The following is a 144179-nucleotide window of genomic DNA, read 5'->3' as shown; positions in this document are numbered from 1 at the left end:
TATAATGTAAAACTCTTGAGAAATGGTGATTCATCACCCCTTGAAGTCATAGTTTGCATGGAAGAGCAGGGGTGTAAATTGTGCTGTCCTCATCGTTTCAGACATATTTTACCTTTGTCAGAATACAAAATGTTTTAATGCCATGCCCTGGATGTGTTAAAAGCATTTCTTCATTCACAAATGGTTTTAATACTGGATCGTAGCAGATGGGTTTAGTCTTTTCAAGGAGGTAGAAACTATATATGAAGCATTCATTTTTTTTCTACCTCAGGGAAACTTAATGCTTATTTTTCTTGGTGAATCAATACACAAAGAGAAAAAAATATTAACAAATACTTTGCTGTATAATGGAAATTGAATACTCACTGGCTATCCATAGAAATACATAGAAACATATCTCCCAAGGGCTATCTTCAACTTTTGATTCAATCTTTCCAAGGTTTGAATTACAATGTTACAAACCTCTTAGTACTGTACTATTCATGACCTTCACCCCTCCTTACACACTGCTTATATAAAGAAAAAGGTAGTGCATACAGAATGGATACTTGTCAGCAATGCTTGAACTTGCTACCCTATGACCATAGAGAATCCATGTGTGCCGATTAATTTCTAAGGCAAGATGGAGTGGGTTAGGTGCTTAACATAGCTCTATCCTCTTGTGTTATATTTTTGAATCAATCAGATGAAAGCTCTAAAAGCATTTCACTTGTATAGAAGTGTTTCTTGGTTATTTTGTTATTTCATCCCCATGGTATAACACATACATATTATCTTTCAGTGGAACATTGGTGGCGTGGAATCAATAACTTTAGAATAGGGCACTTTGTTAGACACAAATAATTTCTCACTGTGGTGCATCATTTATTCCGAGAGTTATCATGGATCATCCTTTTGTAGATTCCAAGCCCAGGGGAAAACCATCCATGAATAATTTCAATTTATTAGAGCATATGTGTATTAACATATGACTGCTCCAATTAAGAGGTCCATCATGTGGTTCCATAAAGAGACCTTTAATCTTCACAAAGTTTGGTGAGCACACTGATCAATATTGCCATATACACTACCTATCCAAAAAAAAAAGTCACCACCTGGATTTAACTAAGCAAATAGGTATGAGCCTCCTATTGGATAATTACTGCATGGGCCATTATCTTTCAGATGGCAACAAGTTATTTAACCCCAACTGGTGCAATGAGTTGCTTCTCATTTCTTAAACAACCATGTCGAAAGACACATCTCGTGGTCGTGGAAAAGATGTTAGTCTGTTTGAGAAGGGTCAAATCATTGGCATGCATCAAGAAGAGAAAACATCTAAGGAGATTGCAGAAACTACTAAAATTGGGTTAAGAGCTGTCCAAAAATAAATCCTGAATGATCGTGATCGGCGATCACTTAAACGTTTGGTGAAATCAAATCGAAGAAAAACAACAGTAGAACTCAGGGCTATGTTTAATAGTGAAATTAAGAGCATTTACACATACACAATGCGAAGGGAACTCAAGGGATTGGGACTGAACAGCTGTGTAGCCATAAGAAAACAACTAATCAGTGAGGCAAACCAGAAAAAAAGGCTTCAATTTGCTAGGGAGCATAAAGATTGGACTCTGGAGCAATGGAGGAAGGTTATGTGGTCTGATGAGTTAAGCATGCATGGGATAGGCATAAGACTATCCTTCATATAAGATAGGGCCAGGGACTATTAATAGGATTCAGATATATTGGGCAGACTAGATGGGCCAAATGGTTCTTATCTGCCGACACATTCTATGTTTCTATGTTTCTATGTAAGATTTACCCTGTTCCAGAGTGATGGGTCGCATCAGGGTAAGAAGAGAGGGAGATGAAGTGATGCACCCATCATGCCTAGTGCCTACTGTACAAGCCTGTGGGGCCAGTGCTATGATCTGGGGTTGCTGCAGTTGGTCAAGTCTAGGTTCAGCAACAGTATGTGCTCCAAGAATGAGGTCAGCTGACTACCTAAACATACTGAATGACCAGGTTATTCCATCAATGGATTTTTTTCTTCCCTGATGGCATGGGCATATTCCAAGATGACAATGCCAGGATTCATCGTGCTCAAATTGTGAAAGAGTGGTTCAGGGAGCATAATACATCATTTTCACACATGGATTGGCCACCACAGAGTCCAGACCTTAGCCACATTGAGAATCTTTGGGATGTGCTGGAGAAGGCTTTGCGGTCAGACTCTACCATCATCAATGCAAGATCTTGGTGAAAAATTAATGCAACACTGGATGGAGATAAATCTTGTGACATTGCAGAAGTTTATCGAAAAAATGCCACAGCGAATGCGTGCCATAATCAAAGCTAAAGGCGGTCCAACTAAATATTAGAGTGTGTGACCTTTTTTTTTTGGTGGCAGCTTTTTTTTTTGGACAGGCAGTGTATTTGCTAAATACAGTTTAATTGTCAATATAACAATGTATACAGTAAATTAATTGATCATTAAAATTTTACGGGAGAAATCCAAAATAGCCACAAAAAATCTTGGTCCGATTAGTTTTCATGGTTGAAATAAAAAACACAACGGTGTCTTTCATTTCTATTGTTCTACTCTGTTACAGAAGAATGATGAAAATGATGGTCGTGCTGGATTCTTCACATGATGGACACCAATAACACCCAAGGCACCCATGGCCTTTAACAGGTTCAATCAGGTTTCCATCATTTCACAGGGAAAAGAACTGATTTCAAGAGGACATCAAAGCCTATTTTGAAGGGATTCACTATTACTGCTGTGACCACCTCCTAAGATGACTTTTTCACCAGATTTTAAGGTTGTCTTTTCATGAGACTTGAAAATAAACAACTTTTTATTGTATTTCGTACAACCCATTTACAGCATCTTACAAAAGTGAGTACACCCCTCACATTTTTGTAAATATTTTATTATATCTTTGCATAGGACAACACTGAAAATATGACACTTTGATACAATGTAAAGTAGTCAGTTTACAGCTTGTATAGCAGTGGAAATTTGGTGTGTGATCAAAATAACTCAACACTAGTTATGGAAGAACATCGGCTGGGATGGTTCGCGAACGCGATCAAATGTTCGCGAACCGCAAGTTTGCGGCGGGCCGCATTCACTTTAATGGCAGGCGAACCTGAAAAACCTTCAGCTCATATTTGCAGCCACCAAATACTTAGTAGAAGTGCACAAATAGTCCCACAACATGGACAGTGACATACTAGAGGGGGATAAATGACAAAAATTCCAACAAAAAATATGTCTTAATCAGGGAACATTTTTATGCGTCTTAAAGGGAAATTCTCTTAAATGTGCCCTGTTGGAGCCTAGAAATTTTTTATTTTAGGCCATTAGGCATTCACCGGACAGAAAAGATCAAGTGATTATGTGGCCGGAGGTATATTACACGGTCAATGGATATCAATTTTACTGTAGGCCGAACAAATACAGGTCAAATACATATGTTTAAAAGAATTAAAAATATAAAATTGGATTAAAAACATGGCTAACGAAATCCCCCGTCTTGAAAAAAACCCTAATGATAATAGTTCAAATTTGATAACACGTGGTCGTCACTGGTGTTGAATTCCTCCGAGGCCCCAACAATTATTCATTCACCGTACAGAAAAGAACAAGCAAGTATGTGGTTGGAGGTAGATTACACGGTCATTGAATATCAATTTTACAGCAGGCCAGTGGACTACAGGCCCCAAAAATTATGCATTCAGCGTACAGAAAAGAACAAGTAAGTATGTGGCTGGAGGTAGATTACACGGTCATTGGATATCAATTTTACAGCAGGCCAGGGTACTAAAGGCCCTAAAAATTATGCATTCAGCGTACAGAAAAGAACAAGTAAGTATGTGGCTGGAGGTAGATCACATGGTCATTGGATATCAATTTTACAGCAGGCCGGTGGACGACAGGCCCCAAAAATTATGCATTCAGCGGACAGAAAAGAACAAATAAGTATGTGGCTGGAGGTAGATTGCACAGTCATTGGATATCAATTTTACAGCAAGCCAGTGGACTACAGGCCCCAAAAATTATGCATTCAGAGTACAGAAAAGAACAAGTAAGTATGTGGCTAGAGGTAGATCACACGGTCATTGGATATCAATTTTACAGCAGGTCAGTGTACTACAGGGCCTAAAAATTATGCATTCAGCGTACAGAAAAGAACAAGTAAGTATGTAGCTGGAGGTAGATCACACGGTCATTGGATATCAATTTTACAGCAGGCCAGTGGACTACAGGCCCCAAAAATTATGCATTCAGCAGAAAGAAAAGAACAAGCATGTAGCTGAAGGTAGATTACACGGTCATTGGATATCAATTTTACAGCAGACCAGTGGACTACAGGCCCCAAAAATTATGCATTCATTGCGGTGTGGCAATAACTACAAATTTTCAAAAGGCCTCCGAGTCCACCAGTTTATATGGCAGTAGTTGGCGGGCTAGCAGTTCCAACAAGCCAAGAATCAGCCATTGGGAAAGAGGGTTATCCAGCGTCATCATTTTTTTTTTATGCTCGAACATTTGGGCCACGGAAGCCTGCCGAATGCGACGACAACACGGTGGAAGGTGGTGTGGAGGACAAATGGGAAGAGAAAGGAGATGGAGAAGAGGCAGAACGTGGAGCGCCAGGAGTGTGGCTTTGTGGGTTCGACGGAGTTGCTCCCACTGGCCTTGGTGATAAGAGGCCAGGTGCCATTTTTAAGGCAGTCGTCCCTAGGTGAGTGTTGGGCTTACCGCGACTTATGCGTTGACAGCACAGGCTGCAGATGGCAACACTATTATCAGCAGCGGACACGTTAAATAAAGCCCACACTGCGGAGCCATGTGCCGATGTCCTGGGAGCACCATATTTGACCGTGCATGGTGGATGGCTCGTTCCAGATACATTAGCAGTCTGCTTTTTGCCTCCTGTGCACTGTAAGTTCTGCCTGCTTCTCCTCCTTCTCCTCCCTATCTGCTGCTCCGTCTCTCCCTCTGAACTCCCCACCTCTTCCTCTCTTGTGGGCACCCACATGACGTCCATCGACACATCATCATCGTCACCTTCTCCACCACTGACATTAGAGATCTCGGAGTAGGCAGCAACAGCGGGGACCTCCCTCCTTGGGCTAACCTGGGTACTGTCGTCAGACTGCTGGGTGACGACCATTAATACCTCCTCTTCCTGATCCGATGCCAAGAATGGCTGCACATCGGTAAGGTCTTGGAATGGATGGGAAAATAATTCCTCTGACTGAAGAGCGGAGGGAATATGGTGCTGGTGGTGTCTTTGGGGGTGCACACAGCAGAGAGTAAAGAAGGTGCAGATAGAGATGATGTGGAATGTGCAGAAGCGGAAGGCTGAGTGAGCTACTTAACCATGTCTGGTGCGTCCTTTGACATAATCGCATGCACCTTCTGCAACTTCCCACTTAGGCTCTGGCCTGGTGTACCTGCCCGACCCCTACCACTCCTGCAGAATGGCCTGCCTCTTCCTCTGCCTTTCATTTTCTAAATGACCCTGTGACAAAAGTCCCTATAGAAGAGCAGAATTTGTGGAAGAAGTTATATCACACCCCTGCCTAAATCACTTTTTTGGGGGGGCAACCAGTATATCACACCAGTTGAAATTATTTGTTCCAATAGCGTTAGTCACTCTGTGTAGCTGCGGTAACGCAGCAAAACCGCAAACAAATGCTGCACTACCCAAATGCACTATATAGAAAGTATATTATTGGTATATAACACCCCTAATTCAATCAGTTTTTTTGGGGGGCAAATGGTACATCACACCAATTGAAAATATTAGTTCCAATAGCATTTGTCACTCTGTGTAGCTGCGGTAATGCAGCAAAACCGCAAACAAATGCTGCACTACCCAAATGCACTATATAGAAAGTATATTATTGGTATATCACACCCCTGCCTCAATCAGTTTTTTTGGGGGGCAAATGGTATATGACACCAGTTGAAATTATTTGTTCCAATAGCGTTTGTCACTCTGTGTAGCTGCGGTAACGCAGCAAAACCGCAAACAAATGCTGCACTACTCAAATGCACTATATAGAAAGTATATTATTGGTATATAACACCCCTGCCTCAATCACTATTTGGGGGGGGCAACCGGTATATCACACCAGTTGAAATTATTTGTTCCAATAGCGTTAGTCACTCTGTGTAGCTGCGGTAACGCAGCAAAACCGCAAACAAATGCTGCACTACCCAAATGCACTATATAGAAAGTATATTATTGGTATATAACACCCCTAATTCAATCACTTTTTTGAGGGTGCAACTGGTATATCACACCAGTAGAAACGAATTGTTCCAATAGCGTTTGTCAATCTATGTAGCTGCGTTAATGCAGCAAAACCACAAACAAATGCTGCACTACCTAAATGCACTATATAGAAAGTATATTATTGGTACAGTATATCACACCCCTGCCTCAATCAGTTTTTTGGGGGGGAACTGGTATATCACATCAGTAGAAATTATTTGTTCCTATAGCGTTTGTCACTCTGTGTAGCTGCAATGATGCAACAAAAAAGCAAACAAATGCTGCACTACCTAAATGCACTATATAGAAAGTATATTATTGGTATGTAACACCATGCTTCAATCAGTTTTTTAACCCCTTAGTGACCACCCATACGTGTTTTTACGGCGGTCACTAAGGGGCCTTAGGCTGGGCCGCCGCGTTTTTACGGCGGCCCAGTTTAAGCGCCGCGCGGCTCCCCCGTGCAGCGGGGAGCTTTGACCTGGCTCTCACATGAGAGCCGGGTCCCTGCTCTAACAGCCTGGAACGGCAGGAGTGCCGATCCGGGCTGTTTAACCCTTTATTACTGGCACATTGGGGGGGTGGCTTATTACTGGCACATGGGGGGCATGGCTTATTACTGGCACATTGGGGGGGCGGCTTATTACTGGCACATTGGGGGCATGGCTTATTACTGGCACATGGGGGGCTTATTATTGCCACATTGGGGGGGTGGCTTATTACTGGCACATTGGGGGGGCTTATTACTGGCACATGATGGGGGGGCTTATTAGTGGCACTTGATGGGGGGACTTATTAGTGGCACATGATGGGGGGCTTATTAGTGGCACGTGATGGGGGGCTTATTACTGGCACGTGATGGGGGGCTTATTACTGGCACGTGATGGGGGGCTTATTACTGGCACATATCGGGGCTCTTGTTACTGGCACGTATTGGGGGCTCTTGTTACTGGCACGTGATGGGGGGCTCTTGTTACTGGCACGTGATGGGGGCACTTGTTACTGGCACGTGATGGGGGGCACTTATTACTGGCACGTTATTGGTGGGCACTATAGGGGCATCTACTGAGGCCACAAAGAAGGGGTATTTTATATGGGGGGCTCTGTATAGTAGCATTTTATACTGGGAGACATTATGGTGGGTACTATGGGTAAGGGGGGAGAGGAGTACTATGGGGTCATCTACGGGGGGCACTAAGAAGGGGTATTTTATACTTGCAAATTATGGGGGACACTGAGGGCATCTACTGGGGCACGATATATGGGGCATTTTATACTTGTACATTATGGGGGGCACTAGGAGGAAGGGGGAGAGGAGCACTATGGGGGCATTTACTGGGGGCACTATATAGGGGTATTTTATACTGGCACATTATGGGGGACATTAGCTCAACTAGGGGCATTACAAGGGGGTATTTTTTGCACTGTCACATTATAAGGAGAATTATTTCTACTAGGGGGGCATTATGGTGGGCTTTATTACTCCCCCATGGTATGACCCCCTAGTAGCAGCACCAGCCTCTCCCTGCTCTGCTATCCCTCTGCCCCTTCTCCAAATCCTTATTATGAAATCTTTCTCATTAGGATGAAACACAACATCAGCTCCGTCGAGCCCCCGACCAAAGTGTTGAAGTGGTGTCCGAGATCCCCAAGGGCCAAGCCAAGTAATTGTACGTTTTCATGTGAAATATGTTTATGTTATACACATATAGCATACACTGTGCCACACAATGTACAGTATATCGCTACACTGTACCACACAATGTACAGTATAATGCTACACTGTGCCACACAATGTACAGTATACCGCTACACTGTGCCACACAATGTACATTATACCGCTACACTGTGCCACACAATGTACAGTATACCGCTACACTGTGCCACACGATGTACAGTATACCGCTACACTGTGCCACACAATATACAGTATACCTCTACACCGTGCCACACAATGTACAGTATACCTCTACACTGTGTAGTCTGTTCTATAAGCACCATTGTTCTGTGGCGGGGGACAGAAAATAATCTGGAAGTGCCCCTCCTGAGACCAGGCTCTGGATCCGCCACTGGACCGCTCACAGGAGTGTACATTTCTTCTAAACTGTAATCCGTATGCTCTGACCTGCAGAAATCAGCACTCGCTCGGTAACAACTAACAGGCAGTACCTGAAGGCTGTAGCCTGGCCCTGTTACCGAAGCTAGCCGAGTGGTGTAAGGTTAAGGTACTAGTAGAGATGAGCGGCCGCTGAATCCGGATTTAAAGTTACTGCAGGATATGGATTACAGTTTAGAAATGTCAAATGTACACTCCTGCAAGAGGCGGGGAGGGGGATCTGTGGATGACACTGTTATAGAGGAGGAAATGGGGATGACACTGTCATGGGGTGGATCTGTGGATGACACATATAGCATAAGATGCTATATACGGTATGTGTCATCCACAGATTCCCCCCCCATAGCAGTGTCATTCACAGATCCCCTTCCCCCCATAGCAGTGTCATCCACAGATCCCCCTCCCTATAAAAGTGTCATCCACAGGCAGCTAGGACATGTTGAAATCTGAGTGATTTTTATTTATTTATTTTTTAAACCACAGACAGCAGGACTTTTCTTCCCTGTTGCGGTTTTAGGTATTGGGTAAAGTATCGCAGCATTTCTAAGCATACTTGTGTAAATGTATCGTTGTTATAGCTGCCCCCCCTACTTTTGTCCTGGCCCCTAGTGTGCCCCCCCAAAATTTGAAAGCTAGAGACGCCACTGCCTTGATACCCCTTATTAGTTTTATTGCTCTTCTTTGTATCTTTACCAAATAGAGAAACCAGTGACCAGAAGTGAACTGCATATTCTAGATACTGCAATAATGCTTCAGTCCCATGAGTCCAAGCCTTTTTTTTTTTAACACACAACAGTATTCTGCTGGCCTTAGATGCAGCAGATTGACATTATGTGTTATTATGCAGTTTATGAACTACAGTACATTCAGGAATTCTTCAGACCCTTTTACTTTTTTCACATTTTGTTATGCTGTGGCCTTGTGCTAAAATAAAAAAAAAATTATCTTATCCTCCCTGACAGTTCTGACTCCTGGTTGACTCTTAAACCAAGAACTGGATGTGCCTCTGGGTTTGGTGTGTGTCAGTCAGTGGTTTTCTAATGAGTTTAATAGTGGGGGGCAAGTTGACAATGCCCAATAATTACTATTCTATTCCCCCGATTCTGTGAAAAAAAGTTCCCATTGAAAAATAAAAAATAAAACAAAACAAAACCTAACTAAAAATATCTTTCTATCGAAAAGCAAAGTTATAATGTGCATTTGCAATTATAACCCGCCAATACTTTGACTGTCATTGCTCAGCGGTTTTGTGATGGCGTCAATTGAAGCGCTAGTTGACCGCATGCAGGGATTATCCCTAGAGGTTGCGGATCTGCGTAATTCGGTCACACGGTGTCAGAATGCTCTGGCATCAGGTGCAGGTCAAATTTGTGGGGAGCCTAAAGTCGCTCTTCCTGATAGATTTGCAGGGGGTACGGATGACTATCGGTTTTAGAGGGTCATGCAAATTGTATTTTCGGCTGCGTCCATCGTCGTCAGGTGATGAAAGTCAGAGGATAGGTATAATCATCTCTCTGCTTAAAGGGGACGCGCAATCCTGGGCTTTCCTCTGCCGCTCGGTTCTCGGCCCTCCGGTCGGTGAAGGAATTTTTTAAGGCCCTGGGATTAATCTACGATGACCCAGATCGGGTCTCGATGGCGGAATCGAAATTACGTAATCTATTACAGGGTGAACATACTGCAGGGGCTTACTGCGTTGAGTTTAGGAGATGGGCTACCCCGCGTTACGTAGTCAGTTTTGTCAGGGGTTATCTGAGAGATTGAAAGATGCCCTTGCTTTTCATGAGTACCCAGATTCTTTGGAGAATGCAATGTCTTTGGCAGTACGGTTAGATAGACGTATTAGAGAGAGGTGTTGGGCTCCCTCCGCGCAAGGGATCCCTTCTGTGAGTGGTTTCGTCTCTACTGCTTCCCAAGGTGATGTTACAGGTAACTCTGGGGTAGAGGTCAGCTGGGTCAGGTTTCTTTTCGTTCTGGTAGTAGAGACTTTAGGAAATTACATAAACTATGTTACTACTGTGGGAAAAGTGGTCATTTTATTTTTGCTTGTCCTTTTGTTAAACCGCATGTTGATGAGAAAAAGAAAAAAAAAACTTTCCTGACTCTTGGGAGCATGAATGGTGTGGTGGAGCAGGCAGGTATGCAAGCTCCCTTTAATACCCGTTTTCTCCTTCCAGCTATGGTGGCGCTAGACTCAAGATAATTTTTTGTTGAAGTATTCCTTGACTGTGGTGCTGGGGTAAACCTTATTGACTTTCTTTTTCTTCAAAATCTGGGTCTAAGTACTTGCACTTTAGAAAGAGAGATTCCGGTTTTTGCAATTGATTCTTCCCCTCTTTCTCAAATGAGTCTCACTCATATTGCTCATGGTATTCACTTAAGGGTGGGTGATTCACATGTTGAGATTATGTCTTGTTTTGTCATGAAGGATTTGCCGGCTCCTATAGTTTTGGGGTTACCATGGTTGACCAAACATAACCCAATTATAGATTGGCAAGCAAGACAAATCATTGGTTGGAGTGAATTTTGTTTGGATAATTGTCTTGGCACATCTATCTCTGGTGTGTCCACTACTGCTTTACCTCAGTATCTCTCAGATTTTGCGGATGTCTTTTCGGACGGTGGGGCCCAGGAATTGCCCCCTCATCGTGACTATGATTGTCCAGTTAATTTCATCCCAGGGGCTAAGTTGCCAAAGTCTTGGCTTTATAATCTTTCTCAACCCGAAAGAGAGGTCATGCGGAAATATATCGCCGAGAGTTTGGCAAAAGGTCATATTAGGCCATCTAACTCTCCGGTGGCAGTAGGTTTGTTCTTTGTAAAAAAGAAGGATGGATCGCTGAGACCTTGTTTGGATTTCCGGGAATTGAACCGTATTACTGTCCGGGATCCGTATCCCCTGCCTTTGATCTCCGACCTTTTTGATCAGATTGTTGGAGTCAAGGTGTTCTCCAATTTGGATTTGAGAGGGGCCTACAATCTGATCAGAATCAAGGAAGGGGATGAGTGGAAAACGGCCTTAAATATGCATGAGGGTCATTTTGAGAATCTGGTTATGCCTTTTGGGTTGACGAACGCGCCAGCGGTATTTCAGCGATTCGTCAATGACATTTTCCATCATTTGGTGGGGAGGTTCGTGGTGGTTTACTTGGATGACATTTTAATTTACTCTCCTGATCTGAAGACCCATCAGGATCATGTGAGACAGGTTTTGACGATCCTTCAGGAGAATAAATTGTATGCCAAATTGGAGAAATGTGTGTGGTGGAGGAGCTTCTGTTTTTGGGATATCTGCTTTCTGACTCTGGTTTTCGTATGGACCCAGTTAAGGTCCGGGCGGTTCTAGAATGGGACCGACCAGAGAATCAGAAAGCTTTGATGCGGTTTTTGGGGTTTACTAATTATTATAGAAAATGTATTTCGAACTATTCTACCATTGTAAGACCTCTCACTGATATGACTAAGAAGGGCGCCGACGTCTCTGTCTGGTCAGATGAGGCATTGCAGGCCTTTTCGGCTATTAAGGAGTGTTTTGCGTCTGCTCCCATTCTGGTGCAGCCCGATGTGTCTCAGCCATTCGTGGTGGAGGTTGATGCATCAGAAGTGGGGGTTGGAGCGGTGCTGTCTCAGGGTTCATCTCCTGGCAAATGGGTCCCGTGTGCTTTTTTCTCCAAGAAGCTCTCGGTCGCCGAGAAGAATTATGATGTAGGAGATAGAGAGTTGCTGGCCATCAAGTTGGCCTTTGAGGAATGGCGTCACTGGTTGGAGGGGGCGTTTCACCCCGTTACAGTATATACAGATCATAAGAATTTGGCTTACCTGCAATCTGCCAAGCGTCTGAACCCTAGACAGGCCCAATGGTCACTGTTTTTTACCAGGTTCAATTATGTGGTTACATAGAAACATAGAAACATAGAATGTGTCGGCAGATAAAAACCATTTGGCCCATCTAGTCTGCCCAATATATCTGAATCCTATTAATAGTCCCTGGCCCTATCTTATATGAAGGATAGCCTTATGCCTATCTCATGCATGCTTAAACTCCTTCACTGTATTTGCAGCTACCACTTCTGCAGGAAGGCTATTCCATGCATCCACTACTCTCTAAGTAAAGTAATACTTCCTTATATTACTTTTAAACCTATGCCCTTCTAATTTAAAACTGTGTCCTCTTGTGGTAGTTTTTCTTCTTTTAAATATGCTCTCCTCCTTTACCGAGTTGATTCCCTTTATGTATTTAAAAGTTTCTATCATATCCCCTCTGTCTCTTCTTTCTTCCAAGCTATACATATTAAGGTCCTTTAACCTTTCCTGGTAAGTTTTATCCTGCAATCCATGTACTAGTTTAGTAGCTCTTCTCTGAACTCTCTCTAGAGTATCTATATCCTTCTGGAGATATGGCCTCCAGTACTGCGTACAATACTCCAAGTGAGGTCTCACCAGTGTTCTGTACAGCGGCATAAGCACTTCACTCTTTCTACTGCTTATACCTCTCCCTATACATCCAAGCATTCTGCTGGCATTTCGTGCTGCCCTATTACATTGTCTTCCCACCTTTAAGTCTTCTGAAATAATTACTCCTAAATCCCTTTCCTCAGATACTAAGGTCAGGACTCCAAACTAAAACAAAAAACTAAACACGTGCTGCTAGTCTGGCCGACCTCCGCACATAGTCAGAGCAGGGCATGACAGTACCCCCCCTTCTACGGGTGACCTCCGGGCACCCCGGACCCACCTTATCCGGGTGGGATCTGTGAAAAGCCCTCACCAGTTGGCTGGCACTGACATCCAGCGCCGGAACCCACATCCTCTCCTCAGGGCCGTATCCCCTCCAGTGTACCAGGTACTGAAGGTAACCCCGAAGAACTCTAGAGTTGAGAACCCTGGAGATCTCGAACTCTAAATTTCCATCGACCAGAACAGGAGGAGGGGGCAATGGCGATGGTTCCACCGGTTTCACTTATTTTTTCAGTAAAGACCTGTGGAACACATCATGGATCCTCCAAGTCTGCGGAAGATCCAGCTGAAACGCTACTGGGTTGATCACCGCAGATATTTTGTACGGACCAATAAATCTTGGACCCAGTTTCCAAGATGGCACTCTCAGTTTAATATTTTTAGTGGACAACCACACCAGATCACCCACACACAGGTCCGGACCAGTCACACGTCTCTTGTCAGCCATTCGCTTATACCTCTCACCCATCTTCTCCAAATTCACTTGGATCCTCCACCAGATAGAAGACAAGGCAGAAGAAAATCTCTCCTCCTCTGGCATCCCAAAGGAACTAGCCCCAGAAAAGGTACCAAACTGAGGATGAAAACCGTATGCGCCAAAAAATGGCGACTTACCCGTGGACTCCTGCCTACGGTTATTCAAAGCAAATTCTGCTAGGGACAAAATGAGGACCAGTCCCCCTGATTCTCAGCCACAAAGCACCTCAAGTAGGTCTCCTGGTTTTGATTACAGACGCTCTGTCGAATGGACAGAGCATCTGTCCATTCGACTGCGGATGAAAAGCCGAAGAGAACGAAAGTTGAATGCCAAGCCGAGAGCCCGGGGGTTAAGAACGTCAAGGCGAGATGCCTTGTCTCGCAGCTTTCCTGGGGGAGGTGATTCAGAGGATCCTGCTCCGATTTTGGCTGATGGGGTGGTGGTCTCCACTCTGTACCCCGAATTGGAGATGGAGGTGTTGAGAGCCCAGGAGGGGGCTCCTGGTTCTTGTCCCCAAGGGAGGTTGTTTGTTCCTGAAGGTCTGCGATACAAGGTATTCAAGGAACATCACGATACTGTCCTTACTGGACATCCTGGTGGTAAGTCCACCTGTGACCTGGTGTCCAGGATGTTCTGGTGGCCAGGGTTACGTAAGAGCATTGAGGATTACGTGGCAGCCTGTGAAACCTGTTCTCGGTCAAAGGTTGCTCATACTCGACCGGCTGGTTCACTTCTGCCTTTGTCTATACCGTCTTGTCTATGGACGCACTTGTCTATGGACTGTAATTTTGGTGGTGGTTGATCGTTTCAGTAAAATGCCTCACTTTTTATCATTAACTAGTCTGCCTAATGCCAAGACTCTTGCGCAGATTTTTGTTGATAATATTGTGAAATTGCATGGTATTCCTTTGGATGTGGTCTCTGATAGAGGCACACAGTTTGTCTCCAGGTTTTGGAGGGCGTTCTGCTCTCGGCTTGGCATTCAACTTTCATTCTCTTCGGCTTTTCATCCGCAGTCGAATGGACAGACGCTCTGTCCATTCGACAGAGCATCTGTAATCAAAACCAGGAGACCTACTTGAGGTGCTTTGTGGCTGAGAATCAGGGGGACTGGTCCTCATTTTGTCCCTAGCAGAATTTGCTTTGAATAACCGTAGGCAGGAGTCCACGGGTAAGTCGCCATTTTTTGGCGCATACGGTTTTCATCCTCAGTTTGGTACCTTTTCTGGGACTAGTTCCTTTGGGATGCCAGAGGAGGAGAGATTTTCTTCTGCCTTGTCTTCTATCTGGTGGAGGATCCAAGTGAATTTGGAGAAGATGGGTGAGAGGTATAAGCGAATGGCTGACAAGAGACGTGTGACTGGTCCGGACCTGTGTGTGGGTGATCTGGTGTGGTTGTCCACTAAAAATATTAAACTGAGAGTGCCATCTTGGAAACTGGGTCCAAGATTTATTGGTCCGTACAAAATATCTGCAGTGATCAACCCAGTAGCGTTTCAGCTGGATCTTCCGCAGACTTGGAGGATCCATGATGTGTTCCACAGGTCTTTACTGAAAAAATAAGTGAAACCGGTGGAACCATCGCCATTGCCCCCTCCTCCTGTTCTGGTCGATGGAAATTTAGAGTTCGAGATCTCCAGGGTTCTCGACTCTAGAGTTCTTCGGGGTTACCTTCAGTACCTGGTACACTGGAGGGGGATACGGCCCTGAGGAGAGGATGTGGGTTCCGGCGCTGGATGTCAGTGCCAGCCAACTGGTGAGGGCTTTTCACAGATCCCACCCGGATAAGGTGGGTCCGGGGTGCCCGGAGGTCACCCATAGAAGGGGGGGTACTGTCATGCCCTGCTCTGACTATGTTCGGAGGTCGGCCAGACTAGCAGCACGTGTTTAGTTTTTTGTTTTATTTTGGAGTCGTGCCAGATCCACCTCCCTTCAGGTGCACTGGGTGGGGTCATTGGTTTAAATTACACTCACTACCAGTGTTCCGTGCGGGTTATAGAAATCAGTCTGGCCTTGGAAGCAAGGAAGGAAGGATTGTCTGTTCCGGCTCAGATAAGATAAGTTTGGTTTCTGCTTTTGTTGTTTGCTGTCTAGGCTGTTTGTGTGACGTCTGTCCCCTCCAGGTTCTGAGGGAGCAGGCTGCCCCTTTTCCCCTTTCACCATCTCAGGGATTCTAGGGTATTTTCAGCCCAGGCACGAGGACACATTATTCCCACCTTAAGGGTCTGAATGTGGGCTTAGCAGGATAGGGAGAGCGGTTAGGAATTTGCTAGGAGGTGACCTGATCCCCAGCTTCTCGCCTAGAAACTTGTTAGTTGGTTTATCTGTGTATCTGAGACCCTGTCCGCCGTGACACGCTGTGACAGAATTTTTTTTTTTTCTGATCACTGCAAAAACACCGTAAAATCGCTGCGGCGCTATAAAGATCACTTTTGAGGGGCATGGCGAGTTCATCGAAGATTTTATTTTTTTGCCACAAGTTAGCGGAAATATATATTTTTTTTTTTCTTACAAAGTCTCATATTCCACTAACTTGTGACAAAAATTAAAATCTCACATGAACTCACCATACCCCTCACGGAATCCAAATGCGTAAAATTTTTTAGACATTTATATTCCAGACTTCTTCTCACACTTTAGGTCCCCTAAAATGCCAGGGCAGTATAAATACCCCACATGTGACCCCATTTTGGAAAGAAGACACCCCAAGGTATTTCGTGAGGGGCATGGCGAGTTCATGTAAAATTTTATTTTTTGTCACAAGTTAGTGGAATATGAGACTTTGCAAGAGAAAAAAAAATATATATTATTTTCCGCTAACTTGTGCCAAAACAAAAATATTCTAGGAACTCGCAATGCCCCTCACGGAATACCTTGGGGTGTCTTCTTTCCAAAATGGGGTCACTTGTGGGGTATTTATACTGCCCTGGTATTTTAGGGGCCCTAAAGCGTGAGAAGAAGTTTGGAATCCAAATGCGTAAAAAATGCCCTGTGAAATCGTAAAGATTCTCATTGGAATTTGGGCCCCTTTGCGCACCTAGGCTGCAAAAAAGTGCCACACATGTGGTATCGCCATACTCAGGAGAAGTAGGGCAATGTGTTTTGGGGTGTATTTTTACATATACCCATACTGTGTGAGATAAATATCTCTGTAAAAGACAACTTTTCCCATTTTTTTATACAAAGTTGTCATTTTACAGAGATATTTCTCTCACCCAGCATGGGTACATGTAAAAATACACCCCAAAACATATTGCCCTACTTCTCCTGAGTACGGCGATACCACATGTGTGACACTTTTTTGCTGCCTAGGTGCGTAAAGGGGCCGAAAGTCCAACGAGTACCTTTTAGGAATACCCCACAAGTGACCCCATTTTAGAAAGAAGACACCCCAAGGTATTCCGTGAGGGGTATGGTGAGTTCATGTAAAAAATAAAATTTTGTCACAAGTTAATGGAATATGAGACTTTGTAAGAAAAAAATTAAATAAAATCATTTTTCGCTAACTTGTGACAAAAAATAAAAACTTCCATGAACTCACTATGCCCATCGGCGAATACCTTAGGATGTCTACTTTCCAAAATAGGGTCATTGGTGGGGTGTTTCTACTGTCTGGGCATTGTAGAACCTCAGGAAACATGACAGGTGCTCAGAAAGTCAAAGTGTGTAAATTCACATTTTTGCACCATAGTTTGTAAATGCTATAACTTTTACCTAAACCAATAAATATACACTTATTACATTTTTTTTTTATCAAAGACATATAGAACAATAAATTTAGAGAAAAATTTATATAGAAATGTAGTTATATTTGAAAAATTTTACAACAGAAAGTGAAAAATGTCATTTTTTTGCAAAAATTTCGGTAAATTTCGATTAATATCAAAAAAAGTAAAAATGTCAGCAGCAATGAAATACCATCAAATGAAAGCACTATTAGTGAGAAGAAAAGGAGGTAAAATTAATTTGGGTGGTAAGTTGTATGACCGAGCAATAAACCTTGAAAGTAGTGTAGTGCAGAATTGTAAAAAGTGGTCTGGTCATTAAGGGGGTTTAAGCTAGGGGAGCTGAGGTGGTTAAAAGGTGAAACTAACATGTGAGATAGACTCATTACATGCAAAGCGAGATATTATAAGCCTTTATTTGTTATAATTTGGATGATTATGGCTTACAGTTTATGAAACCCCAAAGTCACAATTTTCAGGTCCCCTTTGCTTAGGGGGTACGGATTAATTAGCTGACTAGAGTGTGACACTTTGAGCATAGAATATTGAACCTTTTCACAAAATTCTAATTTTAAGCTGCATTAATGCAATTTCTTTTAATTTGCATTATTGAAATAAATTAACTTTTGCACGATATTCAAATTTTTCGAGTTTCACCTGTACTCCAAATGTGCTTTGCGAATGATGTGTGAGGAGTCTAAGTTGTATTCCCTGGACATATTTATGTCTTAATAGAACAGCGTTAAAACTGTCTAAGAAGTCACCATTGATGAAAATAAATAGCAGGTACGTATTACCCATAGAGTAATTACAAACAGATTTTCACTTATCCACAGAATAAGCCAAAAATATTAGATCAACAGTGGGCCACCCCCAATCACTAGCATAGGAGTATCAAGTCAAATGTTACTCCTTAACAAAACATCAGAGGTGAGAAGAGGCTTGTATAGAGCGTTGGTCAAGCATGTGAGATGCCACTTTATAAATTCTATGCAAGTTATGGAAGCAGCCAGCCTGTATGGAGAAATGAAAGATTCAGAGCCAGCGATCATGAAAGGTCCAGAGGTGGAGCAACATTTATCACCTATCCTGTGGAACTGGGATAAATGCTCTTTCCAAGAAACCCCTCTCCAATTTTTTAGACCATCGGTGGAATTCCACTTTTTAATCTGTGTATCAGTTTTGTTGTATAATGATTAAATCGAGAAAGGTTGTACTTGAAGGTCTTTTTTTCAACCTATGTAACCATCCACCAAAGTTGTATTTTTTAAAAAAATGAGAAAAACTTGTTTATTTGAAACATTTGTTTCCCTTTATTAGCTCAGTGAGGCCAATGTGTTCTGCACATTAAAAAAATAATCACAGGAATTTGTATACAATGAATAAAACCACAGTACATGTAGACTTGGCAGGTGGAACCTCAACCCCGGATGGTGGGGTGGGCTAACTAAAAGCTTTGATTGCCCGTTAAGCACAATTTTACCACCATTAGTACATTTTCATCTACAAATCTTACAGTAGCGTAATCCAGTCAGTTGTTCATAGTATTGATAATGTGTGTCACACAAGTACAGATTTAGAAATCATCACATTATCGTATATGGCTATTCTAGTTCATCAGTTAGGTTTGAAACTACAATGATTGAAGTTCTTCAATTTACAGATATCAAAAAGGACACATAATCAACTAAATCTAAAGGGATGAAGTGCTTTTCTTTTTTTATTTCAAATGACCCAACGTCTCTCCCTCCGATTGCACAATTGTTCCGTCCTGTGCAACCGTCTTTGGCAAATGTTTAGCACAATGTTATAGGCTACTGTAATGTAAAATTTCAACTCTAACATTGAATAATAATGCTTAGAATTTTTTTTTAAAACTTACTTTTTAGTTCACAAAGGGCACGGCCATCGAATTTAAACTACCATAAAGCAGAAAAAGCAGCTACTACACGTTAAATCTAGCAGTTTTACACAATTTAATATATTTTTTTATTTTCATTTTTTTGTTTTTCATTTTATTATTCTCATTCAAAGAATTTTAGTGGTATGTTATCTATCTGATTTTTTTTAATGTATGGTAATTGCTAAATAAATAAAAAAATGTTTTTCTCAGCCAATTATATATGATCCCAAAATATGTTGAAATGCCCTAAAACATACAAATTTGTGTTCTTGTATATGATTGTATATATTTGAACACATAGGAACTTGTGATTGTAGGAGAGAGCAATTGTCAGGTCTGCCAAAGACAACAACAAAAATAAAAGTAGAATAAAAAAAATCAACAATATTTTATCTGCTTAAAAAGAAACAAATCAACACACATGTTCAATTCATTTCAGCAATACAGGGAAAAATAGAATGTATTAAAACATCTGATTACATAATTTAAAGGCAAAATAGGCAATGCATCTGGTCTTCAACACATAATATGATATATTAAACATTGATTTCTTAAAAATAATTTATTGCTTTTAATATATAATTTTATTTTATTTTTGTACAACAGAAAAATTGAGAAAGAAAAAAAATCTGTAAACTTTCGTTTCCGTTTGGCGATCACATAAGTAAAGAAGATAAAATACCTGCATTTTTTGTAACCTACATAAATACAACCGTTACACGGATTAAAGCTGTCCATAACGTAACAGGGAACCCGTGGAAATAGCATGTGTGGTTATAGGTTTTTATTTATTGCTATCTACCTACATGGAAATGAGAAACAGACAATGGAATTTTGTTAAAACAAGATTTGCTGGTGATAAACCATGAACACAGCCATTGTATAGGCCGCTTCTAATAATTGTAAATCTGATTTGCCACAGTACCAAAAATGAAGAGATAATCCATATTAATATAATAGAAGCAGCATGGTGGAGTTATAATAATATTCTTGAAAATACAGTCTAGAAATATTCCTCAAGACTAAGTAAGACCCAGTAACTCATAAATATAAGACCGGCCTCATAAATAATAGTGAGGTAGTGCCTTAGAATGATGTAAATGTTTCCTGGAATATTGATAGGCTGCATACTGGTTTACTGGTATGTTCTATAAAATGGCTGCCACCATTGTTTGTTCATGACAGGCCCATTTCAAACAGCAAAAGGGGTCATTTTTTAAGGAGCTGTGTCAATATTGAATACATACATTTTGTACTGTAGTGGTCTGAAATTAGAAATAATGACTTAATTTTCCTAGAAATAGCGCCATATTTGCATATAGTCTAAATCTGATATTACAAATCTGCAATACCAGAGATCCTATGGATAAAACTGCTACTATTGGGGACATTTACTAAGACTGGCATTTTGCATACTGGTCTTCATCCATCCTCCGCTTGTGCATACCTCTTGATATTTATGGCGTATAAATGCAGGTTGAGATGTATGCCAGCAAGTGAGATGGTGTAGACTTCAGGGAGTTTTATGGAAAGTCTTTATAAGCTTGTACAAAGACAGTTTTGGATTAGTTTACACTTCAACCTCACTAAGTTTCATCATCGATAAGGCACCAATATACATGCCCAGAATCCTAAAAAGATTAGAATAAAGGTTTATTTATTTATTTTTACAGCTCTACATGGACATTTATGAATTCCTGTAGCCAGAAAACTGGTTTACAAAAGGGCAAAGTTTGTATCACACTTCCTTCTGAAAACAGATTTTTTTGGGCCATTTTTCCAAAATGTGGATGAATTAGGGTGTGGACTGGGAAGTGCAGGGTTAAGCATGCACTGCCCAGTCCCCACCCTAATTCATCCACATTTTGGAAAAATGGCCCAAAAAAATCTGTTTTTCAGAAGGAAGTGTGATACAAACTTTGCCCTTTTGTAAACCAGTTTTCTGGCTACAGGAATTCATAAATGTCCATGTAGAGCTGTAAAAATAAATAAATGAGGTTGAAGTGTAAACTAATCCAAAACTGTCTTTGTACAAGCTTATGAAGACTTTCAAAAGGATCATAAAATATCTGTTTGTAAAGTTACATGGTTGAAGAAGGATCATCCCAGATCACACAATATCTGAGATGGAAAGAATCTAAATGTATAAGGTTTGGTGAAATATGGAATATTTTTGTGCATAGATATTTATGGAGAAAACCTAAGCCTTGCTTGATCTTCTCAAGTCAATATATATGGTTGACTCCTATAAATCCATTCTTCCCTTTTCCACCCAACATGGAAAGCTAGAGAGAACCGTACAAACAAAAATTTCATACCCTTTCTCATGTTTTTTCTCTTATGATCCATTCTAATTTTTGGTTACAAAAAACCCCTCAGATGTTACCATGAAGGAATATCTTAGCTTTATGGAAAACTCAAACATATTTTGTAGGTGTATTGTAGCAAAATGACCCCCAGTGATGTTAAAATGTCCTTAAATGTTATTGTAGCAAATGGTAAAAAGAGTCAAAAGTCATGTTCGGTAAAACAATCTTTGGCACTCCAGTTTATTGTGCACGACAGTTCACCAAGCTGACGTGGACAGCAGCAACCAGAGTACTAATTTCCTGATGCAAATGGCTTGTCCCGATACCTTCTGACACTGAACCTGGTTACATTCTAACAAACAAAAGAATTCCTAGCAAAATCAGTAATAATTTTGTGTACATTCACCAATTATTCCTAAAAATGCATTCTTGAAACCATTTTGAACAGTAGCAATAGTCACCCAAAAAGATTTTACAAACTGTTGCAAAAACTGTGACGGATTAACATTTGTGAAAAAATATTTGCATTGCTAAACACGCACCACACGTAACATAGACTTCAGTCAGCTATGAGCCGATGGATATGGGAAACATGGTTCTCCTAATGAATTTCACTTGTGTTTCTATATATTAAGTTGCGGAGCAAGGGTTAACCCATCAGTAGGTTAGCAATACAGGAAAGCTATGCGTGAAGAGATTAAAATGATTCAGTGTAAAAAGATCAGTGTTCATATGGAAACCAAGCTTACGCTGGCCTCCTACCAAGACAACGTCTTAAAGGATCAGTAGTACAGCAGCATAGCTGTGACCACACTAATGCATAGTCAACACTATCGTGCAACAGGAGGTTTCATCTGTAGCACATGATAGTATTCAGAGAGTGTTAGCATCCTTTTAAACTGGCCACATCTTGTTTAATCAGCATATTCCTGTAACAAATATTATAGTGTTAACTGATATGTCTTCAGTAAACAAAGGAATGAAATATCAGTTTCTCGAAAAAGGATGCCCAACAGTAAAAATATTGGCTTGTGCCGAAAATTTCCAACAGTGGAGAAAAAAAAAAAAAGTTACTGGCTTGTTAAACAGTGTTTAGACAAAAAATATCACCCACATATGGTGCACAGTGCTGAGTCACCCAGCAGCTTATCAGAGAGAAAAAAAAGCACAATGGCCTATAGTGATAGTAATCAAATCATACATTCATTCCTGACTCACAAGAATACGAGTAATAAGTTTTTTAGTTTTTTTTTAAATCACTACGAAACGTTAACAAGACTCTGATATGGTAAATCTTAAACTGATGAAGACACTTACACAGAAGGATGAGACGTGTTCTCCATGCGACAGAAGCCTTTCCAGGCCAATGTAATCCTTCTCAAAACAGTTATAATGGAAGCTCACAAAAAAAATAAAAAAATAGCCATGAGTGTGCTTAAAGCGATAATTGTGCACCCCAAAAAAAAAGGATATTTTTTTTTTAAATCAAAACACGCACGCAATGTCATTTTTTTTTCTTCTTACAATCAAATATATATAAGCATAAAGTCAGCTCCTAAATAGATTAGTATACAACAGGTATTTCACCTTATATAGTTACATTTTGAATAGTCTCGATTTTAAGAAAAGTTTTTTTTTCTCCGTATTGAAAAGAAGGCTGCATTTACAGTGCATAGCAGTAACAAATAAAGAACATTGTCATATTCTATGTACACAAAATAAAAATACTCCATAGAAGCCATTCTCTGCAGGAGACACGGGCAATATGTCCGCTTGCACATCTCCCCGGCAGAAGAACGGGGAACATCTGTAAATACTTGACCAGCACTATGCAGTGGTATAAACTACCTGGACACTGATTCAGATAGCTTTACTCAGCTCTGGTTTATTATGTAACACCACATCCACTCATCAGAAAATAAAATATATTTATATATATTTATATATATATAATGCTGAACACGCTGTGAAATCGACCATATACAAGGCTTTCAATATCGACGAACAACATTGTAGACAACTGCATGGGTGTCAGAATCCAAGACTAATGTTGAGCAAGGAAACTTGCGTGTGCTGAAAAATGCCATTTTTTTAGGTTTCTTCTCAAGATTCCCAATAAAAAAAAGTTACTAAGGCGTTATCTATATTGCAATGTTTTGTTTGTTTTTTGTTTTGTTTTTTCCTTTCCTATGGGATGATGATCAAAATTAGACAAAGTGAAGATTGCATTGCATTTGAGCATCAGCAGCTTACAAATCCTCCAATATTCCCTTAATAAATAGCGATCTCTCTTTTCCAGAATAATCAGTTTTGAATGGAGACGTTTTCACAGTTGGCTGGCACTTTCATCTCCAATGAATAGCATGTCTCGTCTTTATTCGAGTGATACAACGGTGACTGTGAAAGTGAGGAATCATCTGACACCCATGGCTTTCCGCACTTGTCTAACAATCCCATTGCCTCTTTAGTCTTCAGCAGCTATGTTCATGTAAACCATTGAAGAACGGAGAGTGTAAAGTAGGAGAAATTCCTAAGTTTGACTTTCAAGAGTCTCTTATTGGAGGACGAGTTGTCCGTGAGGTATTCTCCATCATTCCATTGGGCGTGGTGGTGATGCATGTTACCTGCGCAGGCTTCTTTGAGCCTCTTTAAGCAAACTGTCAAAATCCATGGAGTCATATTTGCTTTTGGTGGAAGCAGGATCGAAGTCATCTGAATTTGAATCTAGAAGCCAAAGACAAACAAGATGATCAATGACTACAGCTATCAAAAATATAGGAAAACCCACAGCACTGAAACAATTTTCCATTAAGACTAGAAATAATCTTACACTATAGTGTGATTTGCATGTAATATATTGCAGATGATTCTAGTTTTCTAATGTGTCCAAAGTATTGTTTTTGGAGTTTTTAGCTCTTTAAATTGTCATTGCCATAGAGGTGGCCTCTGTGACTCTAAGTTGACTATAAAGAGGTTACATTCTTGAAGATAAAGGTCCATCAGGTTCAATCTGTTTCCAATCAATAATACAATATCAGTTGTTAGATTAATTAGAACCCATAACACCGTTTGCTATTAGATAAGCATCTAGTCCTTTTCTAAATGTTGACATAGCATCTGCTGTCACTACCTCTTGGGGTACGGCATTCAACAGTTTTGAATCCTTTCCTGTATTGATGTTTGAATCACCTTTCCTCCAGATGCAATGAAAGTTGCCTGGTCCTTTGTAAAGTTCTTGGAATGAATAAATTGTGTTTCGGTTCTTTGTACTGACTACACATGTATTAATACATGTAAATAAGGTCACCTCAAAGGTGTCTTTTTTCCAAGCTGAACAAGACCAATTGCTCGAGCCTGTTATTATAAGAGAAACCTTCCACCCCCTGGTCACTTGCCTCTGAACCCTTTCTAGCTCTCCTATTGTATATGCTTCATAGCATGTCAAGCCCAAAACTGAATTCATTATTCAAGATGTTGCCTTATGAAGGATTTATAAAGGGTTTTTCTTACATTGGGATCACTGGTTTTTATCTCTCTTTTTATAAACCCTAAATCGTATTTGCTTTTACAAATTGCCATATCTCCATGTCCGATGTACACTTGCAAAAGGCAAACTGAGAAATTAGTTGTTGGAGAAACATTATTCAAGTTCATGCCTAGTCTCGCTGAATCCTTTGAGTCGAACATATTGAATCTTTAAATTCTGGAATGTTACAATTTGAACCTCCAATGACACGAGATCAGGTATTCCTGATGAGCTACCGCTAAAGTGAAAAGCGTTTGAGGAACTGGACTTATTCAGTGATAAATAAGAGAATGTCTTTATCCACTACTCCTTTGTCAAAATTCAAAAGTATTTTATTTTAATCCATTTCCACATAAAAGAACAACCCCCATCAGTCCTATATTTGGACACTTTCTTCACAATTGTTTTAAACAATTTTCAACAAAAATTGAATTTTACAATTGAACCTAATATACCCAGTGATCATAGTGAGTGAACAATAGGAAGGAGTTCTCAATTTTATTTCATCAATATATTGTAAAAATAAGTACTTGTTCTTTTTCCTTGTCTTTATATGTTAATTTTGTACGTCAGAGTTAATTGGTGCCATGCATTGACCCACTGCTACTCAGGATCATTTATAAATATCTCCATTGAGGCACATAGTATACATTTTGATCAAAATGTATAGGTTCACTCACATCAAGGTGGCCTCTTATGAGTGGGTCCCTACTGTAATTTGAGGCAGCGACACATGGCGACTAACGTCAACACAACACAGCACCTGCAGGTGGCAAGACCAAGCAGCCCAACAACACCCCTGCTATCAGGCTAAGTCCCCACTGCACTGGGTTCCACCAACAGTCACCATGCAGCTCTGCACAATTTGTGGAGAGGAGAGATTTTGAGATCTGTTCACTTTGTGCGGTGCTGCATGGTGGCTGTTGTTGGGATTCTGTGAAAATGGGTCAGTGGGGCCCAGTGCTGTGGGGGCTTAGCCTGACAGCAGGGGTGTTGCTTGCTGGGCTGCTGGGTCTTACAACCTGCTGGTGCTGTGTTTCGGCGGTGGCGGTCACCATGTGGCACGGCACCAAATTAGAGTAGGGACCCAATCATAAGAGGCCACCTTGATGTGGTGACTGGGACTATGCATTATGATCAATCATCTTAATGGAGAAGCTTATTAATTATGCTGAAAAACAATTGATCAATGCATGACATGTGGATGTTTGATCCATATCTTTTTTCTGTAGATTGGTATATTCAGGTACAATATTCATTTTAAATTTTTACTTTCTTTAATTAATTACTTGTATCTTTTATTATACAATATGAGATAAACACTGCTTCACTGTCAATTATTTACTATCAGGGTAATGATAACAAATGTGAAATTACATATATATATATATATATATATATATATACAGTCAGCTCCATAAATATTGGGACATCGACACAATTCTAACATTTTTGGCTCTATACACCACCACAATGGATTTGAAATGAAACGATCAAGATGCGCTTTAAATGCAGACTGTCAGCTTTAATTTGAGGGTATCTACATCCAAATCAGGTGAACGGTGTAGGAATTACAACAGTTTGCATATGTGCTTCCCACTTGTTAAGGGACCAAAAGTAATGGGGCAGAATAATAATCATGAATCAAACTTTGACTTTTTAATTTTGCAGTCAATAACAGCCTGAAGTCTGGAACGCATAGTGGCATAGACATCACCAGATGGTGGGTTTCATCCCTTGTGATGCTCTGCCAGGCCTCTACTGCAACTGTTTTCAGTTCCTGCTTGTTCTTGGGGCATTTTACCTTTAGTTTTGTCTTCAGCAAGTGAAATGCATGCTTAATCGAATTCAGGTCAGGTGATTGACTTGGCCATTGCATAACATTCCACTTCTTTCCCTTAAAAAAACTCTTTGGTTGCTTTTGCAGTATGCTTTGGGTCATTGTCCATCTGCACTGTGAAGCACCGTCCAATGAGTTCTGAAGCATTTGGCTGAATATGAGCAGATAATATTGCCTGAAACACTTCAGAATTCATCCTGCTGCTTTAGTCAGCAGTCACATCATCAATAAATACAAGAGAACCAGTTCCATTGGCAGCCATACATGCACACTACCACCACCATGCTTCACTGACGAGATGGTATGCTTAGGATCATGAGCAGTTCCTTTCCTTCTCCATACTTTTTTCTTCCCATCACTCTGGTACAAGTTGATCTCATCTGTCCATAGGATGTTGTTCCAGAACTGTGAAGGCTTTTTTAGATGTCGTTTGGCAAACTCTAATCTGGCCTTCCTGTTTTTGAGGCTCACCAATGGTTTACATCTTGTGGTGAACCCTCTGTATTCACTTTGGTGAAGTCTTCTCTTGATTGTTGACTTTGACACATATACACCTACCTCCTGGAGAGTGTTCTTGATCTGGCCAACTGTTGTGAAGGGTGTTTTCTTCAGTAGGGAAATAATTCTTCGGTCATCCACTACAGTTGTTTTCCGTGGTCTTCCGGGTCTTTTGGTGTTGCTGAGCTCACCGATGCGTTGCTTTTAAGAATGTTCCAAACAGTTGTTTTGGCCACGCCTAATGTTTTTGCTATCTCTCTGATGGGTTTGTTTTGTTTTTTTCAGCCTAATGATGGCTTGCTTCACTGATAGTGACAGCTCTTTGGATCTCATCTTGAGAGTTGACAGCAACAGATTCCAAATGCAAATATCACACTTGAAATGAACTCTGGACCTTTTATCTGCTCATTGTAATTGAGATAATGAGGGGATAACACACAACTGGCCATGAAAGAGCTGAGAAACCAATTGTCCCATTACTTTTGGTCCCTTAACAAGTAGGAGCCACATATGCAAACTGTTGGAATTCCTACACCGTTCACCTGATTTGGATGTAAATACCCTCAAATAAAAGCTGACAGTCTGCAGTTAAAGCACATCTTGTTTGTTTAATTTCAAATCCATTGTGGTGGTGTATAGAACCAAAAATGTTAGAATTGTGTCGATGCCCCAATATTTATGGACCTGACTGTAAATATATATATAGTAACATAATTTATATGGCCGAAAAATGTCCATCCAGTTTGGCCTGTTTTCCTGCAAGTTGATCCAGAGGAAGGCAACTGTGAGGTAGAAGCCAATTTTCCCCACTTAAAGGGAAAAAAAAATTCCTTCCTGACTCCAATCAGGCAATCAGAATAACTCCCTGGATCAACGACCCATCTCTAGTAGCTAGCTAATTTTCTGATACTGATCCAGTGAATAATGTCCCCTTGGAGCTTCTTCTACCTCTAAATTAAAATTACATTCTAAGGAGCAAATAAAATGTAAGCAATCAAATCATTCTGAATAGTTTTAAAGTTGAATCCATCACGTAAAATACTAAATAAATAACAATACTCTGGCACTGCCATTTCCTTTATTTTCCCACATCTCCCGGGGGCATCGTTATTTTGTTTGAGTTGATTACAGCATACTAACCAGAGTCCTGTTCTTCAAACAGCTGTGTTTACTCTCCAGCTCTGTCTAAGCCCCTCTACATTACGGAGGTGTTAAATAAGGTAGACACAGAGCGTCACGCTGCATCTGACTATTTTAATCCACCAACAAGTAAACAAAAAATAAATCTTGCTTTGCACGCAAAGTTGAGCTTTTGCTGAAGAGAGGAGCCTTTTCCCCCACGTGTACAACGCATGGAAAGAATATGAGCAAATATGGCTGATGCTCTTAAGCGTGTTTTAAAGGTTGGGTAAAATATTTGTAGCGAATCCATAATTTACATTTTCTTATTCATTAGCATATTATTAGAATTCAAACAAAATATTCATATTTAGTACATTTCAAATGTATTACATATAAGGATATTATTAGACCCTACAAGACGTACGATTAGGCAACTATCATGTCATGCGCATACAAAATTAAGGATTTCCGTAATTATCGCTCCCGAAAGGTGATTTACACAGCGTTTTGCCTCTGCGGGTTGAAATACATTGGTAAAATTTGAGGAGAATTTTGTCACAGTGTAGGGAAACACTTCGATGACATCATACACAGAAGGAACCCACAGTGGCTAGACATATGAATGTACAACATCAAGGTAATATGGATAGGATTGAGTTCATGGGTATTGAACTAGTGTGTCCCAATATCCGGAGAGGTGACTGTGGCCTTAATGAACAGCTTAAAGTGAACCTGTCATCAACTTTATGCTGACCTCACTGAGAGCAGCTTAAAGTACTGACAGAAATGCTGATTTCAGCGATGTGTCACTTATAAGCTAAAAGTAAGTGGTTGCTGAGAACCAGCATCATAATCATTGCAGCACAGGCCTTGAAAAGAGTCAAATCTACCTGAGAAGAGTCCTGGTTATTCACAAGCTCCTGCTCTCCCCGCCCACCTGCTGATGATTGGCAGTTCTCTCCTAGAGAGAAAGGGAGTAAACTAGGTAGAAGACTGTCAGTCATCAGCAGGTGGGCAGGAGAGCAGTGATTCATGAAAAACCATGACTCTTCTCAGGTGGTCATAACTCTTTTCCAGGCCCAGTCTGCAATGATTGTGATGTTGGTTCTAGGCAACCACTTACTTTTAACTTTTAAATGACAGATTTTAAAATCATCTCATCTGTCTTTACTTTATTCTGCCTTTAGTATGGGCAGCATAAAGTTGATGACAGGTTCCCTTTAATTTTTCCTGCTATTTTTCCCAGTAACGTTTCCAAATCACTGAACAAGTGCTGCCGCCACAGAGGGGTGGCGTCAGGATCCAGATTTTAAAAAAACGTGAAGATACAGGTTACAGACTTTGGATCCAAAAGGCTTGAATCGCAAATATGAGCTTAATTGCTTTTTATGATGATTTTTTCTTTTTCCCTTTTTTATGGATTTATTTCTTGTATAATAAGATCTCGCAACAAAAATTTTCTTCTTTTTTTTTTTTTACAGCAAATGTGATGAATATTGAAACTGCCTTTTCAGGTCTCTATGATTAAGTATTATATCACTAATAACTATATCCTGTGTTTCTAGATTAGATGTTTGTAATATCATTAATAACTGTGTTGACCTATTTTCCATATACATAGTATCTTGTCCCTTGCCAATATTGTTATTACCTGCTTGTAATTTTGTGTATTCCCACTTGTAATTGTTTGCCCACATTGTTGTTTCTTTTGTTTATATGTTGCATTGACTACCTGACGTGAACGGTCTGTGACGGCGGGCTATTTAAATCGTGTAAATTGTACACTTGTTTGACAAAGACTCGCTTGTCGAGTCGAAACGCGTCACCTATTTTCCTCTATGTGACAATAAAAAGACAGCATCACATCTACTCCTGCCGGTCGTCTTCCTTTGCGCATATAGGAAGCATTATCATTTGCATTGCCTCCTTGCATTTCAAAGCTATCACAATTTTAAGAGGTGTGCACCTCTTAATGAAGGCAGCACAGATTAAGACTAGAGTACAAAATTCTGTTCTTTATAAATCCCCCCTTGGTGTCCACAGAACCTTAATTTTGGATGAACTGGCTGATTACAGATGTAGGGGGAAGAAGGGTTGTTGGATTTGAACATGCCTGATGCTTTTGTTCTTCCCCGCTCCGTATTCTGAACACATGCAGTTTCGAGTGGGCTAAATGTGCTTGTCTATGAGGTTGTTGGGAAAAAATAGCTATTGTCCCAACCGACAATTATCTGAAGTGGACTAACCCCCTTTATGCATTTATGTTGATATGACTGGAGCATGTATCATTAAAAGTCCAAAAGGCCAAGACTGCACAGTGTCTTTCAGTTTCCCACAACCTGTGGCAAAATAAGGTTGTGTAAAGCCCTGAAGTAATAGCAAAAAATCTGACCTGGCCGGATTTTTTGCACAGGCCAGAAGATCACCCACAGGAAAACACTGAGGTCACGTAAATCTTGATATTTACATGACATGGGCCAAAAAATGTTGACTTGAGACCGTAACCTACAGTTGACCATACACTTTAGAAAGCTGTCAGCTGAACACTTGTTTGGCCAACAGCTATTCCTCCAAACTCCTTACACATGTACCCTTGGCTTGGGAAGCGCTTGCCTATGTTCTCAATGGGGTGAGTGGGGTAATCCGGTACCAAATACCTCTGGCAATGGTTTATCGTCAGTGAGAACAAGCGGATTAGGCATATTGAAATCCAATAAACACGACCCTTCTTTCCCCTGGCAACTGCCATCTAGGAAGAGTCGGGATACTTTGAGGATGACTATAAGGTTCAAGTTACAGAAGCTTCAAGTGAAAACATATGCACCATATAAAACCCTGCAATGTAAGCACAAGTTTTATAACCCATGGCCTATTCTATCTCAAGCATTTCATTTGAACATTACCTCCTGATGCCAGTGGAAATGGCATGTCAATTAATTACTAAGCTATAAAGAATATGGAGCATATATCAGCTTCGACCATATGCTGGTACTTTATTGTAGGCAATACATTTTTCATAACAAATTAGCAGTGCCAGCCTGCAACCAGCTATGTCAACGTAAATCCTTTTCTGTAAAAATGGCACCCCCCACCAGAAGGAAACAAATGAAATCCATACCTAAATCTGCATAGTTGGACTTGCAAAACTGCTTTCTCTCACAAAAGCACAGCTCAAAGTTGGGTTCATTAGCTCTGCGCAGTGTGTATCCATTCTCAAGAGCAGCAAAAGCATCACAGGTGTAGCGGTAGGTGATGAAACCGTAACAGTCTCTGCAGTGAGAAAGGTAGACAATGGCAAGAAAATGTTAATTGACCTTTTCAATGGTTTTCAATGGCTTTTGTCACTCTGACACGTGATATCACAATTCCTTTTAAGGCTCATTTAGACCAGTAGATAATCGCTCAGGCGACTGATGACACAACTGACCTACCGACACAACGCCAATGGTAACGACAAGCATTTACACGCAGGGAGTATCATGTTCAAATTTGTTCATACTCAATCGTGTACTCGCTTAAACGATGATCATTGACTGTGTTCAGACAGGTCTAGTCATCATCCCTATCGGCAAAAGCTCACGCGGTGCACATTTATATTACCAAAATTATTTAACGACAATTTACTTCTTCACATGAATGATTTCACAAACATTGAACAAGCATTTTTAGTAAAATCGTTCAGCCGTAACATACATTCAGATTGCACGATTATTGTCCACCATGAATCTCTAGCGTTTGAATCGTAACAATGATCTACTCATATAAATGAGCCTTTAGTTCTGCTACATCTGTAAGTATCACATGATGGAGCACCGGAGGTACAGACTCATCCATCTAACAAACCTATGCACTATATTATTGTATTAAGGAAACTTAATTTACACAGAAAGTTATATCTTCACATAACTAAATGGTTGTCTTCTATGACTTAACAAGCTTTTCTCAGCCGGATCAACCCTATTAAACCAAACACACTGCCTGGTAGGGTTGTTGAAATGTCCCTCTACTGTTCAAATCCTTGGCCCCCTTTTGGAGAAATTATTTTTCATATGCTAGTAAGCGCTTCAGTGCACTGAGGGGCAGGCCTAGCCTCCTTTCAGCACAAATGCTCCTTTGCCTTCTCCCTTAGCCCTTACTCCCTTCCCTTTGACTGACAGGGCCAGGCATCCTCACTGTCCTCCTGTTTGGCCCTGTAATAGTGACTTTAAGTATTATTAGTACTTTAAGTTGACTATACCCTTCAGACAGCTGTCGGTTGTTCAGCTGATGGCTTGACCTCCTGACACCCCCTTCCCCCATACACATACATACTAGTCCATGTGTCCTAAATAGGGAGAAGGGCGTAAACTACTGACAGACACCTCTGACGTCAGCTTATCTCTCTTGAGAACAATAATATGTTGATATCTAATAATCTGATTCTTCTTTCCCCGACATCTACAAGTAAGCAAGTTCACTGATATCAACATCCTGTTGACAGAGGGAGAGGGAGTGAAGGGCATGTGACCTCTGCAGCCAATAGCTGATCACAGTGGTAACCTGCTCACCTTACGTCATGACAAATAGTCACATGACGGAATGGGAGCAGGTCATCATGAGGCCAACAATTGGCTGCAGCAGTCATGTGCCCCTCATCAACAGGATGTTGATATCAGTGCACCATAGAGATGCAGAGACGGCTGTGGAGTAATAGAGACCAAACCCAGCAGAGAAGACCTGGTAAGTATTCTCACCACCAAGGTTCGGCCACTGAGGTCTGATGTAATGTTGGATAACCCCAGCACTTGTGTATTACATCTAATGTACATATCCTAGCCATGAATGAGGTACCTACATACAGTAGACCTCTATGGAAGTAGCTTACAAACACATTAGCATAGCTGCAGTTATTAAAATGTATGTAACCCATGTGAGAATTTGTGTTCAAACTTTCAAAGTAAAAAAAAACAAAAACATTTCATATACACAATAAAAAGACACTCACCCATCACCCCGCAGATTGACGGTACATTCTTCAATTTCACCAAAAACTTCAAACCGAGCTCGGAGTTCAGCACGACTCATGCTAGTTCTTATCTTACCAATGTAAATAACTCTGTGCTCCTCCTACATGGAAAGGAACATAAATATAATATATATTAAATGTATTATAGACATCACCACCTTACTATCCAGAATCCCACAATGCCTATCTTCCATATCCTCCTTCTCCTTTCATTTTCTAAAACGTAACATGGATAAAACAGAATTCATCATCTTTCCCCCATCTTGCTCCAACAGACCTATCTATCACGAAGAATGGCTGCACACTCTCCCCGGTCAACCAAGTCCGCTGCCTTGGAGTAACCTTGGATTCTGCCCTCTCCTTCCGACTGCACATTCAAGCCCTTTCCACCACCTGCCGCCATCACCTCAAAAACATCTCCCTCATCCACGCTTTCCTCAACTTTGAGGCTGCGAAAATGCTTGTACATGCCTTTATCATCTCCCGCCTAGACTACTGCAACATCCTCCTCTGTGGCCTTCCATCCAGCACTCTCGCACCCCTCCAATCTATCCTCAACTCTGCTGCACGACTAATCCACCTCTCACCCTATTACTCCTCTGCCTCTTCCCTCTGCCAATCCCTTCACTGGCTCACCATTGCCCAATTCCCAGCGAATTCAGTTCAAAATACTGACAAATACATACAAGGCTGTCCAAAACCTGTCCCCTCCCTACATCTCTGAGCTACTTTCCCGATACATCCCAACACGCAATCTCCGATCCTCACAAGACCTTCTTTCTCTCCTCTTATCACCTCTTCCCACAATCGACTCCAAGATTTCTCCTGTGCATCCCCCACACTCTGGAACTTGCTACCCCAACATATCAGTCTCTCACCTACAGTGGAATCCTTCAAAAGAAACCTAAAAACCCACCTCTTCAGACAAGCCTACAACCAGTGAGCCTGCTGCTGCTATACCGCCATGACCAACTTCACCCTCACCTACTGTGTCCTTCCCCCATACCATGTAAATTGTAAGCCCTCACGGGCAGGGCCCTCTCTCCTTCTGTACCAGTTTGTAACGCATCTTGTTTATGCTTAGTGCAATTGTCTGTATTATGTATGTATACCCCTTTTCATATGTACAGCGATATGGAATGAATGGTGCTTTACTAATAAATAACAATAATAATAATAATAATAATAATGAATCGGATTTTAAAGGGATTGTCTGCTTTACAAATCCCAGTTATATTTACCCTATTAGTGAAGTCTGAGTTAATACAGAGCGACCACCATTCAGACTAATTTCTATTAACCAGAGTAGAGAGCAGCTACAAAATTGGGAATGGATTTACTGTACTGAGCTGAAAATAAGCCAGAATTTTGGTGCAATTTGACACTTTTAGACACATTTTTCGTGCCTTGTTCAGCAGCTTTGTTTTACTTAGTGGAAAGGGTGTGGCTTAAATGCAACATTTTGTGCAAAAAAGAAAAAATGCTCCAAAATATGCTGTTTTTTTTGGTGTAAACTAAGCCAACAAATAAGTGGTGTAAAGTTATACTAAACAGCCTAAAGATGCAACAAACTTATAGTCAAGCATCAGCCACTGTGATAAAGCTGGTGCAGTCTAAGACTAGTCTCCGTTCACCCTATCTTACTATTAGACAGTCTTAGTAAATCTGCCCCAGTGTCTCTCACTGTGGAGTCATGAATTACACTGACAGCCCACTGCTTCATTCATCCAGTGGTGGCGCTCTAGGATAATTGAACACTGGCTGCCAGAATCCTTAGCAGGTTACAAATGATTAAAGGTGGTCTCAGCGGAAGGTCATCTTGTGATCACCCTCCTGCAAAAAGTGGTAGTAGACAAAGGACATCACCTTAAAGGTATACCTTGCATTTGAACCTACTCTATTATTGCCTTTTGCTATCTTATGCCACTGTAGTTTTCTAAGCTGATGGCATTACATTTACTGTAGTTACCATTTACGCAAATGCAAAAATACAAAGTCCAAAAATCTAATACATGAGTCACTCACTGTAATTCCATCCCAACAAAAAAAAAATCTGTAGCTGAAGCTCTTCTTCGGGAATCATCAAATTTCTATAAATGTGTCCTTTGGCAGCTATTAGGGCTGTTAAGGGGTTAATTAACACTATGTAGCACGGAGAAGTAAACTTATGGTATACCGGCATATATTAATACTAAGAGGAATTGGATGGAAACTCCATTCCATATCTCTTTTTTATTAAAATCCACTCAAAAGAGCATTTCTCTTGGCACACTAAAGCTCGGCTTATTATAGAAGGCTTCATGTGTGCATTAGGCAGATGGATTCAATACATATGCATATAGAGTCATTAAATGCAGATCAAAATATACCTTTTTTGGATACTGGGAGCATTGGGCAATAAATTCAAAGTAAGAAGGTTTTCATATTGCTTTCTAAAAGTCACAGTTAATAAATTAAATACATTGCTTTGCTTTGCTGGTTGAAAGAGTTTTTATATAACAATTACTATTAGTAATTAGTAAAATAAATTACCTGATTATAGATGGGATTATGTAACCCCTTCTGTAAGTGTTAAGAAGGAAAAGGACACAGATCTTGGAACTCTCAGCTGACTTCTAGCATTTTGAATTTCCACCAGGGATCACAATTTGCTTTACTATACATACCCTAACTGCTGCAGAACCTCTTTTTGAAGAGGAACATATTTACAATATCAGACTTATTGGAATTTAACTCTCCATTACATATGCAAAGGGCATTCTGCTGCATGTGGTATGTTGTATATTATGCAATCTTCCATGTTCCTATCTGATGCAGAATCTCTTTTTAAAGAAATAGAATTATGCTAATAAATGCTGGCTGACATGAAGAAGTTGATAAGGCCTCATGCACACAACCGTATATATTTTGCCGTCTGCAAATTGTGGATCCACAAAATATGGATACCGGCTGTGTTGCATCTACATTTTTTTGCAGACCAGTTGACTTCAATGGGTCTGCAGTCCGCATTTTGCAGCCAAGTATAGGACATGCTCTGCATCTGTATGTCCACTCCACGAAAAGACAGAATATGTCTTCAAAATGTGGTCCACTGACCCATTGAAGTCCATGGGTCCACACAAACATGCAGACGGCACACAGACTGCATCCATATTTTGTGGACAAAACAATCATATAGATAAATAGATTTAAATAAATATGTTTTGATAGAGAAAAGGAAAGAAAGAAAGAAGAAAGAAAAAAGGAGAAAGACATTTGTATTGGGATACTCAAATGGTGTCCAAGAATAGGTATATTCATACTGTGGTCGTTCTGCTTTCAAGCTGCTTGTTTATTTCAGTGTAGGAGATAATAATACCATACATCAGGCCCATTGATAAAATCCTAGCTATTTGCCCAGGCTGACATGTTGTGACCTCACTGCTGCCTACAGTTGACTGTGTAATGAACAGCGAGATAGTGATTTATCTGTATTGACCCCTATTGAGTTATGAAGCCATCACTTCAAAGCAATTTGGGGAAATCTATACTATGCATATGCTTTATAGCAATGTCCTTCAGCACCTGCTCAGACACATATGTCACCCCCCTGGCCTTGAACCACTGGAGAGCATATACCATTCCCCAGCCTCATCCAGAATTACTTACTATTTTTACTCTGCTGTTTGTTTTGCCTTTCATGTTACAAAACAAAGTCAGTAATGTTCAATAATTATAGTAATAATAATTTTAAGTAATAATAGATAAATAAAATGGAAGAGAAACGGACACACGGGAGATAAAAACAAACTAAATAGACAGAGAGAGATGTTAGATGATAGATAGATAAAAGTAGAGAGCAGCACTGCGAAAAAAAATATAAACAGGGTGTGCCGCCAGCTTTAGATGCAATCAAATCAGTCCTCTTACTGGGAGTTTTCTCAAGCAATTATTCGAGAAAAGTCCTAGTAAGAGGAGTGAAACGTCACATTGGTAAATAACAGACACCACTACTGAACTTTTTTTCTGGCAATGCCGTGGAATTTTTCTTACTAGATATGAGATAGATATTAGATAGATAGATATTAGATAGATAGATAGATAGATATTAGATAGATATTAGATAGATAGAATAAATAGATAGACATATAGATATAGTAGATAGAAGATAAATAGACAGTACATACTTATATAGATAGGAAATAGATAATATAACAAGATAGACAGATTGACGGATTTTTCCTCATTTTGAGTATTCATGTACTATTTAGAGTTAATTGCTTACAATTGCTTTTTGCCTTTGCCGTTCCCTCTGTTTTGCTCGTTCTGACTCCCGCTTTTCATATTCCTTGCGATACTCTTCCCTCTTCAGGCACTCATGTTGGTATTCCTCATAACTGTCATATCTAGAAATTAATATAACTAATTAACGAACCGTATAAAAAGCATGGAATCATCCAAAGGGGTATGTAACATCTTCTGCAGTGGTCACTGGGAGCTTCCTACCTGGGTCTACGACCGTATGGAGACCTGGATCTTGATCGTTCATATACTGGAGAGTTGCTCTGTTTACAATGATCTGTTTCATAACAGCAGTAAGACCTGAAAAGAAACAGAATCATCAGGTTTGTCATAGTAGGTGATGAGCGAGGTATTTTGGCTTCATGACAAATTACTTTGTCATAAAGCGCATTTCTTTGTAACTACCCCTCAGATGCCTCGTTCATGGCTGATTGCGGCATCTGAAAATTTAAAAATCATACTTACCTCATCCATTTGATCGTAAAGAGCCGGCCGCCATCTTGATTGTAAATCTTGGCCGGCGTGGTGACGTCATAAGTCATCGCACATGGGATTTTACGCGGTATCATCAATCAAGATGGCCGTGGCCGTCTCTACACACCCAAGCGGATGGGATAAGTATAATTTTTTTTATTTTTTACTGCCATTCAGGGAAAATTTATTAGTTCCTATGAAGCACAAGGAAATTCAGCTTTGCGCAAATTAAGTTTTTCCTGAAATTCGGATTGAATTCCACTTTGTGGAGTTCAATTCGCTCAACGCTAGACTACTAGAGAAACGAAGAGAAATGTGTCTTGTCTGGTAACGGAAGAGGTGAACCAGACAATTCCTCCCATCTGTATGATACTCTAGTACAGAAGAACCCAGGCCCAATTTTATCTGCCAAATGGTTGCCCATATGTAAGATGTCCTAATGTGCTGGAGAAAGAATACCCTTCAATCAACATACTACAAGTTCATGAGTAAAAAAACTGTCCGCCTGTTGAAGGTTGCTGATTCTGCAACAGTACTGCTGTTTTTATGAGAAAGCAGCCAAGTCTTCCTCAAGTACAATTTGGGAAAATACAATTTCCTACATAAAATGTCAAAATGGCTCTGGAGGTATCACAAAAAGAGCATACTGTTATTGCTGTCCACATGATAGAATTTATGGACAAAAAAGACTGATACATACATTTTTACATATTTTTACATATTTCACATTTTAGTAGTCACACTGCATTAAAAAAAAGTTGCAGCAACTTTCAATCTGTAATCTTTTTCATTCCTTCGTTTATTTTCAGACTCCCTAAGGGTACTTTCACACTTGCGTTTTTCTTTTCCGGCATAGAGTTCTGTCCTAGGGTCTCTATACCGGAAAATAACTGATCAGTTTTATCCCCATGCATTCTGTATGGAGAGTAATCCGTTCAGGATGCATCAGGACGTCTTCAGTTCAGTCTTTTTGACTGATCAGGACGGAGATAATACCGCAGCATGCTACGGTTTTATCTCCGGCCAAAAAACTGAACACTTGCCTGAATGCAGGATCCGGATTTTTTTTCCATAGGAATGTATTATTCAAAATACCGGAATGTCGGATCCGTCGTTCCGTTCTGCGCAATTTTTTAACATAGGAATGTATTATTTTAAAAAACGGACAGACGGATCCGTTCTTGCAATGCATTTGTAAGACGGATCAGGATCCTGATCAGTCTTGAAATGCAATCAGTTGGCATACGTTTTGCCGACCGGCAGGCAGTTCCGGCGACGGAACTGCCTGCCGGATTCCCTCTGCCACAAGTGTGAAAGTAGCCTAATATTCAGCGTGCAATGTTATCTTAGTTTCAGAGATTACTCATAAAGATGTATCCCTTTAAATGCTAGAACTGTGAGTCCAGGATGCTGCTGTCTCCCCCTGCAAACTGCCTTTTATATCCTTTCCTTTCTATCCACAGCCTATGTAAGCTGCTGTTCCTGTAGCATCCCCCCTCCTCATACACATCTGTCGTGTATACATCCCTGCTGCAACCTCTAAGGCTACTTTAACCTATGTGACACAGCAATCCGGCAAGCCATTCTGGCAGAGAACAGCCTGCAGGGGTTCTTTGGATTTGGCCTAGCCAGATATGGCCAATCACCACCAGAGCCCCCTGACTATAATGGGAACTGGCAGGGATCCAGCCACTCCCCGGCATAAATGTTGAGATTCATCCGGACAAAAACAGTTGTGTGCAGTGATTTTTGTCCTGCCAAATTCCAGCATTTATGCCAGGGAGTGTCTGGATTCCCACCAGATCCCATTATAGTCTATGGAGTCCGGCGGGCATGCGCCACTATCTGGCCATGCCATATCCGGAGAACTTGCTGTGCCGTATATGTGAAACTAGCCACTGAAAGAAGGAGAGCAGAAAGAGCCATCAGAAGCAGGATCAGTGGTCTTACAGATGTATGTCAGGCTCAGCAGCTAGGTAAAGGCTATACACACACTTTCAATATGGTAAAGGGTAGGACATTTTTAATGACGACTGTTTAGAACAGGCATGCTCAACCTGCGGCCCTTTCAGCTATTGTAAAACTACAACTCCCAGCATGCCCTGCTGTAGGATGATAGCTGTAGGCTTTTCAGGCATGCTGGGAGTTGTAGTTTTGCAACAGCTGGAGGGCCGCAGGTTGAGCATGCCTGGTTTAGAATGTAGCTTAAAGGGAACCTGTCATGTGGATATTTGATTATAATCTAACTAATTATATACAATCATTAACTACTAAAAAGTGCCTTAGATGTATTCACTTACTGGTGTGACAGATGGTTACCTCATAATATACACACAAAGATGCCGCATGCTAATGAGCTGATTTGAGTCCGGCGTGATGTCATTGAGTCCAGCGTATATTTAATTCAGAGCTATAGCCACTCCCCTGCCCACCTGCTGCTGATTCAAATGGAAAATAACTGTCAATCAGCAGTAGGTGGGCGGGGAGAGTCAGGAGCTCATGAATATTCAGGACTCATCATTATCAGCTGGAGCTTTTCAATACAAGATGTTGGCAGATTGACTCGGTCAATTAAAGAAAGTGACCCAGCATTTTGCTAAGAGAATCAGTCACTTATTTATGTTGCCCTTAGTTAGGACACCATAAAACTGGTGACAGGTTCCCTTTAAGGACGTGAACAATAAAAAAAAATCAGTGCTGAAAAAAAACATTAAAATAGGGAAATAAAACAAAAAAACAAGTATGTGCAGTAACACGGAGCAAAGAATTAGAACTCACGGCCAGATCAATAGGGATGTTTAATTAATGTCTGTTAATTCTGTGTGAGCCCCGCTGAGTTCAGTGACCTGCAGAATGTATGTTTCAAGGGAATGGGTCTGACGTAGATTCTGCTCCCGTCAACCATTACACAAGCTAAAGCTGACTGCTCTGATACGCTTAGATTTTATTCCAATACTTTATCTTTTTTGTATTGGGCAAAGTGTGCTTGAACTCCATTGCTTTGATTGATTAAATGGAATATATTGTTCCCGTTATCATGTGCGTTCTACTTCATAAATCTATATGCATTCCATATATTCTCAAGACTGCATTCTTTAGCTTTCCAAGCATTATCCTAGTCATTTTTAACGTAGGAACTAACACCAGGTTTAAGGGAATGTATTTCAGGCCCATCATTTTATCACAAGGGTTAATCATTAAAGCTTTATAAATAATGCTCCCTGCTACTTCGAGACTGATTGAGAAAAGCCGAGATTATGACAGACAGCATCATACATCACAGTGATAAATACCATATGGATAATCTGGATTTCATACTGTTAACTAAAGCCTATATTCACACTATGCTCAAGCCTATAAGCAAGGCTTTCTTTCTTCTGAGAGCAGTTTCATAACCATAAAATAGACCATAAAATAAAAAGCATAGTTTGTACTAATGCAAATAAATCTATTATGTCTATCACTTAATGTAAAATGGGGCCAATGTGTGACTAGTGGGAAAAAAGGGGTAGCATTCACCATAACAACCCATCTGGTCTCAGGTGCGTGAGGGCTATATGCAAGTCTGATAAAAATCAGATATCACATAGGACATGCTTTTATATATTGATATATATGCTCTGATAGATCAATTTCAAGCTGGCTGCTCAGGGGCTGTGTCCTTTCTCAGGAGATGTGAAAGCTGAAGCTCAGGGTGTGTGTCCTGTCTGCTGAAGCTCGGCAGGCATGTCCAAGCTCAGGGAGCATGTCCTGTCACTGTTACAGCTTCTAAGAATAAATAAGGCTGGTGGCAGTTGAACTGAGCATGTACATCCATATTAGCGAAGTGGACAGAGAGATGAGGAAAGAACAAACAGCAGGTGGCGCTATACAGATACATTTTATTGAATAACTCAGTGAGTATACTACTTTTTCATTACATGCAATTACAAAAGAATTCAGATCTGGATGTCTGGATTAAAAAATGTAGAATCTTTTTCATGGGACAACCCTTTAAATTACGGCTGAGGCACTGTAAGTAGGCATCCTTAAATGTAACTACTAAATTAAAGGCTATGAATGCCCTTTGGTGACGATAGCATGAAAAATCAGAGCATTGCAGGCACTGTTAACATGATAATACTCAGTAAGAGGTCAAAAGAAATTGCTTTTAATGTTAATATTCAACATTTATTTAGACCGGAGTTTTAGACGCCGGTCCTAATAAAGCTATATAGCTGGCGGAGGATCCGCCGAGGTTTTGAAGAGGCGCAGGCCTCTCCATAACTTCGGTGCATCCAGCACCAGTTCTGTAATGTAAGACATCTTCCTTGCTGTCTTATATTTACACCATTTTCTACGCCTAAACCAGGCATAGAAAATGCTGAACGAGACTGGCCTGCTGGCCCGTCCCCTTTTCCGCTACGTCCACATTATTAGACCTGGTGTGAGCAGGGAGAAGTCGCAGATAGAGGCACAACTAACCGTATAATAGTATAGTATAATAAGTGACCCCCATGGTTTATTCAAAGGCAATTTTGACTTTTTTAACTAGACGTTGGACTGTTCAAGACATATAGGTCTGAGAGACCTACATACATTATTTTGCACTTTCTTCTCTTAGACAATAAATAGTGTGCTAAATGTCCCTGCTGGTTGACAATTCTCAAGAGAAAACCAAAACTAAAATGACTAAGAAATGTATGGTTCAGCTCGGATACCAATACATGTACCAATAAGTATCATTAGCAGATCATGTCTTTCACTCTTACAGATAAAGAATTTGCCATGTTGGTGGTTATGCATTGTTGTCCAGTTTTTGGTAAAAAAAAAAAAAAAACACTGAAGAACAGTTTTCTACCCAGCCAAATGGCCAGTAAATTCAACATGAAAGTTGGGTTCATATGCTTGCCACACACATTTTTAATGTCTTGTCTTCCATACTTCTGAAGTAGAGGTGTACAACATTGTGCATTTCCAAGGGTTCTAAGAACTAGCCATTTATACGCTGATAAAATCCCTCATAATATTACTTTTTACCTACCCTGATGAAGATCTGCTTGATGGAGATCTGGATCTTGAACGTGAATATGGAGACTGTGAACATGATCTGTGCTGTGGAAAAGATCTAGACCTTGATCGAGAATAAATCCTTTGTGAAAATAAAGATGTTGGTGGGGATACAGAATATCTGCTTGGAGAGTTGAAGGATGAACAGGAAGGTGATACATCAAATAATGTATAGGATTGCATTCCATCCCAAGAATAACAAAGTTTATCATTCTCATCCTCGCTGTCATCAAACAAACTATCCATACCCAGTCCAGATGTTAAAAACATAGGTAGTCTAGAGAACTGATCATCAATGTAACCACTGTTTCCCAGGTCACTGTTTTTGTTTTCTTCTTCATAAACGGCTTGTGTTGGGTCACCAAAGTGCTTATTGAGTTCTGCGCGAATTTCCTGATCTTGCAGGGGTTTGCGATTACAGTTTTGAGAACTTGTCATGGTTCCCTCAAAACTGTCTTTTGGACTTTCCTCTTGATACTTTACTGTACAGACTTGGGATTTTTTCCCAGGTAGAGAATCCTTACATTCAAGTTGTCTTGAGGCCTGTAAATCTCGTGATAAGCTAATGTGTATTTCTGACTTTGAATTCATAAACTGACAATAGTCATGGTCTCCAAAAAGCCGCAAACTAGGTCGCTTCACCTTTTTCTCCTCTTGTCCAATGACCATAGAGGTTTTGCTAAGTTGTGCATACAGTTCAGATTGTTCAGGACCTTTTTTTGAGTTAATGACTTGGATACTGGAAGACTCAATGTATCGAGATTTCTTAGCTGGTGGTACACCAGACTTGAAAGAAGACTTCGGCTTTGGAGAAGCCCTGAATGGGTTATCTTGGTTGGCCTTGTGAGGTGGGGTTGTTGGTGGGGTTAGTCCTAAAATCAAAACAAGGAAAAAGTTCAAACTTACAAAATCTACAATATCTGTAATAAGAGTGAAAATACATTTCAGGCCAATCACAGGTTCAAAAAAGTTAGGAGCAATGTATGAAAATTGTACAGTAAAATAATCAGTTTTGATTATAACAAGCAAAGCAATGATTACAATGGTCATGATCCTAGTATAGGTAGGATATGATCCCTTTTATATCATGTTAAGGACATTAATAGACCCCTTACTATATTTTTATTTTATTTCTCAAGATGGGGAGCACTACAAAAAGAGCGGGGGGCATTCTATAATATTTTCTTAGGTAATAATTCCTCTGTTCACTGTACCGCTTATCTGACCATCTTTTTGATGTATATTAAAGCAGAAGCAAAGGAACATTCTAAGTCTAAATTCCCAATTTTGGGATTTGACACTGATTATTTTAGCAGAATTTGAACAGGAATCCACATTAAGTCCTCAATTCACCTCCCATCCAAGCAAATCGAGTTTAGGCAACCCAGTTCACATGTAGTGGAAAAAAATCTGCATGGATCCTTGTCTGCATTGCCATCTGTGAATATAATGAACCTGTTCCTTAATGCTGTGGATTCTACATGGAAAAAACACTCAGTGGGACTAATCCTTTATCCATAGGCCTCATATCCTTTAACAAGATATATGTTGGATTGGCCACAGTAATATATGGGCATGCTCTAAGTAGTTTTTGCATACACACTGAAGATGGTGTGAACATAGCCTAAGCTGGAATTTGATTTGTAGGGGCAAGAATTTTAGGGAAACCACCATATTTATTCTTCATAGACACAGTGTATCATGAACACATTTTATATCAAATACTAATGTATTTGTACAAATGGCGAGGTTCTCACACCTGTACAACTCTCTAACGGCATGAACCTCTTTTTCTAAGCCATACATCATACAAATAGAATACATTATCAATATTCATAAACAAATACACCATGTAATAAAACATACAATAAGAACCTTGATATCATTGCCTCCTTTGCCTCAGTTCATTATAAATTCCTAGTTATGATTAACACAAATATTTGTGTAACCAAAATAAAGCAAGTCACTAACAATGAAAACAGTTCTATGAAAACAAGGCCAGCAAGGCGGTGAAATGAGTTTAATTTTCTTCAACTTATGTAATTTGCTCACTTAAAATGCAAAATGAAAAGTAATAATATTAAATCATTAGCTATAGGGGATGTAAATAATATGATTTTATCCATTTCCTCTCCGTGCATTTGTTTCGGAATAAAAAAAAAACAATTATAATTAGTCCTAATAAGTAATTATGTTTACAGACGCACCAGGCTATTGATATTAAAAGAGCATAATTATATCCTGATGTTTTTAATGAAAAACTTCATTAAAAATTAAATGACAAAAGAGTCTAAAAATACTTGAGTAATTGAAGAGTAATGTGGGGAAAATCAGCACCAAGTGTCACTAGATTCAATTTACCCTATCACTTCTGGAATCCATTTTCTGCATGTTGTAGGGGAAGGAAGATTTATGTCCTCAGTAAAATCTGTATCACTGGAAGTTGAAGACCAAGTTTGGGGAGCTTTATGCCCTCTAGGAGAAAATAATTCTGAGGACCTATTGTCAATCTATTCAGAACATGCCTCTTCTCAACTACATCCTACATCTAATGTCCTGCAAGCTTTATGGGGTTCTGCAACAAAGTAGGGCCCAACTTCATTTTAATTGAGGAGCAATTAGTTGTTTCTATGGATGTGGAAAATTCAGACAGTGGAAAACTCAATACAGATCACTATGAGACTGTGAGAAAAATAGAGAAGAGGGTATAAACTCTCTATGTTCTAAACTTACTGAAAGTGGTTGTGGTGGAGTGAAGTTCCATTGTCAATCCTGCTTTGGTGCCCCATGTTTACTCGCCATACAGCTTTTGCTACTAATGTTCATATAAATTATCATAATTTTACAAAGATATTTGTGTATCCACTTCATAAGAATTGTCTATAGTAGCATGTGTTAAGTTGCAAATTAACTTTAAAAGGTTTGTCTTCTGATGGACATTTAGGGGCCATTATTGTGTCAGAGCCTAGGCCCACCAAAGAAGTCTTTGGTACTGTGCCTGTCCAAATCAACCTTGTATACATCGACCCTGAAAATACTACATACAGAACTCCCAATGGTTCTTACTAGACTGCTAACTCCTTTCTGCAGACACTGTCCAACCCTGTGTAGACCAACCCAGAAAACACTACATACAGGGAATTCCCAATGGTCTTACACACCTCTATGATGGGCTAAACCAACCCAGAAAACACTACATACAGGGAATTCCCAATGGTCTTACACACCTCTATGATGGGCTAAACCAACCCAGAAAACACTACATACAGGGAATTCCCAATGGTCTTACACACCTCTATGATGGGCTAAACCAACCCTGAAAACACTACATACAGAGGAACTCATAATAGTTCTAAGTAGTCTGACACTACTGTCTGATGGGCCAGTTCAACCCTGTATAGACCAACCCTGAAAACACTACATACAGAGAATTCCCAATGGTTCTTACTAGTCTGACACTCCCCTCTGATGGGCCAGTCCAACCCCGTATAGACCGAACCTGAAAACACTACATACAGAGGAACTCACAATAGTTCTAAGTAATCTGACACTACTCTCTGATGGGCCAGTCCAACCCTGTATAGACCGAACCTGAAAACACGACATATAGGGAATTCCCAATGGTTCTCATTAGTCTAACACTCCTCTTCCATGGGATAGTCAACCTTGTATAAACTGACCCTAAAAGCACTAAATACAGGGGAATTTCCACAAAGAGTTCATTGACATATTAGCATTATAGCACCCCATACTCAGACACTGTCAAGGACCAAATGCAGAAAATAAAGGACCATGTTTAGGAATTTAACATGTAATGTATGTTACACAAGCTCTTCATTCTTTTATATCCTTATTTCAGAGGATAAGATGCAATTTGGCACAGTTTTTTTTAATACCATAAAAATGTTTCCATGGTTTAAGTGCTGTAAAGTATTCCATTTACCCTCCTGCACAATGCGGCCTTGTTTTGTTTGAGTGATTGAGACCTCTTGATATTATCTTCATAAAATTAGCCGGTGTGAGATACTCTAATGTATCTGTGTCTGGTATATTAGTTCAGGCATTTTGCATTGATCAGCATGACTTTCAGGCTGCAGCTGTGGTGGCTACAATCATACGAATGTAATTCATTATCAGGACACTCTTCTGCTCTCTGCATTTACATGCAGAGATGTTTTGCTACCATGAGAACAATTTTTACAGAGAAAATTATTCCTATAAAAGCAAAATGAAACACGACTATTCTCCTCAGGGGAGCTTCTCCACGATGACCATTTACACTTTATAAAACCAATGGTCTGCAGCTCAAATGTTCCTATAGACAAATCTATATTCCCATAGGTCAGAACCATTGTATTGGTCATTTACAAGGATCATCACGATGACTGGGAGTCAATAACATGAACAATCAGGTTTGGGAAAACTATATCATTGCAGAAAAATGCAGTCTGTCTAATGTCTTTTTTCCTTAGGTGAATCTAGCATCCTATATAAGCTGTGGCAAAAATATTCTGTGTCTATGGGTAGCTTTATATTTCATTAAGGGTCCATTCAGACATCCGTAGTGTTTTGTGGTCTGCAAATTGTGGAACGCAAAACACTGACGCCGCACATCGCTGGCACTTAATAGAGGATTTCTATTCTTGTCCGTAGCTGTGGACAAGAATAGGACAAGCTCTATTTTTTTGCGTAGCCGCGGACTGGAAATGCACTGTGTGCTGTCCACATCTTTTCCGGCCCAATTGAAAATGAATGGGTCCGCACCAGTTCCGCATAATTGCGGAATGGATCCGAACCCATTCTACGGATGTCTGAATGGACCCTAAAGGGGTTATCCCAGGAAAGTATACCTGTGCAATGAATAAGGAAATTCAAATAAAGAAGTATTGCTATATACTGGCAATAAAAAATATTGTAACCTTTTCTATGCACATTTTCCTCTCTGTTAGTGCCCCCCGCTGCTTCTCTTGTGGCCAAAATTCTGGTCCACCTTCTAATGCATTTAGTGGTGGAATAACCTGCTCAGTAGTGTCCCTGCTCCCTTTCCCCTATCAGTGTAGTGATTTCATAATGAAGCGGCCCAGACAGCTTTCATTTAAGTCAGCTCTAGCCCTGGGGTTGTAGGAGTTGCAACTGAGACCCTAGAGTCTATCAAAGTGTGGTCAGATGCCCACCAGGCACTGAGCCTGCTATCAGTGGCATGTAGCCCAGTTGAAAGAGGCCCCTTATAAGATGCCAGACAACAGGGAGAATTCAGCACAGCGATAATAGAGGAAAGAACACAGTTCACCTGCCAGTGCCCCCTTAAACCTGCTGAAGCCAAGAGCTTCTGTGATTCTGTATGAGCTGCTACCAGTTTATGCCAGTATCGAGTAAATCAACTCAACTTACATCAGAGTCTGGACCTTACTCACTTCAGTTCCTACCAATTACAAACTTTTTGTGTAGCTGCAACGTGGCCTGATCTTGGAGTGCCAGATCCAGGTAGGAGCATCGTGACACTCCTCATAGCCATACCACCGCTCGGCATCCTAACCCTGGAACTAGTAGAGTCTCTGGGGACCGGCTCTCTGCACGCTGCATGTATAGCTATAGAGAGAGTGGAGAAGAAAACTGAAATAGTGCTATGGAGGCTGCATTAATTCCATAGTGCTATTTATTAGTCAAATTGCTGGGACTGTGTGTGAGGGGCTGCTTTCTATGCAGTGGAGGGACAGGATTTGCTAGAGCTGACTGTAATGCACTTTTGGGAAATGCAACTGCTTGACGGTCACATGGGAGGAGCTTCTGCCCACCCTCAGAAAGTGAAATAGCCAGAGCTGCAGAGAAGTGAGTAAAGAAGCTAAGGGGCCTTTCACACTGCAAGTTTTACCCCAGAATTGTGGCAAAGACAGTAGCGCCAGAATTTCACCAAAATCCCGCTGGCAGCCGTGTGGTTTCTGAGAGGCAGCTCTGAGGATCGCGGAGAGGTATCTTAAAGCCATGGCGGAGGTAGGAACAGACACGTCCCCTCTCACTGGAGTGCCACGGTCTTTTCAAACAGGTGATCGGCGGGGTGTCGGATCCTCACTAGTCAGATACTGACGACCTATCGCGAGGATAGGTCATCAGTATGAAACATTCAGACAACCCCTTTAAAATAATGGCGTGCATTACCCCAGATTATGTTTTTAATTCATGGGATAATTCCGTTAGTTTTCCCAGATTCTTATAAAACAGATTCTTATAAAGCCATAAAAATTGCAAGCCATCATCAAACGCACAGGAGACAAACCTGACACCCCTATACTTTGCAAGCACTATGATAAGGATGATGCAGTCTTTCCCTATATCTGATGGAAGTGTTTGGAGAGCAACTTCCACGTGCACAGAGAATAGTGGTATAAAGAGGAGACTATTCACACTTGAAACTCAAAAGGTTGAAATCTGGCCGTGGTCCTCCCAAAAACATTTTTCGGCTTCGATTGCAGCTTCTGAGCACGGCTAGATTTATAAAAAGACAGGTGACTGTTACAGGCTGCGAGCCGACAAAAGACAGTACAGAACACTGTTATCACACTTGCACAAACTATAGGCAGTGAAGCTCCTCTCAGAATGAAATTCTGACTATGGTTTTTATTGCTGTCTATTTTCCTTTGTCAAGGGAGCCTGCTGCGCACAGCAACAAATAGCTGCCATTACCCAGAATGTAATGGGTGTCAGACAAATCACATAACACAAACAATCAACGCTATGTAGGCCATATTTCTGCAGAGCACAACCTTAGCAGTATTTATGATTACTGCATTGAAATGTGTTCTGTAATAAACAAGTGCCTCTAGATAACTCACATTTGCCGAATTTTTTGCACTCAAATCTGTTACCATTTATATGCGCTCTACAATCATTAGTTCTCAGCTGCTTTTACCGATGCACAGTTCGATCTCAATAATTTGAGAAGGATTTGAAAGAAACAAATAGTTGCAAGTGACGACTATAAAGACTAATAATTAATAAATGGTGAGGCTGTTGTGCTGTCTAGCTGATACTAACTGGAGGTTTCCTTTGGGATGACTACTTACGTTAGTGGCCAGTCTATTGTCACCTCATTTGTTGCTGCCACTAACGGGGTTGTCCCATTCTTGTTCACAGGGGCATACACAGATCTCATAGGGGCCCAACCGCTCCACTGATTTCCCGGTACACGTGCATAAATCACACTCTCAGGCAACGCAACGCCCTAGATTGTTGATGAATTTACACACAGAAATTTTAATTAAAAAATTTAATTAAAGGTCACCTGTTGGCCTCACCCACTTTATTTGATTCACAAATACATTTGGAAATCCCCCCAATGCAGCTCTAAGTCACTGCTCCCCTTCACATATTACAAAACTGGCTTCCTGCAGCCACCACTAGGTTGAGCTCTGTGCATAGGAATTCAAACAGTTACCACTGACTGCAATGGAAGATGTAATAAACTCTTTGCACTAAGCTTCTCCTAGTGGCAGCTGCTTAAAAAAGAAGTGTTTTCATGTTGAGAAGATAAGGAGTTCAGCGTTGGGCCCCTGTCCTCCCCAGGCCCTGTAACAGTTTAGTGGGATGTCTCTATTAAAGTTACACAACTACTTGTTCATATGAAATATTAGGGAGCGGGAATAGAGAGCTGCTACATATAAATCCCTGCTCCGGAGAACTCAGCGTGGCAATATATTACATGAGCGCCTATTTATTTGAATGGGCAACATGTAATACCACTTTATTCCTGTAGCGGCCGCTGCAGAAAATATCTCCAGTGAAAAACAATTGATTAGTGAGGGTTTCAACTCGTACTGAGCAGCTGTTCTCCGGAAGGTCTTTATTTTTGCCACATTCATGAGTTTAAGGGGTTATGCCATGCCACGATATTGCTGACTTATCCTCAGGATAGGTCATCAATATCAGCTTGGCAAGGGTCTGACTCCTGGTACCCCCACTCATCAGTTGCTTGAAGGGTTGGCGGCGCTTGTGAAAGCGAGGCTTCCTCCACAATATTTACCTGCATGTTATCTTCTCTGTAGCGCCCGCGCAGTGTAATGACAATACATGCATTTGAATGGGGCGACCAGTTGTAATTACACTGCGCAAGCCTCTACAATGGAGACACGCAGATAATTTTGAAGAGGAAGCAGTGATCGCATGAGCCGGGTGTCAGACCCCCACCTATCTGATATTGATGACCTATCTTGAGGATAAGACATCGATATTGTAGCTCTGCACAATCCCTTTAATGAATATCCAACAAACAAAAAAATTTCCATTTTTTAATAGATTATTGCAATATTGTCATTATCATCATCTTGCAGTTCACATGAAATGTTGGAATTTAGAATCAGATTATGGAGCTCTAGACAAATATCACCTATAATCTATGCATTAGGGTTTTCCAATTTGTCAAAAATTTGGTTTTTCTGTCATTTTTTTTTATAAATTGTTAAAAAAAAAAAAAAGAAATACAAGTTGGCAACCGTGAATAGCAGAGCAGCAGCATTCTCCACTCGATGGCCTAGTACAACCACCTGCTGCTTCTACAGTTATCCTTAGAAAGAGATGTCCATCACAAATCGAGCACAACCTAATGCATATACTATATATACCAGCATATGCTACAGATCAGCCCAAGCAATAAAGCATCATCCGGATCCAAACACAAACCAGCAGAAGCAGAAAACCAGTTCAGGCCATGAACCTGCAGAAGGATGAACCAGTATAAACTCTGAACCAGCATAAACCATAAATCAGCGTAAGCTACAGACTGCAAGTCGTATTCCCCAGATGACTCACAAACCCTGCCACATTGGCAGCTACGAGGCAAAATCATTTAATACAAAAGACTGTCAAAGACTAGAACGGCTGCATCTGCCCGAGGCGAATAAAATAGGCTCAGGTCTCCGGTGACACAAAGACGACAAAGTAATGGGCAAACGCAGCCAGCGACAGCCATTTTTATCTTTAAAGATGTACATCTTACAATTTGTAAACAACAATATCCGCAGAGACGATGGCAGAAATAGAAAGGGGTGAGAGAGTCCTTCTTAGAAACAAACGCTTGGATCTGAGAAGGAAACGTTTCTTAAAATGGATGCTCTGAATGGGAAAATGGAGGAAACGAGCTGTTTGTACCAGGTGCAGCTCAAAGCTAGGCAGATCTTGTCGAGATTTTATTCTACAGCCCGCAGTGGGATACTTTCAAGCTGCTGTTAGGCTATATGTACACAATCAATACAGATGACATATCATAAGCCGTAAAAAAAAAAAGGCTGAAATTATAACGGCTGTTCACATTTCCCTAGGTAAAAATGTGCAGAAAATGTCATGTGCAGTAACACATTGAATACGAAAATATCAAAAGTTATGGTGGAAGTAGACCTGACACCACTCCCGTCTATTTCAATTTGAAATAACAAGTGTAGGCCATCTTTTTTCAGAGTCACCCCTATGTTATTCCTCCTGGAAACTGGGTGTTGCCGGTTAGGGGTGTGTCCCTACATATTCTGACAGTGCCCAATCAGCACTGACAATGTCAGGCTGTGTAAGGAAAGGCCTCTTTCAAGCAGAACGGTAATGCCCCATTGTCAATTTATTCATCAATATTCAGGAAGCCTAAGAGAGGAACGGCACAAGATAGAGTTGATGATGAAGAATTGTCAGTTCATTGGAAACTATTTACTAGAGCTGAAGAGACAAAACAGGAGAGCTGCTAGATCCTCTTGAAGTTTGATGTCTACTACCCACATCTTGGTGGTCCTGTGGGCTAAGCACTTCCTGCTTAGCCCACGGTATCTGGTTCCCGATGAACTAGTCGTCTAGTGTTTAATCCATGGAGCCTTGGTGACGTAAAGGGTTTTTCTGACTATTAGAAGTGATGGCAAAGCATCAGAAAAGCCTCCACCGATCCTCACAATGAAGGTGAAGGAGTGGTAGGTAAGCACTGGAGCTCCTTCACAACAATTTCCTTCACCTCCAGTGGTGAATGGGACTGCGGTACAGTTCTCTGAACAAAAGGTGAACATAAGCTGTGCAGGAAAAATGTCAAAACATATTTTCCCCTCCATTCAGGTGATCACCGGAGAGCCAAGAGGTGGGCTCCCAATAATCATGAAACTATGGCATATTCAAGTAATGAAACATCACTTCTTAATATGGGAAAACTGCTTTCATCTATGCCACTTTTGAACTTTTAGATGGTGCTTAGGCTCTGACATCCAAGCATAAAATTATGACTAGATGTCCAACTTGAATGCTCCAATATCTCCCATTGACTATGCCCTGCTATGTAGCCAAATTGTTCAGAGCCTATTAGATCATAGAAGGTTTGCTACCTTTAGAAAGCTACATGCGACTATCATCCGTCAGGGATTCTATTGTAGGTGTAAGGGCCCTATTAGACAGCATGATTTTCAGGCCAATTATCAGGAACAAGAGTTCATAGGGTCCTTGAAACTGGCTGACCTGTTACATGTGCACTTGGCAGCTGAAGACATCTGTGTTGGTCCCATGTTCATATGTGTCCGCATTGCTTGAAAAAATGAAAAGGATTTTCTGATATTTAAATACTGATGACCTATACTCTGGATAGGTCATCAGTATCTGATCGATGGAGGTCAGACACCTGGGACCCCCGCTGTTCAGCTGTTTGAAAAGGAAACGGCACCTCTGTGAGCGCCGCAGCCTTCTCCATGCTCACCAAGCACAGCCCCTGTTGTCGAACCCCCACTGATCAGATACTAAAGACCTATCCAGAGAATAGGTTATCAGTATTTAAGTCTTGGAAAACCCCCTTAAGTTTAAATATATGCAAATGAGCCTCTAGGAGCAATGGGGGCGTTGTTGTTACTCCTAAAGGCTCTCCTTTCTCTGATCACGTTTACACTGCCTACCCCTGTCAATCAAAGTACAGAGAGCAGAGCTTTCATTTTTCTCAGCAATGTGGGCACATATGAACATGGGACCAACACAAAACCTTCAGCTCCCAAGTGCACCAGATCAGCGAGTATCATAGCTACAAATCTGCTGATGGATGCCCTTTAAACCTAAGTATAATATAACCCCCATTATCACAATAATGTTAGGGGTTGAATCTTATGTCACACTGTGTAATACAGCATGGGAAATGGGTTGAAATGTGATGTTAATGAAAACACAAAAGAGTCCTGTTTATTTGGATTTCTTATCTAATCTTTAAGATAACTTATCAGCGACATGTTTAATTGCAAAGCTGATTACTGCTGAAAAATGTGAAGGCTTCATGAAAGCGAGCTAATTAATAAAACAAGGTCTACCTCATGTTCACCTTTGCACAGCGATGTGTTTATTACCGTCTGCATTTGGTGTGTACATATCGTAACTACATAAGTAAATGAGGCTATACACAGGGTAAGATTTAGCATTTCTGGGGCCCCAGGCAAAGTTATGTCTAGGGGCCCTATTGCACTGCTAAGCTTCGCCCCATCACACCGCTAAACTATGCCCCCATTGTACCACTAAGCTCTGCCCCATTACACAGCTAAGCTCCACCTCGTAAGCCCACTAAGCCACACTCTCAGCTTAGCAGTGTAGACTGGGCATTTCTGCTACTGCTCCACAGCTGGGGAGTGGCCCCTGAACCAGCTGCATTGGCTTTATATCCACCTCTTCAGTTGTTTTTTTTCAGAAAACTGCTTGTGGCCAGCAGGGGGCCTCCTGATTTCTGGGGTCTCAAACATTGGCTTGGTTTGTGCGGTGGTAAAGTCCGCCCCTGGTTATATATAGTCAATAGTTTGGCTGAAGGACATTTCTCCCCACTGCCTCCTGACTCTTCTATATATATACAAGTTCGGTTTGGTCAAGTATGTATGTCATGTCAATGAGGAGAGAGGAAGGAGCCACTGTCAAACCCTTCTGGAGGTAGCTTATCTCCTGGAAGAATAAAAGGACCAGGCAGACAAAATCAGTTAAACCGATCCTTCTCTCCCCCAACATCATCTGTTAGGGGAGAGTCAGGAGCTCCTCATATACAGTCGTGGCCAAAAGTTTTGAGAATTACATAAATATTGGAAATTGGAAAAGTTGCTGCTTAAGTTTTTATAATAGCAATTTGCATATACTCCAGAATGTTATGAAGAGTGATCAGATGAATTGCATAGTCCTTTTTTGCCATGAAAATTAACTTAATCCCAAAAATACCTTTCCACTGCATTTCATTGCTGTCATTAAAGGACCTGCTGAGATCATTTCAGTAATCGTCTTGTTAACTCAGGTGAGAATGTTGACGAGCACAAGTCTGGAGATCATTATGTCAGGCTGATTGGGTTAAAATGGCAGACTTGACATGTTAAAAGGAGGGTGATGCTTGAAATCATTGTTCTTCCATTGTTAACCATGGTGACCTGCAAAGAAACGCATGCAGCCATCATTGCGTTGCATAAAAATGGCTTTACAGGCAAGGATATTGTGGCTACTAAGATTGCACCTCAATCAAGGAAAGAGGTTCAATTCTTGTTAAGAAGGCTTCAGGGCATCCAAGAAAGTCCAGCAAGCGCCAGGATCGTCTCCTAAAGAGGATTCAGCTGCGGGATTGGAGTGCCACCAGTGCAGAGCTTGCTCAGGAATGGCAGCAGGCAGGTGTGAGCGCATCTGCACGCACAGTGAGGCGAAGACTTTTGGAAGATGGCCTGGTGTCAAGAAGGCCAGCAAAGAAGCCACTTCTCTCCAAAAAAAACATCAGGGACAGATTGATCTTCTGCAGAAAGTATGGTGAATGGATTGCTGAGGACTAGGGCAAAGTCATATTCTCCGATGAAGCCTCTTTCCGATTGTTTGGGGCATCTGGAAAGAGGCTTGTCCGGAGAAGAAAAGGTGAGCGCTACCATCAGTCCTGTGTCATGCCAACAGTAAAGCATCCTGAGACCATTCATGTGTGGGGTTGCTTCTCATCCAAGGGAGTGGGCTCACTCACAATTTTGCCCAAAAACACAGCCATGAATAAAGAATGGTACCAAAACACCCTCCAACAGCAACTTCTTCCAACAATCCAACAACAGTTTGGTGAAGAACAATGCATTTTCCAGCACGATGGAGCATCATGCCATAAGGCAAAAGTGATAACTAAGTGGCTCGGGGACCAAAACGTTGACATTTTGGGTCCATGGCCTGGAAACTCCCCACACCTTAATCCCATTGAGAACTTGTGGTCAATCATCAAGAGGCGGGTGGACAAACAAAATCCCACTAATTCTGACAAACTCCAAGATGTGATTATGAAAGAATGGGTTGCTATCAGTCAGGAATTGGCCCAGAAGTTGATTGAGAGCATGCCCAGTCGAATTGCAGAGGTCCTGAAAAAGAAGGGCCAACACTGCAAATACTGACTCTTTGCATAAATGTCATGTAATTGTCGATAAAAGCCTTTGAAACGTATGAAGTGCGTGTAATTATATTTCACTACATCACAGAAACAACTGAAACAAAGATCTAAAAGCAGTTTAGCAGCAAACTTTGTGAAAACTAATATTTTTGTCATTCTCAAAACTTTTGGCCACGACTGTACATTAGACTGTCAGCTATACATTACTGTATTATTTTTATATTCAATATTATTTTTTTAGGTGTGTAGACAGGCATAGCTGGACAGAACATTCTAATATTGGTCATAGATGAAATGAGAATGCAGCCAGTGACAATGATCACAAAGCTGCTGCATGCAGAGCAGAATCATTTCCAACTGATTTTGACCAATGCAAAGTAGACACTTCACATTATCTGATTGGGGAGAACGGTGTCTTTGGTCGCAGAGCATGCCCACAACACAGTCTTACAGAAGTTTTTTTAGTATATGATCTCTTTAAAATGTACCATCTGGTATGGAATCTGTGTCTTGCCCATAATAGTATACTCAGAATGACTTGTACAGTACATATTGTTGACATAGGCTCTACTGTCTGAATTTATTCTATCACGTTTCGTTTTTAGGATTTATGTGGTACCTAAATATTTGCCACTTGTTCATAAAAAGAGACAAAAAAAATCAGATTAAGAAAACTTTAATCTGGTCTCAACTGCAAACAAAGGGTGGAATACCCTATCGGTGTTGCCCCGCTATTAGGCCTCTTTCACACGACCGTTTATTTTTTTTCCGTTTACGGACCGTTTTTTAAATTCCGTATACGGTCTGTATACGGAACCATTCATTTCAATGGTTCCGCTAAAAAAACGGAACACATACGGAATGTACTCAGTATGTCTTCTGTATCCGTTCCGTTTTTGCAGAACCATCTATTGAAAATGTTATGCCCAGACCAATTTTTTTCTATGTAATTACTGTACACTGTATATGTCATATGGAAAAACGGAACGTAAAAACGGAATGGAACCGGAAGCACTACTGAAACAAAAAAAGGAAAAACAAATCTGTTATAGCGATCGCTCCTCCCCATGCCGTGGAGGAGATCACTGCATGTAATAGCAGCAGTCTCCACCGCTAGCTAACAAGCAATTGCCAGGAGGGAACACTTCCCTCCTGGCAATCGCTGTCCCTCCTGACAATCACGTGCTCATTCGGCCTTAAGAATCAACTGATACGTTAGCAATTGAAATGATGATAACACAAGATGCTGAAATGCGTCTTGCACTACGGAAAAGCAGCCGAGAAAACACGAAATGCAGTTTTCCAACCTCGGCTAGCTGCTTCGTGCATAAATGGCTGCTTCAAGGAAACAAGCAATGCATTTATCTAATGTTCTTCCATGACATGGAGAAAGTGCACGCGTCTTTCATTGCATCCAATGAGAACTAATCTTTGGGTGGAGTGAGGACCCAGCAACCTGTTCAAGGTCGCTTGACTGCGCAATTAAGGGCAATGCTTTCTGCAAAGACGCTGATGGTCTTTACCCAAGCGTGTCCCTTATTACACTTTATTAGAACATTAGGTTAGCACAATGCGACAATGCAGGCACAGCATAATACGCAGCACACAAGCATCCCGGTACACCACAAAGAATTCACTCACATGAAAGGCACGTTTTATGTTGTTTTTTTTTTTCTTTTTGCCCGATAATTGAAATGACATTTTACAGCTTATCAAATCTATGCACACATAGCTTACTATAACTAGCGCTAGGACAAATGTTCCAGGCTGATGTAAACATTTTCCTTGATAAAACCATAAAAAACCCACTTTATGAAGCTCTTGTAATCTGTCGGCAAAGAGCTAAGATTTAGGGCTATCAGCACGGCAATACAATGGCATTACAGCCATTTGTTAGCCGTATCAGCAAATTCCCGTTTAAATTGCATAGATCACATAAAAAGAGATATATAAGCCTGTTGTCAGTGACAGATTTGCCAACAAGACATCTGTTCCATAGACTTCAAACAAACAGACCAACAAAAGGTCCCAGCAGAGTAACTGAAACAGGGGCTACCTGTCTGAGCTGCTGCCGACGATCCCTAAGGCAGTCAGGGACAATGGATGAGCAGGTTTGTAGGTAACCAGCACATATATCCATGGCAGTGCTAACACTCCATCCTAACAAAAAATAACTAAATACAGTTCACTAGTACATGAAGGCGATGGTGCCGCGCACTACATGTCCCAGCAAGTTCTGTTTGGAACACATTCAAGGCTTGGAGAAGAAAGTGAGTGCTCCCCTCCATCTCATCCTTCCTGCCTGAAGGACTTACAAACTTCCTTCGAGTGCCCACCAAAACACCAGAATTTGTCGGTCAGCTACCAATCCGTAGACATGTTCTTTGTGGTTATGGTCCATCCATATGTTACATAAAAGATACCAAATTGGAGCTTGACTTATACTAGAAGCAATGCAGGGATCATCTATTGATTTACTGTCTATCTATCTATGAAGAAATGGCAGCACTCGAAGGATATCCTATTGTGGTTTATTTACCCATGTCATAGCAGCAACATTTCAGTCCTATCACAAGGTGGAAACGTCAGTGTTTTAATAAGGGTGAATAAACTAAATACTTGATTAGATCTCCTTGGACTGCTGCAAATCTATATATATATATATCTAATGTAATATCTATCTATCTATTTATTATCTATATTCTATCTCAGCTATCTATCTAACTAACTATTAATTCAATTAAATTCAATAAAGCTCTATTGGCACGTCCAAGTAAAACATTTAGCATTGCCAAAGCAAAAGAAATAATAGGTATTGTGGAGGGGAGTTTGATGTGGGAATTAAAGGGGGTGGATGTTGGGTTAAAGGGGCAGTATGGGGGTATAATAGTCCATGGTGTCTCATCTTCCTCTCAGTTGGTGACAGGTAGAGACATATTGGGCAGCGATCTCCACAGTGGACTCCTCTTCCCCCAGTAGGATGTGGAGTTTCTTCTGCTCATGTATGGAGGTAAAATCTGGGATGTGAGCGGGGAGTCTCTGGAAGTAAGTAGCCCTCACAGGTGAGTAGGTAGTTGGTGTAGTGTAGCAGGAAGTGGGCCTCATCGTCCAGGGCCCCCTGCACACAGTGCTGGCACAGTCTGCTCTCCCGCGGCTTGTATGTCTGCCTGTGCCGCCCCGTCTCCATCTCCAGGCTGTGGGCGCTCAGTCTGTACATGCTCAGGGTCTTTCTGTGTTTGGGGTTGGGTATCCTCTCCAGGTAGGGCGCCATGGTGTAGTCCCTTTGCAGTGATTTGTATACGGTAAGTTTCTGGGAGGTGTTTATTTCGCTTCTCCATTCCTCTATGTATCGCTCTTTGCAGCTCTCTATGACCCCATTTATTTGTGCTTTGTTCAGGGCATGTTGGGGGTTTGGCTGGGCAGACAGCTGACACTCAGTTGGAGGGCGCAGGGTTTGCTCTGGGCCCTGTGGCTCAGCCAGGCTTGGTGGTGGTAAGTAGTAAGGCTGCTGTCCTGTAAGTGTGCCCAGGATGATATTGTCCTCTTCTGCCCGGCACGCCATGTTGGAGGTGCTGCGATGGACTTGGAGGAGGTATTTGCAGAACTCTAGATGGAAGGTCTCTGTTGGGCAATTATCTATCTATTATCAATCTATTTATAATTTATTATCTATTATCTATGATAGATAGATACAATATAGATAATAGATAATACATTATAAATAGATAGATAGATCTGTCTATTTCATATCTATCTATCTATCTATCTATCTATCTATCTATCTATCTATCTATCAGTGTTATGCACTGCCTCAGTTAATCAACACTTAAACCAAAAGTTTTGGAGCTTTTTCTATGACCCAGTACAGACATGGACATTGATCAGTCATACACCCACAATAGCCGGGCATACTTCAATACGAAGCAGAATTGTTCTACTTGATTAAATCTTCTCCAGTAAATTATCAACGTAGTCTAACTATCCTATAACACACTATAAGAGGAGCGGAAGACATCCTGTTCTGCATTCATTACTTGCAGGAGAACCATCCACCCTTGAATTCTGACATTACATTTTCAGTCAAGGAACCTGACTTCATAAGATTCTGGAAAGGCAAGTCTTACAAGCCTCAGGCTTCTCCTATTAGATCAACCTCATGCTACTTACAACGTAAACATATTTCACCTGAAGATGAAATCTGCTACTTCTCCTCGCAGGAGCCTGTTACACTCATTTTACTAAACCATCAGCCACCATTGCCTCTCCATGCTCTGACAGACTGCAAGGGACCTGTCTGCATTGAAAGAATGTAACCATGTAATTAACAGACAAAATGACAAGCTTATATGAGAGAATATGAAAACTGTCTCCCATAACTAGTCAGTGATAAATCTGTTTTAGCAACAATAACACAAAAAAGCAAAAAATAAAAAGTGAAACCCTCAGCAGAAGATAAGCTCCCTCATAAAGCCTAGACTGATGTCTGGTATAATACTGTATATAATGTACATATAGACAAAGAAGAAATACTTTCTCAATTTAAAATGGGAAAATTCAGAAAAACAGGAAGAAAAGTTAAAGGGCTGGTGCAGAGCAAAGATATTGATGACTTATTCTCAGGATAGGTCATCAATATCATATCAGCAGGGGTCGCGAGGTAGTCCACCCCTATGGTAATGGGTAGAAGGTACTGGTGCAGGACTCTCCTCTCTAGAAGAACTGCATGGCTTGTATCCATGGGGTATGGAAGTAACTCATAATTTACAGAAAGTGGGTGCAGGAGAAATAAAGCACCAGGCACTATGTAAACCAGATAATGCCACATTATCCCACCTTGGAAGGAGGGTGAGATCTTGATTATGAGGACAGTATATCAAGCAAACATGAACTTAGGTCCAAGAGCAGCCTCTGGTGCTGTATTGTTCACTTGGGGTCCAGTCACGCTCCAAATGGGATTACTTTCCATTATAGTGCACACATATTCTGCAATGCAGTACAGAGATTGTCACCATTCACATCATTCCCTTTATTTCATGGGGCTCACAATCTAAATCCCCTGTGTCAAATACAAACACACTCCAAACCAAGGCCATGAAATGGTTTTCCTGGGCTCCTGATATTGATAACCTATCCTCAGGACACCTGGCACGCCAACTGATCAGCAGTTCTGGAACTGGAACTTGAAAGGTCACTACACTTTGAACACTACTCAATGTGCTTGTTCCAGCACTGTAGACCACAGGGAACAAGTTATTGGTGGGGTGCATGGTGTAAGATCCTCACCAATTGGATATTGGTGAGGGTAATATGACAAGCCTCAAAGGCCCCTTTAATGTAGCTGAATGATTTTGGAGTGTGGAAGACACAAATCTTAGGAGAACATTCAGACTCCATGCAGATTTTTTCCTTAGTTGGATTTAAACTAAGTGCTAAAAGGTAACAGTGAAAACTACTTATCAAAATGAAATAAAAAAAAATAAAAAAACAAGAGAGATTTCAGCGAATACTCATCCTACTATATACATTCAAGATCCTTCTCTTGAAACTTTTCCGAAACAGTCCCACCAAAACATTACCAAAAAAATCTTTATAACAATCAGCACTTACCTGCAGTTCCAGAGAGCTCCACACTTAAGGTTCGTTCAATAGTCTTGCTCTCAAATGGGGAACCCTTGGGGTCACTGGAAGACAGCGCATATTTATAAAAACAAGCTGAAATGGAGCTATTGTAGCCAAGACGAGAAGACACCCATCCCTTGCCAAGAGAGCTTGCCGTTACTTAATACTTACTTTGGTGACTCGGGTGTCAGAGGAAGTGACAGACTCGTTGACTTGGCTGTAAATTAAACAGAAGAAAATGTTTAAACAGCTGTATTAGACCTGCAGGTCAGCATTTCGATTGTCGGGAAGGAAGCATTGCTTCCCGACAAATGCCTAAAGAAGACTATTGTATTTACATACAGCGATCTCCTCCACAGTATCGCTAATGCCATCGCTCGTCCCCATACAGAATCATTGTTTGCCGGCAGCAGAGCGTTATTACAAACAATAATTTTTTAGCATGCATAAAAAATGTGACTGCCCGATGAATGAGCATTTGATTGTCCATCGGGTAATTGGTGGCACTTTTACACTTTACACAGGCGGAGTTCCTACAAACGCTGGTGATGTTAATGTTAGCGATGATCTGGTCGACTATCTGTAGGTCTAATACAGCATTAACAAAACAACAGCACTTAACATTCAATGGGTCCGAAAAAAATGCGGACAGCACACCGTGTGCTGTCCACATCCGTATGTCCATTCCATAGCCCCGCAAAAAATATAGAACATGTCCTATATTTGTCCATTTTGCGGACAAGGATAGGCATTGTTAGAATGGATCCGCATTTTTTGCGGATCAGTGTTTTGCGGATCCATTGTAACAATGCGTATTCTTGTCCGCAAAACGGACAAGAATAGGATATGCTCTATATTTTTTGCGGGGCTATGGAACGGACATACGGATGTGGACAGTACATGGTGTGCTGTCCGCATTTTGGCCCATGTAAACGGCCCCTACTTGATCCTGTCAAGTGTACTCTTCTTAATTTTTAGATAATACCAGAAATAGGCCTTGGGCCCTAGGATTGATCCCAAACAAGTCAAGATCTGCATGGAGCTTACTCTAGTTCCATCGCTAAGAGATATCTGTATGACTTTGTTAGACTGAAGTACTGTCATTTCTATTAATGTGTAGGAAACCAACTAAAATATTACAATGCATGAGTATATGCCTCACCCAACCTTGAAAGATCCAAAAGTTACAATTGTCTTATGTACTACTTTGTAGAATCTTTCCAAGTTTTCCATACTGTTTTTACTATATTTCTGTATAGTTAAAAAATTCTGGCTCCTATCAGGTCCCTTAAGTGTCAAGTTTAAAGGTTTTAAGTTTCCAAATTGTATACATACTGTATATATATCCATAGGGAAAATATATTTCCAGCCCAACCAATCAGGTGGGAAGGATTCATAACAATAAGCCTATGAGAGAGCAGCTGGATACAATCTAATCCCTAGACTGTATCACTATGTTTAGATTGGATTCCTGGAGTGATAAACCATCTGCCGTTTCGGCACCAATCTGACAGGAGAGTTGATTAAGTTACTTCTACATAGATTTTTCACTGTAGGAATATGTGATGGACTATTCATATAGCATAGTTTTCACCATGAATGGTGTAACCTGTGGCAGAACATCCCTCCTCTTCAGAACTGACCCCCAGAAGAAGGTAAATAACAGGTGGCATAGCTGCCAAATGTCTGCTTCTCCATTTGCAGACATCAGCTGGGCTGACATCACAATGTGTGCAACTGAGTAGGGAAGCAGCTTGGTTGGGCCTTTTGCCAAATGAATTGTTAACAGGTGAATATCTCATTTTAGAAGAAGGAGATTACTTCACAGCTCATTAAGTATTGAAACCGTAAGTCATTGATAGCTTTGGTAGGTGTGCGAGGAAAGACGTGTTGAGGTGTCAGCTTATGTGACACATATAGGTGTCACCCCTAGATCCACACAGTGCAGACAGCCATATTATGGGCTGAATAACCATCTTCATTGAATTACTAATTCACTCCAGAAGAACGTTTCGCTCCACATGGAATAATTTACAGGATTTTTAGAGTGGCCATACAGCTGCCAGATAGCTCTCTCCACCCCCAGCTAGCTCGCGCAATGCGAGATTACAGCGCTCTAGCTTTCTGACGTCGGGGAGCAAGGAGGAGATTCTGAGGATGCGGGGCGGTGCTGGGCTCCTTCACGCTGGACTCATCTCAGGGACAGGACTCGTCTCAGGTTCATTTGCATATGTAACAAATCGTTTTTTCTTACACAATAAAAGCACACAGAGCTATGGGGACTGGATATTGCGGACGTGCTTGCGGCCATCTAGCAACCCATGTCCTCAGCTCTATACCCAAAATCCCGGTGACAGGTTCCCTTTAATGGGGAAAGAGGAGAATGGCACTTCCACTAGAATAAGCCACTAGACACATCTAGCAGTGGCAGATCTCTGAGAAGTTTGCCATTGGGGAAGGGTTGGGGCACCTCTATACATAAGGCTGGGTTCACACCTGAGCGTTTTACAGTGCGTTCCTACGCGATGTAAAACGCTCAACAGGCAAGAACCAATGATCCCCTATGGGCATGGTTCTCACCTGAGCGTTTTACAGCGCGTATGAACGCGCTGTAAAACGCCCTACGCCCCAAGAAGTACAGGAGCTTCTTTGGGGCGTATAGTCGCACGTTCCCGTACATAGACTTCCGGGAATGCGCGACAATGGGCATTTGCTTGTTTCCGGAGCCGCGTATGGAAACACCCGATGAAATCGCGCATACAGAGCGCAACAGCGTACGCTCAGGTGTGAACCCAGCGTTATAGATGGTCAGTCAGTCCAGCTTAAATAAGCAGGTTAAGCAGCATTCATCTATTGCATATGGACACCTCTAAAAAGTACCAGGGGACCTATAAATGCTAACTGAATGATGAAGAGAGATCTTTTAACCTATGTATTGAATTTGACAAAATAGCATTTGTCATCATTGGGGAAAAATGGTGTATTAGCGGCAGATTAATGCTCCAAATAATGCCCCTAATGATATAGGAAAGCTCCTCCAGAAATACATTTTAGGTTAGAATACTATATAATTCACAAAATGTTCAATTCAATAGTAGAAATAAACCGTCGGATTCTTTAAGGTGATATCACCATAAGGCCAAGGCCATTGTAAATCAATGTGAGAAGATGACATTAGTGGAAGATCAAAAACTGGAGCCACATTGCTCTCTAGGGCTTCTGATCATATTCATGCTCATTTTTTATCTATGTTGACATGGGCAAAAAAAAGGCATCTGCATTCAAAAATTCATCGATGATTTCAATGTAAGAAAACTCTATTAAGTGCGCATGGTGCAGTTGTTTTCCCCAGCAATTAATTTAAAAAACACTGGAGAAGTGGCATGTTACTTCCTTTAATTGGGTTTAATGATGGTCTTCCTCAGAACTCAATGAGAAAGGGTTAAAATACTTTGACAAGTAGGAGGCGCCATCTAGAGTGTATTTGGAGGTGTTTCCACCACCAAAAAGACCTGCTAATTACAATATTAATCTGCCACTGATTTTTCTGGTGCTGTATGAAAAAAATCAACTCAGGTCTCATGACCTGGACCACCAAAATGGTTCCTGTACAAAGGCCACTCTGCTCAGGGCTCAATGGAAGTTGGAGCATTTCAACCCTCCCCAGCGTCACCTTCTCACATGTCTACATGAAACATCACAAGAAGATTTTAGGTGGAACTCCCCTTTAATCACATCTCTTCACTTGGGAAAAAAGGATATTTCAAGCTACAAACCTCCCATCTGTGTGCATGCTACTAAAGTAGACTGATTTCGTCTCACTATATCCTCGGCACTCATGCCCAGGGAAGCAGTGGGAGATATAATATTATGTGCTTTAGAGCTTCCTAGCCCTAGAATATACAGGTAAGACTAGAGCATAATGAATACAAATGACTATCCCACACAGACTGCCTATGAAATCACCAAACGCATAGAAAGTATCACCTTGTGAGCGTCTGACATAAAACTAGAAGCCCGGACTAACCGGCATCGACTTCATGACTCTTGTGAATCATGTTTATTCCGACCGTACCAAAGGGCCCAACTCCAACCCCTGTCTCAGGACCTGTCACAAAGGGTTAAGCTTTAACAAATACTTAGCTTTTGTTCCGGAACGCAGATTACAAGTGTTGAATAATAAACTGTCTTATATGGATTCTTTTCTTATCTCCTCGCTGCAATAAGGAATATATTATTTGATGCAAATCTCTTATGTCTTATATCGTAATTTTTTTCCTTGAGATTCCTGACATTTTCGCACATTTGCCCGAGGATAAAGATTCACAAGATGCTTTATACATTATAGTTTCAAGGTATTGCTTTTTTTTTTTTAAAGAAGTGTTACTTTTAAGTCATTTTTAGAAAATCTAATCTTGGTGTTCTTTAAGGGGAAAATACCAATTATTCCTAGAAATTGAGTGAGAATATACAGAGCCTCATTTATAACACTGTCCAGTGATTCATTGCTAGGGACTAGTTTTCTCGGAGACACAGTTTTGAGACATGGGAATCGCTGTGTTTTTGCATCTGTAGGTACAGATATTTTTTAAGGATCAGGAGAGGGACATTCAGTGAAAGTCTGCAGGCTATTAACTTACTTCAAATGTTTTCATGATGTCCATGAGAGAGAGGGGGAGAGAGAGAGAGGGAGAGTGGGAAAGAGAATGAGGGAGAAAGAGAAAGAAGGAGAGGGTGGTAGAGAGAGATAAAGAGGAAGAGAAAGAGGGAGAGAGAAAAAGAGTGGCAAAGAGTGAGAGAAATAAAAAGGGAGGGGAAGAGAGAGAAGAGAGAGTGGTAGAGAGAGATAGAGAGGGAAAGAGAATGAGGGAGAGTGGGAGAGAGAAAGAGAGAATGAGGGAGAAATAGAGAGAGGGTGGTTTAAAGAGTGGGATAGAGAAAGAGATAGAGAGGGTAGGAGAAAGAAAAAGGGAGAGGAAGAGAGAGTGGTAGAGAGAGAGAGAGAGAGAGAGAGAGAGAGAGAGAGAGAGGGAGAAATAGAGAATGGGGAAAGTGGGAGAGAGGGAGTGAGAGGCAGTGGGAGAGAAAGAAGGAGAAAAAGAGAGGGAGAGAGTGGTAGAGAGAGATAGGGAGAGAGTGCGAGAGAGTGGGACAGAGAAAGAGGGAGAGGGACAGAGAGAGGAGAGAATGGTAGAGAGAAACAGAGAGGGAGCTGACAGAGTGGTAGAAAGAAATAGAGAGGGAGAGAGCAAGAGAGAGAGGAGGGGAGGGAAAGAGGGAGAAAGAACAAGAGAAAGAGACAGCGAGAGATGGAGGCAAATCGGACCGGAAACAAATTTTAAGAAATGTGTTCATCTCTAGTGGGGATAAGCTTCTGATTGTCCAATGGCTGAGACCTCCACCAGTCACAAGAACGGGGGTCCTGTGTCTCCCCGTATGAATGGAGTAAAAGTCCAGTACAGTGCTTGACCTCTCTCCGGCAGTCTCATAGACATGAATAAATAAGCAGTGTTCATAGATTCTTATGATGGGGAAACAGGACCCCCATTCTCAAGATCGTAAGAGTTCCAGCAGTCTGACCCCTACAAATCTTGCAGTACTATCCGTGAGGCAGTGGTCATGACATCTCATACAGCCAGATAGAAACCCCCTGATGAGAACCCACTCAAAATGGATGTCTCTGGTTTGGCTGATGAGATCAGTGCTAGTTTTAAAGAAAATTGGGCTTTCCACTTCTGACTAGCCATTTTTAGACCGTTGTTCTCGTCATTTTAAAATACATATAACTATAAAAACACCAGATCCATATGCTCTTTTTATCCAAAGGATTTTATATCAATACTGCCACGCAATGCCAAATAAGACTTCCACACTACTGCCATTCAGTGCCCACATAATACCACCATATAGTATCACGTTATTACTACCATAACACTGCCATATATTTCCCACGCAATACTGCCTTTTCAGTAACCAAATAAAACTCTTTCAATGTCCACATGATGCCATCATACAATACCAAAATGGAGATGGTAAAATCTGTGGTGGTCTAGGGGAGTGAAAAATGTACAAGATCTGTTCTCTGTCTGGTTCTGCGAACTAGTATTTTTTAGGCGCCCCTAGGAATGGAGGGCAACTTCCCTCTATGCCATCCCTTAAACCAACCGTCCTGATGACATAGGTCTTGTTTCAAGGCTATTCAAGAGCTGCTACTAGAGAGACAGACTTTTTTTCCCCGGAGGAGAGCTGTTCCGCATAGATTCCCTCCTAGCTGGATCTGATGTGGGTGGATATGAAGAGGCAATGGCCGGGAATTTGAAGTATATTATTATAACCATATAAACATTACAAATAAATATTACAGATAAAAATTAAGGAATTAGGGATGCATTTAGACTAGTGATATTTTTATTTGTAGCAGGCTGCAGAAGTCATCTAATCAGAATGAAATAAAAAGTATCATAAAGCTGTATATTTCCAGTTACGGCTCGTATGAAAGTGTATTCTGCTGATAGTTTCTCTTTAAGGAAATCGCTTATTGCTTTGTTTTGCATGTAGGAGTAAAGTGATTTGATTTATAGACAAGCAAGTGTACACTAGGGGAAAAAATCCTAAAGCCCTTCTGGAATTACCATGTGGAAAATGACCCATTAAGCATGCTATTTAGCAATAAAAATGAAAGGGAGCCACAATGGATATTTCCTGAGTTACATAAGGAATAGTAATGTCGAAAAAGTAAGCCATCAGGCATGAAATAGACAAAACTGCAGACATTTCATAGAAACCTGTCTCTAGGGCTCACCCTGCAGCTCTGACGAGGGAGCGCTATATGACAGGTAGAGCAAACGGGACGGATGGCAGGAGGGATACAGGATAGATAAATGTGGACACAGACAGGAAAGGAGCCGATCACTGGGGGTATACGACAATGACCATAGCCCCCAAGTGGGCATCTATCTATCTATCTATCTATCTATCTATCTATCTATCTATCTATCTATCTATCTATCTATATATTATCTATCTATCATCTATCTATCTATCTATCTATTATCTATCTATCATCTATCTATCTATCTATCTATCTATCTATCTATCTATTATCTATCTATCTATCTATCTATCTATCTATTATCTATCTATCTATCTATCTATCTATCTATCCAGGGGCGGACTGGGAACTTAAAGTGGGCCTTGAAAAAAATACTAAAAGTGGCCCCATTTTGTAGTTGGGTCCAAACTGATGAAAGGCAGGGCCAGCTATACCATATTGTGGCACACTATACCTCCCCAACAGAGCCAAATATCACATCCATCACAAAATACATCCCCAAAAACTTCCACTGCCCGGCCGTGAGGGGGCATCAGCCCATCGGGGAATTTCCCTATAAGGTCTATGACCAATCCATCTACCTATCTCATATCTATCTATCTATCTATCTATCTATCTATCTATCTATCTATCTATCTATCTATCTATCTATCTATCTATCTATCTGTCTATCTATCTATCATTTCATATCTATTGATATCTATCTATCTACAGTATCTATCTATTTATTATCTATCTATCTATCATTTCATATCTATCTATCTATCTCATATCTATCTATCTATCTATCTATCTAAATCTTTCTACGTATCTACCTATTTATCTATCTGTAAAGTTCTAGCAAACTCCATCTTGTGTGCACTGTGATAACTTAGTAGTGTAGCCCGCAGTTCTATGGAAAGCAAAGATTTCCACATTTTTCTGATGTAGTGGAGTTGGATATGTCATTTGGCACGACTTACTGTATCCCTGTGTGTGATTTTATATAAGACTGCAAGTAAACTTACAGGGGGTACAGTATCTTAAAGAAAGTCTGTTATCTCCAAAATAAATTTCACGATAAGCATACCGCCACTCAGGGCCCTGTAATCCCAACTAAAGCTTCTTTTCATTTCTTTGCTATAATGTTTTTAGCGCACACCCACGGCAGTACCGCTCCATTTGGTGCACTTTTGCTCCCCTAGTAACACCACCCATAGTCACAGTCTCTGAGAATTTAGAGCCAGTGGCGATGACACAGGAGAAGTCAGGTGCACCGAACAGTGTGCACCCACCGCACGGTAAACCAAAAAACATAACTGCATAAAAATAGACACAATCCTATAGAATAAAAAAGGATTAAAACAGTGAAATACGCATATACGAGACTGAGGCAAGCTCCGCACAGTCATATGATCCACAGACGCTGGCAGCATGCAGGCCCATTTCAATGAGTAAAGACGACATCAAATTTACGCCGCCTCTATGAGTCCCCAATCTACCTTGAAAATGTGGCTGAGGGTGCAAGCAGGGCTTCTTTTTGGTGCATTTGTCAAGTCTGTTGTTCGTCCTGCTCTCTGTTGATTTGGTCTGAGGAGAGTCATCATTTGCAGTCAGGTACTTAAGGAGCTCGGAGCAGGGACGCCTTTGTGGCTTCTGCGGTTGACAAATGTTTCTGGGTTTATTACTCCAATAGTTCTCGCTCTTCACAGACAGAAATAAAAATATAGGAAAAATAAAATTAGTGAGCTGAGTCGTCAGTGAAAAAATTACAAGTCGTCATCTCTGGTCTTTTATTAATTCTGTGAAGTGTTCACAATGAGTGTAGCCGCTCTATGATCTGTGAATAATTGTTTGCAGAACAAGGAAAGGAAATTGCATATAAAATTCCCCAACGCCACTTATGCAGAGTTTTATTCCATTTCTCCACTGCCTGAGAGTTATCCCCGGAGACGTCCAGGCTCCTTGTTATAAAGGATGGGATTAAAACCACTTATGCTAGGTCTACACGACGACAGATAGGGCACAACTACACGGCAACATTTGTTGCGCGACAATTTTTATAAGGATTGTATTAGATAAGAGCACCATGGACTGTATCTGGTAATACAGCAGCGAATGAACACAGCTGACACAGCCTGTAGACAAGAGGAGCTCTGTATAAAGGGACACTTCCATCGAAATGGGGTTATTTTTCAAAATTCTATATTAATAGAGAATCATGTCCTTCTGTGGCAAGCAAGACAAATAATTTAAACCCCTCCATAGATAGGTAAGCCACTGTCGGTTTATTGCTGCTGTGAGGGAAGATGTTATCTGAAGGGTAATCCTCATGATGGGGGATACCAGTTTGACAGCTCTACCGTTTTCTTGACCAGGCCTACATACAGATGGCCACAGAATGTAAATGTCTGATGCTGTAATTGTGTCACTATAGGAGGCTGTCTCTGGTCTCAGTGATGGTCTGACTGAGAGAGTTAAAGGGGTTAGCCAATTTCTGAAACAGCCACCCCATGTGCCGGGCCCCTCACTTGCCCCACTCGCTGCGCCGCTCCTGGTCCCCGCACCGACGCTGCTGCTTCTCCCTGTACACAGATGAAAACATCCGGTGTCGGGGGGGAGCAGCCAATGGCAGGCGGGGACGGGGGGGAGCCTCCCTAGCGTCAGCCGCGATACTAGGAAGGCTCGCCTGCCATTGGCTGCTCCCCCCGACACCGGATGTTTTCATCTGTGTACAGGGAGAAGCAGCGCCGGCGGTGCGGGGACCAGGAGCAGCGCAGGGAGCGGGGTAAGTATATTACCTGTGAGGGGCCCGGTACATGGGGGCGGCTGGTTCAGAAATTGGATAACCCCTTTAAGCGACACTATCTGCCCTTCTAAAATTGCAAACAATAAATGATGGATGAACAGGAAGACATTTGTACCTTGACGGGAGCAGGGCTTGTCCTGATCCTCTGATTGGGGCTTGCATGGTTGTGCACACTGAGTCCAATGCATTCATTGTAAATCAGCTGAGTGTTAGCTGGAGCCAGTAAGAGCTTTTTAAGCTGGAAACATAAGATGAAAAGACAACGGAGAATAACAATTAGGTGTTAAAATATTAGTACAAATTGGTCAAGAAGAGTAATCGTGCATTTTAGACTCACCAATAATCGTCTAGATTATCGGGAACGACCATTCCTACTGTTCCTAAATGTGCCACAGATCACCCGATGAATGAGCGAAATGCTGGTTCCTCGGGTGATCCTGTTGTTCATGCAGGCACCACCGATCATGGCTTCTGAGCAGCAGATCGTGTGATCTAAACAGCGATCTGCTGGTCAGAAGCCACGATTCTGCATTAGCACAAGGGATGGCTATAGCAATCCCTCGTCCTCATACTGTGCAGGAGATCGCTGCCTCTTTAACTGAACCAGCAGCCGACTGTCAGGAAGGAGCGCTTCCTTTCCGACTATCGGCTGATCAGTCAGCCTATCTAAATCCACCTTAAAGATGTATAAAATAATGCAATCACCACAATTAGAAAATAATGAGTTAAACAATGACATACAAAAAACACCCAGAAATACGATAGAATACTTTGGAACAACGTTTCTACAATTGTGACTTCTGACACCGGACCTTTTCTGTCTATACATGGCATGCTGGGAATTATGTATTAATTAACAGCACTATCTAAGGGACACCAAAGGGGGGATTTATCACGCCCTGCACTCCAGGGATTCTGTCTTCAAAAAGTAGCAAAATAGGACCGTTGCAACTTTTTGAGGACATTCGAGAAGCTATTTTGAAACTTTCGGCATTTTGACACCACTCATTCCAGTTTTGAAACGTAGAATGGAAGGTGGAGGAGGTTAGCTCTGGTAATGAGTTTCCCTCCAGATTTATCACTGGGACTTTTTAAAATAGTCACAAAAAAGTCCCAAAGCCACTCCAGTAGGGGTGGAGGTGTTGAAAAGTGGAGTAGCATTTCTAGACAAAAATCTTAGGTTTAAAGATACTCTAAATGTAACAAACAGCATTGTCTGCTTGATAAATGTGGTGGAAACGACTGAAGCATGAAGCGTGACTTCAAATATTACCCTCATGATAAATCCCCCCCTAAAGGTCTTGCTGCATTGTACACTGTATGCAATAAATGCAATGCAGACAACTGCCCGATATTATTAAACCTAGCAAGACAAACATGCAAATGTAGGCCCTTACATTTCAAGATGCACAGATCAGTAATATGGCACTCATAGCCTGTAATGTCACATTACAGAAGTACTGTCCCCTAGATGCAACGCTTCACATGATTTCACCACACAGTGACGTATGGAAGGTCTGTGGCTCATTCACACGGCCGTTGTTCGGCCGTTCCATGCATTGGGGAACGCAATTTGCGGTCCCTAATGCACGGGCACCATCCGTGCCGCTGCCACGACTGATCCAGACCCATTCACCTTGAATAGGTCCGTGATCCGTCCACACCGCTAAAAAATAGAACATGTTCAATTTTTTTGTGATCCATAGTGCTTCCGTGGGGTTCCGTGCCTCTGTCCCACACCAACCTTCTGCATTGCGGACTTATTCAAGTGAATGGGTCCACAGCTGTAATGCGGAGAGCACACGGCCGGTGCCCGCATATTGCGTGAGGATTTTAGGCTGCTTTCACACTGGCGTTTTGGGTTTCCGTTTGTGAGATCCGTTTCGGGGCTCTCACAAGCGGTCCAAAACGAGTCAGTTTTTCCCTAATGCATTCTGAATGAAAAAGGATCCGCTCAGAATGCATCAGTTTGCCGCTGATCAGTCAATGTCAATGACTTATTGGACAAAAACATTTTCTATCAATGTATGCCTGCCCCGATCTAAAAGCAGAAGCGGCAAACCGTACTGCATGCTTAAAGGCGATGGACACCTTAGAGGAAAATTTTTGTATTACTGTATTGTACTCATTTTGAGCTAAAAAAATAAAAATCACTTGGTCTTTATTAATAATTTTCAACAGTTTTTCCTCTACGGTTTTCACTTTCAGTGCATTTGCAGACATTTGCTTCCTCCAGGATCCGTCACAGAGCTGCTCTGATCCATCTAGCCATTATCTGTATCTTTCCCAACAGCTCATAAACACTCAATATAGATACATTCTTATCAAACTGATAAGATTTGAGCTTTATTGAGTGTTTAAGAGCTGTAAGGAGTTCAGAGACAAGAGCTACCGTCCCAGCATTCAGAGCAACTCTCTGACGGATTCAATGAAGAGGAGGAAGGAATACGCTGCAAAAAGCACTGAAAATGAAAGCTATAGAGGAAAAAACTGTTGAAAAATTTTAAGAAATATCTATTTTAGCCACGGGGGCTCTGATCGTGAGGACAGAGGGAGCGGGCTCTGTAAACAGTGGTATCCAAGGGGTTAAACGACTGGGATTAGACTCCTCTTAGTTCCTGGTCACTGCCTGCAGCTGTATGCTGTATTATACAGTTGGCGCTCAATGTGTATGGAGCGAGATCAGCGCGTGAGCCTGCTCCATGCAGCCCCTTATCACTAATCCCATACATGTACGTGATTATGGGTTAAGAGGTTAAAGTCAGGCAAACCTGATGATTTGGGCGTTAAGTAGGTATGTGGGCAGATGCTGGAGAAAGAAAGATTTAGCACGATGAATTTCAACATGCCTAAAATCCTTTGTTCTAATGGTTTATTTGTCCCTCCTCACTGAAGAAAGTTCTGTGGCTCTGTGTGTGCATGTGCATAGGGGATTTGGGATGAATAGCTGCTAGCCAAACATTAATATGCAAAATAACCGTGGAGCCCCAGTTATGGGTCTTCAACACAGTGAAAGCCAGATATCCCTCAAAGGAAGGAAAACCGAGCAAAGGGGTGTCCCCATTACAGAGATCACCAAATCCACCATATTAAGTGGCCTCTATGTCAAGATCCCGCTCTTTTACAAGCTTTAAGGATGTGACGGGGAAGACCTAAGCCAGTTACCCATCCACAGACAGCTGTTTCGGGGTGCTGCCCCTCATCAGTGTGGAGTAGGATTATGGCTAACCGGGAGCAATGCCTTGGAGACTACTCAAACAAAACTATAGCTGACCTTAGGGAGACCAGCTACAGAAAACACTGTGGAGCTCCACAGTGTTTTTTGTAGCTGGTCTCCCTAAGGTGAGCTATTGTTTTGTTTGTGCTAGCCAAACATGAGTTTTCCCAACAACTTTTAAGGGCCTCTGCATATGACCGTGTGTATTTTGTGGCCCACAAAATGCGGATCTGCAAAATATGGATGACTTGCGTGTGGCGTCCATGTTGCATGCGTTTTTTTGTGGACCCATTGACTTCAGTGAGTCCATGGTCCACATTTTGCGACCAAGAATAGAACTCGTTCTATCTTTTTGCAGAACAGACATATGGACGTAGAAAGTACGCGGATCATCCATGTGCTTTCCGCATCCACAAAAAGATAGAACATGTGCTAGCTATGCTTGGCTGCAAAATGGACCCATTGAAGTCAATGGGTCTGCAAAAAAACAGATGCAACACGGAGTCCTCCGTACTTGCAGTCGTGTGAACGAGGCCTAATGTGCAGAGCCAGCTTTAACCCCGGGATCTGCTTCACATGGCCAAGGAAACAATTCCTATCACCTGCCACTGATCTCATTTCCTAACACTTTCCTCTCCCACTGCTATGAATTACCTTCCAGTGGCTTCCATTAAAGTGCCTGAAATAATTTGAGGCTACACGCAAGTATGTGTAATCTGGCTTACATTGGTCAATAACTCCAAGAGAAAGAGCACTCTTGTCTTGAAAGAGGTGAAATGGATGATATTGATCATGGGCCCCAGATACCATTACAATTCAATGTCAGAAGTTAAAAATAAACCTCCCCATATAAAACGCATCCGTGCACGCCCCCGACTCAATGGCCACTCCACTATTTCAGCATTTCACGTGCAATTTTATCACAGCTATGTCATTCTCTCTTTTTTTTTTTTCAGACCTAAAATTAAAGTCCAAACCTTATTTTGACTACATCATACCCATGCAGCGGGTAGCCAGAAGCACATCCAATTCCTGTTAAACAGTAGGAAGGGTTCTTACTAGTGACGGCTCTTCTGCCTCCTGTGTTGGAGGGGTGCCGTCAGGCATAGATGAAAGGCTGGGATCATGTTCACTGGTCACATCTCCATCTGTCAGTGCATCAAATGAAGGCAATCCATCCTCATCCACAGGGAGACTGTCCAGTGTCTCAGTAAGAACTGCTAGCAGGTTTTCTTCATTCTCCTCTTCTATCTTCTGCAAGAGCAATAATTGAAAGTGTCAATAATATAATAAATCATTTCACCAGTAGTCAACCTCCACCAAGTACATACATTCAATGTCACTGGTTTATAATTAGATGTCACTGGCTTATCATTAGCTGTTGTTAACTGGTGTCTTTATGGCCTTGATGCAGGATTTACTATGGTGCTCCTGAGGTATGGTGTCATAGCAAAGCACAGTGACCACAGGCATATACATTAGCCAATATGACGACCAAGCTTCTGTCTACAGCAATGATCTTCCTCCCGTGTCGGAGGTCAATGGAGAAATAGATTGGACAGGTTGGATTTCCTGTCCAGTTCTATTGTTTCTCCTGAGATAAGTGTCTAGAAGACACTTATCTCCCTTTGCCCCATAAAAGCAAATTAAAAAAATATCCTTCGGTCAACCATTAGGTCAGCTTTAGGTATTATCGTGTGCACAATAATTTCCATGTCTACAGTTTCAACCATATAATCCATATTGTACTGTAAGATACACTAATGGTGGACTAGTCAATAAGATGTCATCTGAGCACTGATCTGTCTTAAACATCCTTCCACTAAGGTGTCTTGAAATTTAATAACCTTGTTTCTCCTGAAATAAGTGTCTAGAAGATGCTTATCTCCCTTTGCCCCATAAGAGCAATTTTAAAAAACATCCTTCGGCCAACCATTAGGTCAGCTTTAGGTATGATCGTGTGCACAATAATTTCCATGTCTACAGTTTCAACCGAATAATCCATATAGTACTGTATGAAACACTAATGGTGGACTAGTCAATAAGGTGTCATTTGAGCACTGATCTGTCTTCAACATCCTTCCACTAAGGTGTTTTGAAATTTAATAAACTTGTTTCTCCCCTTGGATAAGTGTCTAGAAGACACTTATCTCCCTTTGCCCCACAAAAGCAAATTTATAAAAACACCTTTCAGCCAACCATAAGGTCAGCTTTTTTTAGGTATTATCGTGTGCACAAAAATTTCCATATCTGAAGTTTCAACCATATAATCCAAATTGTAATGTAGGGATACACTAATGGTGGACTTGTCAACAGAATGTCATCTGAGCATTGATGTTTCTACTAAGGTGTTGTAAAATGCAATAACCTTTTAAATTCTAACATTACCAGTCGCTAATTGTATATGAGAAAAGTGTTTTCCCTTGAAAGGAAGACCACAGACAATTAGAAAAAAACTGGAACGGAAATGAATGGACATCAGTTGTTGGACAACTTCATGGAGCAAGATAGTGATGGTCCTGGACATTTTTGAGTTGTCTTCTACTGTTATCTACCATAACTAAAAGTCTATAGTACCTTATCCATTACTGATGAAATCTTGCAACTGTTACTGAGTATCAAGACCATCAACTTGAACTTCTAAAAATCATAGTGAGATCGAACTGACTCACCAGAGTACTCTCCTTTGGACTTATGCTCTGACAAAACAATAGACCCCAAGGTTTGGCATCCAACAACCCCAAATTGAAGCGAGTCGCTCGGGCCTATTTCTCAAGGTAGGTTCATAAATAACCCTACTGAGGATACATCCTTTGTGTTTGTATAGATGGAAGGTGGACCCTCAGAATCTTTTTCCTCTGGTGAACAAAATTTTTCCTACCATTTAAAACCAGATATCCTTTTTTTCTAATTAGTTATAATTTTCTGATTGCAGATTTTTTATTCTGTTTCCTGAGCATGATTATGGAGACGGACATCTTGCCTGAGTGGTTGTTAACAGCATTTAGAGATATGCTTTATAGAAGACACATAGGCTATAGACACAAGGTCAGGAGGGGAACTCATTGATTTCTATGGGAGAGGTTTCTAGGCATGTTCAGTGACCTGTGCGGAGGTCAGGAGGGAGTAGATAAAATGTGATATCACCTATTGTAAATGGTGGATCCTGTGCTATATATATATATATATATATATATATATACACAGTATATAGGTGATGTATGTCATTGTAATTCCTACCTGTAATGATAAGCAGATAACTGTAGTAAAGTGATCTGCACAGACCAAGAAGTGGTGCCTATTATTAGGCTGAGTGGCCAGTGTACAAATACAGGATTTTATGTGCTTTTTTACTGTTATATTACTTGCCCACCCAAACCTATATGTACAATAGTACGATTTATAGGTGAATAGCTGATCATACACGTGGGGAGATGACTGACAGCCAGTCCATAAGGGTTGAATACTGTCTGCCATTGAACCAACATTTGCTCTTAAAAATCAGACCATGCATGGCCACCTTAACAGTGACCCTACTCACAAAAGGCAACCCATCGTCAAAAATGAACAACTCTACTATGTGGTTGATCAGGAAAAAAATGATTGCAAATTGAATGAAATTGGAAGTCATTATACCACAACTACAGTGAGAGAATGGTCATGCTTAGGCCTTTTATCTTCAATGTGCTATGCATTGTCCCTTTCATGTAAAGCTGGAAGTATACCTATATCCTGGGGTCTTCACTATAAAGGAGGGCCAAGTGTGAGAGAAGCAAGGGCAAGCTGATTTGCAAAGATGGCTGGCTTTCAAATGCCCTTGCCAAGATACTGTGGCCATACAGCCGGACCCCACCTATTACATAGTAACATAGTACATAAGGCCGAAAAAAGAAATTTGTCCATCTAGTTCGGCCTGTCATTCTGCAAGTTATAATTATTATCTGCTTTACAAGATAACCCCCCTATAGCTGTAGGCAAATAATTATGCCTTTTTTTTGTTTTGCAGTCAGCACACATTTTAACACAATGGCGCCGCTCAACAGAACGCCACCCTAATGAAATAGATACAGAAGATGACGGCCATTGTTAAACCTCGTCACTGGGATGTAGAAGTTCAAAAGCAGTAAAAAATAAAAGATTGTATAGAAGCAGAAATAAATGGATACAACTTTCAAGAAGCGAACAAATCAGTAAGCAATTTATTAAGCTGTGAGAGGGGCTTTGCAGTGCAGTCAAACAGATGCCCTATATTACGATGGCATGGTGCCATCTCTCCAGCTGTGGCACAATCTTGCAATGAGTGGCTGTTTACTGAGTGAATGTGAGACACTAAAAGTCTAAGCTGTCACCTAACAGTGATCTCTCTCTCTCTCTGCATATGTCACTAGAGACAAAGCAGTGCCTGTTCTTTAGACACATACAATAGGTCTACCAGGAAACCGTGGCCCATTTTCTGTATTCTAAGCCCATGAAAGCCTGGCAGTGCCAGACAAATATTTACATGCAAATCTACCAAGACTGGCACGTTATCAAAGACAATATCTATTATAATATCACAACTGAAGCCTTCACACTCGTGCCCAGAGACAATGAATGTACAAAGTGGGTGATTAGTTACTGCCGCGGTAGATAGACTGGCACCCGGCTCCGGCTGACGCATTCCGTGGGCACAGGTCTTCTTCGGAGCAGTCTCAATTAGTTTTATACAACTTTCAGCAATCAAACGCCTAGGAGAAAGCGACGTATGTAACAAAGATGACTCTGCTAAACAATTAATGTCACATTATATTATCGCCTGTGTCCCAATTTACACAGCAAATAAATCAACGTCACAATAAATAAAGCGCATTTGCCGACTAACACATGTCTGTTTAGAAAGTGACATGGCAGAGCAGCCCATTACTTACTAAAATGACTCTGCAAGGTAACCTTTAGATTTTTGACGAAGCCATTATTTCTAATTATCGCAAATTGCTATTTATATAGAAACAAATTTATTAACTGCGGCGGGAAGGATGGAGTTCTAGAACAGTAGATCAATCAAAAGGTGGGAAGTACACGAGCTCGGAACCGATCGTTCTGCGAGACAACAAGACAGGATATTCTATTTTTTAGAGGAGTTAATTAAAGACCTTGCATCGCCTATTTTACCAAAATCGAAGCGGATATGTATTATTTTATATAGATTCACATGTGCATCAAAAAAAATCCTGGCAGAGAACATCTTTCCGAAGTTCTCTGGATCTGGTAGAGCCGGATAGTTCCGCGTGCCCGCTGGACCTCACTAACTATAATGGGATGCAGCAGGGAACCAGACACTCCCATATATGCTGGGATTTGGCCGAACAAGAAATGTTGCATTGAGCAATTTTTGTCTGGCCGAACCCCGGTTGATTATAGTCAGGAGGCTACGCTGGATCCGGAGAACTCCAGCAGGCTGTCTTCTGCTGGAACAGCCTGCTGCATTTCTTTGACACGTGTGTGAAAGTAGCCTAATCTTTTTCAGTTTTTTTGTTTTTATGATCAAAGATTTATTTTATTCTATTTTTTGTACATGATTAGTGGGGAACGTCAGAGATATGCAGCCACATGGTCCATAGGAACCCATAGTTTGAAGAAAACTTATTGAATTCTATGGGAAAGTACTGGGGGCATGCTCTGTGACCTGTGCATTTTGAGGGGGAGAAGGTGAGAAGTGAGTATTTCATGGTTGTTATTATTGTGCATGCCACAGTATGACATTGACCCTGATTTATGAAGTCCGATGTGTTATGCGGTACTTGATATCCCATGCGCTTTCTAAGATGCCGTGTAATTTATGATGAGGTGCAGGCATCTCCGGCCGTCCATGTGCTAGTCTGAAATGTACAGCAGTTCAGAGCTGCCGTAGATGTCAGTCATTATTTATGAAAGTTTGGGCCAAAAATAATGATGACTACGACAGGGTCAATAGCCTCATTCACACTCCACCCTCACCATAACACCTTTTTGGAGACTGGCGAGGGAGATGTAAAAATACCAGCTGCAACTGAAAAAGTTGCAGTGGTATTTAAAAAGTCCCAAAAATGGGTTTTTGGGACTTTTTAATGCCAAATAAGCGTAAGGGAATGATACATTCCTTCATTATGCCTCTGTGTGCTGCCCAATAATGCTACATTTGGCCCAATTCATTCCATTTTTGATAATGTCCTAATCCACGATGATCAAAATCACCTTATATGTTCTTAACCTGCCAAATGATGATGTTCTTGACTCTTGACACTGGGAAGTTATCAGCCTACAGGCACAACGTTAGTAGGATATGGACCGACTCCTAGTGTTCAGAACATGCCACGCAAAGCCAAGCACATGCAGAACTATTGACCGATAGCTATTGCAAGTTTGCTTCTATTGGCAATGGTCCTATCTTGCTTTTGATGACACCTACACACATTAGGCTGATGAACCCAATTTGGCAGGTTTGAGCACCCTTGATCTAATGACTATGGCCAGCTTTAGACCACGTCCACATTCTGCTCTTAGAACCACATAGACTGAAGCTTGGTGAGTTGAAGGCCACTCCTTTTCTACTAATTTTGTCCTGTCCCTGGTGTCCAGAGGAACCCATGCTCTGCACTAATACAATGTGATGTCGGCTTTAGTGTAATTGAAAAGAAAGCAATGCATGTAACAAAGATACATGGTAAGATATATATATATATATATATATAATATGTACCAGAAAGTGAGAAAATCGGCATACCAGCATACTAGATGGCAGTGCCTTAGATATTCTGACCTGTACTGGGCTCCACGAGGACTTGCCTGAAAGTCATTGCTGTGAAGAATTAGGCAATTGGAATTGCCTTTCAAGGTTGTTAAGCCGCTGATAAAACAGCTGTGAGCGTACGAATGCTTTCCATGCACAAACCTATCACATTCAGGCAGTTTTTGTACCAATTTTGTGAATATGCTACAATCAGCAACAGCCTTGGAAATATTGATGAATTTTTGCCCTTGCAAAGCCAAAACATGGAATAACATGCTCAATAAATTCCAGATTTCTGCCGGCTATTGCTACAAGTTGTCAGCATTGCTTTTTGCAGTAAAAGTGCCCTGCAGATTGGAGTTGTGTTATCTGGCGGTAGAATGACATGGATCTATAGATGTTAATAGTACAACAGATTCCACCCATGTTCTATGGTGATTTTCGATTAAAAAATACAATTATAGCTGAGATTAGCAACGTATTGCCCTACACAAGCAATATCCATGATTCTCGTGTGAACAAGTGAAATGGTTCTACCCATGCAGATATGGGAAACCTTAAAAGGATACACCCTCAATATGCCAAAATGGAAAGCGGTTCTGGCTGACTTGGCACGCCCATGCATTACTTTCTTTACGGTACTGACTTATCTGCATAATTTGGAAATTTTTTTGCACAGGCCTCTAGGCCTAATAATACCTAAATATATCCTGTTCTGTAGAGATCACTTTTAAGCAGTCATCTCCTTATCTTCACAGACAGGATTACAATGACAAATAACACATACATAGATAATACATAATTCGATCACACTAATTACTATTCTCAGTAGGTGGTGATTACTGGCTTACCTCCTCCCCCTCCCTGCACAATAATCTCACATGACAGAGCATGCCCACAACACTCTCCCACCGCTATCACATAACACCTCCAGTCTATTGTGCTCATGGGCCATAACTCTCAACTTTAAATGCCGTTTGCATGTGCAGAAAATTTTTATTTTAAAAAAATCGACAATCAGAAAATAAATAAAACTATTGGGCAGATTTGCTAATCCGGTAGATGACGGAGACTGTCTAGACCTTCACCATATTTATCATAATTATTCATACTGAACGACAAATCTGGTTCATGGCGAGACACTTTTACCTAATGGCTCATTCACACTGCCCAATTATCGGGCACATTATCAGGAACGAAGAGTTCTATGAACGGTCATTCCCGATACGTGGCCCATGTCAAGATGCTGCAGATGAACAAGCCAAACGCTCATTCATTGGATGAATTCCTCTTTTGTGTGGACACCTCAGTCATCGCTTCTGGGCAGCAGATTGAATTTGTATGAAGACGATCAATGGTAGTAGCCATCACTACAATACAGCCAATACAGTGGAGGTGATTGCTGCATGGAAATGCAGCTCTTACCTCCACTGACGGGCAGGCAATTATCGGAAAGTTACGGTTCCTTCCCAATAATTGTCTGCTCATCGGTGCGGTGTAAATGCACCTTAGCTCTATACCAGCTATTGGGTAGCATGAAAATGTTGCATGTATTAGGTCACGCCCCCTTTCCAGTGAAGCCACGCCCCTTTCAGTAACCCACATTGAGCTAGGTGCAGAGGATTTCTCAAAAAAAAGTATAGGTAATACATTTCATTTAATTAACACCTGTGGGGTCCTACCAAAACCCTTTGATGAATGCCTTGAACCCTATTTAACCCATTAAAGAGGTTGTCTTCGAGATAGACCATCACTAGCTGATTGGCGGAGGTCTGATGATAGTCTATCGCTTAGTAAAGCCTGGACCACCCTTTAAAGTCAATGTACCTGTTGCAGTATACGTCTGAATACCGTTTTCAGGCACTCAGACATATACCCCCAACTGAAAGCCCTGCGGAATCCAGCCTAATCCAATAATTTTTTTTATAACGTATGTTATTATGTAAACGGTGTCATATTTATGCATAAATCATTATATCATTGTAATAATCCTATTTCTAGGGGCCAAATGCAGCTTTGATGCTTCGGGGGGGAAAAAATGTAAATTCTAAGTATAAAGCCTTACAAGAAATCCCTGTCCAATAACTTTACACAGTAAATATTGTTAAGAAGACAATAACAAAAAGAAACATAATATCATTTTCGATATACATTTTTTATTCTGATAGCCTTTCTCCTTAGTATTTTCCCTGGCAGAGAATCAGATATGTCTATACATTTTTGGCTGCACGGCAGGATAATATATGAAGAAAAATGAGTGATGTGCAGGGTTACGCGTGAACATTTGTTTTAGGGAATATAGAATTGAATGAGATATATTGCTTTCTTTCTAAATAATAGATTAGGAAGCAGTTTCTCTCGCATCCTTTCATCTGAAGGAGGGAAAAAAAAAACATCGCTATAGCTTTTCATGGGCATTCAATAGCTTTATGGTGTCAAAAATTTGCATCCACTTATACTGCTACAGGCCTCGCTTCTTCATACAAGTCTTGGAGATGAATGAATGATGAAATATGGCGCCTATAAAGTTGCTCCTTGGGGACAATGCCATAAAAATAGAGTCAGAAAGAGTGGGAATGAAATATTGGAGATGTCAGCTGAAGATATTGACATAGAGATGAATACCCAGAGCTATGAGCTGAGGTCTCAGCTACTCGCTGGCAAACAGATGGCACATCACAGCGGCGGATGTTACCGCCATGTTGGCGATACTAGGTTAAGTGACAGCTCGTATATATATATTGATCAGATCATAAAGGAAGACCAGGGGGTAAGATATAATAGCATTAGTTGAGTAATATTATTAAAACACAGCAGGCACTGATAAAATGGCTTTTTTATGTGCAAGTGGGGCCTAATTTAGCTTATTGGTCCTAATGATTGGGCTATTTGGACAATAGTGGGGGATCAAAAGAAAAAGTTGAATGACCCTACGGTTAACAGTTATTGGAAATGTATAGGGTTCTCTAGGCAATAGATATTGATGACCTATCCTGTACCTCACATGGATCCAGAGATCTCCCTATTCATTGCTCCAGGCTGTGGCCTTTCTGCTGCAGCTCTTTCCCTATCACAGCTAAGGGGATGTGTCCATTCTGCGGCAGCTCTCTCCCTATCACAGCTCAGGAGATGTGTCCATTCCACTGCAGCTCTCTCCCTATCACAGCTCAGGGGATGTGTCCATTCTGCTGCAGCTCTCTCCCTATCACAGCTCAGGGGATGTGTCCATTCTGCTACAGCTCTCTCCCTATCACAGCTCAGGGGATGTGTCCATTCTGCTACAGCTCTCTCCCTATCACAGCTCAGGGGATGTGCCCATTCTGCGGCAGCTCTCTCCCTATCACAGCTCAGGGGATGTGTCCATTCTGCTACTGCTCTCTACCTATCACAGCTCAGGGGATGTGTCCATTCTGCTACAGCTCTCTCCCTATCACAGCTCAGGGGATGTGCCCATTCTGCGGCAGCTCTCTCCCTATCACAGCTCAGGGGATGTGCCCATTCTGCTACTGCTCTCTACCTATCACAGCTCAGGGGATGTGCCCATTCTGCTACTGCTCTCTACCTATCACAGCTCAGGGGATGTGTCCATTCCACTGCAGCTCTCTCCCTATCACAGCTTAGGAGATGTGTCCATTCTGCTGCAGCTCTCTACCTATCACAGCTCAGGGGATGTGTCCATTCTGCTACTGCTCTCTACCTATCACAGCTCAGGGGATGTGCCCATTCTGCGGCAGCTCTCTCCCTATCACAGCTCAGGGTATGTGTCCATTCTGCTACAGCTCTCTCCCTATCACAGCTCAGGGGATGTGTCCATTCCGCTGCAGCTCTCTCCCTATCACAGCTCAGGGGATGTGTCCATTCTACTGCAGCTCTCTCCCTATCACAGCTAAGGGGATGTGTCCATTCTGCGGCAGCTCTCTCCCTATCACAGCTCAGGGGATGTGTCCATTCTGCTACAGCTCTCTACCTATCACAGCTCAGGGGATGTGTCCATTCTACTGCAGCTCTCTCCCTATCACAGCTAAGGGGATGTGTCCATTCTGCGGCAGCTCTCTCCCTATCACAGCTCAGGGGATGTGTCCATTCCACTGCAGCTCTCTCCCTATCACAGCTCAGGGGATATGTCCATTCTGCTACAGCTCTTTCCCTATCACAGCTCAGGGGATGTGTCCATTCTGCTGCATCTCTCTCCCTATCACACCTCAGGGGATGTGTCCATTCTGCTACAGCTCTCTCCCTATCACAGCTCAGGGGATGTGTCCATTCTGCTACAGCTCTATCCCTATAACAGCTCAGGGGATGTGTCCATTCTGCTACAGCTCTCTCCCTATCACAGCTCAGGGGAGTGTGTTCTTTCTGCTGCATCTCTCTCCTTGTAACAGCTTCTGTTAGATATGGTTCTGTAGGTACAGCTGGTGTAAGTTTAAGTCTAGAACTGAGCATGCACGTCCACTTCAGCAAAGTAGACAGAGAGTTAAGGAAAATAACAAACAGCAGGTGGTGCTATACAAATAGATTTTTTTAGAATATCTCAGTAGGGACACTCCTTTTTTAAAAAGTATACAAAAGCATTCAAATTGAGGCACTTTGAAAAATGAGTATTTTTCTTGGAACAACCCCATTAATTTAACACCTTGTAGAAAGATAGACCACACATGTAACAAAACATCATTTTGTTGAAGAACAATGTAACATTTTCATCCTTTTGAAAAAGCTTGGCGAGGCAAAACGCGAGTCAGGGAAAACGCTTCTCCCCCCCCCCCCCCCGGGTTAGTATGGTGCATTCATTTATGTATTTATGTTTATGTATTTATGCATTGATTATGGCTGCACCAGTAGACTGTATTGATCACTACTTGAATTCTGATACCCGTATGGGCCAACTAATGTGGGTTCAACCTTTTACTCAGTTGGTAGTCTGAGTTGTTTTCCCTACAGTAATTCCTGGTTCTTGCCATTTTTATCTAATATTGGATGCACTTTACTGGCCAGGTGGGGGTCTCTATCACAGTACTCATCCGCATGATTTTATATATGTGTTTATTGTCATTGTTACATTGTGTTTCAATAAAATGATGTTTTGTTACATGTGTGGTCTATGTGATTTGGTAGAGAGGCTTGTATGTGTCCACACATGAGGGATAGGGTTATGCTCCTGTTGGCGATACCTTGTAGGAAGAGTAGAAGAGAACACAACAAGCGCTACAGAGGCCGTAAAACTAGACTTTCATCTCCATGAGTCACAAAGGAGTCAAATCTCTAGACCACAAGAGCTATTCACATTTCTGAAGTCAATTAACGATTAGATTTGATGTGTGTAAACTTCATATCTTTTATGTCCTTGACACCACACTTTGATTCTGATACAAAAAAAAAAAAATCTTGGAAGGAGCTATCACCGGGCTGACTGCATTAACAAGACGACGATAAGATACTGTTTTTCAGAGACGGAGCTTTGGTTGTAGGCCCAATATGAAAAATTTATGGTAATTGAAACCACTGAATCTTTAGAAATGCAGTCAATTTAAGTCAGTATCAAAAGGTCACTCTTTTCAATTTCTACTTGATGCTGAGAACAATATTGAGAAAACACCTGAAAGCAAATGATCTTATCAGTCTTCAGACCTTAACATTTACTGACGGAGTAATCTGCTGATTAGTAAATAACTGCATTACCTGTAGCCAAGACCAGATCACTAGCTGCTAACACAACAACTTTTTCGAACCATTAATGAAAGTTACATTATATATACTGTACACGCATTATAATATTTTATGTATATACTGCTATATATATATATATATATATATATATATATATATATATATGTATATGTTTATAATGCAACATTCATTAATGGTTCGAAAAAGTCTAGTTCTTGTGTAATATTATATATATAAAATCTATGGGCTCTCATTACTTGTAGGATGGAAGAGGTTTCTTGCCTTCCCAGATGGCCAGAAATACAAAAAAGTTCAAGACAAAAAGGCCCCTTGACGCATGTTGTGTATTTTGGCCAAAATTTCAACTAGGTTACAATGGGGTGTCAGTACTTGTGGGGTATTACTTACCGAGGTGCTGGACAGTCCCCCTGATCTGCTATGGCTAACCTCCGGCACTCCAGCTGTGGTGAAACTACGACTCCCAGCATGCTCCATTGATTTCTATGGAATTCTGAGAACAGCCAAGCAAGTGTACATTTTGGGAGTCGTAGTTTTACCACAGCTGGAGTGCCAGTGGTTAACCATCACAGGTATAGGCTGATGGTCAACGTGGTGCATTCAGAATGCTAAGCACCCCCCCCCCCCACATGTATGATCGGTGTGTGTGACTGGATGTTTTTCAGTACTTTGCGCCCCCATCATATAGCACTGGGGGACGTCTGAACCTGCCACATCTCCTGACATGTCTGCTTTAGCAACTACATGCATTACCCATGTAATTACAATTCCGGATCATCTAGTCTTATGACTCTGTGTTGTGCCGTTCCTCTACTACTCCTATTAGTTAATAAATAAATGAACTGCCTGCAGTCTGCAATAAAGATCCGCCTGGGTGTTACCAGTTAAGATGGGTGTGTCTCACACTGTCCAATCAGTGCTGCCAGCATTAGACTGTGCAGGGACACCCCCAACTGGTAACACCCAGATGGGTCTTTATAGCTGTATGCAGACTGCTAGTAATTCATTCATAAACTTCTAGTAGGAATAATAGAGGACCAGCATGGCAAACAGATCCTCCAAAACTGTAATTACCTGCAGAATATAAGTAGAGACTAAAAGAGACACATCAGGAGAGGTGACAGGTCCTCCTTAAGTAAGGCCTTTTTCAGTAATGTAAGCTGCACTATCATGCTCTTCACACATAGACAGGAGTCGCACATTTTTTTTTTGTAAAATGCAGATTTTTTTATCTAATCATAAATTTGTAACAGAAACAGAAATCTGTAGGTTTCCACCTCATTTTTCTACCTTTGCCTGTAGGCATATTTGGCACCGCTTATCTCCAGAGACAATCAGGGTTTCCCCATCACGTCTAGAGCTGACACATACTGTACAGGCAGGAAATACAGTAACAACCTCTTGTAATATTGTGGATGCTTTAGGGTCAGTTCTTCTGGCGTCTTGAAAAGTCTAGCCTCGCAAACTTCCTACTGACATGGAAATATAAATCAATACATTGTGATCATAAAGGTTCTCTAATCGGCTGCCTTATCTTAATCTAACACTCTGTTATGAAATGTAACATCCTTGACTCTGCCCATGTGTCAGTCCGCACTATAAAATGTTGGCATTCTATTCAGTGGCAGTATGATAATGATAACACTGGTATTAGGGTGGGTTCACACTAGCATTAGGGATTCCGTTATGGCTTTCCGTTATAACGGAAGCCCTAATGCTAGTGTCAACCCCCTCCTTATTCCTGGCAACTATTAAGATGCAAGCGTTTTAAGTGAAATGCAAAGTGAGAGTTCGGAAATGAATGAAAGCGAGATTGGCCAGTTCTTGAGTCCGCCTCATTACAAAAATATGGCCGCTGCTCCAAAGAGATTCCTGAGTGTCAGATCTTCTAAGTTATATGTGTCAGTAAGCAAGGGGAGGATGTATTACTGAACCACCAGGTAGATCAGCCTTTCAGACACTGGGAAAGCTGGATGAAAACCCCTTCGGGAGGTGTAAAGGCGGCCATATTGGAAGGGTGGAGAAAGGTAGATAGAATATCTGACCAGAGGAGAACAAGCCGTCATGTTACATTTACAAGCGATTTCCAGAATTTTGGGGGAAAGGCTCTTTACGCACCGCCAGCATGGAATCCTGCTTTCCACAATGTTAGCGGAATCCGTTTACAGAGCAGAATATTACAATTCCTAAGCCTCGGAGTGACCTTCAGGCATGAATTTACATGGTGGAATTTACGGCAGATTGTCACATGCAACCAGTTTTGTAGTGTCATAAAGTTTGTCCGACCTCTCAAACCTGATCCGTGACATTGTGCAGAGGAAAGCACGACCTGCAGAATTGTCTCCAGTGGAGAATTTGTACCACAAGGAGACCACTTTGTAGATGTCTTCTACAGGTAACGTGCAGGAGGAGCAGAGGATTGGAGTGGTAGTGGCTCTGGTGACAATCGATACTCCCTAGTGCCGTGGCAGTGATAGGAGGGAACGCCCTTTCTTCCTTCGGGGCACACTCTGATGGTAGTTGGGGTGCCTTTGGTATTATGAGTGCAAGGCAGGAGCTGTGGCCGGCGAATGGTGCTGGAGTCAGTGTCCAGGCCAGATGGAGAAAATGAACAAGTCTCTCTTTACTAAAGTGCAGAATGGGAGTTGTAGTACTCCCAACGGTATCAAGGCAAGTCACAGTGCATTCTCTTCCCAATAGCTGTATATAAGCAATGGCAACAATGATGATAATAGGAGGAGTAGTCCCTGAGCTCTTTCTAAACACTTTCCAAGATGACGTGCACCCACTGTCTTCAGTGGAGACTGATACACTGTAACAAATTATCAGCATACGACAGACATTTGTTCTTCTACTGGGCATAGCTTACGGCAGTGATGGCTAACCTCCAGCACTCCAGCTGTGGTGAAACTACAACTCCCAGCATGCCCCATTCATTTCTATGGAGTTCTGAGAACAGCCAAGCAAGTGTGCATCTTGGGAGTCGTAGTTTTACCGCAGCTGGAGTGCCGGAGGTTAGCCATCACAGGCTTAGGGCATGATCAGATATGGATGATTTGTAGCATGGATTTTTGGGCGTATTCAACACAGAAATCTGCACGAAAATTGTGTGTATCGTGCTTTTGTGCCATCGTGGACGAAAAAATGACATGCCGTTCGCTAAGGGGTTAACCATGTGGAAACCGCTGCAGATAGCCACATGCATATTACCCCATGGGGCTAACAAATGTGCACATTCACAAAAACGCTGCAGAAATCCAAAGCTCAGCACATAAAAATAATGCTTATCACATGACCGTATTTTCAGTCCTCATCCGATCCGCAAAAAACGCGGATCGGATGTGCACCTATTCATTTCAATGGGTCAGGAAAAGATGCAGACGGCACACTTGCATCCGTAGGTCTGTTCCGCGGCCCCGCCAATAAGAACACGTCCTATTCTTGTCCGTTTTGCGCACAAGGATAGGAGATTTCTACAGGAGTTTGAAAAAAAAATATGGTGGCATGCACACGGCCGGGATCCATGTTTTGCATGAGGTCTGAGGCTGGATACGACTGTAGCAAACGCAGATATGAGAAATATTAGCTTTCTAGGGTACAGACTCCGGATGTCAACTAGTATGTTCACGTTCACTGGCAGCAAGCAGTCATCTTGAAAACGTGAAAAAGTGAATCACAAAACATATTAGAAATCTGCTGCACGTTTCATTACACAATGCTAATTATGGTTACACCAATTTCACTCTCCCATCTTTCACTGCGGGCGCACAGAGGCGACGCTCCCTGGCCGCTGCACATCTACACAGAAATGTCTGTGTAAGCAATTATTACTGGATCTGTTTCTTGTAATATGGAAGTCAGACGGATTATTGGCTTAGTTCGTGTGGCACGGTTAAACAGAGGCCTTGGTAAAAGGCTCTTATGGAAGCTTACCCATAGACTTTAAATAGCAAGCACTAGAGAATTATCTTAAATACTAGAAAACTTGCTCGCCCCCGTCGGAGCAGATAACCGCCATATGCTTCCTTTTTTGGTAATTGCTGAGCTTTTTATAGCAGCTCTGATTCACCTCGCTACGGTCTCGTTATCTCGTCCACCTTTTTGGCAGACTTTGTGTTGCTGTTGGGGCTGATTCATCCCATTTTAATTCAAGCAAAAAGTGTGTGTTTTTTCCCCCCAAACATATATACATTATAAAAAATTGAAAAAAAAAAGGTCAAAGATATGCCCCCCTACAGCGAGGCCGCACTGTAGGGGGCATCATGGAATTTTATCGACCTTTTTGGTATTTAAAATGTGAAAAAAAAAAATCTTTTTATATACCGTAAGTGTCTTTAAAGGGGTTTTCCGAGACTTTGAAACTGATGACCCATCCTCAGGAATTGGTCATCAGTATCTAATAGGTGGGGGCCCGACACCCGGGACCCACGCCAATCAGCTGTTTAAAAAGGCAGCGGTGCTCGCAGTAACGCTGCGGCCTTCTCACAGCTTTCCTTAGGCCGGTGACGTCATGTTCATTGGCCACATGGCCTAGGAGCAGCTCAGCCCCATAGAAGTGAATGGGGCTGAGCTGTGATCCCAAGCACCGCCACTATACAATGTACGGCGCTGTGCTTGGTGAGCTGTGAGGAGGCCGTGGCGCTCACAGGAGCACCACTGCCTTCTCAGACTGCTGGCGGAGGGGGTCCCGGGCTGTCGGACCCCCACCGATCAGATACTGATGACCTATCCAGAGGATAGGCCATCAGTATATACGTTTTGGAAAAAGCGTTTAATATTTACTCATTTATAACAGATGTAGCAGAGCTGAATTTGTCATTTTAGGAATGCATAGATAATTCTTGTATTGAGGCTCATACACACTACCATATGACCTGTCTGTACTACCGCAGGGTTGTATAGGGCCGTAATATGGCACATACTGGGGACTTACGGCCCTGCAATATGTCTCTGATTTCCTTTGGGGTCATTTCTGTCAAATTCTGTATGAATCTGGCAGAAGAAAAAGTTGGCTGATATATTGCAGAGGTATTCCCCCATCCCCCTCAATCATTTCTTCTTTGGGAAAATATGGAGGCCCCATAAGACGGTATACGGAGTGCCTGCAGTTCCACAGTACAGAGCCTGTAGGTTGCCATATACTGTACACTAGACTCTCTTCAGGTTGGCCAAACCTGTCATTTTGGAGGGCCGACCATCTTATGTGTGATGGACGTTTAGTCGACATGTCGAGAAGTAAAAAGATGGGGCATGTTGAATTTCTAGGTGTCTGGCAGCAGCTTAGTCCCCATCGCATACCCAGCTGAACTGTACACAAGGAAAAGAATATGTCGATTTTTCAAAACTGGTGTAGAGGAAAATTGGCCTAGTTGCCCATAGCAACCAATCAGATTCCATCTTCTATTTTCCAAAAGAGCCCTGGAAAATGAAAGGTGGAATCTGATTGGTTGCTAGGGGCAACTAAGCCAGTTCTACTTTACACCAGTTTTGAAAAACGTACCACAGAGTTACTAGTAATATAACCAAGGGACGCAAATGATAATTGTTCCTCTCCTTTCATTTCTCCTCTTAGATACAAAAACGCGGCCCCTGATGCTACAAAAGCGAAGGAGAGAAGATGGTGAAGACGTTTCTGACTTCTCAGCGCCCTATAAATTATCCGGGGCCAATCTCGGAATAGCTCAGGCGACATTAATAGTATACAAACTAAGATATTTCTACTTTTTCTACTTTCAGCTGCGGTATGACAACACGTACCGACAAATTATAGGATCAGTGATAAAGCTGTACCACATTATTCTAAAACGCTGACATTTTAATGTTACTGGTAGGTACTGTAACCATGGCAACCAAAGTAAGTAGGAGCCGGTGTTCTCTAAAACTTGTAGGAAATGGAACATTTATACCGCAGGAAGCGGAATTGTCACTTATCTATATATTCTGTCTATCTATAATCTATCTATCTCATATCTATCTATCTATCTATCTACTATCTATCTATCTATTATCTATATCCATCTATTATCTATCTATCTATCTTCTATCTATCTATTATCTATATCCATCTATTATCTATCTATCTATCTTCTATCTATCTATTATCTATATCCATCTATTATCTATCTATCTATCTATCTATCTATCTATCTATCTATCTATCTCAGAACTATCTATCTATCTATCTATCTATCTATCTATCTATCTCATATCTATCTATCTATTATCTATCTATCTATCTATCTCATATCTATCTCATATCTATCTATCTATCTATCTATCTATCTATCTATCTATCTATCTATCTATTATCTATATCCATCTATTATCTATATCCATCTATTATCTATCTATCTATCTATCTATCTATCTATCTATCTATCTATCTATCTATCTATCTATCTCATATCTATCTATCTATTATCTATCTATCTATCTATCTATCTATCTATCTATCTATCTATCTATCTCATATCTATCTCATATCTATCTATTATCTATATCCATCTATTATCTATCTATCTATCTATCTATCTCATATCTATCTATCTATCTATCTCATATCTATCTATCTATCTATCTATCTATATTATCTATCTATCTATCTATCTCATATCTATATTATCTATCTATCAATTATTCATCTAACTATTATCTATTATCTATTTTTTTTATTTATCTATCTATCTCTATTGGTCCAATCCATCCAATTTATTCATCCACAGTCCATAATACTTATGGAGATGTGCGAGGAGCAGCTATGTGTTTCATGACTCCATAAGTCTTATCCAGTATCCAGCACGTGAAGGAGATTAGGTAACACGGCTGCCACCAGTACCGGGTCCATTTACACGTCCGTAGTGTATGGCGCATCCACAAATTGCAGATCCGCGATACACGCGGCCCGCACCCCTATAGAACTGCCTATTCTTGTCCCCAATTGCGGACAAGAATAGAACATGTTCTGTTTTTTTCGGGAGCCGCGGACCGGAAGATCGGGTGCTGTGTGCTGTCCGGATCTCTTCCGGCCCCATAGAGAATGAAAGGGTCCGCAACGTTGTGGAACAGATCCGGACCCATTCTACGGACGTGTGATACGTTGTGGACTTGTCTGACTGCAATTTTGCTGCCGAAAATCTCCAGCATGCCCATCCTGTGTAGGTGGGACCCCGCAGCTCTGCAAAACTGGACCTATAGCACCATAGGATTCCACTGGTCTGGTAGGTCCAAAGGTAACACTCAAAGCGCGGTAAAGTAAGCTTTTTGTAGTATATTATTATTATTATTATATAAGAGTACAATATACGAATAATGAACGCAGGTCAGATAACGAAATCTGGGAGCTGTGGAGCACGGCTATAAATACACGTACGGTGGCATGCTTCAGGCCTTACAGACATTCCTGAGACAGACCGCATGTAGCAGCCTTATCGATTTCAAAGCGCTGCTCTAAAATAGCTTTGTGTTTGTAACTGCTTTTAGACATCATGGCTATGTCTGTGACTGAAAGAATCCCAGCGCATGAACTGATTAAAGGGGTCACCCACCCTGTCCTGAGGAGCATCGGAGGCACAAAGCTCATCACAACTCCTCTACCAGACACAAAAGTAGAAAAAGAAAATATATATATAAAAAGGGGCCGTACACCACTTTTTGATGCACTTTTGTCGCAGGTTTGATCGCAAAGGGGATTTGCATCTGAATGTGCGACTTTTCCCCGCTCACGCCACTACTTTTAGGAGGTGACGGAAAAAGGGGCATGACGACGTGGGCGGGGAAGGGGGCAGGCCGGCTGACCAACCCGTCTCATTCATCATTTTCCATGTCAGTTTATGGTATGGAAAATGGTCTTACTCTATGCAAGCAAGGAAGCTGGCACAGTTTAAGTCATGTTGCAGGCCGGCACCAAAGTGATGTAGTGGCCTGCACCTCTACATAACTTTGGCGCAACCGCTGCCAGTGCAGGGGTATTAGGTCCGGTGTATACATCGCCAGTCTTAATAAAGGACCCCAAAAATGTGCCGCCTTATCCATTTATTTTTGTAGGTATTCAAACTGAAAATGTTATGGTAATAAAGTATGTTGTTGTAATCTTTGGGAAAATGTAATCCTGCTGATTCTACGTGACGACAGAAAATTTACAGGAAAAGCGCACAGATATAACACCCACGTATCCACTGGGTCCGTGATGCGGATCTAACACGCCCATTGAAGTCTATGAGCGAGCGAAAACAATGGATACAACACAGACGCCATCCGTGTTCCGTCAGTGATTTTCACGGACCGTTGATAGATGCTTCGAAAATTTATTTTCAGTCTAGCAGTGTCCGTGGAATATGGATGAGAGGACCAAACACAGATCCTTCACAGACATCTTCAAAGATGAACCACTGACCATCTTGTCACAGATGTGTGAATGAGGCCTAATAATGGGGTTCGTCAATTTGACGGCAAAACTAGCGCTACGTTCTGCCTTATTATTGCTGTCAACTGTGATAGCAGATGATAACAGGGCCTTATGTATATGTCAGGGCCTTATGTATAGTTCTCCGAACTGAAGATAGGTCAGATAATGTGAGCGCTGCAGAACATGTTGGTGCCATAGAAGTAAATTATTTGGGATAGTAATCACTTGGAAGGACAGCCTGTCCCTGAAGGTTGATATCGGGAAACGAAAGCTCGCATTCAGATAAGGCTACTTTCACACTTGCGGCAGAGTGATCCGGCAAGCAGTTCCGTCGCCGAAACTGCCTGCCGGATCCGGCAAAACGTATGCCAACTGATGGCATTTGTAAGACTGGATCCTGATCAGTCAGAAAAATGCATTGAAATGCTGGACCTGTCTTTCCGGTGTCATCCGGAAAAACGGATCCGGCATTTATTTTTTTCACCTTTTTTTTCGGTCTGCGCATGGGATCCGGCATTCCGGTATTTTGAATGCACTAATACATTCCCATGGGAAAAGATGCCGGATCCGGCAATCAGGCAAGTCTTCAGTTTTTTTGGCCGGAGATAAAACCGTAGCATGCTGCGGTTTTATCTTTGTCCTGATCAGTCAAAAAGACTAAACTGAAGTCATCGTGAGGCATCCTGAACGGATTTCTCTCCATTCAGAATGCATTAGGATATGCCTGATCAGTTCTTTTCCGGTATTGAGCCCCTAGGACGGAACTCTGTGCCGGAAAAGAAAAACGCAATTGTGAAAGTAACCTAAGTTTTGCTTTTTTGCTAGTTTGTACGGCTGTGCCCATCACTTGGAATTCTACTGCATTGATTGTTTTATCTATAATTATTCCATTGATTTTAATATAAAATAAATAAATAAAAACGATGACTTAAGATTTGACACGCATTGTCTTATTCCACAGCTCTACCGAGATATGCTAGATAACAGTGGGTTAGCTGTTTCACGTCCTAGGGGCTCATACACACGTCTGTATTTTGGGTTCACGCCCTATGTGAATTTTTTTCGGATCGCGCGTGGACCCATTCATTTCTATGGGGCTGCAAATAATGCGGACAGAACACGGATGTCATCTGTGTGCTGTCCGCATCCGTATGTCCACTTGCAAATGGCCGGTATCTGCATTAGGCGAATCCGCGGTTTGTGGGTTGCAAGATACATACGGTCGTGTGCACGTAGCCTAAGTATCCAGGGACAGCGGGCCCGCGTCACGGCACGGTCTGACTCGCATGGGTCCTCCAACGGCTGAGCAGATACACATCTGTAAGTTTAATTAAGAACGGAGGGGCCGGTGTGTCTGATGACAGGAGCTGGCAGACCTCAGCCACTCCAAGACATGAGAATGTAATGACCTGACCCAGTACTGGAGGCAAAGCCTGCCCCATGGAAATACAGAACGGCGATGACAGATAGCCAGCAGTCCATCAAGACTGTCCATTTACTTACAGATAGAACCTTCTTAAAGAGACACTGGCCTAAAGAGGGCCTCTGCTAAGTAGGGGGTCTGCCAGCAGATTTTAGCCGCCCGTACCCCCTAGACAGCTGAGAGGTTACATAGTAGTAAATGGAAGCATACCTACATGTAAGGTGCTGTTCACAGCCGTAGAGTAGCCAGGCTGGCAAGTGTCTGCTGGGGTTACCAATCTGGGAAAGTGTCCCGACCTTTAGGCCTCATTCACACGACCGTTGTTGTGGTCCGCATCCGAGCCGCAGTTTTTGCGGCTTGAATGCGTACCCATTCACTTCAATGGGGCCGCAAAAGATGCAAACAGCACTCCGTGTGCTGTCCGCATCCGTTGCTCCGTTCCGTGGTCCGCCAAAAAAATATAACCTGTCCTATTCTTGTCCGTTTTGCGGACAAGAATAGGCAGTTACAGTATATCAATGGCTGTCCGTGCCGTTCCGCAAATTGCGGAACGCACACGGACGCCATCCGTGTTTTGCGGATCCGCAATTTGCAGACGGCAAAACACACAACGGTCGTGTGCATGAGGCTTTAGTCAATCAGCCCTCCTCCTTCATCCTGACTGATGGTCCCTTACATCAGCCTTCGTGGCCCTGAACGCTGGACCCATCAGTCAGGATGAAAGGGGAGAGATTGCGAGGGATTACTGACTACATTTTGGCAATGCCCGGTGGTCACTTGCTAACATGGGATGAGACGGAATTAAAGTTCATTTTGTCAGCTAGACTACCACTATGCATGACGATATGAGTATATTTACACGTTTAAAGGGGTATGCCCATCTCAGGCATTGATAGCCTATCATTAGGCTATATGACAATATCAATCTAACAAAGCTAGAACCAGTCCTGAATACGGACCTCTGCTAGATTGATATCAAGCTGGCAGCTCTGGGGGCGCGTCCTTTCTGATGGAGTTCAGGGGTCGTGTTCTTTCTGCTGAAACTCAGGAGTGTGTCATTTCTGCTGGAGCTGTCCCTTCAACAACGCAGGGTGTGCGTCCTTTCCGCTGCAGCTCTATATCTATCGCAGGTCAGGGTGTGCGTCCTTTGCGCTGCAGCTCTCTCCCTACCACAACTCAGGGATGTGTCCATTATGCTGCAGCTCTCCCTATCACAGCTCAGGGGATGTGTCCTTTCTGCTGCAGCTCTCCTTGTTACAGCTTAGGGAATATATACCTTCTGCTGCAGCTCTCTCTCTACAACTCAGGAGGCATGTCCATTATGTTGCAGCTCTCCCTATCACAGCTTAGGTGGTGTGTCCTTTGCGCTGCAGCTCTCCCTGTCACAGCTCAAGGGGTGTGTTCTTGCTTCTGCAGCTCTCTCCCGATCACAGTTTAGGTGGTGTGCCCTTTCAGTTGCAACTCTCCTTACCACAACTCAGGGATGTGTCCTTCATGCTGCAGCTCTCCCTATCACAGATTAGGGAGTGCATCCTTTCTGCTGCATCTCCCTTTGTCAATGCTCAGGGGATGTGTCCTTTCTGCTGCAGCTCTCCTTGTTACAGCTTAGGGAATATATACCTTCTTCTGCAGCTCTCTCCCGATCACAGCTCGGGGGCATGTACTTTTTTTTCTGCACTAACAGTCACAGTGTCTAACAGTAAATAGCTGGTGTCAGCTGAAGGATGGAACTGAGCATGTGCGACCACCTCAGCAATGTTACTGAGACAGACAGAGAAATAAGGAAAAGAGCAGACAGGAGGTGGCGCTAGGAAGATACATTTTATTGAATCATTCAGTTGCTATACTACATGGTTAAAGTCAGGCACTTACAAAAGTATTCTGACCCAGGTGCTGGTTTGAAAAATGTAGAACTTTTTTGTGTCTTAGGCTAGGTCTAAACGACGACATTTGTCGCACGACTGATAGGGCACAACTACACTGCAACATTTGTCACGCGATATTTTGTTGCACCAATGTCGCGCGACAATTTTTATAATGGCAGTCCATGGTGTCGGACTGCAACATGCAACATGCTGCGACTGCGACGCGACAGTCGCAGAAAAATCCATCTCAAATAGATTTTCTGCGGCTGTTGCGTCGCAGCATGTCGCATGTTGCAGTGCGACACCATAGACTGCCATTATAAAAATTGTCGCGCGACATTAATGCAACAAAATGTCGCGCGACAAATGTCGTCGTGTAGACCTAGCCTTATCCTGCAGTCTGATGGAAGTGAAATCCACAAAAAAATGTATCTCATCAAAAGTATTTTTGAAATGTTCTTTTACTATTTGACCAGGATTGTAATTATTGGCGAAGCGCTGTAGCGCGGGCATAGAGACTGGGCGTGTCACCCTGTGCACACTGATAGCATTAGCCTAATGAGAGGGAAGTCTGGGCCGTGAACTGGTGAACTCCTCCGAGCTATTTTCGAATTTCTCATCTCCTGCAGGGGCAGATGTCTGTGTGTCTCCGTCCTGAAACTTTGGCCGGCAAACAAGCATTTCCCACCCGGCCAGTTCATATGACAATATATTCTGATGACAAAATAAAGCAATAAACTGATTGATGCTGGTGATTAGTAAATCCTCTGCATTAAAACAAAACTGTCCCCTTCTCATTTACTATAAGCCAGGGTGCAGGGACGAAGTGACAACAAGCAATGTCACGCTCATTGGAACTGATCAGTGTTCAGTATTCACAGACAGTATGATGGCGGTTTGCCATAAAGCCTCCTATATTGGGCAAAACACATAGCTGCAGTATATAGTCGGGTAGCCTGCAAGGGCCAAAACTCCTAAAGATAACAATTAGCAGTAGAGTTAAGTCCGGTCATCTTCTATTCATTTATTACAAATTCCATCTAAAATCTAATTATCGATATCTGGAAAAGCTGGGTAAAGACCCACATTACAGCTCCTAAAGCAGAGTAGCAATCTTCATAGCAAAGTAAACATGGTCATAGTGGTTTCCACCCAGCTTTCCCCGATATAAGGGTTAGTTCACATATAGCATATTGTTGGAAGTCTGAGCACCGAGACCCCCACCATTCGCTAGAACGAAGAGAGAGAAGCACTTACATACTGTATAGTGTGCTCTCTCTCTTCACTGCAGGAGACGGGCCAACAGACATTCTCTTGAATCCGTCTTCTTTCTGTCTCCTGCAGTGATCGGACCCCCCACCAATCAGAACTCTTAATATTGACTGATAGACTTTCTCTTGAGTCCGTCTCCTGCGGTAAGGAGAGAGCATGTTACAGTATGTGAGCACTTCTCTTTCCTCTTTCTAGCGATCGGTGGGGGTTTCAGTGATTGGACCCCACACCGATCAAAACTTTTAATATTGACTGATAGACTTTCTCTTGAGTTCGTCTCCTGCAGTAAAGAGAGAGCATGTTACAGTATGTGAGTGCTTCTCTCTCCTCGTTCTAGTGATCGGTGGGAGTGTCAAAGATCGGACCCCACACCGATCAGAACTCTTAATATTGACTGATAGACTTTCTCTTGAGTTCGTCTCCTGCAGTAAGGAGAGAGCATGTTACAGTATGTGAGTGCTTCTCTCTCCTCGTTCTAGTGATCGGAGGGGGGTCTCAATGCTTGTACCCCACACCGATCAAAACTTTTAATATTGACCGATAGACTTTCTCTTGAGTTCGTCTCCTGCAGTAAGGAGAGAGCATGTTACAGTATGTGAGTGCTTCTCTCTCCTCGTTCTAGTGATCGGAGGGGGGTCTCAATGCTTGTACCCCACACCGATCAAAACTTTTAATATTGACCGATAGACTTTCTCTTGAGTCTATCTACTGCAGTGAAGAGAGAGAACAATACAGTATGCGAGTGCTTCTCTCTCCTCGTTGTAGCGATCGGTGGGAGTGTCAAAGATTGGACCCCACAGCGATCAAAACCTTTAATATTGACTGATAGAGTTTCTCTCGAGTCTGCCTCCTGCAGTAAGGAGAGAGAGCACACTACAGTATGTACGCACTTCTCTATCCTCACTCTAGCGATTGTCAGAAGTGTCAGTGCTTGGACCTCCACTTTTAATATTGATTGATAGACTTTCTCTTGAGTCCTCCTCACTTCTGTAGACTTCAGCATGCTACAGTATGTGAGCGCTTCTCTGTCTTCGTTCTAGTGATCATTGCAGTCTCAGTGCTTGAACCCCCACAATCAAAACTTTTGATATGCTGATATATCAAAAGTTTTCCCAAAGTATAAGGTACTTTCACACTAGCGTTAAAGACCTTTAAAAAAGTGAAAAATAATAAATATCGGATCCGTTTTTCTGGATGGCACCGGAAAAACGTATCCGGTATTGCAATGCATTTATCAGACTGAACAGGATCCTGATCAGTCTGCAAATGGCATGCGTTTGCATACAGTTTTCCCGATCAGGCAGGCAGTTCAGGCAACTGAACTGCCTGCCGGAATCAAACAACGCAAGTGTGAAAGTACCCTAAGGCCACTTTAAGCTCTGTCCCACAAACCCTTCCAAAGAAGACCATTTGGGCGCAAAAACAAAGACAAAATATGTGCTGGTCAGAAGTTATGAAGTTTACTGCAATATTTTTCAGTCTAAGGGCTCGTTCACACGACCGTTGGTGTCCCGTTCCCGTATTGCGGACCGCATTTGCGGATCCGCAATACACGGGCATCGTTCCATTGTCATTCCGCATCATGGATGCGGACCCATTCATTTCAATGGGTCGGCAAATCCGGAGATACGGAACGGAACACTACGGAAGCACTACGGAGTGCTTTCTGGGGTTCCGTTCCGTGCCTCCGCACCGCAAAAAGATAGAACATGCTTTATCTTTTTGCAGAACGGAGGGATCGCAGACCCATTCAAGTGAATGGGTCTGCGATCCCCATGCACCTGCCCCACGGAAGGTGCCTGTGTATTGCGGACCGCAATTTGTGGTCCACAGCACGGCAAGGGCTTCACACGTTCGTGTGAACGGGCCCTTATGCAGAGTGATGTCCTGCAGCAAAATTAATGTCACTAGACACAAAACTGTCCCCAAAACTGTTTGTCCCTGGAGCTTCACAGAAGTGGGACCAAAGGGCTCGGACATAAGTGAATAAGTCCTTAGAGTGTAAGAAGTCTTTAAGCACCTCTCCAAGGCAGATGTTCATGGTACCATAGCTGGAATGGATTTCGAGTGACTTATACGAGGGCCGCCTGCCACATTTTCCAGCCGGTTAGCTCCAAGTGTCAGGGTGGCAGCTGACTCTAGCTTGTATTTAGAGGACTCTGTAAAGTACATCACGTACCGCAGGACTCCGCATTGGATTCTAAGAAATTCATTTTGTTTTGCCTCTTGTTTGTCAGGCCACGAGAAAGGTAAAGAAAAATATTTTTGCAAACTAAAAAGAGCTAAAAGTACAATTGTAATCCCGGGCCGACCGTTCAGTGAGATACAAAGAGTACTTTAAACCTTGTCCCCAGCAGGTAAACTGTTGGCAAGTGCTGAGGAATGTGTGTATGACTGTAACGCGGCTTCCCGTGCCTGGATCATGTGATTACTATGGCACACCGCCACATAAGCCATCATACTATATGAGCTGTCAGGGTAATTGTCTTATTCTTTCTCATACTAATATGTACATTTTTGTCCGCCTAATCTTTCAACGCTCACTCCATCAAGGACGTACGGAAAAGGTTGCAGTCAATGTCAAAAGTTATTGGTATAAGACAATTAGCAAGAGAAGAAGCCATTTAAAGATTGCAGCGCTCGGACATGGGGAAAGGACAGAAACACAAGGCCGTCATTCAGCTTCCTCTGAGTAGTACTAAGCTGGGAGCATTTGAAGTACCTGAAATACTCAGGGATGTAGCAGAGCTTAATGTAACACTGCAACGGGCGGCCTCCCCCTAGGGCCCTCTATATATTGCGCGTCCCAGGTGTAGGAAATGCAGGGTGGTATAGTGTGGCCTAAATTGTCTCTTATTATGTGTCACGGTGCTCCTACCTGGATACCGCTTTTCTTTGCATAAACGTTTCTCCAAAACGGTTTACAGGCTTTGTCTTAGTTCCAGCAGGCTTTAGCATGAAACTGGCAGGCAAACTCCACTTTGCTACATCTGTTTCTCTCTGACTCTGCTGTACTGACAGGCTTGGCTGTATAACTCAGCTTCTTCTGTATGCTGCATTTCACTTTGCAGTCTGACTCTAGGTTATGCCAGGGAATTTACCTCCTGGCTCCTGGGGCATCAATCTTTGGCCTACATGGCCAGCAGAGCCTAAGGTGCTATGGCTGGCGTGGACACGTCCACCAGAGACGTGACTCTGTACACCCTTCCCCTAGCAGGGGTAAACTAGACTGACAAGAACTTCTGCCCCACCCTTTCTGCAGGAAGTAGGACTCACCCACCTCTCTCCAGAGGGGCGGGGGGTTTAGAATGGAATATAAGGTTCCATTCTATCTAAGTACATCTCTGCCTTGTTTGCTGCCACCTGCTGGTGAACCAGGCATATTTCATGAACATAACAGTTGCAAACAGATTAGGAATGCACATTGTGAAGGACCTGGAATAAATATATAAGATGACATTCAGGTTAGACCAAAAAAAGACAGTAGCAAGGTGCAGAAGTGGTAACACCACTCTGGGGTGTTACAACACTTTACTCCATTGTTTCTTTGCATGTTCTGTAAGACTACAGACAACACACTTGTGATGCTATAATGACCTGCACCAACTAAGCCCTGCTACATCTGTATTACAGATGTCATTTTCATATATTACCAATACAAAGTCTGGAATAGGTCCCATCCCCTACTGTGGATTTCAATATTGGGGACTTATGCTTAGGATAGGTAATTGATATCAGATCGGTAGGAGTACGACAACTTGCCCATCAGCTGTAGGAAGGTGCTGTACTGCTCTGGTCAGCACTACGGCCTCTTTGTCAGCTTTTGAAGTCATGTCTATCAGTTAATTGAATAGGATTGAGCGGTAATACCAAGCACAGCCACTATATGAAGTACAGAGCTATCCATGAAGCCTCTTCAAACAGCTGATTGGACAGGCTCCCAGGATTCGGACCACCTGCCGATTTTTAAGCAGATGATCACTTATGAGCGTTAGTACGAAAGCTTGTTAGCGATCATCTTGCAGTGTAATACTGCTGCAGATTGCCCGCTCATTCATCGGGCAATCCAAATCTTTTGACATGTTAAAACATTATCGTTTGCAGATGGCAGATTGTTCTGTCTAATCACGATCTGCTGCCGGCAAGCCACTATACAGTATGGGGATGAGCGATGGCATAGTGATCGTTCCTCCCCATGCTGTGGAGGAGATCACTGCATGTATTAGGAGCAGTCTCCTCCACTAGCGAGCAGGCTATTGCTGGGAGGGAACGCTTCCTGCCCGACAATCGTCTACCACATCAGGCTGTGTAATACAGCCGTAAGGATAGGTCACCGATGATTAACTCCCACTCCTCACGTGGCACAACGACTTTGGGTCCTCTCAGGCAGCCAACTCTAGATGGTACTGCTACCTTGGCATCCTCTATAGGTACATCACCACCTTTCCTCCAGCCAATGCCCAATGTACTGAACAACCATTTCCAAAACCTTATGTGTTCTCCATGGCAGAGCAGTATACAGATGACATGTACGGCCGATGAGATCCGAGAGTAATTTCCAAATGGTCCCATTTGGCCACATATTGGTGGACATATAAGAATTTATAGCATGGCGCTATACAAGTGTGAATGGTAGGATAGTTATATGTGACCACCAGCAAATCACCAGTAGTTGCTGGAACAAATGTTAATGGTCCATACAAATCACAAAAAACAGGTAACAGAGAAGCCTAAACCAACAGTGACATCGAGGTTCTACAAAAAAATAGAAAAAATTAAATATATATATATATAAATATATTTATAAATTAGGTAAATGAATTATAGCAGTTCATACACATCTCTCCCTTAGACTACTGCCAAACTCATGCTATAATACAGCACAAGCATGGACTCTACCAGAAGTACATGGGCCTTTGCTATTAGAAACCTTTACCTTGGAAAGCGTATTTCTCAGGAATGCAGACTTCAAATGTAATTACAGGACTCAATGCAATATATCTGGTTAACTAACTCCTAGAAACAGATACAGCAGGAATTACAGACTGAGCAACCACACATGTCTCAGCCTTCTCCATTTCCAACACAAAGTTACCTGTCAGTAGTGGATGGATTGATGAAATAAGCTGTGACTGTCTCCGATCACCCCCACTAATCAAATCCTCCAGCTAATGCATCTCATATCTTCCATAGCAACATGAAGAACATAGCAGATATGGCCCAGAACCCATAGCAACCAATCAGACTTCTGTGGCGATCAATCTGAAGCACATTAGACTAATGGAAGCCTATATCTGCTTAGCTAACATGATTGAGAGCGAGCATGCCATTTCCTCTGTGTTAATAAATAATGGCAACTGTCTGACGCTGTCTGTCGCAGGACTGCATATCCCAGTCTACCGTGTCCATCTTCAGCTCACACAAATAATAGAGTCTCATGCATGTATTCAGGGTCATCTACAGAGGAGGCAAAAAATCATTCTCTCCTGGTAACTCAAAACACATCCAAATCCAGATATGTCCTAAGTGACTCTTAATTGGCCCATTCCATACCACATGCTTTTGTTTGGACAGCAGAGCCTGTGGATTTGGTGATTGAGGAAAGAGAATAGGGCCTACCAAAACTAGACCCACCCACTCTGCATGGTCATAGATGGTATAGATGGTTCATCAGTGACAGGCCCATTATATAGTAACATCTGTAAGATAAGGTGGTCCCACAACTGTAAACGCTTGTTCGACCAACGTATCCCTTCTGACCCCCAAGTGTGTATGTGTTCTCACTGGTTAGAGGAGTATAAGCTGTTGCCAGACACCTCTGGTGGTGATTTATCTACTTTGAGAGAAAAAGGATAAAGCAGGTTGCTCAAACATCTAATAGACATTTCATGGTTGGCTGGTCCAACTGAAATAGGTAGGTTTGGGTGATCTTAGACTAATATGTGATGTCACATACCCATTGAGGGGCATACCTCCATCCAGAAGGCAGTGGTGTCCTCTCTAGCTCCACTGAAAGCTGTCCTACTGGGCTTTTGGACTATCCAAAAAATATTTACTGCTGGTGAGGTGTAAGTTCCTCAAGGTTTGGCAGATAATGTCCTAAGTTTGGGAAAACCTACCCTTGACTGCAATGTTCTTCGTTAACCTATATATTTCCAACTTCAGGACTCTATCTACAATGCCCACAATCCTACTAGCCATGGAAAAGCTGAAATTAGCTAGAACAGAATATATATTTCTAGGAATGGTTTGAAATCCACCAAAAGTCAACAATTTAACCATAGAGCAATTGTCACATTATAGCATTTTTCAGATACCATATGCCTATTTTTTTACATTTTTATTTCATCCTAAGTACATTGAGCTTAACTATACCATCATTCCATATTTTACATTCATGTTTTATTGTTCTTGTAAAGTTTGACACCTTGAGTCAGCATTAGCCTTGTTTGTTATTTATTGTGGTACAAATTACAGTGCCACCTGCCCTATAAAATCAAATAATCTCATAAACGAGAGACTTTGGGACTTTGCTGGGTTTTACTTGCTCACTTTTATAGAGCTAAGGAAGGACTAGCAATTTGCTGTAGAAATTGTATAAGCAATCACACTTTGATTTCTGTACCTTCCCGTTCCTTTTGTAATACAGGAAGAGTCAGTGATTTGAAATGGCTTCTGGCACTAGGAAGCGTCATTACAAGAGACAGCTCTGCATTGCACAATGTCCTTTGTAAAGTTGAGGAACATGAAACAATTCATACCATTTGAATTTCAATCAAATAGCTATTTGGATGATATCATTCCAATTTACATGGCTGTGTCTATTCTTTTTTCATAAAGTTCAAGAATATAAGAACAAGTTGCACAAATGCAAAACATGAACCAAGACTATGCATCCACAGAGGTGTGTAGACCCTAGAAGGAAGCCCCTTCATCCTCATAAATGGTCAATGAGAAAATGCTTACAGTCCTTTCTTTGCAGGCCAGTGTAATGATAGCAAATGAGGTGGGAAATCAGCCAGAGGGTCACACAACCCTTCTCTTCCACAAGAGAAGCCAAGGCTTGGAAGGAGACCAAGATAGTCTTTCCAGTCCCGGCATGGAATTGGATGCAAGAAGAGGGTGGCTTGCACAGCTACGTAAGGTCCCTGTGCATTCAGAAGACATTAACATTTCACAGGACAGCATGAGTGCTTCCTATCAAATTTGATGTGCTGCCGTCAATACTATCTTTGCAAGTGTGTTATAGATCAGACCAGCCGAAAAGGGAATGTTTTTTGCCGGCTGATTAGCCGAACATGCATTCCCAATCACTGACCATTGAGAAAGGGCCTTTCAGGTAACCAGTCGTGGGAAATATCTCATCGATATAATGGTGGATAAGATATTTGCCAATGCTCAGACCCCTTGAGCAGTAAGCACTTCCTACTCTTGGAAAAGGAAATGACGACGTTAATAGAATGAAATTCCAATGCTGTTAAAGGGGTGTCCCGGAGTAGAATTTCCTGATAGGTCATCAATATCTGATCGGTGGGGGACGGGGTCCAACTCCTAGCACCATTGCAGATCAGCTGTTTGAAGAGGATGATCACTGCGGGCTCCTCACAGCATTCTAAGCACAGTGCCGTACAATGTGTAGTGGCTGTGCTTGGTATTGCAGCCCAGGTCTATTCACTTGAATGGGACTCAGAAATCTCCCCAAATATGTCTACATTGTAGTTGTGCTTGGTAAGAGAGATGACAAATATCGCACAAGGTACACTTGGCGCGTAGATATGATACCATATATACATTATCTTGTTCTAGATATGATATTATACTGTGCATACAATGTCCACTCTCGTCAAGCCTCCAATAGGCTTTTATAATGCTATCTCCTACATGAAACACTCGGTTGTTAAGAAATCGGCCAGATAACCCCTCGTAACCACTTAACAATAGAAAGGATATGTCTAGCATAAGTAGAACAGCCCAAGACAATCTATGATCTTAACCAAGCAGAATTAAGGTGATTTAGGGGGTAGCCCTGCTAAAAGGCTCTCTTTTATTGACCCTTCAATAAGTCAACATCCATTGACTAGGTCCTCGATGCCAAAAAGGTGAAAAGAGACTTTTATCTAAATCTAAAAGCACACGACTGAGCAAACAACGCCGTCTCTGAAGAGCTACTTCACGCAGGAGGGCCGCACTCCCGACAATTACAGGCAACTACATCTCATTTCCTAATGCGGACATCGTGGGCCTCCACCGCTCAAACATAAAGGGATCTGGACAATCAATTTGTTCTTTGTAGACCAAATAGAATAGTGTAGACCAATCACAATAATAATCAATTACCATCTGCTAGGGGAAGATAAAATGGACTCCCTTATATTTTGGTAGGTTCATTTAGGAGTTCTCTTAGAGCTAGGGATAACATTGATTTCATTGCTGCACAGGTCAAAGCCCAGGTTTTGTACATTAACCTATGGGATTAATACATATGGTAGATTCTGGGAGTCAGTCCCAGAATTTAGTTAGGCTACTTCGCGTTTGGTGAGGATCCGTCATGGATCTGCACAGATGGATCCGTTCAGATAGTACAACCGTCTGCATCCGTTCAGAACGGATCCGTTTGTATTATCTTTAACATAGCCAAGACGGATCCGTCTTGAACACCATTGAAAGTCAATGGAGGACGGATCCGTTTTCTATTGTGCCAGATTCCGTTATAGAAAATGGATCCGTCCCCATTGACTTACATTGTGTGTCAGAACGGATCCGTTTGGCTCAGTTTGTCAGGCGGACGCAGCGTTTTGGTGTCCGCCTCAAAAGCGGAATGGAGACGGAACGGAGGCAAACTGATGCATTCTGAGCGGATCCTTTACCATTCAGAATGCATTAGGGCTGAACTGATCCGTTTTGGACCGCTTGTGAGAGCCCTGAACGCATCTCACAAACGGAAAGCCAAAACACCAGCGTGAAAGTAGCCTTACCTTGCTTTTATATGTATATTATATATAGGTTGTTTTTTTTACTTGCGCATTTTTGGTCTTAAAATTGCATACCTGCCCATAATATGGGATCTAATTGTGCAGCATTACGGAAAACAATGTTCTGTATCACGTATGTATCTCGTACCCTCACCCCTAACCCAAAAATGGTAAAACCAGTGTTTGTAGAGCGGAATATGTCTTAAAGTATGGCTTGCAATTTTTTGAATGAGGGCACACCATGGATAAAAACCTCCATACACTGGATATGAAATTATAGCCCTCGCTGAGTGATATGTATCCCAGTTATGTGCATGAGCCCTTACTTAGCTAATCCATAAGGTATTAACCACCCTGAAAGACCAGGCCACTTTTTACACTTCTGACCTACACTACTTTCACGGTTTATTGCTCGGTCATGCAACTTACCACCCAAATGAATTTTACCTCCTTTTCTTCTCACTAATAGAGCTTTCATTTGGTGGTATTTCTTTGCTGCTGACATTTTTACTTTTTTTGTTATTAATCGAAATTTAACGATTTTTTTGCAAAAAAATGACATTTTTCACTTTCAGTTGTAAAATTTTGCAAAAAAAAACGACATCCATATATAAATTTTGCTCTAAATTTATTGTTATACATGTCTTTGTTAAAAAAAAAATGTTTGGGTAAAAAAAAATGGTTTGGGTAAAAGTTATAGCGTTTACAAACTATGGTACAAAAATGTGAATTTCCGCTTTTTGAAGCAGCTCTGACTTTCTGAGCACCTGTCATGTTTCCTGAGGTTCTACAATGGCCAGACAGTACAAACACCCCACAAATGACCCCATTTCTGAAAGTAGACACCCTAAGGTATTCACTGATAGGCATAGTGAGTTCATAGAAGTTTTTATTTTTTGTCACAAGTTAGCGGAAAATGATGATTTTTTATTTATTTTTTTTCTTACAAAGTCTCATATTCCACTAACTTGTGACAAAAAATAAAAAGTTCTATGAACTCACTATGCCCATTAGTGAATACCTTGGGGTGTCTTCTTTCCAAAATGGGGTCATTTGTGGGGTAGTTATACTGCCCTGGCATTCTAGGGGCCCAAATGTGTGGTAAGGAGTTTGAAATCAAATTCTGTAAAAAATGGCCAGTGAAATCCGAAAGGTGCTCTTTGGAATGTGGGCCCCTTTGCCCACCTAGGCTGCAAAAAAGTGTCACACATGTGGTATCTCCGTATTCAGGAGAAGTTGGGGAATGTGTTTTGGGGTGTCATTTTACATATACCCATGCTGGGTGAGATAAATATCTTGGTCAAATGCCAACTTTGTATAAAAAAATGGGAAAAGTTGTCTTTTGCCAAGATATTTCTCTCACCCAGCATGGGTATATGTAAAATGACACCCCAAAACACATTCCCCAACTTCTCCTGAATACGGGGATACCAGATGTGTAACACTTTTTTGCAGCGTAGGTGGGCAAAGGGGCCCATATTCCAAAGAGCACCTTTCGGATTTCACTGGTCATTTTTTACAGAATTTGATTTCAAACTCCTTACCACACATTTGGGCCCCTAGAATGCCAGGGCAGTATAACTACCCCACAAGTGACCCCATTTTGGAAAGAAGACACCCCAAGGTATTCGCTGATGGGCATAGTGAGTTCATGGAAGTTTTTATTTTTTCTCACAAGTTAGTGGAATATGAGACTTTGTAAGGAAAAAAAATAAAATAAAAAAATCATCATTTTCCACTAACTTGTGACAAAAAAAATAAAGTTCTATGAACTCGCCATGCCCCTCACGGAATACCTTGGGGTGTCTTCTTTCCAAAATGGGGTCACTTGTGGGGTAGTTATACTGCCCTGGCATTCTAGGGGCCCAAATGTGTGGTAAGGAGTTTGAAATCAAATTCTGTAAAAAATGGCCAGTGAAATCCGAAAGGTGCTCTTTGGAATGTGGGCCCCTTTGCCCACCTAGGCTGCAAAAAAGTGTCACACATGTGGTATCTCCGTATTCAGAAGAAGTTGGGGAATGTGTTTTGGGGTGTCATTTTACATATACCCATGCTGGGTGAGAGAAATATCTTGGCAAATGACAACTTTTCCCATTTTTTTTATACAAAGTTGGCATTTGACCAAGATATTTTTCTCACCCAGCATGGGTATATGTAAAATTACACCCCAAAACACATTCCCCAACTTCTCCTGAATACGGAGATACCACATGTGTGACACTTTTTTGCAGCCTAGGTGGCAAAGGGGCCCACATTCCAAAGAGCACCTTTCGGATTTCACTAGCCATTTTTTACAGAATTTGATTTCAAACTCCTTACCACACATTTGGGCCCCTAGAATGCCAGGGCAGTATAACTACCCCACAAGTGACCCCATTTTGGAAAGAAGACACCCCAAGGTATTCGCTGATGGGCATAGTGAGTTCATGGAGTTTTTTATTTTTTGTCACAAGTTAGTGGAATATGAGACTTTGTAAGAATAAAAAAAAATAAAAAAATCATCATTTTCCACTAACTTGTGACAAAAAATAAAAAATTCTAGGAACTCGCCATGCCCTTCACGGAATACCTTGGGGTGTCTTCTTTCCAAAATGGGGTCACTTGTGGGGTAGTTATACTGCCCTGGCATTTTCCAGGGGCCCTAATGTGTGGTAAGTAGGTAAATGACCTGTGAAATCCGAAAGGTGCTCTTTGGAATGTGGGCCCCTTTGCCCACCTAGCCTGTAAAAAAGTGCCACACATGTGGTATCGCCGTACTCAGGAGAAGTTGGGGAATGTGTTTTGGGGTGTCATTTTACATATACCCATGCTGGGTGAGATAAATATCTTGGTCAAATGCCAACTTTGTATAAAAAAATGGGAAAAGTTGTCTTTTGCCAATATATTTCTCTCACCCAGCATGGGTATATGTAAAATTACACCCCAAAACACATTGCCAAACTTCTCCTGAATACGGCGATACCAGATGTGTGACACTTTTTTGCAGCCTAGATGCGCAAAGGGGCCCACATTCCTTTTATGAGGGCATTTTTAGACATTTGGATCCCAGACTTCTTCTCACGCTTTAGGGCCCCTAAAATGCCAGGGCAGTATAAATACCCCACATGTGACCCCATTTTGGAAAGAAGACACCCCAAGGTATTCAATGAGGGGCATGGCGAGTTCATAGAAATTTTTTTTTTTTGGCACAAGTTAGCGGAAATTGATTTTATTAATTTTTTTCTCACAAAGTCTCCCTTTCCGCTAACTTGGGACAAAAATTTCAATCTTCCATGGACTCAATATGCCCCTCACGGAATACCTTGGGGTGTCTTCTTTCCAAAATGGGGTCACATGTGGGGTATTTATACTGCCCTGGCATTCTAGGGGCCCTAAAGCGTGAGAAGAAGTCTGGAATATAAATGTCTAAAAAAATTTACGCATTTGGATTCCGTGAGGGGTATGGTGAGTTCATGTGAGATTTTTTTTTTTGACACAAGTTAGTGGAATATGAGACTTTGTAAGAAAAAAAAAAAAATTCCGCTAACTTGGGCCAAAAAAAAATGTCTGAATGGAGCCTTACAGAGGGGTGATCAATGACAGGGGGGTGATCAATGACAGGGGGGTGATCAATGACAGGGGGGTGATCAGGGAGTCTATATGGGGTGATCACCACAGTCATTGATCACGCCCCTGTAAGGCTCCATTCAGACGTCCGTATGCGTTTTGCGGATCCGATCAGTCTATCAGTGGATCCGTAAAAATCATGCGGACATCTGAATGGAGCTTTACAGGGGGGTGATCAATGACAGGGGGGTAATCAATGACAGGGGGGTGATCAGGGAGTCTATATGGGGTGATCACCACAGTCATTGATCACGCCCCTGTAAGGCTCCATTCAGACGTCCGTATGCGTTTTGCGGATCCGATCAGTCTATCAGTGGATCCGTAAAAATCATGCGGACATCTGAATGGAGCTTTACAGGGGGGTGATCAATGACAGGGGGGTAATCAATGACAGGGGGGTGATCAGGGAGTCTATATGGGGTGATCACCACAGTCATTGATCACTCACCTGTAAGGCTCCATTCAGACGTCCGTATGCGTTTTGCGGATCCGATCCATCTATCAGTGGATCCGTAAAAATCATGCGGACATCTGAATGGAGCTTTACAGGGGGGTGATCAATGACAGGGGGGTGATCAGGGAGTCTATATGGGGTGATCACCACAGTCATTGATCACGCCCCTGTAAGGCTCCATTCAGACGTCCGTATGCGTTTTGCGGATCCGATCAGTCTATCAGTGGATCCGTAAAAATCATGCGGACATCTGAATGGAGCTTTACAGGGGGGTGATCAATGACAGGGGGGTAATCAATGACAGGGGGGTGATCAGGGAGTCTATATGGGGTGATCAGGGGTGATCAAGGGGTTAATAAGTGACAGGGGGGGGTGTAGTGTAGTGGTGCTTGGTGCAACATATTACTGAGCTACCTGTGTCCTCTGGTGGTCGATCCAAACAAAGGGGACCACCAGAGGACCAGGTAGCAGGTATATTAGACGCTGTTATCAAAACAGCGTCTAATATACCTGTTAGGGGTTAAAAAAATCACATCTCCAGCCTGCCAGCGAACGATCGCCGCTGGCAGGCTGGAGATCCACTCGCTTACCTTCCGATCCTGTGAATGCGCGCGCCTGTGTGCGCCCGTTCACAGGAAATCTCGCGTCTGGGGTGGTTAAAGAGGACCTTTCACCACTCCTGACATGTCTGTTATAGTAACTACTTGCATTCACCATGTAATAACAATTCTGGAGCATCTATTCTTATGGCTCTATGTTGTGCCGTTCCTTTATTATTCCTGCTAGAAGTTATGAATGAGTTACTAGCAGTCTGCAATGAAGGTCCAGAGGGTGTTGCCAATTGAGGGTGTGTCCCAACACAGTTTGACACTGACAGCACTGATTGGACAATGTCAGATTATCCAGGGACACGCCCCCAACTAGTAACACCCCTCTGTACCTTTACTGCAAACTGCTAGCAATTCATTCGTAAAGTCTAGCAGGAATAATAGAGGAATGGTATAACATAGAGTCATAAAATGCTCCAGAATTGTAATTACATGGGGAATGCAAGTAGTTTCTCTAACAGAGCTCTGGAGAGGGGACGGGTCCTCTTTAAGTATTATTTTAGGAGGAAAGCAGTGAAGTGGGAGCTATCCCCCAAGTGCTGGTTTATATCACTAAAACGCCAGTTATGGGAAACTCTTCACCATACAGGGAGAATAGGTGATGCCAACCTATGATCGGGAAAAGTGAACGCATCCCTCTTTTATGGACAGCAGAATAGACTTTTTTTAACAAGCCCATCACCGGACAGACTGCGGATCTGATCCCGTAAAAGTAGGCATGATTTTCCCAGGGTGTGATCAAGCACCTACACACATGTTCCAGATAAGTATAAACCATTTATTACGTTATTAAGCAATCTGCGACTTCGCCCCGCTCACTCCAGGTCTGAAAAAGTGGGCATGGCGTGGGCAGGGAAGTGGACGTGCCGCTAGTCCCATCCACTTACCATTTTCTCCGCCTGTTTACGCCTGTGCCTCTACATAACTGCGGCCGATCCATCGCCAGCTTAGGGGTTTATTAAGACGGCGTCTAAATCACCGGTCTTAATAAATGTGCCCCTATGTACTATCCCAGACCTGTAATTTATGCAGTACCCACATGTAGAAAAAGAAAAGCAATAGAAAAGTAAGACATACTTAGGGCACTTTCACACTAGCGTTTTTCTTTTCCGGTATTGAGTTCCGCCACAGGGGCTCAATACCGGAAAAAAACTGATCAGTTTTATCCTAATGCATTCTGAATGGAGAGCAATCCGTTCAGGATGCATCAGTTCAGTCCCTCTTACGTTTTTTGGCCGGAGAAAATACCTCAGCATGCTGCAGTTTTCTCTCCGGCCAAGAATCCTTAACACTTGCAGGAAAGCCGGCATTAATTTACATTGAAGTGTATTAGTGCCGGATCCGGCATTAAGTGTTCTGGCAAATCTGTGCATGCACAGACCTTTAAAAAGGGCAAAAAAAATTAATACCGGATCCGTTTTTCCGGATGACACCGGAGAGACGGATCTGACAAATGCCTTCCGTTTGCGCCCGGATTGCGACGGAACTGCCTGCCGCCAGTGTGAAAGGTCCCTTCTATGTTAAGTATTGCTTACTATAAAGAACCCAGAAGGTCCCGGCAGTCATCACGAGCACTTTGTACTCCCAGCCCCGGGCAATAACTTTACAGTCAAAAGTTAAAATGGAAAAAAAATTATAAAATCGAAAAAAATTCTATAGAAGTTCACTTTGACTGAAAACCCATTAACACTGGTCACAAGACTGGCAAACCCAACAGTGGTACTTGCTTCAAAGTCATTTTACGCAAGATCTGGTCATTCATTAATGGCTCTTACAATGAATAACCTGCAATCGTGACGAAGCTGGCATATCTGCTGAGTGCTGGTAATCTAACTCTACGCAAACTGATAAAGTTACAAATTTCATATCCATGCCATAGAACGGCCCGCGGGTGACGCTGGTGGAAAGTCATTCATCTTTGTAAATCTATCCTGTGCCAAGAATGACAAACTCTTCGTTTTTTTTTAGTTTTTTTTTCCAGCTGATTCATTCTCTGCCCTCTTTCGGAGACGAGGCAGCTGCAATCATATCTGTTTATTTCAATCATCGGTAAAACAATTTGCCTTTTTCTCGCTAATATACACTATGCATTTCATGAGCTCGGCATTACTGTTCTGTTATGTAAATGCGCTTTGCCGGAGTCCCGGCTTCTGTAAAATGCTCACAGACTGAGCTATAGATATAAAGCAGGGGATTTAGATTGCATTCCTAAGTGAGAATACTTGTGAGCAATGTTGACTCAGCACCCTGCCGAGAGACTGATTACCGGGTGACACCTACTGGTTGACAAAATAACAATGCTATAGGCATTTTTTTATAGTTTTTTGGGGAAGGCCAAATCCTTTATTGGCCGCAGGATACTTTTAACCCTGTCTTCACGGCAAGTAAAGTCAACCCCAAAGAAATTAAAAATGCAAATACCTTTTCAGAACATATCGTTAAAAGCCTATTGCATCCTTTGAGAGACACAGGAATCTGTTACTAAGAAAAGATTCCCATTGTGATTTATTCTAATCTATACAAAGTCCACCCAAAGGTAAAATCAATGTAAGTAGTGTTGAGCGAACTTCTGTTTTAAGTTCGGCGTCTAAAGTTCGGCTTCCGGTTAGCGGAGAATCCCGATATGGATTCCGAATTCAGTTGTGGTCCGTGGTAGCGGAATCAATAATCGGCCTTTATTGATTCCGCTACCACGGACCACAACGGAATTCGGAATCCATATCGGGATCCTCCGCTAACCGGAAGCCGAACTTTAGACGCCGAACTTAAAACAGAAGTTCGCTCAACACTAAATGTAAGCTCCTGGCCCCAATGATACATTTTTAACCTAGCATATTCAATATATACACCGGTGCTGCACCACATGGGCCCCGGTGTAACTTCTACCGCTGCATCTCCTATAGCTCCTCATTGAAGTCCATGGCGGCTTGATTTGGCCAGTTATTACCCCTTGCTGCATGTTTGGTCTGGTAAAACACGAATATTAATAACTACGGAAAAGGCAGGTAAAACATTAGGACAGATCAAAACTTAAATACTGTCTAATGCAATGTCTTCCAGGGGAATGACTCTAAGGCAGGCATGCTCAACCTGCGGCCCTCCAGCTGTTGCAAAACTACAACTCCCATTATTCCCTGACAGCCAACAGCTATCATCCTACAAAAGGGCATCGTGGGGGTTGTAGTTTTACTACAGCTGGAGGGCCGCAGGTTGAGCATCCCTGTAATCTAAGCAGTCTTTTTTTGCCCATGCATATATGGTGGTGATCAATTGATCCCCAGGCTGTTAAAAACACAATAGTCCAATTGAATCACTTACAAAAGAAATGACTCTCTGGTATCTACATTATACACCATGGAAAGTAGTCAGGTTCGCCAATCGAAGCGTACTGCGTATATGGGCTCACGTTCCGGCATGCAAAAAGCCAGGGATTTTATTTTGCTTGCCACTTATATATATCAGGATTAGTCCAAAATTATAGGGATTATTACTAAACTTTTCGGAGACCTGTAGTGCTCCAGCTGATCTAGAGGACTACAGCAGCAGGGTAGGTGGGCTGCTTTTTTTAATCAATGTCCATATTGATGGGATTGATTGATCTCTATGCAGTTAAAAACTAAAAAAATCAGTAACCCACAGTCCACTGCTGCCACGATTCTATAATTACTGTGTATATATATATATATATATTTATTTATTTTATGCACTTGTATAGCGCTACTATATTTTGCAGCGCTTTACAGACATTAGCAACCAACTGTCCCCAATGGGGCTCACAATCTAAGGTCCCTATCAGTATGTCTTTGGAGTGCAATATATATATATATATATATATATATATATATATAGAAGAAAAATGGCGGCACAGGCTATAAACTGATAAAGTTGGGTGCACGTTCCTAGGGAATCGACTTCTTACCCAACAAGTAAATCCAGAAAATAGACGGCACTCCAGTCACTGGAGTGCCGTCCATTTTCTGGATTTATATATATATATATATATATATATATAGTAGAAGAATGAGTTAGTACTCCAAAGTTAGGTGAAAGGGTGGTGGACCTACTTTATTCACCCCTAAACGCAACGTTTGAGCCCAACACAATGAGGTCTTTCTCAAGAGCTGCCTCATTCTTCTACTTTATATTCAGTGGTCCATAACCATCAGCCTTGGAGGGGTTGCACCCACTACATATTGAACTTGACAAGTGTTGCTGTTTTCTTGTCTTGTAGTAGATATATATATATAAATACCCAGTGAAGGTGCCAAGCTTACCATGGGAAAGCAGTGGGACAGTTTCTGGTGGCACGTCATTGCTTCAGTCACACTGAGCTAATTGTAGCAATCTGGCTTTACACTTCACCGTTACACAAAAGCCCAAGTCAAGGGTGCTGTGATGCAAAGTTTTGCAAAACGGGTGCCAGTTCTCCCTTATTTTCCTAAAGCAGGTCTCCAACAAAGCTAGCCTTTGTGCATTGCTACATTGGGTGTCCTTCACAGAAGCAGGCCCACAGGTTACTGCCGAGACAATATACCTGTTGTCATCGTACCTGTAAGGTCGAGTCTTGTGACTTGATTACTTTTTCTTGTCATGCAGTCAGCCAAGACAGCCTCCCTCACACCCACTGAATGGTATTTCATTCCCTAGACTCTGGAAACAACCGGCCTCCTGCTAGCTACAGCTGGAGTCACATAAACCGAGCAGGAAGACGCAGGACGCTCTCCGACATGCGTTCCTCCGAGCATGTGACTGAACATAATGACAGGGGAAACCTGAGTGGGCAGCGTGCGCACAGGAAAATAATTGGCAGAGTGATACATGCCCACTTTTACTGTGTAATAGAATTAATCGGTATATTTGGGTTTGCAGGGTTTGGCCTACGGAGAGATTAAAAGTAATTTTCACATGTCTATTTCTATTCACATGTAATGCCATGCCAGGTTTAGGAAACAGTGTAATCTAAAACCTTCCAGTCTCAGTCACAAGACCTTCTAAGAAATGGGGCGAAAGACAAGTCGCGTTACTTAGAAGTCTAATCTTTGAACTCTTAGTAAAAAATGTAACAATGCATTATTTCACCGCCTTCCAGTCTACACCGTTAAGCATAAAGTAATGGTTTAGTTGAGTGAATACAGATATAGTAATATGCCTCAGCATAATTAGTCACCGTGAGATAGCTACTATGGTTGAAAAATGAGAGAGACAGTAGCCAACCCAAACCCTCAAAAGGAGATCGGGTGGGCTACTGTCTCTCATTGAGGAGGACATGTATGGAGTCCTATTTTTTAGGCAATGCTTCCTGGGAAAAATATGCAAATTAGCTCATACCAGAAAAAACTAGACATACTCATGTGTAGACAGCAGTGTTTCAGGGTTCTTGTCCATCATCAGTACAGAGATGGATACTAGTGTATGAGATGCCTTAGGTCCAGAAACAATGCTTTCTACACACAGGTGTCTCTAGCTTGGCTGATATGTGCTCTTCCATATCCCTAAGGGTCCATTCACACATTGAGAATGAATGGGCGTGCACCCGTTCCGGATATTGCGGAATGGATGCGGACCCATTCCACGGACGTGTGAATGGACCCTAAAAAGGAGAAAATTCTTACCTGACCCTCAGAGTTGTTTGGACTGGATTAACATTCAATAGGTGTCAAACCAAGGATTTACTTATTAGGCCTCTTGCACATGGCCGTTGTGCGGCCTTTCCATGCATTGGAGACCGCAATTTGCGGTCCCCAATGCACGGGCCCCATCCGTGCGGCAGCCACGACAGATCCAGACCCATTCAACTTGAATGGGTCTGTGATCCGTCCTCACCATAAAAAAATAGAACAAGTTCTATTTTCTTGCGGTGCGGAGGCACGGACAGAAACACCACGGAAGCACTACAGCGTGCTTCCGTGGGGTTCCATGCCTCCATTCCACACCGTAGCTCCGGATTATGGACCCATTCCGCATCTGTGGTGCACACGACCGGTGCCCGTATATCGCGGACCCGTGTGCATGAGGCCTTAGGGTATGACCACTTGGTCAGGTTTCTGCATGCAGTTTTAGAAGCAAATATCAGGAGAGGATCATAAAAGGAGAGAAAGTAAAAAATTCACTCCTGATTTTGGCTTCCAAAACTGCATGCAGAAACCTGACTGTGTGGTCATAACCTTAAACATTGGGCCAATTATTGACAATATACCCAATCTTCTCGTCTTTCCATGGGAGGACTGGCCATAGACCTTACAGGAAATTTCTCAGTGCTCGAGCTCTCCTCAGCCCCCCCCCCCCCCCCCCAGTTGAGTAAATAAGGATCTGTTGGACTGGAGCACCAGGTACTTATGAACCTGGCTGATGGCAGAGCTTCCCTCCTGATTTCAAGTACATTTCAGTTCTCAGGACAGTAATAAAGTTGAATATTGCAACAGGGGCACCACCAGTGTGTGCTGTACTGTGGTATTTGGTTCCTCTGGGGCAGTATTTTGTGCTGCACTGTGGTATTTGGTTCCTCTGGGGCAGTATTTTGTGCTGCACTGTGGTATTTGGTTCTACTGGGGCAGTATCCTGTGCGGCACTATGCTCTTGCGGCCCACCCACACACATACTTCTGTTGTTCCTGCCTACTTGTGTTGGCCTGCCATGTGCCAATTTGGACCTGTCTACAACATGTGGCCACTTTTACGTTTTTTTCCAAGGCTACTCTAAGTCTCCAGTCCGCCTTGCCTCTTTCTAGATTAGGGGTAAAAAGTCTGATGGGATCTGGGAAGTTATAAAAATGACAGAAATGTACAGAAGTCATAAGGCTAATTCTTCAAGGGAAAAAGTATGCAAAAAAGCTCTCCAACAGGAGAAAACCATCTCTCTAGTGCCACCTATTGGTGGCTTTGGTGTCAGTTAAATATCCACCTATAGAGAGAGAGTGTGAAATACATTTCACTCAGCAAATCAAGATTTACCAAACTGGACTCTTAAAAATGGAAATTAGGAATTGGTTCAGGACAATTATTTTTTTCTTTCTGTTCAGTGTGTATTCTTCATACAATATTTGAGACCAGGATCGACACTGGATGCTCAGTGATGACTTTACATACTCGTATTAACCTAGGTCCATATATAAAGAAGGAAATATGATAATATTGGTCCGCCTATCTCGCACTGTCTCAACAAGCTGATATGACATTTCAATAAAACATTCCACTCCACCAAACTTGATGCGTTTTCTCCCGCCGAAGCCACTTTGTTAGGCAGTACATAAGATCCAATTTGGGATGGATCTAAAATAATCCACCAGCAATAAAGCAGTTAAATAAGGACTTGTTGCCCATTTCAATTGAGGCTTTTGCATCAACTAACTGCTGTAACCTAATAAGACACGTGGCCGGACCACTCTCCTCGTCCTCTACTTGGGTTTTTTCATGCCAGTGTAAAGTTACACTGACAAAGGAAGCACTGGAGAAGTTCAAGGACAACAATTGATGCAGCTGTCCTTTAAGGCATTCCACTTTAGACATGAAAGTAGTCCTTATTTGTCACTGTCTCTGAAGAGGATCCTCTTCCCTCATCTTATGAACTGGAGGCATAAATCAATGAAGGCAATCTCTGGCAGTCGTCTATATAACAGGAGTGGGGGTTTAGTATAAGGTGACTTGCCTCAACCAAACTCTAACAATATGGAATAATTCTGTAAGGGCAGCCATTTTGTTGGAGAAATGATTGTCCTCCTGGTGTCTGTAACATATATGAGCAATCAAATATTTCAGTGAACCTTAACTGATGACATCACCAAGTCATTACGTTCTTGGGCTTTGATAGGATGAGTCTTGGTGCAGCCTACAAAATGGCTGCCTCCTATAAACTGAACGTGTAGACGGCTCTTACAGAAAAATAGAAGATATGGTCTATTTTTGGGACAGAATATACTACAGACTTTAGGAACAGGAATAATAATTATTATTATTTTTTTAATAAGAATTTTCATAGGCATGGAGAGGAAAGAAACCAAGATGTTGGACACCAGTAGCAAGTTGAGTGAATTGACTACTTGTCTATCAGCTTAATTCCAGTAGCAGAATTTCTAACTGATGTAAATGATATTGTGCTAGTAAATGTGTTACCTGCTAATCCATAATAATGAGGGCTAGGCATAAATAAGTTGTATTTGATATGTCTATATAGCGGTGTTCCTCATATTAATGATGCATCATGCAGCACTCCAGTTACCCATGTGGCAGTGGGCCAATATAACCTGTATAAGTGCGTACAAGTGCCACTTGAATCCTGTTACAGGACATGAAACTATTACTTCCCCAATTTCCCTAGCGTTTTCATTTAAAACTTTTGGCCACGGTTTCTGCTCAAGCCGAAATATTCAGCGTATTTGTAGAATCCTACGTTTAATTTCCTTAGTCTTATGAGGCCTACTCAGAAAAAAGCCAGCAGCCAGAGGGAACATAGCTTTATTTATAACCTGAAAGTGTGTGGTCAACACTGCACCTTCCTTTGGTATTTTTCCCCAATCGCTTTGGATGCATCAGGATTACTTTCCAACTATTGGAAAAATCTTGCACGTGTTTGTCCCATTGCATTGCATTCTGAATGTATATACATTTCACAACAGTCATCCAAAAACAAGGGAAAACATCGAATGATCCACCGGCAGGTACCATACCTCAAATATGTTTGATGATTCGTTGCTGTATTGATTGGAAATGTTTTCTGATTGGTCACTGTACCACTTTAATCCACCCAAAAAGCTGTCTGCATCCAAATCATTGACATCAAGTTCAGAAAGATCCAGCTCAGGAAGATCAGGGCAAAGGGGCTGGTCTTCGCCAACCAAAGCAGCACACTGTAAGAAACATATGCAAAATTATCACATGAAACTCACTGTTGCCACCATCTGTGTTACCAGATGACATACGATCGGCATTGGTATCATGAGATCTGCTATTTTTTGCTGGGCGTCCATCAAGGTTACACTATGCTTAAAAAGTTTGGAAGCCTTCCAGATTGAGCAATCTTTCAACCCTATATGTGGTCATCAAAATGTCTCTCCAGGTAATGGCTCATTGCCAAATTCCATAAAGCCTCATGCAGGAGGGTCAGCAGGGGCACCGGTGTGCTTTATTTTAATTCTTGGCCAATGAACATTTTCATAGAAAGACATTTTCTCGAAGGTACATAGTCATCGTGTAACTTGATGACCCTTTTTAAACTTATTTTAAAATATCCAGGACATTTACAAAGCTCAATATATCTGCAAAAAAAAAAAAAACATGATATTGGTAGAAACTTTTTAGCTGCAAACTTTGTTAGGTAGGTTACAGAATCAGATCACTGATATAACCAATGAAATAAAATGTAGTCATGTTCATGAGGACATCTAGGCAAGCTTTGGATAGCATGTTGTCCAAGGAAAATCAAGTAATGTGTGGCCCGTTACAAAGTCATATCTGACCTTTCAGTGGGTTCCAGGCTTCACACGAATAACTGTCCTCTCCTGTCACAGTCACATTCCTGCCACGTTCTCACACATCCCTAACAGGTGCTTATCAATTCTTTACGCCATCCACTTCCTATCTCCAAAAGGCGCACATGTCAAAGCTATATCGTAAAGATTGTTCGTAAGGTTAGAGGAAAAATGGCCTAAAAAGGACCAGTAGTCACTGCAATGACTGTGGAATTCTGCATATAGCTGCAGAGCAGATGGTTAAGTGACAGGTGTCATCTGTCCTCTTAAAACAACAATCTAAGGGGGTCAACTCAACATCAGACTTGACTGTAATATTTAGGAACTGTAGTCAGCTACACGAAGAGCGGCAAGGAATGGTAAACTTGTTGCAATGTGTCCTGTAAGAACAGCTCTATCAATCTTCACAATCTCCTCGCACATCGTCCTCATTAAAATGTGAAACATCTGGGACTTGAGCTACGTGGGCCTTTATTATTATGAGCATCGCTCTGTCCTGGTCTGGGCACAGCAGACAGATTGTATTTTCCAGCAAGTGTTTTTTTTTTTTTTTTTTTCAGTTTACCAAATTAGCGTTAGGTAAAAAAAACAAAAAAATAAATAAAAAAAAGCCCACAGTGTGCAACGGGAATGCATGAACCCAGCAGTGAATTATGACTCAGGCAGGACCAATCCATTTATGCATACAATCATAGGATATTCCAGTCCAAACCATGGCGATCATAAGATCAATAACTGTTGATATGTTACTCGCAATCACTGGTTTACCAAAATAAATCATCGGTATTGCCATGCTAGCTGCTCCTCAATCAGCTCCTAGGCAGCATCAGGAATAATGCATGATGGAAAAAGGAGGATACAGCAGCTGAGACCCATGCTATCTGCGCAGCGACAAGCCACAGGACTCGCAGGCTACTCAAAAACAATTAGGACTTTGCAGTCAGGAATTGGTTCACTTACAGTTCTGCTGGTCTATTAGGAAAATGAGATTTGCCTGCATTCATATTAATAGTGCCATACAAGCATCCAAAATGCAAAAAAAAAAAAAATTATAATATCTAGAATAGTACCAGTCCAGATGCACATAATCCATAGCGTCTATAAATAGGTAAATTTTTACCAATCTTATGGATTCATTTTGTTACAAAGTTTCCTATACATCCTACATGACAATGTTCCAAATTGTAGAATGCAAAACATGCAGAACTGTATCTCCCACATCACGCTCTAGTCCAGAACTGCTTGCTTTTTAATCCACCCCCCCCCCCCCCTTAAATGAATTGTAGCCAGCATAAGCTGTACAATTGATGTATGGCTACCTATTTTTACACATGCAGCAACATCTTCTTGCACAGCACCATCCCATACACTTGCTATATCCTCTAGTATTCATGGTATGATCACAAACGGTAATAAGCAGCCCTGCAAAATAGTGATATTCTGGCCAACCCAGAGAGAGATAGAATAATACTAAAAATACCAGTAATCACCATCAACAGCAATCCTTCTTAGTATAGAAGAAGAAGAAGAAGAAGAAGAAAGTGGCTCATCCACCACAATGATGGAATCATACCCAAGCATAGGATAATCCATACATCTCCCAATGGAAAGGGGCACCATGCAAGCAGTCAGGCAGCAATAAGTGAGATTATTTTAAGTTAATTGCTATATAAATAGCCATGGCAGGCTTCCAAGCAGGCCACTGGAAAGACTTCAGACACTGATTCCTATCAATATCTTACAGCATACATATTGCATGTGACTGGAGAGAGAGAGAAGAGAGCCAAAGACACATGCAAATAGTTTCCAACTGCAAGAGGCACTGATGACAGCAGCTAATCTCTGGCTCTAGCATCATACAAGTAAAAAGCCTTAAAATAGCCTCCAGATAATGTTAAGACTTGTTCCTCCACACAGTGCAAGGTCTGGGGGGGGGGGGGGGGGGGAGTACAAGACAATCCCAGGAGCGATAAAGATGGTCAAGAATTGCAAAAATAAATAAACAAATAAACAAATAGTGCATGCAAAATAAATAAATAAATAAAGCAATCAAGAGAGATGTGTGTGCATGCTCACCTCTATGTCACTCCATACAGAGTCCTGGTTGCACATGTCCCACGCCATTCAGTCCCTGAATGACGGCAGTGAAGCTTTGGAAGTACAATCCACAGGCAGACACAAGAGCTCACACTCATGCAGGCAACTCGCCCCTTACTGAGGCTCAGCTGAAGGCACCTGTCTTACTACTGTCCCCAGTCACATGACCAAGCTATTAAAGTAGGCTGGTCTGCCACTCTGCCTGCCCTGCTGCTGCTGCTGCTGCTGCTGCTGCTGCTGCTGCTGCTGCTCCTCCGAGCTGTGTGATGTCACAGCAAGGCAGACCCACAGCTCCTGTCAAATGAAGCTTCCCATCCACGGTTAACCCCTTCCACTCCGCTGCCTGGCACACACAGGCTGGCAGCGCCTTGCTAGGCTGCAGAGTTGGGCATAGCTGAGCATTTAACCCTCTCAGGACTGGCCTGGTGCTGTGTTAAAAAAAAAAAGAACCAACTGTGTGTGCCCCAGCAGCTGGGATGCAGAAGGGGGTTGCTCTTGGCTTTAGGACTGGAGCTGCTGCAGAATCTTAGGAAAAGGGGGTGGGGGTGGGGGGATGAGTGACAGGAGAGAAAGCAGAAAGGGGTTTACCAATAGGGTTAGGGTCAGGCAATGCTTCTTTTTTTATTTTTGCGCCAAATCTGCATCAAAACCGCCTCCCATTGTTTTGAAACGCGCGCTGAGGATTTTTTTTTTTTTATTCTTCCCCCAAATTGCGTTTTTTCTAGACACGTTCATTCTTGGTGCGGTTACCGCGCGGACACCTCGGAAAGAGCTTGCTCGTGGTTTAGCTCCTTTTAATGGAGGTAAAACGCACCATTCAAAATGAAAACCCACAGGAAAAAAAAAAAAAAATAGGGGATTCCGCCGTAGAATACGCAGAGGATTTTGACACGACGATACCCTTTGTGTGAATCTACCTTTAAACTGTCCAGATTTTTTTCAGCAAAGTCCAACAAATGGGCAAGAGCTGTGCAGATAAGGAGCGCGTGAAGTGCGTGGCAGGTGCCTCAGAGGCACATGAGGGGGCAGAGTGTCTGAGGACCGGCATATGCCTCATTCGTCCCTGGTGTTGGTGAAATGTCCGCCCGCCTTTGGGCTCATGCACACGACCGTATGTATTTTGCGTCCGCAAAACACGGATCCGCGAAAAATATGGATGACCTCTGTGTTTTGCAGAAAGGAACAGCTGGCCCCTAATAGTACTGTTCTAATGCGGACAATAATAGGAGATGTTCTATATTTTTGCGGAACAGATATATGGAAACAGAATGCACATGGAGTAACTTCCATTTTTCTTTGCGGACCCATTGAAATGAATGGTTCCGCATACGGTCCGCAAAAAAAAAAAAAAAAAAGAACTGACACAAAAAGAAAATCTGTTCATATGCATGAGCCCTTATGAAGAGGCAAAGCAATTTCTGCCCTAGCTCTGAATATATAGATATATCTGTATCTATCTTTATATCCATCTATCCATCTATCTATCTATCTATCTATCTATCTATCTATCTATCTATCTATCTCATATGTATCTATCTATCTATTTATCTATCTATCTATCTCATATGTATCTATCTATCTAATATCTATCTATGTCTGTATCTATCTATCTATCCATTTATATATCTATCTATCTCTAATCATCTATCTACCTACCTACCTATCTTTCTATATCTAGCTATCTAACTATATCGGTATCTATCTATCTATCTATCTATCTATCTATCTATCTATCTACACGCCCTGGCCAAGGCAGAGTTGGCACCCCCTGGCACACTGCGCCTAGGGACATTCCTAGCTTTAGGGGGAAAAAATCTGTACTTTTTACAGTCATGATTTTGTGGATAACACGTTTTTTGGTATTCAAATATATACTTCAGAGGATGCATTCCCTTTAATGAGGCAAACGTAGTCCGGAGGATTAAAGGGAACCTTTCTCGTTGAATATGGTGTCTAATCTGAAGGCAACATGCCATAGAGCAGGGGGAGCTGAGCAGATTGAGATTTTTTCATTTTAATTGCTGCTTATTGTGGGCTAAGGAGTCCTGTGGGCGGTCCTGCCCTCCCAGCTATCTCTGGTGTCACAGGGAAGGCTGTCCTTCACCATTAGCCCTCTGGACTGTGAGGATCACATTTATGTTGCTCCTTCATTCAGACTTTGCAGTTCTGCTCCTTGCACCCCCCAATCTTATCAATATCTGTGATGACCAGAAAGGAAGATGTGAGGTTTTACCAAGGCTCCATACTGTGGAATGAAGAGCTTCCTCCTGTCCCCTATGTCTGGTGATTCCTCCGGCTTCCCTCTCTGCCCTTTCTCCAGTGGTCTGACGTGGATGCCAGAGGCTCTGTCACTACTGTCACTAGCCATTGGCCTCTCTGTGCACTGACTGAATGGCCCCAAATGAGAGAAATTACAGCAGCTCCCGCTGACTCTCCCCACAGTGTGATTACCCAGGCGACTGACTCCAAAAGCACACAACTGATTAAAATCAGATTTGAATGCCACTCCCCACCCCCTCCGCTCTCCATCACATAGTTCTGTCATATAATGACTAAAAGCCTGAAAATCTTATTTTAATTTACTTTCTTCTTCTTTTTTTTTCCAAAACAACACAAAGGCTGTAGACTCAGTATCAGAGAAAGTGGAGCAGCAACATGAGAGCGCTGTTTACTGTCAACATCCCAGCGCTACCAGACCGGCGTGTTCAGCCTGATTTACACAATACTGCCTAAACTAACATGTACACATCGCTCCGGGGCTGCCCGAGCATAGCCTCCTGATAGAGCGCTGACATATGCCACAGCGCTGTACATGAGCGGCACACTGTCCCCAGTGGAGATCCCTGATATACTGAGATCTGGAGCTACCTACCTATCTATATTCTATCTATCTATCTATCTATCTATCTATCTATCTATCTATCTATCTATCTATCTACTATCTATCTATCTCATATCTATCTATCTATCTATCTATCTATCTATCTATCTATCTATCTATTATCTATCTATCCTCTATCCTCTATCTATCTATCTATCTATCTCATATCTATCTCTCTATCTATTATTATTATTATTATTTATTAGTAAAGCACCATTCATTCCATAGCGCTGTACATATGATAAGGGCTGCACATACATAATACAGACAAGTGCACTAAGCAGGAACAAGACTGGTTACAGAAGGAGAGAGGGCCCTGCCCGCGAGGGCTTACAATCTACATGGTATGGGAGAAGGACACAGTAGGTGCGGGTGAAGTTGGTCATGGCGGTATAGAGGCAGCAGGGTCACTGGTTGTAGGCCTGTCTGAAGAGGTGGGTTTTCAGGTTTCTATCTATCTATCTATCTATCTATCTATCTATCTATCTATCTATTTATCTATGTTCTATCTATCCATCTATCTATCTATCTATCTATCATCTATTATCTATCTATCATCTATCTATCTATTATCTATCTATCTATCTATCTATTATCTATCTATCTATTATCTATCTATTATCTATCTATCATCTATCTATCTATCTATCTATCTATTATCTATCTATCTATTATCTATCTATCTATCTCCTATCTATCTATCTATTATCTATCTATCTATCTCCTATCTATCTATTATCTATCTATTATCTATCTATCTATCTATCTATTATCTATCTATCTATCTATCTATCTATCTATCTATCTATCTCCTATCTATCTATTATCTATCTATTATCTATCTATCCAGGGGCGGACTGAGAACTTAAAGTGGACCTTGAAAAAAATACTAAAAGTGGCCCCATTTTGTAGTTGGGTCCAAACTGATGAAAGGCAGGGCCAGCTATACCATATTGTGGCACACTATACCTCCCCAACAGAGCCAAATATCACATCCATCACAAAATACTGCCAGCAGCACAAAATACATCCCCAAAAACTTCCACTGCCCGGCCGTGAGGGGGCATCAGCCCATCGGGGAATTTCCCTATAATGTCTATGACCAATCTATCTATCTATCTATCTATATTATATCTATCTCATATATCTATCTATCTATCTATCTATCTATTATCATCTATCTATCTATCTATCTATCTATCTATCTATCTATCTATCTATCTATCTCTATTATCTATCTATCTATCTATCTATCTATCTATCTATCTATCTATCTATCTATCCAGGGGCGTAACTATAGGGGAAGCGGCTGCTTTGGGGCCCTTACCAAAAAGGGGCCCATCCAAGGGGAGGAGGACTAAATGATTTGGTCAGGGCCCCCTCAACAGTATTACACAATGAAATTATATACAGTGACAGTATAAACATTGTAGAAAACGGATGGAACAGCTGCCGGGCCTGGTCTGAGAGATTGGTCTTTACTAGCCACAGGAATGGGGGCGGCATGAAAGGAAGGGTTCGCTAAAAAATTACTTGGGGGGGGGGGGGCATTCAAATATTTGCTGTGGGGCCCAGTCATTTCTAGCTACATCACTCTATCTATCTATCTATCTATCTATCTATCTATCTATCTATCTATCTATCTATCTGTCTATCTCATATCTATCTATCTATCTATCTATCTCCTATCTATCTATCTATCTATCTATCTATCTATCTATCTATTATCTATCTATCTATTTATTATCTATCTATCTATCTATCTCATTTCTATCTATCTATCTCATATCTATCTATCTATCATCAGTCTATCTATCTATCTATCTATCTATCATCAGTCTATCTATCGCTCTCTATGCCTCTCCATCAATCAATTTCTGTATGCCTTTCTTTCTCTCTCTTTTTCTCTCTTTCTTTCTTTCTTTCTTTCTTTCTTTCTTTCTTTCATTCTTTCATTTTTTTTAAACAATCACTTCACCCACATACTTGTGCAGAAGCAGCCCGCTCTTCTCTTGATTGAAAAACACGTGGTGAAGGACCTACACTGAGGGTCATGATGTCCCTGTGACACATATATATGCATATATCCATGATCAACTGAGTGGTATTATTACAAAGTGGAAGTGTTTAGGAACCACAGCAACTCAGCCAAGTGGAGACCATGTAAAGTGAGTGCGGTCACCCAGAGTTAGATAATGTATAAAAGTCATCAACGCTCTGTTGACTCCATAATTGTAGAGCTCAAACCTCCTCTGGCATTAACATAAACACACAAACTGTTCACTGGGGTCTTCATGACATGGCTTTCCATGGCTGAGCAGCTGCATGCAAGCCTTACATCACCAAGCACAATGCCAAGTGTTGGATGGAGTGATGTAAAGCATGGAAGCATGGTCTCTGAAGCAGTGGAAATTCAGGAGCAGGAGGACATTACCTGCCTGACTGTATTGTGCCAACTTTAAAGTTTGACGGAGGAAGGATAATGCTATGGGGTTGTTTCTCAATGGTTGACCTAAGACCTTTAGTGCCAGTGACGGCAAATCTCAATGCTTCAGCATACCAAGACATTTTGGACAATTGTATGCTTCCAACTTTGTGGCACTTGACTGTACCCACTGCAAGGTCCTTAAAGTCATGGTTGGATGAGTTTAGTGTGGTGGAACTTGTCTGAGCCCTGACCTCAACCCCATTGAATCTCACAAATGCTCTTCCGAATGAATGGGCAAAAATTCCCAGACACACTCCCAAATTTTGTAGAAAGTCTTCTCAGAAAAGGGGAAACTGGTATAGCTACAAAGGAGGAACCACCTCCATATTAATATCTATGGGGTGTGATAATAGCTCCTATAGATGTGATGTGTACTGTAGGTGTCCCAGTACATTGTCCATGTAGTGTGTCTATCTTTCATCTTTTCTTATTTTAATTCTAACGCATAAGTTAAAGAAGCACACATCTAATTGCAGTGGTTTCCAGTAGCAGCACCCTCTACCACCAGCTAGTGGACTTATTATTGTGGATTGCATTGTCCATACTAGTAAATCCACTTGAGCAATTTTGCATAGTATGAAGTATCTTTGACATCGTCTGTCAACATGTTCACCAATGCCTTATATCACAGCCGCCACAAGTGTGAGGAAAACCGAAAACCACATTTGCCTATGTCTGCAATGCACAGAAATAAATGATGTTGAGCCATGTTGTCGTGATCCTGTATCTCCTCTTAGGATTGGCTTCAAAGCCAGCCAGTCTGAATAGTAACTCCTCTATCTGTCATGTACAGGAAGGATTCCCCTGCCACAACCTTCTCCAGTATATAGCCCATCAAACACAAATACAAGCTAAAAAGACTTCAAGGAGCAAATTATATTTTGTGCTTACCAGATAAAAAACACCACACAGGCCTAATAAACATATGGATTGCTTCCACCCCCCTTCCTTCAGAAGATAATGGGGTTTTTTCAGATGCAGGTGCAGCTGTTATGAAATTGAGTGCAGAGGATATATGCATGTACAGAGGAGATCATTTATCAATGCCCAAAGGGTGCACTACATGCTAAGCTGATGCTATAGAACAGAAAGCTGGCTTGCACAAGCCTTTTATGAAACATGCCTACGTCCCCGCTTTTCATCTCGACAGCATAGTATAGATATAAACCTGGGGTATGTAAAAAACATCAATCTGAGACACTACAGCCGTCAGTTGTAGGGAACAGATGACAACATAATTGAAGGAAAAGCCCAAATGTATGTAAAATATGGGTCCTTTTGCTTTTTTGGGGGAGCTTTTCTGTCTTTTTTTCCACATAGATTTATCAAGACTGGCTTTCCCATATTCCAATTTCAATCTCTTGATCAGGATAATATATTTAGAGGGCAGTGCGTGCGCCAGAAACTAAGCTGTACACCTGCCAAGGGCTGGCATGAACTTAAGCTATAACTGAAGTTTCTGGCATAAGTTATAGTAAATTCGGCGGATTTCACTAAGACCCTCCCCTCCCGCTAAGGCCAATCACTTCAGAAAAGTGTTGAGAAGCTTAACCACCTCAGCCCCCAGTGCTTAAACACCCTGAAAGACCAGGCCACTTTTTACACTTCTGACCTACACTACTTTCACCATTTATTGCTCGGTCATGCAACTTACCACCCAAATGAATTTTACCTCCTTTTCTTCTCACTAATAGAGCTTTCATTTGGTGGTATTTCATTGCTGCTGACATTTTTACTTTTTTTGTTATTAATCGAAATTTAACGATTTTTTTGCAAAAAAATGACATTTTTCACTTTCAGTTGTAAAATTTTGCAAAAAAAATGACATCCATATATAAATTTTGCTCTAAATTTATTGTTCTACATGTCTTTGATAAAAAAAAAATGTTTGGGTAAAAAAAAAATGGTTTGGGTAAAAGTTATAGCGTTTACAAACTATGGTACAAAAATGTGAATTTGCGCTTTTTGAAGCAGCTCTGACTTTCTGAGCACCTGTCATGTTTCCTGAGGTTCTACAATGCCCAGACAGTACAAACACCCCACAAATGACCCCATTTCGGAAAGTACACACCCTAAGGTATTCGCTGATGGGCATAGTGAGTTCATAGAACTTTTTATTTTTTGTCACAAGTTAGCGGAAAATGATGATTTTTTATTTTTATTTTTTTTTTCTTACAAAGTCTCATATTCCACTAACTTGTGACAAAAAATAAAAACTTCCATGAACTCACTATGCCCATCACGAAATACCTTGGGGTCTCTTCTTTCCAAAATGGGGTCACTTGTGGGGTAGTTATACTGCCCTGGCATTCTAGGGGCCCAAATGTGTGGTAAGGAGTTTGAAATCAAATTCTGTAAAAACTGACCAGTGAAATCCGAAAGGTGCTCTTTGGAATGTGGGCCCCTTTGCCCACCTAGGCTGCAAAAAAGTGTCACACATCTGGTATCTCCGTATTCAGTAGAAGTTGGGGAATGTGTTTTGGGGTGTCATTTTACATATACCCATGCTGGGTGAGATAAATATCTTGGTCAAATGCCAACTTTGTATAAAAAAATGGGAAAAGTTGTCTTTTGCCAAGATATTTCTCTCACCCAGCATGGGTATATGTAAAATGACACCCCAAAACACTTTCCCCAACTTCTCCTGAATACGGAGATACCAGATGTGTGACACTTTTTTGCAGCCTAGGTGGGCAAAGGGGCCCATATTCCAAAGAGCACCTTTCGGATTTCACTCGTCATTTTTTACAGAATTTGATTTCAAACTCCTTACCACACATTTGGGCCCCTAGAATGCCAGGGCAGTATAACTACCCCACAAGTGACCCCATTTTGGAAAGAAGAGACCCCAAGGTATTCGCTGATGGGCATAGTGAGTTCATGGAAGTTTTTATTTTTTGTCACAAGTTAGTGGAATATGAGACTTTGTATGAAAAAAAAAAAAAAAAAAAAAAATCATCATTTTCCACTAACTTGTGACAAAAAATAAAAAATTCTAGGAACTCGCCATGCCCCTCACGGAATACCTTGGGGTGTCTTCTTTCCAAAATGGGGTCACTTGTGGGGTAGTTATACTGCCCTGGCATTTTCCAGGGGCCCTAATGTGTGGTAAGTAGGTAAATGACCAGTGAAATCCGAAAGGTGCTCTTTGGAATATGGGCCCCTTTGCCCACCTAGGCTGCAAAAAAGTGTCACACATCTGGTATCTCCGTACTCGGGAGAAGTTGGGGAATGTGTTTTGGGGTGTCTTTTTACATATACCCATGCTGGGTGAGAGAAATATCTTGGCAAAAGACAACTTTTCCCATTTTTTTATACAAAGTTGGCATTTGACCAAGATATTTCTCTCACCCAGCATGGGTATATGTAAAATGACACCCCAAAACACATTCCCCACCTTCTCCTGAGTACGGAGATACCAGATGTGTGACACTTTTTTGCAGCCTAGGTGGGCAAAGGGGCCCATATTCCAAAGAGCACCTTTCGGATTTCACTCGTCATTTTTTACAGAATTTGATTTCAAACTCCTTACCACACATTTGGGCCCCTAAAATACCAGGGCATTATACCTACCCCACAAGTGACCCCATTTTGGAAAGAATAGACCCCAAGGTATTCGCTGATGGGCATAGTGAGTTCATGGAAGTTTTTATTTTTTGTCACAAGTTAGTGGAATATGAGACTTTGTATGAAAAAAAAAAAAAAAATCATCATTTTCCACTAACTTGTGACAAAAAATAAAAAATTCTAGGAACTCGCCATGCCCCTCACGGAATACCTTGGGGTGTCTTCTTTCCAAAATGGGGTCACTTGTGGGGTAGTTATACTGCCCTGGCATTTTCCAGGGGCCCTAATGTGTGGTAAGTAGGTAAATGACCAGTGAAATCAGAAAGGTGCTCTTTGGAATATGGGCCCCTTTGCCCACCTAGGCTGCAAAAAGGTGTCACACATCTGGTATCTCCGTACTCGGGAGAAGTTGGGGAATGTGTTTTGGGGTGTCTTTTTACATATACCCATGCTGGGTGAGAGAAATATCTTGGCAAAAGACAACTTTTCCCATTTTTTTATACAAAGTTGGCATTTGACCAAGATATTTATCTCACCCAGCATGGGTATATGTAAAATGACACCCCAAAACACATTCCCCAACTTCTCCTGAGTACGGCGATACCAGATGTGTGACACTTTTTTGCAGCCTAGATGCGCAAAGGGGCCCAAATTCCTTTTAGGAGGGCATTTTTAGACATTTGGATACCAGACTTCTTCTCACGCTTTGGGGCCCCTAGAATGCCAGGGCAGTATAAATACCCCACATGTGACCCCATTTTGGAAAGAAGACACCCCAAGGTATTCAATGAGGGGCATGGCGAGTTCATAGAAATTTTTTTTTTTTGGCACAAGTTAGCGGAAATTGATATTTTTTATTTTTTTCTCACAAAGTCTCCCGTTCCGCTAACTTGGGACAAAAATTTCAATCTTTCATGGACTCAATATGCCCCTCACTGAATACCTGGGGGTGTCTTCTTTCCGAAATGGGGTCACATGTGGGGTATTTATACTGCCCTGGCATTCTAGGGGCCCTAAAGCGTGAGAAGAAGTCTGGAATATAAATGTCTAAAAAATTTTACGCATTTGGATTCCGTGAGGGGTATGGTGAGTTCATGTCAAATTTTATTTTTTGTCACAAGTTAGTGGAATATGAGACTTTGTAAGAAAAAAAAATAATAATTCCGCTAACTTGGGCCAAAAAAATGTCTGAATGGAGCCTTACAGGGGGGTGATCAATGACAGGGGGGTGATCAATGACAGGGGGGGTGATCAATGACAGGGGGGGTGATCAATGACAGGGGGGGTGATCAATGACAGGGGGGGTGATCAATGACAGGGGGGGTGATCAATGACAGGGGTGGTGATCAATGACAGGGGGGTGATCAGGGAGTCTATATGGGGTGATAACCACAGTCATTGATCACGCCCGTGTAAGGCTTCATTCAGACGTCCGGATGCGTTTTGCGGATCCGATCTATCTATCAGTGGATCCGTAAAAATCATGCGGACGTCTGAATGGAGCTTTACAGGGGGGTGATCAATGACAGGGGGGTGATCAGGGAGTCTATATGGGGTGATCACCACAGTCATTGATCATGCCCCTGTAAGGCTTCATTCAGACGTCCGGATGCGTTTTGCGGATCCGATCCATCTATCAGTGGATCCGTAAAAATCATGCGGACATCTGAATGGAGCTTTACAGGGGGGTGATCAATGACAGGGGGGTAATCAATGACAGGGGGGTGATCAGGGAGTCTATATGGGGTGATCACCACAGTCATTGATCATGCCCCTGTAAGGCTTCATTCAGACGTCCGGATGCGTTTTGCGGATCCGATCCATCTATCAGTGGATCCGTAAAAATCATGCGGACGTCTGAATGGAGCTTTACAGGGGGGTAATCAATGACAGGGGGGTGATCAATGACAGGGGGGTGATCAGGGAGTCTATATGGGGTGATAACCACAGTCATTGATCATGCCCCTGTAAGGCTTCATTCAGACGTCCGGATGCGTTTTGCGGATCCGATCCATCTATCAGTGGATCCGTAAAAATCATGCGGACATCTGAATGGAGCTTTACAGGGGGGTGATCAGGGAGTCTATATGGGGTGATCACCACAGTCATTGATCATGCCCCTGTAAGGCTTCATTCAGACGTCCGGATGCGTTTTGCGGATCCGATCCATCTATCAGTGGATCCGTAAAAATCATGCGGACGTCTGAATGGAGCTTTACAGGGGGGTAATCAATGACAGGGGGGTGATCAATGACAGGGGGGTGATCAGGGAGTCTATATGGGGTGATAACCACAGTCATTGATCATGCCCCTGTAAGGCTTCATTCAGACGTCCGGATGCGTTTTGCGGATCCGATCCATCTATCAGTGGATCCGTAAAAATCATGCGGACATCTGAATGGAGCTTTACAGGGGGTTGATCAATGACAGGGGGGTAATCAATGACAGGGGGGTGATCAGGGAGTCTATATGGGGTGATCAGGGGTGATCAGGGGCTAATAAGGGGTTAATAAGTGACGGGGGGGGGGTGTAGTGTAGTGTAGTGGTGCTTGGTGGGACTTTACTGAGCTACCTGTGTCCTCTGGTGGTCGATCCAAACAAATGGGACCACCAGAGGACCAGGTAGCAGGTATATTAGACGCTGTTATCAAAACAGCGTCTAATATACCTGTTAGGGGTTAAAAAAAACACATCTCCAGCCTGCCAGCGAACGATCGCCGCTGGCAGGCTGGAGATCAACTCTCTTACCTTCCGTTCCTGTGAGCGCGCGCGCCTGTGTGCGCGCGTTCACAGGAAATCTCGCGTCTCGCGAGAGGACGCGTATATGCGTCCAGGAGGAATGAATCAACCACCTCCAGGACGCGTCTGTGCGTACAGCGGTCCGGAGGTGGTTAAAGGGGTTCTCTGGGAATTAAGAAAATGAAAATACTTAAATATTGCTTTATTATAAATATATTCTCAAATACCTTCCATTAGTTATAATGGCTCGTTTTGTCTATGGAGCAATTATCTGGGGAAATAAAATGTCCGCCGTCCTATTATTACACACAAAACCTGTCCTAATCACACAGGAGGACAAGTTACTTCAAATCACTGAGCTAAAGAGCTGCCTCATCCTCCTCTCTGCTGTGCTTGTCATGGATTATCATCCTGAATACAGATAGGATCTTCAGCTGAATCTCTGTAGGAATGGAGTTCATGAGGAGACATGAAGTACAGAGAGGAGGGTAGGGGTAATGAGCAGCAGCACTTGTATGCAGTCTCCATTAACACTGCCTGTCCTGTCCACCCTCTCTGTACTTCATGTCTCCTCATGAACAACAGTTTCTTAATTCCCTTATTGACCAAGCGCTTTTTTCATTGCCGCGTTTCAAGAGCAATAACTTTTTTATTTTTCCATCTATATAGCTTTATGAGGGCTTGTTTTTTGCGGGACAAGTTGTAGTTTTTACTGGTGCCATTTTGGGGTACACATAACTTTCTGATTAAGGCCTCATGCACATAACCGTTCCGTTTTTTAGGGTCCGCAAATTGCGGATCTGCAAAACACGTAAGCCGCCCGTGTGCCTTCCGTAATTTGCAGGCGGCCCATTGTAGAAATGCCTATACTTGTCCGCAAAACGGACAAGAATAGGACATGTTAAATTTTTTTTGCGGGGCTACGTAACGAAGCAACGGATGCGGACAGCACATGGAGTGCTGTCCGCATCTTTTGCCACCCTATTAAAGTGAATGGGTCCGCACCCGAGCTACAAAAACTGCGGCTTGGATGCGGACCAGAACAACGGTCGTGTGCATGAGGCCTAACTTTTATTAAGGCTACATGCACACGACCATGCTGTTTTTTGCGCTCTGCAAACCGCGGATCCGCAAAAAACAGAAGCCGCCTGTGTGCCTTCCGAAATCTGCGGAACGGAACGGGCGGTCCATTGTAGACATGCCTATTCTTGTCCGCAAAATGGACAAGAATAGGACATGCTATATTTTTTTTGCGGGGCCACAGAACGGTGCAACGGATGCGGACAGCACACTGAGTGCTATCTATTGAAGTGAATGGGTCCGCACCCGAGCCGCAAAAACTGCGGCTCGGACCCGAAAAACGGTCGTGTGCATGAGGCCTAACTCTTTCTGGGAAAAACAGCAATACTGCCACTGCGTTTTTACATTATAAATTTTACAGAGTTAATTTTTCGATATAAATAACAAAATATATTTATTCTCTGGGTCAGTACGATTACAGTGATACCAAATACATATAGTTTTACTAGGTTTTACTACTTTTTTTCAATAAAGCCCCTTTTTTTTAAGAAAAAAATGTTTTTACATTGCCACTTCCCAAGACCCATAACTTTTTTATGTGTGAGGGCTTGATTTTTGGGGGACGACTTGTATTTTTCATTGGTTTCATTTTGGAGTAAATGGTGCTTTTTGATCGCTTGTTATTATGTTTTTTCGGTGGCAACAAAGAATAAATTGGCAATTTTTTTTTTACAGTGTTCACCGTAGGGGATAATTTACGTGATATTTATGTAGTCTGGGTCGTTACATGGCAATACCAAACATATGGGGGAGATTTTTTTTTGCTATTTTTTTCATTGAAATGTATATTTTCAATGGAAAAGAAAAGCGTATTTTTTTAATGGGATTTTTTTTATTGAATAAATTATTTTTTATTTTTTTTTACCACTTAATAGTCCCACAAGGGGTCTATAACAGACAGCTTTATGATTGCTTTTAAAATGCAATGCACTATCCCCATAGTGCATTGCATTTTAATGGCACTGCTATTCTGACATTGACCAGCAGGCTGTGCCAGAGAGGCGCAGCCTGCTGGAAATTACTCAAGGCTGGTTTGGGGCCTACATCAGTCCCCAGGCAGCCTTCACACACATCGGCAGCCCACGATCGCATTTGCGGGGTGCCCATGGGAGACAGAGGGAGTCCACTCCCTCTGTCAGCACTTTACATGCGGCAGGTGCCATTGTCCGCGGCATGTGAAGTGTTAAACAGCCCGGATTGGCACTTCTGGTGGGCTGCTAGAGTGGGGCCGCGGCTCTCATGTGAGAGCCGGGTCCCCGCTGCACGGGGGACCCGTGCAGTGCTTAGACTGGGCCGCCGTATAACAGTGGTGGCCCAGCCTAAGGCCCCTTAGTGACCGCTGCAAAAAGGCATATGGGTGGTCACTAAGGGGTTAATCCTCCACAGTTTTCAGTAGCAACATGTAAAAGCCAAAACAAAAGTTTTGTTTTTGGTCATACAAAGTTCAGAGACGCGTCTGTGAGCTGTGTAAAGTACAAACACCCCGTCTGTCAGAGGACTATGGCCGAAGCTATAAAACTGCACTTTTAATGCAAAGCTGAACTATACACTGAGGTTTTATATGTCTACAGTGTACAGAGTACAGTTACATTGTATCCATAAAATATCACTACTGTACAGCAGATCTGTGCATACACTCAAAGAAGAACCTGGGCCAAAATCTGTAACAGGGCCCCCACCTACCATGTACCACCGGTGTGGCAGAGGGGCCTGTGTGGCCTGAGTGCAGCTACTATCTCTGCCCTCTTAGGGTGGGACCACACGGCGTGGTCGTGATGCGGTCATGATGTGATTAGAGAAAACATGGATCCGACCACATGCGGTTACTGCATGCAAAATCATGCATTTAGGGGGCGTTTTTGTCTGCCACTGTTGAACTGTAGGGAATTAAGACTACTTTCACACTTACGGTAGCCTTTTTTAGAAAGGCTGTTCCGGCGGGGGAACAGCCTGCCGGATCCGTGCCAACGCTAGCCCACCGTACTGGTGGAAGTCCACTCCGGCCCCATTCACTATAATGGGGACGGGACAGAGGTCCGGCCGCAGCATGGCAAACATGCCGAGAGGCGGCCGGAATAAAACTACAGCGTGCTGCGGTCTTTGTCTGGCCGCCTCTCGGCATGTCGGCCCTCCCCCATTATACTGAATGGTGCCGGAGCGGACCTCCGGCGGCACGGTGGACTTGTGGTAGCACGGATCCGCCAGGCTGTTCCCCCGCCCCGCATTTTGATTAACTTTAAATAGTACAAATTATTCCGTGAGTGGCTATTCTGCTGTATATCTCATGCAGTTAGCAGCCGCAAGCAGCAGGACATGATTTAGGCTACATGCACACGACCGTATGTGTTTTGCGGTCCTCAAATTGCGATCCGCAAAAAAAACTGATGACGTCCGTATGTCATCCTTTTTTTTGCGGATCCATTGTAACAATGCCTATTTTGTCCGCAAAACGGCCAATAATAGGACATGTTCTATTTTTTTTGTGGGGCTACGGAACAGACATACTGATGCAGTATGCTGTCCGCATTTTTGCGGACCCATTGAAGTGAACGGACATGGAAACAAAATACGTTCATGTGCATGTAGTCTTATGTACAGTCAATCAGGTGCAGTCATTACAACTTTGAAAGTGCCAGGTCTTTCTAAGAAATCCATTTTTCCATTGACTTCTATTGGGATTCCTAACCACACAATGACAGCATCACGAACGTGCAGTGGCGGATTAACATAGGGGCGTTTGGGTCGGCAGTCCCAGGCCCGGCATCGCTGGGGGCCCAACGCTGACCCGAATGCCCACATACTGCGGTGGGGCACGGAAGCGCATAGTTCCCTGCCACGCCGCCAATCGCCGACATAGGCTTCAGGCCTAGTAGGCCTGAGGCCTATATGGAAGTATAATCCCGGCGCAGGTGTGCGTGATTACATCATCACGTGCCTGTGCCGGGACACAGGACAATGAAGATTGCGTGCCTGCGGCCTGCCTCACCATCCCGGACACAGGTAAGTATTAGGTTTTTTTTTTTTGTTTTTTTTTTGTGTGTGCCAACTTTGGGGGTATAGGAGGACATGGGGGCAGTGTGGGGGCAAATATCTTCAGGGTGAGCAGTGTGGGTGCAGATTATTACATGGGGCAAATAACTTAATTGGGGGTAGTGTGGGGGCAGATATTTCATGGGGCAAATCATTTCATTGGGGCATATTATTACATGAGGCAAATTACTTCATAGGGGGCAGTGTGGGGGCAAATTACTTCATGGGGGCATTGTGGGGGCAATTTATTTCATGGAAGGGCAGTGTGGGAGAAATTACTATATGGGGCAGTGTGAGGGAAATTACTATATGGGCGCAGTGTGGGGGAAATTACTGTGTGGGGGCAGTGCGGGGGAAATTATTATATGCGGCAGTGTGGGGGAAATTACAGCAGTCAGGTCCATAAATATTGGGACATCAACACAATTCTAAAATTTTTGGCTCTATACTCCACCACAATGGATTTTAAATTAAACGAACAAGATGTGCTTTAACTGGAGACTGTCAGCATTAATTTGAGGGTATTTACATCCAAATCAGGTGAACGGTGTAGGAATTACAACAGTTTGCATATGTGCCTCCCACTTGTTAAGGGACCAAAAGTAATTGGACAATTTACTTCTCAGCTGTTCCATGGCCAGGTGTGTGTAATTCCCTCATTATCCAAATTACAATGAGCAGATAAAAGGTCCAGAGTTCATTTCAAGTGTGCTATTTGCATTTGGAATCTGTTGCTGTCAACTCTCAAGATGAGATCCAAAGAGCTGTCACTATCAGTGAAGCAAGCCATCATTAGGCTGAAAAAACAAAACAAACCCATCAGAGAGATAGCAAAAGCATTAGGCATGGCCAAAACAACTGTTTGGAACATTCTTAAAAAGAAGGAAAGCACCGGTGAGCTCAGCAACACCAAAAGACCCGGAAGACCACGAAAAATAACTGTGGTGGATGAACGAAGAATTCTTTCTCGGGTGAAGAAAACACCCTTCACAACAGTTGGCCAGATCAAGAACACTCTCCAGGAGGTAGGTGTATGTGTGTCAAAGTCAACAATCAAGAAGACTTCACCAGAGTGAATATAGAAGGTTCACCACAAGATGTAAACCATTGGTGAGTCTCAAAAACAGGAAGGCCAGATTAGAGTTTTCCAAACGACATCTAAAAAAGCCTTCACAGTTCTGAAACAACATCCTATGGACAGATGAGACCAAGATCAACTTGTACCAGAGTGATGGGAAGAGAAGAGTATGGAGAAGGAAAGGAACTGCTCATGATCCTAAGCATACCACCTCATCAGTGAAGCATGTTGGTGGTAGTGTCATGGCGTGGGCATGTATGGCTGCCAATGGAACTGGTTCTCTTGTATTTATTGATGATGTGACTGCTGACAAAAGCAGCAGGATGAATTGTGAAGTGTTTCGGGCAATATTATCTGCTCATATTCAGCCCAATGCTTCAGAACTCATTGGACGGCGCTTCACAGTGCAGATGGACAATGACCCAAAGCATACTGCAAAAGCAACCAAAGAGTTTTTTAAGGGAAAGAAGTGGAATGTTTTGCAATGGCCAAGTCAATCAGCTGACCTGAATCCGATTGAGCATGCATTTCACTTGCTGAAGACAAGGAAAATGCCCCAAGAACAAGCAGGAACTGAAGACAGTTGCAGTAGAGGCCTGGCAGAGCATCACCAGGGATGAAACCTAGCATCTGGTGATGTCTATGCGTTCCAGACTTCAGGCTGTAATTGACTGCAAAGGATTTGCAACCATGTAATAAAAAGGGAAAGTTTGATGTATGATTATTATTCTGTCCCATTACTTTTGGTCCCTTAACAAGTGGGAGGAACATATGCAAACTGTTGTAATTCCTACACTGTTCACCTGATTTGGATGTAAATACCCTCAAATTAAAGCTGACAATCTGCAGTTAAAGCACATCTTGTTCGTTTCATTTCAAATCCATTGTGGTGGTGTATAGAGCCAAAAATTTTAGAATTGTGTAGATGTCCCAATATTTATGGACCTGACTGTATATGGAGCAGTGTGGGGGAAATTATTATATGGGGCAGTTTGGGGGAAATTACTATATGGGGGTAGTGTGGGGGAAATTATTATATGGGGCAGTGTGGGGGAAATTACTATATGGGGGTTGTGTGGTGGAAATTATTATATGGGGCAGTATGTGGGAAATTATTATATGGGGCAGTGTGGGGGAAATTACTATATGGGGCAGTGTGGGGGAAATTTCTATATGGGGGCAGTGTGGGGGAAATTACTATATGGGGGTAATGTGGGGGCTTTGCTATTAGGGGACATTATTTTTGGGGACACTTTACAGAAATGATTACCTGGAGCACAATATAGGGTGTTATTATTACTGGGGCCACTCTAGGGGACATTATAATTGCTGTAGACACTATAGGGACCTTTGGGATAATTAATCAAACTGGTGTAAAGTAGAACAGGGTTAGTGACCCATTGCAACAGATTCTACCTTTCATTATTGACAGCTCCTTTGGAAGATGAAAGGTGGACTCTGATTGGTTGCTATGGGCACCTAAGCCAGTTCTACTTTATACCATTTTAATAAATAACCCCAATTACGAGAAATTTTACGTGTCTGTGTAACAAACTCTGTAGAGA

At 42.1% G+C, this 144179-nt stretch overlaps 1 protein-coding gene across 3 annotated transcripts; it reads right to left on the bottom strand.

The window, feature by feature from the left end:
- Nucleotides 1–22787: 22787 nt before the first annotated feature.
- On the bottom strand, nucleotides 22788–125972 carry PPARGC1A (PPARG coactivator 1 alpha). Of its 3 annotated transcripts, none has more exons than XM_040419027.1 (13): nucleotides 125731–125972; nucleotides 122854–123033; nucleotides 76217–76411; nucleotides 72056–72178; nucleotides 70634–70835; nucleotides 62492–62537; nucleotides 62309–62382; nucleotides 43313–44210; nucleotides 38020–38115; nucleotides 37799–37919; nucleotides 33514–33635; nucleotides 31648–31799; nucleotides 22788–24267 (listed from the first exon to the last, which is right to left on the bottom strand). In XM_040419027.1, exons 1-13 carry the CDS (start codon nucleotides 125776–125778, stop codon nucleotides 24164–24166), a joined length of 2361 nt encoding a protein of 786 aa, XP_040274961.1. In that variant the 5' UTR covers nucleotides 125779–125972; the 3' UTR covers nucleotides 22788–24163. The 3 variants fall into 3 exon arrangements, with proteins under 3 accessions (XP_040274961.1, XP_040274962.1, XP_040274963.1); XM_040419028.1 differs by lacking the exon at nucleotides 125731–125972 and adding an exon at nucleotides 125228–125389; XM_040419029.1 differs by lacking the exon at nucleotides 125731–125972 and adding an exon at nucleotides 125145–125247.
- Between the last annotated feature and the right edge of the window lie 18207 nt (nucleotides 125973–144179).

This window comes from Bufo bufo, chromosome 2 (genome assembly GCF_905171765.1).
Source record: "Bufo bufo chromosome 2, aBufBuf1.1, whole genome shotgun sequence".
Classification (NCBI taxonomy): domain Eukaryota; kingdom Metazoa; phylum Chordata; class Amphibia; order Anura; family Bufonidae; genus Bufo; species Bufo bufo.
The sequence above is the reverse complement of the archived record's forward strand: the minus strand, read 5'-3'. Positions and strand labels throughout refer to the sequence as shown.

Excerpts from the sequence above, each read along its gene's own strand:
- PPARGC1A (XM_040419027.1), bottom strand. The coding sequence starts at position 125,778 with ATGGCGTGGGACATGTGCAACCAGGACTCTGTATGGAGTGACATAGAG. Across the intron at positions 123,034-125,730 it reads CTGTATGGAGTGACATAGAG|TGTGCTGCTTTGGTTGGCGA; the intron begins GTGAGCATGCAC and ends TGTTTCTTACAG. Across the intron at positions 37,920-38,019 it reads CCATACGGTCGTAGACCCAG|ATATGACAGTTATGAGGAAT; the intron begins GTAGGAAGCTCC and ends ATTAATTTCTAG.